Source organism: Talpa europaea, assembly GCF_964194135.1.
Source record: "Talpa europaea genome assembly, chromosome: 16".
In the NCBI taxonomy this organism is placed as follows: domain Eukaryota; kingdom Metazoa; phylum Chordata; class Mammalia; order Eulipotyphla; family Talpidae; genus Talpa; species Talpa europaea.
Genome location: NC_140084.1, coordinates 661,803 through 797,327, shown reverse-complemented (window position 1 = coordinate 797,327; position 135,525 = coordinate 661,803). Strand labels below are relative to the sequence as shown.

Here is a 135,525-nt window from a genome sequence, read left to right as displayed (position 1 = left end):
TCAGGAGCCGGGCGCTCCTGGGCGTGTCCTGGCCCCAGGAGCTCAGGTCTGCCGGGGCCTGGCGCCTCCTCGCTGCAGGGCCTCCCCGGGGCTCTGTCCTGGCCACCGCCGCACACCTGACACCCCCCCCCCACCCCACGCCCCGTCCTCCTGCTTGGGCCCCAGGGGCTGGACGGGGTCGCGTCCGCGTCACAGAGGGGGCCCGTGAGGCCGGGAGCCCGGGCATTGGTGAGAGTGGAGGGTTTGGGCGCAGCCTGCCCGGGACAGCCCGTCTCTGTCGGCCCTGGGCGAGGGGTCCTGGGGCCCTCGTTCTCTCTCGGGGAGCCCCCTCTTCGGGACCCACCAAGGCAGGCACACAGACGCGGCCCCGGGCCAGCTGCTCCCTGTCGTTGGCCACGTGAAAGACAGAAAGTCGAACTGGCCGTCGCGGCCTGCGGTCACCAGGCCCCGGCATGGGGGCTGCTTTTCTGGAACAGGGTCCCCCTATTTAGGAAGGTGCTGACCCTTAAGAGCTGCCCTGGAGTGGCCGGGCGGGCAGCAGCGCCGGGGGGTGCTGGGATCCGCGGGGCAGAACAGCGGCGTCCGCGCCCTGTCCCAGTCAACCGGTGGCCTGGCAGGCCCGGCGTCCAGGAGCACGGGCAGAGCCTCCCTGGCCGCGGGCCCTGGCTCCGGCCTGACGCTTCCTGGGCCGCGGGGTGGGGACAGGGACGTCGTCAGCGGTGGCCCCGAACTTCTTGGTGCTGACTTGGGGGAACAGAGACGTTCATGAATAATGCACAGACGGCGGATGCGCTCCGCCCTGAGCCGGAGCCGGCGCGGAGGCCATTTCAGCTGGGAGCACCTCCGCCCGCTCCCCCTCCAGCCCGTCCTCCCGGCGCACGCTGCTCACCGGAGAGCCGAGCCACTTCCCCGGCCGCAGGGCGGCCCCGGGGTCACTTCCACGCTGTGGGGGGTGGGGGCAGCACGCGTGCTGTGGGCCCCACCACTGGGCCTGAGTCTGGCCACTGCTGCCCTTGGGCGAGTGACCGGACCTCTCCGTGCGCCTGTCTCCGGAGGGGCGACCGCGCGTGCAGGTGGGATGCCTGAGGCGGTGCCCAGGCGCCGGGAGGCAGCGAGCGGCCGCCACCACTCCTTATGTAATTACAGTTTGCACGCAGCGGGCACGCTTTCCAGGCTCACTTCAGAGCCGGCAGCCAGACGTGACGACGCGGACGGTGAAGGGACAGCAGTGGCCGCCCGAGCGCTGTGCCGGACGCGCTCGCGGGGATCGTAGCCTCAGAGCAGAGCCCCGTGCTCCTCGGCTGCCGCGCTCACTCTCCCGTCCTCACATCTGGGCGGGAAGCCGGGTGGCTGGGCCGGTACTCTAGGGGCGGGACCAGGATCCAGGCTCAGGACAGGGTTCCAGCCAGAGGCCGGGGCGCTTCTGCCTGAGAGGTCCACGTGCGCCCGGCCCCCCCGCGCCCCGCGCCCCGCTCCTCTACGCCCACTGGCTGGCTCCCCCGCCTCGTGACAGTGCTGCCTCTTCTCCCCTCGCCGACCCCCGCTCCACCTCTCAGGCCCTGTCCACAGGACCCCGGGACCCAGAGTCACCCCCCACAAATAAACCCTCCCACGCCCTGAAGACATGAGTCATCTCACACACCCGGCCTCTCCCCCTCACACAGATTCCTTCCCCGGCCCAGATCCTGCTGCCCACACAGATCACACACGCCCACAGCGCTCCCCAGCCCGGCGCCTGCGCACAGGCGCACGCACCTGCCCCCCGCCGCTCCCACCTGCCCCAGCGCCGCCGCGCCCCCCGCTCTGCCCTGGCGGGGGCTCCAGAGCCCACCCCGGCCCCACAGCAGCTCGCGCCGGTGCAGGTGCTGGTGCAGGTGGAGGGCGCTGCCGCCTCGGGGGGCGGGGGGAGCACGAGACAAACTACCTGGGGCACGTTTTTTGGGGCTTGGCCCTGAATACATCCCAGGAAAGTCCTGCTCCCCCGCGCCCCCCACGCCCCCCCACACGGGCCCAGCGGTGCCAGCGAGAGCTCATCCCAGAAACAGCCGGGAGACAAAAGGAGACAAAGCCTCTCCGCAGAGATTCTTTCAGCCACTTTGGGAGGGAAGAGGCTCCGTGAGGTGAAAGGAGCAGGGAAAGCAAATAACTAGTTCTTTGTTGCCAATAATAGCAGAGAAGACGCGCCCCTCCCCCAGCGCCTGCCTTCGCCCGCAGTGGGGGCACAGGGGCTGGGCTGGGTGGTTCGGGAGGCACCTGGCCGATCAGACCGGCACCGCGGGGCCAGGAGGGGGCCTGGCCGGCCCCAGGACCCCCGCAGGAGAGGGGAGCGGGGCGCAGTGCGCTGGGGCGCGGGGGAGCAGGGCCTTCTGCTGCTTTCCTTGGCGCCTGCTTCTTCCTCGCTTTCCCCCGGGCCTCGGCACCTGCCAGCGTAACCGGCCATCAGCTCCGCGCTCTTGCTCGTGTGCGCGACACCGTGTCCCTAGATGGCAGCAGGGCAGTCAGACCCGCCCACAAGGCGGTGAAGTTCCCTGTGGCTCGTCCCAGCGCAGAGACCCCGCGGGGGAAGGGAGCCCTGCCCGGGGCCTGCGCCGTCAGGGGAGGCCCCGTCAGCACCGTGGAGAGCGCCCGCGCGGCTGCGGCCTGGGTGGGGCGGGCCCTGGGCCCTGGGCTCTGTCCCGCGCCTCCCGCCTGGGCCTGGCCTCTGCCCGAGCCCTGCCGCCCACCCTCAGCAGCCGCGGCCCCCACGCACAGTCAGTGCGAGGCTCCACGCTCCAGACACGCCACCCCGGGGGCTCGCCCGCCTTCACCCCAGAGCTGCCAGGCTTCCAGAGAGGCAGGGCCTCCTGGTGACAGAGGGGCGGTTCCAGGCGGGCTCCCCCAGCAAGAATGCACAGCCGCTCTGAGATCCGGGGTCCGCTCTGCCTGGCCGGTGTGGGCTGGGCGTTTTGAGGCACACAAGCACCGCCCAGGCAGGCAAAGGCAGGGTCTGTCTGGAGCGGCCAGTGCCACACCCTCTAAACCGGCACCTGTGGGTGGGCGGTCCACACCAGCCCTGCCCACGGCGGTGGCTACTGGCCACCGTGGCTCTTTGAATCTGAATCTAAGTCAAGCACAATGAATTTAGAGCTGTGGCCCCAGCCTCCCGGCCCCAGCCTCCCAGCCTCAGCCCAGGCCCAGTAGCCACGACAGCGGCTAACTCACGGCCTCCCCGCAGGAGGCGCCGCCGGGCACCCTGGTGTCTAGCACCTGCAGCCCGCGCGTGGGGGCTGAACCAAGCAGCAAGGGCAGTGGCGTCGGGTAACTGCGTCCTCCGCCGCCATCTTACGCCTGGGCTCACTGCCCGGACTCGGAAGTGGACAGCAAAGGGGACACGTTCCCTGGGTCCCCGGGCCCGTGTCACACTCCCTCGTCTGTGTCCCCCGGAGCAGCCAGTCTGATGGCTCCGTCATGGCCGTGAGACGGGCAGGCGCCTCGCATGAGCGAGAGGCAGGGCGTGGATGGGAGCAGGGGCTGACCCTGGCCCTGACCTCCCGCCACCGCGTAACGCGCCTGCGAGCGCAGCACCAGCCCCTCCCGAGTCGGTCGTTGGAGACGCTGCTGCTCCCCACTGCGGTCAGGCGAGACGGCGGCTCAGGGCCCCGACGGGCATCCCTGGCATGTGCGGCGCGGCTGTGTGCCCTGCGGGCTGGGGGGGGGGGCGGGTGCCCGGGAGGGCGGGCGGGCGGCGAGGCCGGCGGAGCCGGTGCACGCGGGTCCTCATCTGGATCTCGGCGCAGGAGGGCGCGCGGGCCCTCTGGGGTCAGGGCACAGATCCCAGGCACGGGGCTCCACCCGCGCCCCCCCACCCGCCGGCAACACCATCTGCTGACCCACATGGGGCGGGATTTTACCATGTGCAGCGGGGGGCGGCCGAGGCCGAATGTGCAGTTGGCGCCGCGGGACCGGAGCAGGCCGGGGGAAGGGAAACGAGGAACGAAGCGGGCGAGCCGGCGCGGGCGGCTGTCTGAGGAGGGAGGGGGCAGCTGAGCGTCCCAGGACAGGGGGCGCTGGGCGAAGCCTGCGGGGCGGGGCGACTGTCCCCCCAGACTGGGGTTGTGACTTTGAGGAGGCCTGTCCTGCTCGTCCTGCCCCCAGGAGTGCCACACGGGGAGCCCCGGGCTTCGGGGAGCTCCCCAAGGATGGTGGGGGTCTGCCGCTGGCCCGGGAGGGCGCCGGGCTCCACTGCCCGTTGCTCCTGGCCAGTGCCCCAGACTCAGCGGCGCGCGTCAGGGTCGCCTGGGACACGCGTCACAGAGCGCGGGCCCCGCCCGGGCGTGCAGGTGGCGCTGACCCTTGTCGGGCTGACGGTCCCGCCTCAGGCCCCGGCTCTTCCCGTGACCGCCCACGGCAGGGAGCCCGGGGCGTGGGGGCGCGCGAGGCTCCGGCTCCAGCCCCGAGGCTCAGGGACGGTGCTGATGCCGGGCCCGCCAGCGAGGCCACCCAGGAGCTGGGTCCTCTCCGCCCTCCAGGGGACTCAGGGCCTGCTCAGGGGGACCCCGTGAGGCCGGAGGGCGGGGCCCCACTTGGCTGTGTGGCCATGCGGGGCTGAGGCCGCGGCTTGACACCCGGCGTTCTCCGGGCAGGGGACCGGGCGGAGCGGGCTTGGCTGGAAATGGTCAAACAGGCCACAGGCCCCCGAGCGGCACACGCGGGGCGGGACGGGCGGGGTGCCCCCCGCGGCCCCCAGCCTCGGCGTCCCCTCCTCCGTCTCCGGCGAGCGCCGTCCCTGGGTGCAGGGCCACCGCCAGCGTGACCTCACTCCCGGGTCTTCAACTCCACTGCGTGTGGAAGACCCCAAACAAGCGGGGGCCGGGGGGCGGCTGGGTCCCAGCCTGAGTCCAGGGCACAGGCCAGGAGCAGAGCGGCCGCCTGCCCGTCGCTGTCCCGGGCCGGCTGCCCCCAGCCGGTCTCTGCCTTGGGGGGGTGAAGTCAGTTCACAGGGGAGACGAGCTCTTCAGGGGGCCGGGGGCTCATGCAGGGAGACGGGAGGGTATTCCGTGGGGGGTTCGGGTTCTGAGGGAGGTCGGGGACCGTCCCGAGCACCAGGGGCCCACCCCACACACCTCACGGGCGTCCTCGGAGTGGCGCCTCCACCCCGGTCTGCACGGCCTGCTCTGGGCCCGGTACTGACCCACTCGCTGCTGGGGGTCGTCAGGCGGCCCCAAGATGCCCCGACCCGCGCCCTTCCGCAGCGAGCCGGCTGGTGGCCTCAGCGTGTCACCGGGCAGGCTCAGGTGCCGCCGCAGCCCAACCCTGGGGTATTTCCATCGCCCCCAGAGAAGCCCCGTTCCCAGTCCCCCCCCACCCCGCCCCAGGACCTGCGTGCGTGTCCCTGGAGTGGCCGTCCAGGCCTGGCCCTCTGCCCCTCCCGTCACCCCGTAGTCTCCGGGTCCCCCGTCTGCAGCCAGACCCCACCCACGCGGGCTGACTGTCCACCCATGACGACCGCCGCTGAGCCGTCATCCGTGGAACTGCCGCGAGCACCGTGGACAGTCCCCTTGGGGCACGGTGGGGTGCAGGGACGTGTCGCCTTCTGAGCCGCTGCCAGATTTTCCCGCAGCGGCCGCGCCCCCCGCACCCGCCCTGGCCGGGGCTGCTGACCGCCACGTCCTGCTGGGAGGGTGTGGTGGGGGAGGGCCGGGGCGGCGGCGTCAGCTCAGCCTCGCCCCCCTCAGCTGGGGCCGGGGCCTCGTGTTGCTGGGCCCCGCGTTGTCTCCCGCCCGGCCTGCCCAGCGCTGCCGGGATGGCGGCTCCGGGAACGGGCTCTTGCGGCCCCTTCTGCCCGGCGCTCAGACTGGACGCTCCGTGGGCGCTCAGAGTTGGGGCCCCTCGGGGTGCAGAGTGTCAGCTGAGCGCTGGCCCGCGGGCAGCAGTGACCACAGAGACCCAGGGCCGTGGGTGCTATTGGGAAACGGGGGACCCTCTCGGTCCCGGGGCAGGGGCACGTAGGGCCATGAGGGCGCGTGGCCCGTCTCCAGCCGTCTGGGAAAGCCTGTGGGGGAGACCCGCCCATGGAGACCTGGGGTGCAGGGCAGGCTGGGGTTCCGGAGGCTCCCGGAGCAGAGGGAGCAGACCCCCCCGGGACCGCGGGCAGAGCCTCCTGGGCCCGCAGCTGCCTGGCCCTCTGGGCCTGCACAGAAGCCACCTCGTCCCGGGGGCCGCGGAGCCCGGGTGCAGCCTCTGGGGGTGCAGGCCCATGGGCGCAGGGCAGGCCGGGGGGAGGTGGCTCTGCCCCCGAGGGCGGCAAGGGTGGAGCAGAGGCCAGGGCTCCCTTGGCAGACCGCGGGGACGCTGACCCGTGTCCTGGCAGCTGGACGGCAGCGGGGGAGGGCAGGGACGGGAGGGGCCGGTGCGGGGGAGGGGGGAGGAGATTGGGGGAGGGGTCTGGCCTGGGCCCCTGAGACCCCCCCCTTGTCCAGGCTGTCCTCCAGGGGCGTCCCCCTCCCTGCCCCGGGCAGCCCTGTCCTGGGGTGGCCGCGGGGCAGTAGGCTCCTGCCCCCTTGACTGGCCGCTCTGGGGGGGTGTGAGCTGACCCAGGATGCCTGGGCTAGGGCTAGGATGCCGGGGTCACCGTGGGGGCCGTGAGGCTGCCGGGGCGCAGGCCGGCGAGCTCCGCTGTGAGCGCCATGTGGGGCTTCTGGCCTCAGGTCGGGGTTAGGCGGGTGAGGCTGTCACTGGTCTTCTTTTTTCCTTTATTTTTAAAAAAAGATTTATTCATGCACACAAGAGCTGGGGCACAGGCCAGAGGTGTGGGGTGAGAGGACTCCCCGGAGGCAGTGGGGAGCAGAACAGGCAGACTGACTGAAGACACTGCTCAGGGGAGCAGCAGGGGACAGGAGAGTCTGCCGCGCCCTGGGGGTCACTCCCTGGCCGGCCGCACTCCCGCTGCAGAGGCTGCGGTGGCTTCATAGCGCTGAGACTCAGCCCTGCGCCCCGGGGAGGCCAGGATGTCACCCCTTCCCCCAGACCCTGATTCTGTGCAGGGCCCTGGGGCGCCAGCCTCACACCTGAACTCTGACCCTCCACTCCCGTGCTCTGTGGGGCCCCGACCCAGGCTTTCTCCTCCTGCAGCTCAACTGGGTCCTCTGGGCAGATTTTGGGCATTCTGGGAGAGTTGGGGTGCAGCCTGGAAACAGCCCAGCTGGCGAGGTTGGGGGGTGTTGGACAGGGCTCTTGGCTGGAAGTCCTCACACTGGGGTCGGGCTGGGACACCTGCCAGGAGGGGGAGCCGGAGCCCGCGGTGGGGGTTTCGGGCTTTCATGCTCCCTCGGGGGAAGCGCTGCGTGGCCGGGAGGGGGAGGGCGCTTTGGGAGGCGGGCCGGTGACGGCACCCCCAGCCCCCCATGAGCCCCCACTCCCTCAGGGCTCTCTCTGGCGTTCTCTCGCAGCCTTGCCTCTCCTGTAGCCCTCGTCCTCCTGTAGCCGCCCTTCTAGCGCTGCCCTGTGGGCTCAGGTGTGCAAAGGCACGAGTTGACATGCACACTAGGGGTCCCCCATCAGGCCCCGCCCGCCTGCCCGCCTCCTGCATTAGACGAGTCTGCAGGGCACAGGTGGCTTCCCGCACTGAGCAGCCGAGGGCGAGTTCCTGCCGGGCCCAGGGCCTGGGTAGAGGGGCTGCAGCCACCGGGGATGGGGGTGCTGGACCAGCCTCACGCTCTGGACTCCCTCCGGTCCAGGGGGCCACTCGCTGCCTGGCTTCCCCAGCTGCCCCCTGGCGCTCGGCCCAGCATCCCAAAGAGAGGACCTCCCGGGCCCAGCAGCCTTCACGGGCTGACCCCTGGGCTCAGTGGCGGGTGTGGGCACCCGTGTCCACCACCCGGCACCCTCCCAAACGCAGGGCTCCCGGGGCTCAGGGGCAGGCCTGGGGCGGAGCAAGGCAGGGGCGCGGAGCACCCATGGGGGAAGCCGGGAGCTGGGGGTAGGGACGGAAGGCAGCTAGATGTTGGCCCTCAAGTCAGAGCCCACAGAGGAGGAAAGTGGACACCGCCTGGGGGGTCCGTGGCCCCTGGGCCTCCTCCCAGTCCTCCAGGTGGGATTGGGGGGACCAGCTACACTCCAGCCTCTCGTGGGGCCCGGGGGCTGCACTATGCTCGGGGGTGACTCGGTGCTGTCTGGCAGCCTCCATCCTGCCATCCGGCTCAACACTGGAAGCAACAGATGCCCCCAGCAGTGGGACGGCTTGTGGGTGCACAAGGGGGGCACCCCGACCTCTGGATGCTCTGAAAGAGGCAGGGCAGGGCTGGGAGTGTGGAGGAAGCACGGGGACCCCAGGGCTTCGGGGTGCCGAAGCTGCACGGCCTGACCACGGCAGTGGGTGGGGACACGTCATCAGCTCTTGTCCACACGGCAGACTCCCGGGGTCAGGCACCCCACGGCCCAAGCACGCTCCTGGGCGCCGTGCACTGTGGGGGCACATGGGGAGTCTTACTTCCGCGCCCTCCTCCTGTGCCCTGTGTTGCTCCAAAAATAGTCTATTTTTAAAAAGAAAAAACACTTGGAAAAATAGTCCTTTTCACAGTGAGTGAACGTGGAGCGTGGAAAGGCCTTGGGGGCTGGTGTGAGCCTCTGGAACCCCCCTCCCTGCCTTTGGGGGCCTCCCACACCCCAACATGCTTGAACATCCCTACCCTACCCCATACGTCCCGCACACCTGCACCCCACCCCACCCCACAGATGCACACCCTCACCCCTGCCGCCTGGGGGTGCGTGCGGTGGGCACACCTAAGTGGCGTCTCCCGTGCCTGTTGGGGTCCCCACTCGGTGGGGGCGCAAGGGTCACGTGAAGGTCAAGTTCGCACCTAGTGGGCCTGTGCTCCCCCCCTCCCCCCCCAGGACGGCTCCCTGTGGTTCTCAGCCTGGACCCGGGCCTCCCAGCGCCGGCCCCACCGCCCTCGTCCTCCAGTGGACCTGCACGGGCGCCGGGCCGGGCCCCACCCCGAGGTGGTTTCGTGGCCAGAAGTACGAGTCTCTGTTGTCAGAGCTGTCCCGCCGGTGCCTCCCCTCCGCTCCCGGATCAAGCGTTGAGACCTCCATGAAGGACGCGGGCCCGGGGGCCGGGGTGTCTGTCCGCGCGCGAGGTCAAAGCCGAACAGCACCCACCAGGCCCCGACCCTCCGCCCGCTGCTGGGCCTCCCTGGGGCCGCGTCATGCTGACCTCCCCGCCAGCCACTGCGAGCGTGGCGTGTGCCCTCCGGCTCTGGAGGACAGAGACTCAGCCCGGTCTCTCCCCCTCCCTGCCCGCGCGGAGCTCTCACGGTCTCTCGCGGAGCCCACAGTTGGCGCCGCGCCGTGGAAAGCCGTGGAAAGCCGGGGGCTTCCCGCTCAGCCAGGCGGCGCCTCTGGGTCTGTACGTTTTTATGCGTTTCACTCACGACTCCTTTTTCCCAACAGCACAGGTGTCTTTAAATCACCGGCTGATTCTTCCCTCGCCTTCCCAGTGCTCAGAAAAATCTCTCCCCGCAGCTTGCCACGTAAGCCCACCCCCTGGGTTACGTAGCACTAACATATACGTGTGTGTGCATCATCTGTGCGCGCTCTGCCCGGTCTATTTGTGTGGCTTTCCTGCCTTCTGAAATGCCAGGGTCACACTCTGGGAAGTGTGTCAGTAGGTGATGCAGCTGCACAGCATCACAGAGCACGCACACGACCCGTCCCCACCCAGGCTGCACTCGGGGACCACGGTCAGCTCTGTGGCCACTGGTGGCCGAGACTGTTGCGTGGTGCGTGGCTGTCCGCAAGGAGAGCTGTATGGACGGCATATGGGGGTGCGGTCTCCCCCCCACTCCCATACATGCTGTCTCCCTGGTTCCCCCTCCCCCTGTGTGGGGTGCCCAAGGCATCATCTTTCTTGTGTCAGGCCCTTGTTTTGGCCACGCGCACCCTGCAGTAGCGTCCTGAGAAGGGCTGCCTGGAAGCTTGTTCTGCGTGGCTTGGTGCTTGGTGGACACACGGGTCGTGCACAGAACTGGAGCGTGAAGGTCACCTTTGCTCACGATGGGGGGCAGCCCCTCACCCTCAGGTCTCCGCGTCGCTCTGGGGCAGCTCAGTGTCATTCCTGTTCCCCACTGTTTGCAGCGGGCTCTACTTTACTGGGAGTGTGTGGGGTCTCGGCTCCTTGTGCTCTGAATTTGCACCAAACCACGTCTGGGGCGGAGCCTCCTCGGGCGGCGCCCGCGAGCCCTTCCTCTGGACCCCCGCGCCCTTCAGTCGGGCCGGGTTCCTGTTTTACATCTGTGGTAATTTTCCTTCGAGCTCTCCGGAACGCCTCATGTATAGGTTTGGGGCCGTTCTGGATGACTCATGGAGGATTCTAATTTTCTTCTCACTATTCCTCACTACTTTGCCCACCTCTTCTTTTTGTTCTAGTTTCTGAAAGATTCTTGAATTCATCTTCCAACTCATTTACCAGGATTTTAATTTTAGCCGCCGCACTTCCAATCTCCAGCGGCTCTTTCCTCGGCTCCCCTCTCGCTGCGTTTCCCTCTCATTTTGTGGGCGTGGCCTCGTCTCTCCGAGGATGTCTCTTCTGGCTTCTCCGTGCCCGGCATTTCATGTACCCTCCCCCCACCTCCCCGCCAGCGTCCCCGGTTTTCATTTGCTTGTTTGGGTCTCTCTTCCCTGCTGGAGGCTGTCCCTGGGTGTCTGAGGCCTCGGCTGTTCCTTGGTCAGGCTGCGGCGGGCCCCGCGCTGAGGGCCTGGCCGGCCGCCCGGGCCCTGGCCAGCCGCGAGGTGGGCAGGTCTCGGGTCCGCACCCCAGCCAGCCATGGGGTGGCAGGTCCCCCGGCCCCGGGGGGGTTCTGTCTCCCCAGCGCGCTCCCAGGGAGAAGCCGCTGTCCCAGCCCTTGCTGCTGTGTCCTCAGCTCTGGCTTTGACCTGCTCTTCCTCCGTCCTCCCCACCCGAGGGCGGCGGGGGTGGGGGAGCTGCTTAGCTCTGGTGCTGCTTGACTTGGGCTGTCGAACCACACCCCGCAGGCTGGGGGGCTTTCCCGGCAGAAACTGCCACTGTCGGTCCCACGCACCGCGGCGCCCCCGGCAAGCTCGCCCACACCGTCCTCGCGCGCCTCTGGCAGCGGGGAGCTGGCCACTTGCAAGGCAGCCCCTTCAGCAGGGTTTGCCGTCGGATCTGGGCCCCGCAGCCCCGCGACCCCTGGCTGGCCGCTCACAGGGGCGTCCTCCCTGTGCCCCACCTCGTCTCCTCCGGCCCCATGTCGACTCCCAGGCCTCCAGCCCCATCCTCCTGAGACGGCCAGGCCCACCCAGGGGAGCAGGACTCCGATAGCGAGCGTGCACCCCAGCGTGTGGCTCCCCAACCCACCCCGAGCGCCAGGAACAGCGCTGCCCAAGGCTGACTGTCCTGGGTGGGGCGGGGGCGGGGCCGTGGCCCCCGCTGGAGCTGACCCGTCTCCACTGTCTCCGCAGGGACCTACCAGGGCCAGTGGGCCGGCGGCATGCGCCAGGGCTACGGGGTGCGGCAGAGCGTCCCCTACGGCATGGCGGCCGTCATCCGCTCGCCCCTGAGGACGTCCATCAACTCGCTGCGCAGCGAGCACACCAACGGGGCCGCCCTGCACCCCGACGCCTCCCCGGCGGTGGCCGGCAGCCCGGCCGTGTCCCGGGGCGGCTTCGTGCTCGTGGCGCACAGCGACTCCGAGATCCTCAAGAGCAAGAAGAAGGGGCTGTTCCGGCGCTCGCTGCTCAGCGGGCTGCGGCTGCGCAAGTCCGAGTCCAAGAGCAGCCTGGCCAGCCAGCGCAGCAAGCAGAGCTCCTTCCGCAGCGAGGCGGGCATGAGCACACTCAGCTCCGCGGCCAGCGACGTGCACTCCACCGCCAGCCTGGGCGAGGCCGAGGCCGAGCTGTCGGCCATCGAGGACGACATCGACGCCACCACCACCGAGACCTACGTGGGCGAGTGGAAGAACGACAAGCGGGCGGGCGTGGGCGTGAGCCAGCGCTCCGACGGGCTCAAGTACCAGGGCGAGTGGGCGGGCAACCGGCGGCACGGCTACGGCTGCATGACCTTCCCCGACGGCACCAAGGAGGAAGGCAAGTACAAGCAGAACGCGCTCGTGAGCGGCAAGCGCAAGAACCTCATCCCGCTGCGGGCCAGCAAGATCCGCGAGAAGGTGGACCGGGCCGTGGAGGCCGCCGAGCGGGCCGCCACCATCGCCAAGCAGAAGGCGGAGATCGCAGCCTCCAGGTAGGGGCGGGAGAGGGGTGGGGGGCCGGCCCCGGGACCCCAGGGGTTCCTCCAGGCTCTCAGCCGGCGGTGAGGCCGGAGCGCGGCTCCCACAGCTGCAGGCTGGTGGCGGACGGGGAGGCTGCGAGGGGTCAGCCGCCGGGCCGCCGGCCCTCGTGGGGTGGGAGCTGCGCTGTGGGGCCCGTGGCCACCCCTCGCCGGGTGTTGGCTCAGTGGCCACCTCGTCTCACGGTGCTGGGGGGCTGGACAGGGCAGGGAGGGCGGTGCGGGCACCAGCGCCTCAGCCCCACTGGCTCCCTTCAGGCCTGGAGTCCAGTGGCGGCAGCCCCAGGGATGTTGGGCCGAGGCCACAAGACCCGGTCGCCCGGCCCCGGGTCAGCTTTTCCCAGGGCAGAAGTCGCTTCCACTTCTTGGGGCAGGAAGTCTCGCAGGAGCAGGGCGGCTGCTGCTGGCCCCCACAGCCTGCACCCCGCAGGTTCGGCCCAGCGTCCCCGCGCCGGGCTCAGGCACCCGCGGGGGGCGCCAGCTCTGGTGTGGCCTGGGCGGGCCCCCCAGCTCTGCAGAGGGTGGGCTTTGCCCTCCAGCCTGCCTTGCGGGGTTTTGGGAGATGGTGTCCACCGTGGCCAGCGCCGGGCCTGGGAGGTGCCACAGCGACGGGGTGAGGACAAGCCACGTGGGACCCGTGCACCCCAGACCCACGGGGCTCGGGTCTGTGTCGGGGCTCGAGGTGCAGGCCGACTGCAGTGGGGAGGTGTGGAAGGGCCGTGCCCAAAACCCCGTCCCCACCCCCACAGCCCCTGGGCCCACAGCCCGGAGCTTGGCCAGCCGTCCTGGGGAGCAGGCACCAAGACACTTCAGGGTCCTGCCTGCAGGGGGCTGGGGGGTGTGGTCCCTGAGCCTCACGGCCCTGGTCTTGGGCCTGGTGCGGCTGCCGTCGGGGCCGAGGCTCCTCCACATCTCCGGCGTGTCCAGGCGCTGCCCTTGAGCACCGGTCAGAGGCAATGGGACCGTCGCCCCCGCTGCTCGTCAGACAAGTGGCCAGGACCTCGGGCTCGGCCACAGGCAGCTGGCCCTGGGCAGGCTCGGGCTGCGTGGGAGGCACCGCATCAGGCCGGGCACCCCAGGAAGCTGTGGCCTCTACAAGGCCCAGGAGCGACCCCCACAGCCCAGGGCTCTGCCCTGGGGCAGCGCCAGCCTGGCCAGCGTGCTCGCTCCCGGCCTCTGCATGGCTTCGGGGGTGGGCAGTGGCGGCGTGTGCCCAGTGGGGCGTGGGCACAAGGCACCTCCTTGGAGCAGGCAGAGCGGACACCCCCAAACTGCTCTATTTCCGGGGGTGATGGCTCAGACAGGTAGTGGCAATTTGGGGGCCCTGGGTAGCTCAGAAATGGTCACTGCCCAGCCTGGCCGAGGGGGCCACGGAGCATGGGGTGTCGGCCAACAGCAGCAGCCCATCGCGGGTCTCATGAGACTCACTGCGCCCCCGAGGTGAGCATGAGGGGCGGCCGCTGTGAACCCCTGAAGTGGGCCTGGCTGCTCATCCCTCCCTCCCGGCGCCTTCCCGCCCCCGCGGCCGCCCCGTGAGTGGGGTCCAGCCCCATCGAGCCCCAGAGGACAGCAGTGCCAGGGCCGGGTCCTGATGGCCCTTGAGACAGCGGCACGAGCACATCCAGCCCCTGGGCGCCCAGGATGCGCAGGCCTGGCGGTGCCCGGAGGCCCCCGCGGCGGGGCTGGCAGCGGGACGGCAGCCCCGGCTCAGGCTCCGCGCTCGCGGCTACTTGGGGCCCGGTTCTCTGCTATTCCTGGTGCGCGGGGGCCCGGGGTGCGGGAGGAGGGGGCACGGCTCTAAACATAGACAGCGGGGGGAGGCGGCGGCAAGGAGGGCGCGCGACACTGGAAGTCGACTCCGAGTCCTTCCTCTGAAGCGGCACCTTGGGGGCTGCCATGGCAACCGGTGAACCCCACCCCACCCCCACAAACCAGAGAGGGACAGGCCAGCCGCCCAGAGGCTTGTCTGCAGTGGGGGATCCGCAGCCTGGAGTCGGCCGGCGCTGACCAGTCCACAGGGGAAGCCCCTCACCCCCGCGCCCACACGGAGACAGATCCTGCCCCTGCCGCACCCGGGGACCCTGGCGCGGGGCGGGGAAGGGCAGCAGCCCCGTGTCCCCCGGCTCCGCGCATTTGGCACACGCCGCCTTCAAAGGAGCGGGAAGCCGCTGGCCAGCTCAGGGCCGGTGTCGGGAGGAGGCCGGGGCCGGCCCGCCCCAGCAGGGGACCTCACAGGCACCCGCGGCCCGGCCCCGGGGCGTCCCCAGACCGTGTGCCGCCTGCGTGTGAGGAGAACCCACCGGGGACGGCGCTTCCCTGTGGGGCGCGGGGCAGCGGCGCGCTCCACCCCCTGGGAGTCCTCGCCGCTTTCGGGCACCGTTAGCTTCGGCCACCGTGGAGGGCGATCAGCCCCCTCTTCCGCGTCGCTGCCAACACCCCCTGCCCCCCAGCAGGCAGACGCACAGGCCCCACCGCCCTCCCCTGCCCCCGGGCCTCTGCGGGCCTGTCCAGGCCCAGATCTCATCGTGGTTCTGCCCAGTGGGGAGGGGGGCCTGGACCCTGTGGGTGTCTGTCAGGGCTGCGGGGGAGCCAAGGCGGCGGAGCAGAGCTGAGGGGTGTCCTGTCTGGCCCTGCCTTCTATTGGCCCCGGGGCTCCCCGTTCCCAGGAGGGTGATTTTCTAGGGTTTTGTCAAAGCTGTAATTCAGGGAGGCCCCAGGGAAAGGAGCTGAGCGGCGCTGGCTGCGGAGAGCAGGGCGGGCTGGGGCTGGGCCGCAGCCTCTCCGGCCCTGGGCCCCCCACAGCCCTGGTCGCTCCCCGAAACACAGCACAGTGCAGGGCAGAGCCGCACAGAGCAGGCAGGCGGGGTGCAGGCCGCCCCCAGGCTGAAGAGCGAAAAGCTCCCTCTGCGCAGGGCTCGCCCCACAGCGGGGAACTGCACCCGAGACCTCCTGAGCCACCCCACAAGGTCGTGGGCGGGGCGTGGAGGTGCAGGTCTCAGCCCCGCACCCCGTCCCTGCGGCCACTAGTGCAGGAAGCCCAGGTGCCCCTGGCCCGAGGGTGGGCTCAGACGCGTCCTGGGGCAACATTTGTCTGGGAGCAGGTCCTGGAGGGACTGGGGCATCAGCCCAGGTGGATGGTGGCCCCAAACCTCACATGGGCCCCACGCAGGCCGCGGCCAGTGATGAGGGTCCCTACGAGACAAGGGGGAGGGACGCAGGCCCTGGGGAAGCCGCAGGGAGACGGGGCGGAGGCTGGGGTGTCAGTGTGGCCTGGCCCTGGACCCCAGGTGGGGGAGTGGACCCTCATTTCCAGCCCCATTGGTGGTCCCCTTGGCCTCTGGTCTCCTGGGAGGGGGCTCCCCTTCTTTTTCTTTGCTTCATGAGGGGAAAGGGGGGGCCGGTGGGGTTTGCTCTGGAGTGCTTTCTGCACCAGGTGTGCCGTCCACAGCATGGCTGCGTTGGAGTGAGCGGCAGTGGGCACTGGGTGCCCCTCATGCTTCCAGGGCACCCCCCGGGCCAGCCCCAGGTCTCTGCCTGTGTCCCTGGCACAGGGTCTGGCACTGTGGCAGCGGCACTCGTGGTGAAAGCCCAGGCCTCCATCTCTGGCCTCGCTGCCCGGCCTGCCACGTGGAGCTGGGCACACGTGGGTGCCGTGGCCAGGCCGCACGTGGACCTCAGCCATGCGTCTGACTTGGGTGGGGACAGGTACTCGGTGTTCAGTGGCTGTCGGTGGAGGGAGGTCCTGTGGGCCCGGAGCGGGAAAGCCCCACAGCCAGTGGCCCCGGGAAGCCGATGGCCTGGTGGGGACGGCCGAGTGCCGTCTGGCCTCTGCCCAGGGGGCCTTGTGGTCAGCGCATCCGAGTGACGGGCAGACGTCCTCCTGTTTGTGCTGAACGCAAACGCAGGGCCAGGAGCCTGTGGGACCCGCGTCTCCTGCGGGGGGCACGGCCAGGGCCAGGCACCAGCTCTCACGTGGCCCCCCTCGCAGTGTCCGGCAGCCACGGCCCCCGGGGCCCTGCCCGTGTGTCCCGGCCTCCCTCGGGGAGGGGCTGCACAGGGGTTCACTCGAGGTGGGCGTGACTCAGTCGGCTGCGGAAAACACCTGACACTCACCCCTGGTGTTGCTCCCGCACCTGCACCCCTCCCTGCCCTTCCCCAGCTGGAAGCCTGGCCCCAGCCCCCACCTGTGAGATATCCCAGGACATGTTCTCTCAAAGGCGGCCCCCCACGTTACAGCTTCAGAGCCCACAAACCCGGCCCCCCCCCCGCGCCCAACCAGTGGTCACCCCGGGGCCATTCCGGGGCTCGGGCCCATGTGTGCAAGGCACCCCTTGCAAGGCCCGGCCCATTGGGCCGAGTGCAGTGGGCAGGCAAGACCCCGTGTTTCTGTGACACCCCGGTTTTGCCGACCCCCAGGTTGGGGACCTCACGGTGGGTGGTGCCGCCACCCACTCCCTGGGTGCTGGGGGGCAGGTCCTGCCGCAGGCCAGCGCGGAGACAGTGGTGGTGCGTCAGGCCCCAGCCCGGGCCTCGGCATTCGATGAGGGACAGGTGGAGGGGTGCCTGGTGGGGACCAGCCGTCCTTGGGTGCTGTGTCAGGGTCACTCGGGCTCCTTGGGTGCTGTGTCAGGGTCACTCGTCCCGCAGGGACGTCACCCTGCGGAAGCTTCTGGGGCAGGTCACCCCTACGGGGAGCAGCCCTCGGCGCAGGCACAGGCCTGACACAGGGCGCTGCGCGGGGGTCCCCACGCCGACCCGTGCTGGGGCCCCTGCCCACACGCGGCGCTCCAGGGCAGGCTGAGGCCCCAAGAGGAGCCCACGCGCGAGCACAGGTGGGCGCAGGCCAGCTTGCCAGCGGCTGGGGTAGGGGAGGCCGCTCCCGCAGGGCCCGGTCGCTGCCCCGGCCTGAGCGTGGAGGTCGCTGTGGCCAGGGCAGCCGGCAAGCCTCTCCCGCGAGCGACGCGGCTCCCCTCCCTCCTGGGGCTGCTGCCCAGGCAACCTCTGGGCCCTGGGGCCTGGGCGTGGCCTCCCCACGCAGAAGACCTGCCCCCCCATGACACGCCTGCGCCTCCTGGTGCCCGCGCTGCGCCTGTGACGACCCGGGGAGGGGCTCGCCCTGCAGCGGGCCCTGCGCCGGGACAGAGCCCAGGCCGCGGCATGGGCCGGGCGCCACCCGTGTCTGCTGAAGGAGACGCAGCGCGGGGCCCGGCCCTCACCTCCCGTCTGTCCCACAGGACCTCCCACTCCCGGGCCAAGGCCGAGGCCGCCCTCACCGCCGCCCAGAAGGCCCAGGAGGAAGCCCGGATCGCCAGGATCACTGCCAAAGAGTTCTCCCCTTCCTTCCAGCACAGGGAGAACGGTGGGTCCCCTGCACGCTTGGGGACGCCCCAGGACGCGGCCCTGCCCTCCAGGCTGCGCGGCACCCGCCGCTGGAAGGCACGGTCTGGCGACGGCGCGCGTGGCCGGACACTGGCCACCTGTGCCCGCCTCTGGGCGGAGATGTGGCCCCAGGCAGGCTGCGTGCACGGCCCCGGCCCGCTACGGCCTCCCACGGGGGGGCGGGCCCTCGCCCGCCAGCTCTGGGGCTGCGGTAGAGCTGTGGCTGGCAGGCAAGGGGCGCGCCCCCAGAGGCCGTCTGGGCCCCCCACCCAGTGCACAGGGACCCCCCTTCTCTGCTCGAAGGGGCGGCTGCAGCCAGCTGGGAAGCTGCCCGTCCTGTGCCCACAGGGGTGAGGCAGGGGACTAGGCGGACGGGGTGCACTCAGCTGCCCGCCCTTCACCACTTGCTGGTCTCACGCCCTCCCGGGCCACAGACTCCCCTACAGCGGGACAGCGAGCACCGCCCCCCCCTCCCCGGGACAGCCGCGTGGCCGGTCACACCCGCCGCGGCCCCAACCCAGGGTCTCGAGAGCAGGGAGGCGCACTGCCGGCCCCTGAGGCCCGATGGCTTCGCCCCGCGCCCGGGAAGCCCCTGCAGGTCACCCAGCACGGTGCGCCTTTCAGGCCCGGAAGGGGCCGTCGGGGCGGGCCCCTAGCTGTGCTCGCCCGGAGTCCTGCAGGCGGGGACTGGGCTGGGGCGCCATGGGGTGAGGGGCGTGGGGTCCAGGCGGGGGCTTTCCGGCCCCCGCCCCGCCTGGCAGCCCAGTCCCGGCCTGAGCCCCTCGACTTCCCGCCCCCAGGGCTCGAGTACCCGCGGCCGAAGCACCAGCTCTCCAGCGACGACATGGAGGTGCTCTCCACCGGGACGCCCCTGCCGCAGGAGAGCCCGGAGCTGTACCGCAAAGGCACGACGCCCTCCGACCTGACCCCCGACGACAGCCCCCTGCAGAGCCTCCCTGCCAGCCCCTCGGCCAGCCCGCCCCCCGCCCCCGCCCCGAGGAACAAGGTGGCCCACTTCTCCCGGCAGGTGTCCGTGGACGAGGAGCGTGGGGACATCCAGATGCTCCTGGAGGGCGGGAGCGGCGACTATGCCCGCAACAGCTGGGGCGAGGAGAAGGCCGGGGGTGCCAGGGGCGCACGCGGGGGCGCCCTCCGCAGCGGCCACCCCGCGGAGGACTGCCGTGTTCGGGGCTCGGGCCACAAGCCGCCCGGCAATCCCAAGCCCCGGGAGCGGCGAACGGAGTCGCCCCCCACCTTCTCCTGGACTTCACACCTCCGGGCTGGCCACCCGGGCGCGGCGGGCCCCCGGCTGCTGGAGCTGGACGAGGACAAGCTGAGCAGCTACGAGACGGAGATGAAGCCCCTCCTGCGGGTGGACGCAGCCGCGCAGGAGACGCACCCCCAGAAAAGACGCTACAGCAAGGGGGGCACCTGCCGGGCCTTGGGGGAGGACCACCGGTCTGAGGAACGGGGCGCGGGGACGCAGAGACTGAGGTGCAGGTCGCAGAACAAGGAGAACGTCAGGCCGGCCTCGTCGGCAGAGCCCGCCGTGCAGAGACTGGAGAGCCTGCGGCGGGGGGACCGGGCCGAGCCCCGGTTGCTGCGCTGGGACCTCACCTTCTCTCCGCCCCAGAAGTCGTCGCCCGTGGCCCTGGAGTCGGACGAGGAGGCCGGCGAGGAGCTCAAGGCCAGCACGGTAAGGGGTGCCGACCGCCACCCACCGGACCTGGGTCTTCCCGCCTCCAGGGAGGGCAGGCTGGGGGCCCAGCGGGCCCCTTCCCATGAGATGCCTAGGCCCTTGGGGCGCCGCGCTGCATCCCTGCTGCCTGGCTCCAGGGTGCTCCTGACCCCACCGCCTCAGAGACCACAGCCTGTCGCCAGCTCGCGGGACACGCAGGGTGCAGCGCACGCATGTGTGGCTCTCGGGCCACCGGGGGACAGGCGGGGAGGGGTGGAGGAGGGCGCTAGGCAGCCGAGAGCTACGCGGACATTCCCGGGGGCTCTGCCACAAGCCCCTCGGCGCGGGTGGGGAAATGTGGGCATGCACGTGGCATCCAGCTGTGCCCGGTGGGCTCCCAGGACCCCAGGCAGGGGGCGATGGCTGCAGCCCAGGAGGGGGCTGAAGGGGACCAGAGGCAGCAGCACGGGGTGCAGCTTGCTGGAAGGAGGGGTGCTGGGGGGAGCGAGAGAGGGCCCTGCCATCACTGGGCGGGGGTCAGGGCGAAACAAGGGCCTCTCCGGGCAGGCTGCCCCCGGCCCCAGGGCGTCCGAGCTGACCCGGGCACGGGGCTTCCGGGTGGGGCTGTGGGGGTGTGGGGGGTGCGCGCGCGCTCAGGGTCACGGCGAACAGCTGTCCCGCACAGCCGCCGCTGGAGCTGTCCCGAGGGGGCTCCCGCCATGAAGAGCCGGCCGGGCCAGGTCTCGGTGGCCTCACGCTCCGCTCTCCCGTTGCAGGGCTCGGCCCCCATCCTGGTAGCCATGGTGATCTTGCTCAACATCGGAGTCGCCATCTTGTTCATTAACTTTTTCATCTGACGAGACTGTGGCGTCGGCAGAGCGTCAGCTGGGGGACAAAAGGGGCGGAGAGGAGCCTCCAAGGCAGGCCCCGTCTCGGCCGACGAGCACTTCCGAGCCTTTTCACAGGACCACGTGATTGGGTATTATCACAGTTTGCCTTTTTTTCTGGATAATGTTTTTTGGATTTTAGCCAAAATTCTTTGCTTGTATAACACTATGCTGTGTGGCATGGCAGGAGGCCAGCACGCCGACCCCCCAGCTTGACGTGGAGACAAGGGATGCCGGCCAACCAATGGCAAAACAGCCGCCGTCGCCCCCCGCCCGGGGCGTAGCGCAGGCGCCGGGAGACCCTCCGCGTGGCCGAGGCGCCGGGCGGGGCGAGGCCAGCGCGGTGGACCGTGTGCCTCCTGTCCAGGGCGGGCTGAGGGGCGGGCCCGGCGGTCAGTTCGTGCGCGCGTGAAGAAGCAGAAACCCCGTCTCACCCGACCCCCAGCACTGCCTTCCCACACCGGTTTCCAGGCCAAGTCCTGCTGCCCCATCAGACCCCAGATGCGCAGTGGCACCGAGCCAGAGCCAGGCTGGTGCGGGGCACAGTGAGCACGTGGGGGGCCGGGCCTGGGCTTGGGCCCCCAGACATTGCAGCTGAGGCAGCCCTCACCCCGCGTCCCCGTCTCATCCTGTGCCTGCCTCCTGTGTCCCCTGGACGCCCCTCTCCTGCTCGGGCGGGTCTGCTCCAGGACGGGGGGGGGGGGGGGGGGGGCGGGCTCAAGCCTGGGGGTGGGCGCGCCAGAGTCGTGGCGCCCGCTCCGAGGCCCCGCCCCCGCCAAGGGCGCCCCGGCGTGTCTGCCTCCTCCACCAGCCGTTTCCCCTCGTCCAAATAAAAAGGTCCCAGAACTCGCGTGTGCCGTGTGGCCACGGGGCCCCGTCCCTGCGTGGACAGCGGGGCTGCCTGGGAGGGCCTTGGAGTGACGCCCGCCCGCCACGGGTGTCGTGGGCTCGGCCTTGCTTCGCTTACGTTCAGCTGTCCTCTGCTGCCTTTCGAGCAGATTTCTTTACTACACTGCACTGGATTGCTATATTTTTAACCAGAAATAAACTAAAGATTAGAGCATGTTCCAGTTAAACTCAGTTTTCTTCTTCCACGCCCCTTCCTCCCCATGGCCGGGGAGCCGCCCGGGAGGGAGCTCCTGACGCCCTGCGACGGCCGTCCTCCTCGCGCGCGCGACGAGGCTCCGCAGGCGGGTGTCCCCGCGTGCTCCATGAGGCTGCCAGGCCGCCCCTGTGGCTTCTGGCCCGCGCACCACGACACAGGCCGGGGCGGAGAGTGCAGGCCGCACGCTCACAGGGGACACCACGCAGGTGGCCACGCCGCCCCACCCTCCTTCCTTTGTCCCCCGCCCAGTGTCCCCCAACATGCCTGCCCCCACCGGAAGTACACCTGTCACCCACACGGCAGAGCCAGGCTGCCCCTGGACAGGGGGACGGCAGGGGCTGTCCCATGGCCCTCCGGGCCCCCAGCAAGCCGGGGAGGGGCAGACCCGCCGTGAGCTCAGCCGCTCTGAACAACGAAGGCCCCGAGCATAACGTGTGCGTCCGACTTTCACTCAACTCGTCACAACCTGAGAAAGCTCCAGCTCGGCCCCTGGGACCACAGCTCGCAGCCCGAAGCAGGCGGTGCCACGCGCGCAGAACCCCACCTCTGGGACCCGGGCCAGCCCGAGTGACAGGCGCCTACCTCCTCGCCTGGCAAGCCGTCGTCAGGGGTGGCCGGGCCAGCAGAATCCACCGTCGCGCTGAGGTGCCAGCCCGCCACAGCGCAGCAAACCCGGAAGCCAGAGGCAGAGGGAGCCCCTTGCGGCGCGTGGGCCTGCTGCTCCCTGCTCAGGCCCTCGGGCCGGCCTGCCGTGACCCGGCGACGCCACAGCTTGTTCCCTGGCCCTCGTGGCTGCCACCCCACAGGGCCCAGAGCTCGGTGGGACTGGGCGGGGGTGGCGGCGAGAGGCGTCTGCGCGCGCGAGGGCCTCCCGGGCTTGCTCCTTCTCACACCGCGTGGCTGTGAAACCACCTCCTCCTCCTCCTCCTCCCGTTCCACAGCTCAGCGGCTCCTCCGTAAGGAGACGGTGCTGGTGGCCAACACGCCCTCCCGGCGTTTCCTCACAGAGCAGCGCCAGACACGGCCCACCCGTCCGGGCACAGGGCGGACGCTGCGCGCAGCATAGGTCCTTCAGCCACACTAGCCGGCCCCGGGGGTCCCGGGCAGCGCCCCAAGAGGACAGCCCCCTCCACGTGCAGCCTCCAGCTCTGCTCAGTGGTGAGAGCCCACCACCGTTGGGTCACCGGCCAGCTGGCCACAGGCCACGTGCGGGGCTCTGGGCAGGCTTGGGAGACGGACCGCTTCCAAGTGAGTGCCCCCCACAGCCTCCCTGGCAAGCCTGCTCTGCCGGGATGGGCGTTTCCACTTTCAGGGCCTCAGGCATGGAGCAGGACGCTGGCCGGTCCTGGAAGCCCACAGAACCTGCATGCTCATCGCTCAGACGCTGCAGGTAAGGACGGAGCGTGCAGGCGTGACCTCCAAGGCCAGCTGGACCGAGGCCAGGCAGGCAGCCCGGCTTCCCTCCCGGGGACAGGCTCCGCGCAGGGTCACGGCCGGGGGCGGCGACTGCCTGCCCTGCCCTGCCTGGCTTTGCCAGGGCTTCTCCCCCGCCAGAGAGGCTGATGCAGGCGCTACCCCCAGAGCCAGCCACCGCCAAATCCAAGAACTCTATAGACTGAGCCCCAAGCAAGGCCTATGGCGAGAGCGGCACCACCTGCTGCCGCACTTTATTGGGCGGGAGCCGGGGACAGGGTACAGGGTGCCCTAGGCACGCACGCGAAGACCGCCCAGCCCCACGCTGCCCAGCCGTCTTGCACAGGCACATGCCCGCGGGCCGCCGTCATTTGCGGGCAATGTGGGCTCAGCCTGCCGCCAGGCCCCACTACACATGGCCTCCGGGGCGGTCCTCTCGCTGCAGACAGCGCCGCTGTGCTGGGGCCGCGCCTCTCTGTTACCTGCTGGCCCAGCGGGCAGCTCCCGGGGACCCCTGGAAGAAAGCTGTGGCCACGGTGCGGGCAGCTTCGGCACGGCCTCCTCGTGGTCGCCCAGCACGCGGCGCCCAGCCGGTCAGTCCTGGGCGGGAGGCACGGGAAGCGCTGGCCGGGCATCGCCAGGGGCACAGGCGCCTGCTCCTTCAAGGGGAGGAGAGAGGGTGCTCAGCGGGAGGCTGCCGGGCGAGGCCCCCCACCACGGGCCAGCGCGAGGTGCCCCTCCCGCAGACTGGACAGAGGCGAGCTCGCCTGGCAGCCCGTGCGGCTCATCCGTTCACACTTGAGCCCCCTGGACTAGGGGGTGAGCCGGCTGCAGGGCTGTGTGGGGCACTCACCCCCGGCCTCCAGGCTGCCGTCCTCGCCGCTGTCCTCGTCCTCCTCAGACTCGCCGCTGTCCTCTTCCGAGTCGCTCTCTTCCAGCCACTCCTGAGCCTCTGTCAAGCACAGGGACCCGCATCAGTGCAGGCGGGGTGGGTCGGGGAGCGGGTGCCCGGGCTTCGCCACAGCAACGGGGTGACGCGCTGGGGCTGGTGAACACCATGCCCACCTCCAGGGCCGATCCTGCTGGGGCTCGGCCCCGCCCCCCCATGGGGGACCTTCCCCCGGGGCCCGGGCGGCAGCGCAGCAGTGAGGCTTGCCTGGACACCTTGGGCACAAGGTGGGGACACTCCAGGGGACCCGCCCACGCACCAGGGTCCATTTCCACCAGGGCCGTCCACGCCTCCATCTTGTGCAGGTCCAGGCAGTACAGGTCGCTGAGGGTGACCTGGCGGTCCCCAGTCTCAAACATGCCCCCGTAGAGATAGAGCCGGCCCTGCTTCACGGCCAGCATGGCGTTGGAGCGGGGGCAGGGCTCCGTCAGGGGGCTGCCCGCTTCCTCGGGGCTGTCCTCCTCGTCGGACTGTGGTTGTCCAGCGGGGCCTGGGGCTGCAAGCACCTGCCTTATGGTGACCACGGTGCCGTCCTCTGCCACGACCTCCTTCACCACCTCCAGGGGCTCCCGGCTGCAGGCCCCCCTGCCGTCCTGCTCGCCGGCACCTCTGGGCTCTGCTCTCTGGGCCCGCCGGCGCTTCCTCTGCTCTGACTTGGGCCCCTGTGGTGAGGAGCAGAGTGGACAGGGATCAGTGGGGGCACCCTCCATGCCCCACAGCGCGGCAATAAAGGAAGCAAGTTGCAGGCTGTGGTAGGGGCTGGGGCTGAGCCATGGGTGTAGACCGAGGGAGGGGCCTGGGGCTGAGCCACAGGGTACAGACTAGAGCAGGAAGCTGGGCCCGAAGCACGGCTGTGGCAGCTCTTGACACCCCACCTGCCCGCCCCGAGTTGCCTACACGCCTGTGCTGGGTCAGTGCCTTGGGGGACAGCAGAGGGTCCTCTCGCTCACACCTGCCCCTGGCACCCATGGGACAAGCTCTAAAAGGGGCCAGGCCCTGCCACCACGATGGTTCCGCCTGGCTTTGGTGTCAGGACCTGGTTTCTGAGGCCACTGACCTGATCAGTTCAGCTGAACCCAAAGTGCCCCAGACCCCGCCGCAGGACAGCCGCTCCCCTGCCTCTGGGTGGGCACTGGCCACAGGGCAGGTCAGCCTGTCCTACTGGACAGGGAGGAGCCCCAGGGCAGTGGCCCCAGGCAGAGGGGGCCAGGGCCACACAGACACCAGTGACCCAGGGCTGGGAACCACCCACTGGGCAGAAGCCCGCAGGCCCGACCCTGCGCACCCTCAGCTGCCCCTTGAACCAGCGGCTCTTGGTGGCATCGTAGAAGTGCAGGTCATTAAGGAAGTCGCCCTCCAGGCTCTCCTCCTCCTCCTCGTCACGCACGCCGCCGAAGAGCAGTGTTTGATGGTTTGGGGCCACGGCCACCGAGAAGCCAGACCTCGGGGTGGGCTTGGCACCCGAAGGGTTGACCCGTGTCCATGTCCACCTGCCTGCCAGGAAGCGAGGAGGGTGAGCAGAGAGGGCCGAGTCGACAGGGACGGACCCAGGGACACCACCCAGGGACACAACCGTCACCACATCGTGTGCAGGGGGCTGTCACATTCCTTCAAGACCCTTTTTAGAAAGAAAGTTCTGAGCTGCCCCTGCTGAGCCAGAACAGCTGAGCTGACCGCACCCATCAGGCACAGCTGCAGGCTGCTACCCCGTCCCAGCCTCTCCCGCAACATTTTGCAGCCCAGGCTGCCCAGGGCACCTTGTGGGCTCCTGAGTGCCCGAGGCCCTTCCCACAGCCTGCCCAGACTCCCAGCAGCTGGGGCAGTGGGCTGTGGTGGGGCTGACTCCGCAGCGCTGGGGCCGCAGGGTCACACACACTCAGTCGGTCTGCATGGGGCGCCCCACCAGCCAGCCCCGCCTGCGACGCCCACCTTCGGCACCTCCCTCCGGTGTCAGCAGGAACATGTCTGCGTGCTGGGTGCCTCTGTCCACGTCCTTCTTGACTCTCTGTGAGGGGAGCAGCCACGTGAGGGCGAGCAGTGCTGGCCCGCCAGCCGTCGGGGCCCTTCCTCTCAGACCAGGCTCTGCGCCTGTCGACGGGCCTGGTGCCAGGGCTCGCGGCCACCTTGCTCACTGGAGGCGGGTGGACTGAGATGCCGCTGCCGCCGCAGGCCACAAGCACATCAGAGAGGCCAGGCCACTGAGGCTCCGGAGGCTGCCACGGCCTGACCTACGGGCTGCAAAGGACCCCATTGGCGCCTCTGCGACCCCACCGCACACCAGCCTTCCCCGCGCTCCCCATGGGCGGTTCCCACACCTTCCGAAGGACGTGGGCGAGGCCAGCGCTGCCTGTGCAGACTCACTGGCCATCGTCCTGACCCGATCCCCCACCGACCGCACCCCTGGTCTCTAGAGCCACCCATCCCCCAAACCCTACCGTCCAGACGCTTCCGTGGCCCTGGCCCGCCACACCCTGCGTCGGGCTGCTCCTAGGGCCCCGGGCTCCCATCCTGTGGGTCCTGGGAGTGCCCCACGAGGCACTGCTGGCGCAGCCCAGCCCTGCTATTTCCCGAGCCCTGGCTCCGGGGACCGAGGCTGCCCCAGGCAAGCGCGGCTCCGGGCCGAGACCGCAGGGCACAGACACGGGGCTCTCCTCTGACCTAACGTGTGCAACCCAGCTGCATGCGCTGTCCACTGTGTGGGAGAAAAGCCATTTTTCTTCCAACGTAACTGGCCATGAGCATACTCCTCCTGAGGGGTGTGACACCCCACCCCCGCCCCCAATCAATCCAATCTCCGCCTCTTCCAAGGGCCCAACAGCAGGCTGTCTTGGGGGTATTTTCTGAACGCCCCAGGCCACTCATGCGCCCGGCTGAGGTGCCGCCTTCCCCTTCACGCAGCAGTCGTCACTGCGGTCAACTGCACAGTGAGAGGAAACAGGAGATGCCAAGCCGTGTACGGGGGTTCAAGGCTCTGGAAGGGCCTTGCTGTCCCTCAGGGACACGCATTCAGCAGTCAGTGCAATGCCGTGCCCAGGCGAGGTGCCCACGCTGCATGGCCCCAGGCTGCCCTCTACCACACCCTGAGCACAGCACTAGCGGGCCGAGGGCTCTGAGGACATCCATCCTCACGATGTCAGTCGGAATAACACTAGTCTCCAAAGCCAGCCGGTCTGCGAGGACACTGAGGCGCGGTGCCGGCTGACCCACTGGACGCAGTACCCATGCGGCCTCACCTGCTTCGAGTAGCCCCCGTAGATGAGAATGCTGCCCTGGGGCGTGACAGACATCTGGCAGCCGGATCGGGGAGTGGGCCCGGTCCCCGCGGGGGCCAGCTTGCTCCACCGCAGTGTGTCCAGGCTGAAAGCGTAGACGTCGTTGTAGTAGATGTAATCCCTGGTGCGGCCGGCACGAAAGCAAAATTGAAGTGATGTTACAACGTGAACCTGACTTGAGGAGCAGATTTCTGCTACGCGTTCTCCGTGACTCGTGTGTGCGAGCCCATAGGCACACGGGGTGCATACCTGCGCACCCAGGGGGCACGGCCCGGGAGGGCGGAGCCTGTGCACGGACACCTCCAAGCAACCAGCACCACGGCCAAGCACGTCATCGCAAGCCGGCCCGGCCTCCGCAGGCTGCTGTGACCACGTGACAGGACACAACTCACGCGTGCAAGGCCCAGTCTGCCCCAGGCTCTCCTGCCCCTGCCCCAGGGACACCGGCGGGGCTTGCCGGCGGCGGCCCAGCTTCCACCAGGCAGGAGCAGCGTCTCGGCAGAGGTGGAGGACCAGCCGCAAGGCCGCGCGCAGCCCACCTGCTGAGTCTACATCCACATGGAAAGCCCGCACTCCCTGGAGCTGGCCTCACCCTGCAACATGCAGGGCAACGCAGGCCCCGCGGCTCCCCAACACCATGGCGCGGGTCTGCGGGCCTGACTGTGAGCATGACTGTGACGCCAAGACCCCGGCGGGCGGCAGAGGGAGGACTGCAGGGGAAACGTGAGGCGAGGCATGAGCGCAGCTGGTGCGCCTGCCAGGACAGAGGAAGTTCTGCAGAACTAGGGTGCTACTTCTATAGCCCCCCAGCCTTTAATTAATGTTTACCCAATTAATAAAACGCTCTCTGTTCATGGGGAGACACTATCGCTTTAACTGGACCAATGCACACACCAGTGGTCAGCCCGACCCGGGGGGATGTGCCCTCACACTGCCGAGGAGGACGGATTCCCCGAGCTGACAGCCGCTGGAAGAAGTGTGCGGCCGCGAGCCTGTGATCAGTGCGTGCTCAGTGGCGGTAGCAGGACACATCAAAGGGTGATGATGCCCCATTTAAAAGGAGGAGATGGGCCTCCCTGGTGGTGCAGGGGTTAGGTCTCGAACTATGAAGCTATCGGCAGCCTCCGCAGCACGAGTTCCATGCCCGGCCAGGGAGCTACCCACATGGCGCAGCAGACCCCTCCTGTCTCCCTGCTGCTCCCCTCAGCAGTGGATTTCAGTAGATCCGCCTGTTCTGCTCCCCACAATGTCTCTGGTGCGTCCTCTCAGCGCCACCCCCCCACCTGTGACCTGCACCCCAGCTCTTGTATGCATAAATATTTTTAAAAAAAGTAAAAAGGAGCAGGAGACAGGGCAGGATGCACCCGCTTCCCTCAGCGGGCGGCTGTGACATGTGCGCCCCACGTCCCTCTTGGCAGCACGCTTCACCTAAAAGCACGGAGACGCGACAGCCACTCTGAATTGTGCGGCTTGAGCCTCTCCCCAGGGCTGCCCTGGGGTGCTCAGAGGGTGTCTGCGCCGATAGCTTCCACAGCCAGAGACCCCATCCGGCACTGGGCTGCGGTCCCCGTCCTGCCAGCAGCGCTGCATTGCTGTGGGCTCCTGCGCAGATTCCCAGCCCCCACCCCGGCTTACTAAGTCAAAATTGGGGGTGGGGGCAGCAGCACCCAGTGTTCTTTCTTTTTCTTCAAAGATTTATTTTTATTTATACAAGTACTGGGGTACAGTCGGAGGCGCCGGAGGGTGAGAGGATTCACCAGAGACAGAGTGGGGAACAGAACAGTCAGATGGACCAAAGACACTGAGGGGAGCAGCGGGCGAGACAGGAGAGGTCTGCCCCGCCGTGTGGGAATCCCCCCGGCCGGCAGGGAATCGAACCTGCGCTGCAGAGGCTGCGGACAGCTTCACAGCGCTGCACTCAGCCCGCTGCGCCACCAGGGAGGCCCGCACCCCGTGTTCTAATGAGAACGCCATGGGATTCTGCCACGAATGCGGCTCGAGAGCCCTGCCCAGACAAAAGGGTCCGCCACTTGGGGGGGCCGGAGGGCCCCTGCGCAACGACGTGAGCCTTGAGAGCGAGACAGCACTGCCCCGCCTTGCCCTCAGCCCTGGCGTCGGCGGGCGGCCTGGCCACCTGTGATCAGAGGGCGCTCTGAGGCCACCTTCCTGCCCAGCCACCTACCGTGCACTTTCATGGAAGCCACCGAAGACGACGAGCTGTCTCTTCCAGGCCACCATGCGGTGTCCGCTCCGGCCTGAAGGGCCTCCCGTGGACCTGCAGAGGGGAGAGCGTGTTCGGCACCGCCCGCCTCACAGGCGCTTCCCGGCGGCTCCAACTGACCGCGGCCACCGCCGCGCAGACAGCCCTGCCGCTGCCACGCAGGAGCAGAGGGCATGTCCCGGCCACCCAGCCGCTGCAGCGGAAGCGGCGCCTCGGGGTAAGCGCGCGCACTTGAGCAGACGCCTGGGCTCGGAATCATTCTTACTAACGCGGACACACAGCCTGGTGAAGAGACAGGAGAGGGGCCTGAACGGAAAATTCATAAAGGGCGGGGGTGGGGGTGGGAGACATGCACGAGGCCGAGGAAAACAACACAGAAGCTCAGCCTGCCAGAGGTCAGCTGTCTCGGGAAGATGCGGAGCCCACAAGAGCCCACGGGAGCCAGGGGCCGGCAACGGCGCCCGGCGAGCCCCGGGCACGACAGACACGGCCACAGCAGCGTCTCACCGCGCGCCCACGGCCGGGCTACTTCACTCCAGAGCCCGATCAGAGAAACAAAACCACGAGGACACCTGGAGCCCAGCACAGGCCGAGGCTCCCGTGACTGTCAAGCTGGAGGCGGCGGCCAGCACCATGACCGCTGCAGGGCTGCAACGACCCCCCGCGGGCACCGCTGGTGCGGCCGGGGGCAGCTCTGGTGACGGGCGCTGTCCACAGAGGTGTCGGGGTGGCGGGCACTCATCTGAGCAAGCACCGACAGGCACCGGCGCACCTGCAAGATGGGACTGTCGCGCGCCAAGGCCCGCAGGGGCCGCCGCGAGGAGAGAGCAGGCAAGGACTCGGGGCCTGGGGTGGGCTCAGGGACCACGCGCCATCGCCTGAGCTGCCACGGGCCCACGGTGGAGGCTCCGTGTGGACGGCCTGCCCGTCCAGGCTCCAGGCCCCCATCTTCTGCAAGGTGCTCCTCGGGAGGGCGCCCTGTGCCCAGAGCAAAGAGGAAAAACGCCCTGGCGCTTCTGGCAGGGAAGGGGAAGGACCCCCACGAGGAAGCCAGGGCACCCGTTCCCAGCAAGACCTGCCCTCGCCTACAAGGGAGCCTGGCCACTTCCCTCCAGGCCCCCACTCCAGGCCCCCTTATAGGACACTGGGCGCAGCTGGCGAGGACGGGCGCGGGCACAGCGTGGCGAGCGCAGCAGGGCCTGCGGGCGGGACTCAGGATTCCAGACCGGAACCCAGCCCAACTCTGCCTGCAACGCCGGGCTGCGGGCGAGGCGTGGGCAAGCCAGGGTGGGCAGGCGCAAGGGTAACAAAGCACAAAAGCACGAAGTGAAAACGCCAGAGGCGCAGCGCTGCACCAGGAACGAAAACTGGCAGCCCGAGGGCTGGGGAGCAGAGCCCCCCGCCGGCGGCGCGGTGGCACCCCGAGGGACAGAGGACATCGCTGCAGAGCCCCTGAAAGCACAAAGGCAGAGCTGATGGAGACAGAAGGCGACGGGGTGCGAGAACCCAGGGCAAGCACAGGCATTTAACACGCATGCACCGGACACCTCATGGGAAGGAGGACACAGCAACGGAAACACAAGTGAGGGCGGATTTGTCCAGACTGATCCCAGACACCAGCCCCCCAGGAGCATGCGCTGGAACTCCAAAGAGAATAAACACCCAAAACTACACCAACAGGCCTCCCTGGCAGCGCAAGGGGTTGAGCACAGAGCTGTGAGGCTGTCTGCAGCCTCTGCAGCACGAGTTCCATCCCCGGCCAGGGCGCTGCCCACAGGGCGCAGCAGACCTCTCCTGTCTCCCCGCTGCTCCCCTCAGCAGTGGGTTTCAGTAGATCTGCCTGTTCTGCTCCCCACTCTGTCTGTGGTGAGTCCTCTCACCTCCTGCACCTCTGGCCTGCACCCCAGCTCCTGTATGCATAAATAAATAAATCTTTTTTAAAAAAAAAGAAAAACAAAACAAAAGCCAACTCAGCGCTGCCCACAAGAAACACGCGGATATAAAGGCACGTGGAGATCAAGAGGAGACGGGGCGCCGCTGGCGGGTCGAGAGCAGCGTGAGAACGGCGGGCAGGGTGGGCGGCAAGCAAGGGGTGTCCTGGGGACAGGCGAGGGAGCTCCTGGGCCAAGAGAAATCCCCAGGATGGCAACAGTTCGACCTGCCGCATGCACACCTAACAACGAGCGTGCAACTGAGCACGGGAGGAGCAGCTGCACCCACACTCGGAGCTGCACCCCCTGCCCGCTCTCCGGAGGGGCAGAGCCAACAGGCAGACCACTGAGGGCGCGCTGAGCTCAACGCCATCCAGGCACGGGCACGGAGGGTGTTTACGGACCGCGGCACCCGCAGCAGCTGGAGACACGCTTCCCTCAGGCTCACGGCCAGCATCCACCGGGACAGACCACCTTGAGGCCACAAATGCGCTGCCATGAAATAAAAAAACACAGGAATCCCAGTGGCCGCCCTCAGACCACAAGGGAATTAAACAAGAAACCAGTAACAAAGTCACCGATGCCAGGGCCAGGGCCCATCGCTGCCAGTGCCACCAAGAGTCAAGGCCCAGGGAGCCCTATCCAAGGGGCACCAGCAGTGCCCAGGCCCACGCGCCACTACACTGGCGCAGAAGCCCAGAAACCCACACTCAAGTCCACTTGCGCCCGCAGTGTGATGCGCACGGGGCGGGCTCAGGCAGCCAGGGCTGCAGGCTCCTCCCGGCCCAGCACACGCCACGCTCGCACTGTCGGGCCCCCAGCAGCACGACTGTCCTCCCTGCAGATCCTGCGCCACTGAGCGGGACGGCTGCCCGGTCCCTCTGGGGCGTCACGGCTGCGGCCTGCTGGGAGCGGCCTGCTCTGGACCCAGCAGGACGCCCCAGCACTGCGCCTGCGGAGGCACAGGCCCTCGGGAGGCTGCCAGCAGGGAAGGCCGCTGTCCTTGGAGCAGGACGGGCTTGAGGCAGAGGCGCAGCAGGCAGGGCCCTCACTGCCCGGGACAGCTCGGTGTAGCACAGCCACAGGGGTCTCTGCAGAGTACGGTCATTCACAGGGATGGCGCCCAGAGGGACACAGCCACTGCCCACGTGCTGCGGAGGTGGAGGCCCTCCCAACAGGCCCGCACCCCCATGACAACCACACGGACACCGAGTCCAGGCAGTGGGGGCCGGGACAGGAGCGTGAATCTGGCCAGAGCCACCCAGCAGGTCATTGCCAGGCCGGGCGGCAGGCCCCGCTGTTCCAAGAAGGCCCAGGAGGAGCGTGAGCACACCCTGCGCCCGTCAGCTACAGCCCCTCTCCTGCACCGGCACCTCGAGACCCGGGCCCGGCGCAGAGCACCAGGCGGGACGGTCACGCCCGGACCTTACCTGACCTGCTCCCAGGTCTTGGTGGCCAAGTGCAGCACCCACAGGTCCTTGTAGTGGTAGAACTGCTCTCCATCCGGGGATGCGAACTCCCCTCCGAAGATCCACAGCTGCCCACCGCCCTGCGGCACCACCACGGCCTGCGCGAACAGAAGGGACGGGTCAGGGCGTGGCTCCGGGGACGGCCGGGGCAGTGCGGGGCAGTCTCAGCCGCACCCCTCTACAGTCCCCGTCTGCCTTGAGGGGATCCCGTAAACCCCTCAAGAGGGCAAATCGCCCTCAGTGGGAATCTCCATGGACGCTCACACCTCCCCGGGGCACGAGGCAAAGCGGCCGCTTCTACTGGACGGGCTACCAGCAGTCACGGCGGGGCCGCACCACAGTCTCCTGCTGAGCTCACGGAGCTGCTCCTCCTGACCGTGTCCCGGCTGCTGAGCACTGCACACCTCGAACTACACGCGTGTGCCATGCACAGAACTCCACTTACGTTACTACCGAGATTTACCACGACCGGAAGGCAAGCCATGGGTGAAAGCTCAGCCTCACACAGCAAGCGGCGGGGACCGCCATCCCCACCGGTGCCCGCCCGCCGTGCCAGCCTCCCGCCCGCCAGCACCCGCCGCGCAGGCCGGGCCACACTGCCCTCGTCAGTGGCCACACCCCGAACTTCCCCAGGAGCCCCTCAGCCCCGTCCCACAGGTCTACCGCCCCGGGAGCCCGTACCCCTGCGGACACAGCTCAGGGTCTGGGCCGGCACAACAGCCCAGCATCTCTCTCGGCCCAGAGTGCCCACCCGGCAGGGATGGGTGCGGAGGCTGCCCACAGGCCCCAGGACTCACACCCCACAAGATGCATTAACCCACTTCCTAGGGCGGCCCGGGCGGCCCACAGCCTCACGGGACTGGCGGGACAGCAGCTCGCCCTGGCAAGTGTCAGGGGCCCGAGGATGAACTCCCAGCCCGGCCCGAGCCGGTGGGGTCCCTTGTGGCCTCAGGGTCAGAGGCTGTCCAGCACCACAAGGAGTACGTGTCCATGGGCGGGGACAGCAACCAGACCCAGGGCGGGGCCGCGGGCTGGAGAGCCCACTAGGGCAGAAGAGCAAGTCCTGGACACCATTCTCTAAAGGCCTGCCGAGAAGAAGCACGGCGTGAGGGGGTGGATGTCTGGCTGCCAAGACCAGAGTGAGTCCTGGGGCGCAAAAGTGTCCAAGACGGGCGCACACACGGGCACAGCCTCAAAGGGCGTCACAGCAACCCCAGCCCCGCCAGGCCCGCGCGTCCATGGAAACAGAGGTGTCCCCTCTGCACGCGCAGCAGGGAGAAGGCACGCCATGCCAGCTGGAGCCCGGAAGCCTGGCGGCTGTGCCCACTGTGGACCCGGGCAGCACGGCGAGGACGCAGGCGCGGCAGTGACATGTGCGGGACAGGGCCGTGGGACCGGAGCCAACACGGGGGCACTCCTGCCGCACACAAGGCGCGTGCCAAGAACCTGTCAGCCTAGCGCAGGGCGCTCCGCAGCCCAGTCAGGACCGAGTGGTCAGTAACCACCAGCACCTATGAATGCCCGCGCTCCTGGCCACGCCCACGCCCACGGCCAGCCCAGGCCCAGTCCAGCGGAGCGCGAGGATGCGGCCAGAGGCCACACGCCCTGCCGAGTGATTCTACCGCACCCATGAGTCTGTCAGAGGAAACCTTCAGACATAAGATCTAAGTTTCCACCTTAAAAAGCCAGGAAAGGCCAACGAAGCCAGGGTGAAGGAAAGAGGTGGAGCGGGACACCTGGGACAGGACGTCACAGTGAACCACCACCCCAGGGTGGCGCCTGGGGTGCGCGCTCCTGCACACGGGATGCAGAGCCAATGCCCGCTGCGCCTTCTCCACCTCGAGTCAACGCAACTTCAGCGTTACGGGGGGAAGGACCCGCGAATTCCTCCTCTAACGAGGTTACACCAGACGCGTTTTCCAGACTCAGATGGGGAAGGTGCCCTCCTCATCCGTGATGTCCCTGCCGGCCAGGGCAGCCAGGGGACTCACGGACAAGGAAGGGGGCACCACGGGGCTGAGCAGAGCGCGTCGTCAACCCTCGCCTGCGCCCCAGCTCGCAGCCACAGGCACCAAGCGTGAGCCCAGAGAGAAGCCCGCAGGGAGCCAGTCAGCGGGAGGGACGCCTGTCCCCCTGGGGGCGGTGGGGGGAGCTGACTCGGGGTCTCCAGTGTCACCCTGCTCACCGCTCCACGGCCAGTGGAAGCTTCCATGCAGCCACACGGCAGACAGCTGGCCCTTGACTTCTCGTGGGAGTCGTTCATTTTAGAGTCACACTAATTTCTCAAGGTCACGCTAAAATAACCCCAAACCAGGGGCAGGGAGCGGAGGCTATGCGCGTCTCTGTCCCTTCTGCCCAACCCATCGGGGCAGGTGAACACAGCCCCAGCGCCGCCGCCATCCAGCCACGAGAATCTTCTCAGGTCTCAGAACTTAACGGAGTAGAGACACGAACCACAATGTCCCTCGGGCCAAAGGGGAGTCTGACAGCCAGAGCCTCCCAGTGCTCTGTGAAGCTCGGGGCGACGGCAAGCACAGAAGCCCGGAGGCAGCCCTCCACGCAGCAGAAGGACAGGCGCCAGGCCACACCAGGCTGCGCAGGACACTGCTCCCATTGGGAGGCTTGGGGCTGACACCACCCCTGAGATCCAGGGCGTGCTCTGAAGAACAACACTGAGGAGGAGCCAGTGTGGGGCATGGTCCCAGAGCTAGCGAGGGGATCCAACACCCAGGCTGCCACGGCCACACTGCCCGCCGATGAGGTGGCCGCCGCCCGGGGCCAGAGCGCGCCCCCCACACAGCCCCGGCGGACCAGTTAGGCACAAAGGCGGGCCCTCACGAAGCCCCACAATCCAAGGGCAGGACAGCCTGGCTTGGAGGGGCTGAAGGAGCACCCAGGAGCCGGGGGGACCAGCCCGCCATCCGCCAGCTGAGAGCCAGCTCTCTGTGTCCCTCTCAGGACTTGCTTTTGTTCCTTAACACTGTCCTGCTCCTCTCAGCAAGAGCCATGTGGACACCCCCTGCTCAGCCGCCCTGGCCTGGCAGGCCCCCACGAGCAGGCACTGCTCTCCCATCCCGAGTGATGACAGGCGGTGCAAGCCTCTCCCAGGCGGAGCCCAGCCCTCTCACACACGGCAGCGCGTACCTGGTGAGCACAGCGCCTCGGGGGCGGGCTCGGGATTTCCACCTTGGTCCAGGCATCCTTCCTGATGTTGTAGATGTACAGCTCGTTATACATAAGAGTCTGCAGGAGTGAAGGAGTTTGGCATCAGACATGTGCATCCCACAGGAACAGCGTGAGATGTGGGGGACGGGGGACCACTCTTGGGAGCTGGGATTCCCAGAATCACGTCAACCCCATCGACACCAGGCATGCGGCCCTGGACCCTTGGGCAGAGGCAAGAAGATGACATGGGCGTCCACGTGCGGGGAAGGTGAGTCACACCTCACTCACGACCGTGCGCACAAGCTGAGGCTGCTCTGCAGAGGTCAGCTCAGCCAGCTCTCATTCCCCTCCCCGCTCAGAACTCTGAAGAACACGGCACTTCCAACCTCGACAGGCTGAGGGGATAGTGGCCTGCAGGATGGGTGCCGGCACCACCTCTTAGCTCCCTAAGAGCTGTGCACAGCGGGAGCCAGAGGCCCAGTGCCTGTTTGAGATCACGGCTTTAAGTTAATTTTAGCCCAAATGAGACCCGGGGAGATTTGGGGAAAAAAGAAGAAAATGTATACTTTACTTTTTGGCCATTGAAATATTCACCTCCAAAAAGGATTAATTCATCTTTGTCGGGATGAGCGGAGAGGGAGGCATTTAACCTGCGAGACAAGAGCGGCAGTTGAGCACAGACCACACTGCAGGGCTGCAGAGCCACAGGCACCCGAGCAACAGTGTGCAGGTGCTGTCCTCCTCCTGCCGTGAAATAACACCTGTGCCAACACCGGGGCAGTCCCAGCTATGAAACCCAACAAATGGTTCTTGAGTTCTTCACACCACTGACATGCTCGCTTACATGGCCTATACAACTCATGCCTGATTTTCACTTTCACCACAAAAATTCTGAAGTGTCATGAACACGCACAGCAAAGAGCCCTTGTGGCTTTGCACTTCCCACCAGTGACAGGCCGTGGCCAGGATGGGCACAGAGGAGCAGCAGGGGGCCAGCCACCATCCTGTGCCTCTGCTACAGGAACATTGACGAGCACCACGACCTCTCGGAGACAGCGAAAGCTGTGGGCGCTGATGTACAATGGGCTTCAGGATGAAAACAGCGCCAGTGGTGGAAGCAGGGCGCCCTGACTTACACCGTTTGCTGATTTAAGTGGCTGAGCCTTGAGCAAACAGGAGCTAAGAGCACCCATCCCCTCACGGTTGAAAATCTGAATATAATTTTTGACTCACCAAACACATTACTAGCCTGCTGTTGACTGGAAGCCTCTCCAGAAACACAGAGTCAACAAACCCGTGCTTCCTACTGACGTGAACTGTGTGCTATGGCCCTACGGTAGCAAAACTCATAAGCAGCAGAAGTTATGAGGAGAGGACCAGACTATGATGACCAACACCGGAAGATTATGGCATCTATTTACAAGAAAGCAAAGCCAGTGCATACACGGACCCTCACTGTCCACATCCATGTTGTCTAAGGCCAACTGGGCAGGAAACTACAATGCACCATCCTCTGCACACTCACCTGGGAGAGGGTGGGGAGCAGGGCGTTTCCACCACCTTTGTCTTCCCGGCATCCAGGGTCTGGAAGTGGGCGATGAGTGCCTCCAGGTCTTCCTAGGCAGACAGACAAAACATGGGCGTGAAACGGGAGTTCTTAAGCAGTGTCAGCTGTCCCACTCTGCCCCAGCTGGGGTCCTGTCACATTCATAACCACAAGAAGTTCCTCCTGCTTTGAAGACACAGAATGTGACACGTGGGTATGTTGCCTGGGTATCTCCTTCCCACTCTCATGGTCCCTAGATAGGGATCATCCACTTAGGCAAACCACCTAACTTCTCTGCTGCCACCAGTCTCAAGCCAGGCCCCCCTGCTTGAAACCAGCCCTATGAGATGGGAGTCTACACGTGTCTTGTTAGGGGCAGGTGTGGCTGCTCTGCTCTCTGGGGCCTCGGGGGACGCGCATCAGCTGTGTCCCGACTGTTGGTTTGGCACAGACTCAGCACGGAGAATGTGCAGAGAAGCACAGGTAACAGCAAACAGTACCCTGTGCTCACCTAGCACCAAGCACTGCTCTAAAGACTCCAGGGATTAAGGGGCACCTGTGCAGTCACTGCCCCAGTGACAAACGGAAAACCGAGGCACAGCGGTGGGAGGAAAAACTCAAGTCTTCCTCACCGTGAGACGGAGCCGCCAACGTGCACTGACCGCTGGTTATTAGGATGGAAAGCACAGGGCTCGACGTGCCGCGAACACCCCTGAGCCACCACCGCCGCCCGGGAAGGGAGCCCGCCGCGCCGGTCACCAGAAGGCGGGCGCTCCGGGCGGCGGGGCGCCTGCTCTGGGGGAGGGCAGGGAGGGGCGGCGGCCGCACGCCCCGCGGGTCCACGGAGGGACGCTGACGCTCCCTGCCCGGGGCTGCTCCGGGGATTATGGCCCCTCTTCCTGGAGACGTGGGGTGAGCTCAGAAGCGACATGGCCCCTCGCCCCCCGCCCACACCGCACCCCGGGGTGCGCCAGGGAGCCCGGGCCTCCCGCCGCCCAGCAGCGCAGCCCCGACGCGGGCGCCGGGAGAGGGGAGCGGGCGGGGGAGGAGCGGGGACGCGCGCCGCTCGCTCACCTCCTCCTTCCGCGAGCGCTTGGACGCCTTCTTCTCCATCTTGGCGGCCGTCTTCTCGGCCCCGCGGCCCTTCTTCTCCTTCCGGCCCTTCTTGCCCATCCCGGCGGCGCTCAGCGGGCCGGCCGCCGCGGCGTGGGGCGCCCGGGGAGGCGGGCTCGGCGCGCCGGAAGTGCGCTCGGGGCGGCGCCGTCGCGCGGAGCGCGTCACTTCCGGCCCGGCCTGCCCTGCTTCCGGCGCGCCGCTCGCCGGCACCCCGCGCTCCCCGCTGCGCCCGGGAGCCGGCCCGGCCTCGCGTCGGCCGGCGGTGCCCGGCGCTCGGCAGAGCGCCGCGCCGCGGGGTGACCGGCGGGCCCTGGGCGCCGGCCCCGCGTCTCCGGGGGCGCTTTTGCAGATCAGATGATTGCTGCGGCCTCAGTCCCCACAAGCATGCCCGCCCTCCCGGGGGGCCCCCCCCGAGCGGACAGCCCTTCTCCCTCAGAAATTGCTCCCGAGCCCGTGTCAGTGCCGGACGTGCTGGAGCCACGGAGACGCCCGGGCCCGCCCCGCCCCGTCTCCCGACTCGGGGCCGCGAGTGTCTGCTGGCGGGGGCGCCTGGTCCCTCCTGGGCCGGGCTCGTGGCGCCCCCCGCCGGGTGCGGCCCCTTCCCGAGCCCGGAGGCGGCCCCCGCCTGCTCTCGGGCTGTCCTCAGAGCTCAGGCAAATAAGGTCGTAAGCGGGGAAGGCCTCGGCGGGAGGTGAGGTGCTGGCCCTCGGACAGGGAAGCGCGGGAGCGCTTATGTGGGGTCAGCTATCAGGGTTTTCCGCCTCCCGCCTGAGCATCTATGAGCGACACCTCTGGCCTTACACGCAGGCCTGACGGCGGCGCCTGGAGTGCGGGTGGGCGCGCGCGAGCGGGCACCTGAGCCTGGAGGCGGAGCACTGAAGGGCTGCCACGGAGGAAGGTGGGGCGGAGGGCCCGGGAGGGCGTGTGCTGTGTAGAGCATCCAGAGAGTGCCCCTCTTACCCTCCCCCCACCCCGCCTGTTTTGCCTCACTACAGATGTAGAAAGATCATTAAAAGCCTGAAAACGCCACTGAGGGCCCCAGGACTCCCCTTTGCCGGAATCCCAGGTCCACAGAGAAACTGCCCTGTGCCTTGCTGCCATCGCAGCTCATCACCACTTAGAAGGGGCCTCCTGCGGGCTTGTCATCCAGGAAACAGAACAAATTACGGACAAGCAAATATCGGCCACGAGGAAGCATAAATGGGGAGTAGCATTAATTCTGTACTGTATGGTGAAGTGCCCGGGTCTCAGCCTCAAAAATTCCAGCTGGGCTGGTTCCCAGCCACTGGGCAGCCAGAGAGGAATGCTTGCCCAGCCAGCTCTAAGCCTGTCCATCTGCACAGAGAAGGAAATTTGGGGGAACGATGGGGAGAAAAGGCAGAATAGGGTTCAGGCTGCCCCTGGCTCTGTACACTCACGGGAAGACCCTCGGATGACTGGGGAGAAGGACCTGTTAACGGCTGGTCAGAGGGTGGAGACCCTCACAGTTACCTGGCCCAGCCTCCTTCCTGCTGGTGGGCTACCAGTTTAAGAACGCGATGCTGTCAACTTTAGTTTCCGAGAATAACCATGAGGCCAGCACCTGGAGCAAAATGAACACAGACACAGCGCATCTGCCTGGCACACCTGACAGCCATCCCCTCGTAGGGCTGCAAAGGGCTAGAGTGTCCCCGACGGGACCGAGAGGATGAGGAGATGCAGGGCGTCATACTTGCTTCTGGGGAAGAATGTTGAAGCTAAATTGGAAAGCTCCCGGGTTATAAGTGTCATCGTGATTTACGAGCTGTTGAGAGTCTCATTACCAAGAAAGAGAATAGAACATTTAAAATGAGATCAGAATCCTAAAATAGTAAAAAGATTAAGTACAGCATCCTATTTTAGTGGAATTCACACTTTTGAAACTTTAATGCATCATCTTCAATCTAATACTGCTTATTAATTTTTATCAAGTACCTTTTGTGTGGCCAGGCGCCCTCTGCTGTCTTCAAGGTGAAATCAATAAAATATATTGTGTTGAGCTATGAAAGAAACTGATGAGCTTCTAGTTATCCTCACCACAATAATCAGTGTCCACATACATGAGGTGGTTCTTCGTACATTTCCCATCTAGAAACTACTAACCAGCCTCCCTACTACATAGAATTTTGGGGAGAATCAACTGAGATCATAAAATAGCTTAGAAAAGTCAAGCGCAAGATACCAACTTAAGAAGAGAGCCTCCGTGCTGTGCAGCCAAGGCTGGAACTGGCTGACAATCTTTTCATAACCAGATACAGCAAGTGTGAGCCTTGAACCAGGCCTTGCTAGAAGCCCAAGCCAGACCTGCAGGAGGCTGTGCCCTTATGACAGATGATGCAGCGGGAGGAAGCAGGGAGATGGGCAGTGGGGGGGGGGGTAGAGTGAGGAAGGAAGGGGGTCGGCAGGAGGCAAATCAACCAATGAGATCCAGCCTGTTGGTGTATTCTGTCCAGGTTTGCAGGTGCCTACGGGGGTGGGGGTTTTAATACCCTCTCATCACCCCATTGTGGTGGAAAACAAGATTCTCCCCTCTTGGAGGTTAAAGTATGCAGCAGAACAATACAAGGACGCTACTAAATATCCAAATAACTGGGGATCTTTTGTTGTTATTTATTTCTAATGTAATTCATTGAGTTGAAATATCTAAGAACTGAATGCTTTTAATTTCCCTTCAAATACAGCTTCTCTGCATCCCACAGTGCTACTATGTTGCATTCAGCTCAAGATACTTGCTAATTTCCCTCTTGATTCCTTCTTAGACCCCCTGGGTTACTTAAAGTGTATAACTTCGTTTCCACACTGTGGGGATTTTTCCAGAGATCTTTCTGGAAGTAATTTTTTTCTCTAACTGCTTTTATGATTTTATCATCTTCATTACCCTTTAGTTTCACTAAGATAAGTTTATTTTTTTTTTTAAAGATTTATTTATTTATACAAGCACTGGGTACAGTCAGAAGCGCGGGAGGGTGAGAGAATTCACCAGAGCCAGAGCGGGGAGCAGAGCAGGCAGAAGAAGGACACTGCTGAGGGGAGCAGCGGGCGGCAGGAGAGGTCTGCGCGCCATGTGGGACCCTCGCCGGTGGCCGGGAATCGAACCGGCGCTGCAGAGGCTGCGGGCACCCTTGCAAGCCATTGCTTAACTGCTGCGCCACTGGGGAGGCCCTCACTAAGATAAGTTTAAATATTAATTTCTTTACCTTGCGTCCAGGGACTTCTTCTCCGGGGCCCGCTGCCCCCTCCCCTCTGCTCCCCTGGAATGCCACGGAGGCCCTAGATGCTCTCCTCCGCACCCCCAGGCGTTCAGCCTTTCCCTCATTTTCCATCTGTTTCTCTCTGTGCTGCCTGTGGCTTGTTCTTTCTGATTTATCTATTAGGTTTTTTTTTTTTAAGATTTATTTATTTATACAAGAACCAGGGTACAGGCCAGAGGTGCGGGAGGGTGAGAGGATTCACCAGAGACAGAGCAGGGAGCAAAACAGCCAGAAAGACCAAAATACACTGCTGAGGGGAGCAGTGGGGAGACAGGAGAGGTCTGCTGTGCCCTGTGGGTTTCTCCCAGGCCGGCCAGGAATCGAATCTGCACTGCAGAGGCTGCAGATAGCTTCACAGCGCTGGGCTCCACCTCCTGCGCCACCAGGGAGGCCCCTCCAGTTTATCTACTAGTGTCTGCATTCTTCATGAACCCCATTAACTGCTTACCCTGTCTGTATCATTTTCAATCCCAGTATATTTTCAAATGTTCTAGTTCTTTCTGAACTCTGCCAGTCTTGTGATAGCTTCCTGTTTCCTGCAGTTATTTTCAAGCTGGTCTTTCAGTTCCTGCAAGTGGTCGTGCTGCCACACTGCCGTCTGTGGGCATGAGGTGTCTGAGCTGCCCACAGGACTTGGGCGAAGCGTCTGTCCCAGCCAGGAGCTGTGCTGGCTTCTGCCCCACAGCCATGGACGCTGCCAAGTCTTTCCCTCCTGAGTCCAGGGTCCTGGCTTAAGTTTTTTTCAGACAAACCAAGAATGGAAATCTCAGCTGAAAATCCAAGGAAGAGCTGGGATGTGGGTGCAGTATATCCAGGGTGTCAGCCTCCCAACACGAGGTGACGTCCTTGTGGATCCAGAGGCCCCTCGGGCAAAGTGTGACCCCCGCTGCCCTCATCCTCAGGCACGGCTCTTGGGACGTCAGCCCGGTCTGGGGTCTCCTCTCCAGCCCACCCGGAGCAGCCGGGATTGATGATTTTTTCCCTTGCCCTTTGAGGCTACCAGACCCCAGAAAGCAACGGCTACCACCTAGGAGTGAGAGACCTTTTCTCGTTTCTGCTTTCCAGCTGATTCTGGCTCACCACCGGCTCCCTGGGCCTTGGAGGGGGCTCGTTCCCACGTGTGTCCGTGCATTGGGTGAAGGGTTAGCGCATGGCCACATCCCCCCACCTTACACCATCGCTTCACTTTGCTAACCGTGCGTCACAGCGCTAAGAATGAGCACCTTCATTCACAGGTGCTAAGTTGTAGGGTTTGGAAAATACAGACACAGTAAGAAGGGAACCTCAAAGCCACCTACACCCCCTGCCCACACAGCCACTCTCCACGTGGGGGTTTTCTGCTGGCTGACCTTCAGCAGGGCCCCCTCTGCCTTGCACTCTCCCTGTCTTCTTTACTACCAGACCTCAGAGGCAGCCCCCGGCCATCAAGGATGTTTTTTATGAGTCGTCAATTGCAAAGGCAGAGGAGTGGAGACAGCAAGCCTGGAAAACAGCCCAGAAAGGGGAACCAAGTCTGAGTGGCTGCCCGTACCCCACTGACGAGTGGTGAGCAGGTGGTTGGCATCTGGTGCCCCTGCCAGCTCCCCTGCCAGGCTGCAGGTCCCTGCCCGACCCTAAACCCACCCACATGCAGCTACCCCCGCATCCTGCAGGTGCCCCAGGCGCTGGGCAGAGCACACGGGCACAAGACAGCAGGCCCTGTCCTGACGCACAGTGCGTTCTTGAAAGGTAAACCAGGTGGGCGAAAATGTCAGCGCGCCTAACTTAAACAGATCTGTGAAAGCTCTGTGACGTCGTGTTTGGGCACCTGGCTCTTTCATCCCGCCTGACCCGGGAGTCAGCTCAGTTTTCAAGCTCTGTGTTCCCCTGGTCTGCCACTCACGCTTTAGGTAGCTGAAATCCCAGCTGCCTGCCTGTGAAAGGGGAGCCGCCCAGTTCTCAGGAAGCGCTTTGTTCCCCCATGTGGCTAGGGGCTCGGCCATCTGGGAGGCAAGCTTACCTTTCTGAGAAGAGCAACTCTAGAAACTAACTTCTGGGCATGGAGCTAACCACATGCTAATGTTCTTGGCCACACTATTGAATGATGCAATTAACAAGAAACAAGTGCAACCCAACGAAGACTCCTACATCTGATTGGCATGTTGCAAGAGGCCCACGAGCTCAGAGAATGGCTCAGAGAATGCCTAAAACCTGCGCGTTTCAGGGCGACGCCAGCAATCCCGCTCGTGTGATGGTGATTTCCAAGTAGGCCCCATCAACACACTTCCTCCTGATGGTCCAGAAGCACCCTAGAAATGCCTGTCTCCTGCCTCCCTGTGCTAGCTCTTCTCCCCTCGTTGCTGCCTCCCCAGGACACACCCCCGCACCGCGTGTGCACTGTTAACAGACCACGGAGGAGCCTGGGTGACGTCCCCAGGGCTCAGCAAGACGCCACAGCCTTTGCCACGGGCTCGGGCGGGGATGTTTGCCCTGTTCGGACACTTTAGTTACCCTAGTGGGCCGTACCTGGGGATCATACATTTCCCAGTGAGGCACGTTTGAAAGAAAACTCATGTGAGATAAAAACGAAGATTTAGAAAGCTCAGCTGAGGGACACAGGAGCTGTGGGTGCAGGCCCGTCCTGGCACATTTGGAGGGGGTGTGGCCCATGGAGTCCACGGAGGACTTGGCAGAGGCTGGGGGTTCCCGGCAAGCCCCTGCCATCCCCATGAAGGGCTGCAGGGCAGCACCCTTGGCTGTGCGTCCAGCCCAGCGGTGGGCCTGGAGGGACAGAGGGGGACACTTTGGAGTCTCAGCCCCGTGGCCGGGAACCGCAATGCTGAGTGTGAAAACAGGACGGGTCATTCTCTCCGGCCGGGAGGGGCGAGGGAGGCGGGATGCCCTGGGCCGTGGGGACTTAGTGACCAGGGGACAGGGAGGGGAGTGAGCCCTCACCACCCACGAGGCCATGTGACCTGGGGCTGCTCCTGTCCCTGCGCCTTTCTGACCCCTGACCCGGGGAGCCAGGGGCGGGCCTGCTGTGCACCCAGCAGCAGAGATGGTGCCCCCTCGTTCTTGGCCTCAGGACGCTTGGGCCCATGGCCCGCGGGCCCTGCAGCACGGCCACGAGCGGCTTCTCTCCTGGCGGGGCACAGGGCGCAGAGGGCAGGAGACCCACGCGGCGGGGCCCGGGGGGCTTCCCACCTGGAGCTGGGGCCCGGCCTGCCGGGGGCATTGGACAGCGGCGGCCGCAGTGGCCCGCGGGCCCGGCTGACGCAACCCGGCCTCTGCTGCAGTGCCGCTGCGGGCTGCCAGGGGGCGGCGCGCGCCAAGCCGGCGTTGCATCAGCTCCGGGCCACGCGGCCGGGCGGGGAGGCGGGCTTTGGGGGTGTGCGCCTGCGGCCAGCCCTGCCCCGCCTGCCCTCCCGCGCCCGCCCAGGCGCCCCCGCCCGCCGCCCAGGTGTCCACGGAAAGACTAGACAACTGCTTGCTCAACTCTTCCGAGAAGGAGCAGGTCTGCCAGGCGTGGGGGGCAGCCAAGGCCCCGGGTGCAGGCCGCGCGACTTCCTCTAACCCTCAGCCTGGATGCCGGGGCTGTGTCCCCCGCGCGGGCTCTCCCGTGCTCCCCGCACCCTCCCCTGCACGCACCCCCTCTGCAGCACCTGGCCACTGGCCCCAGCCGGCCACCACCGGTGGCGCCGTCTCAGGGATGCACGCAGCTCGCAGACAGCCCTGCGGCCCGTGGTCACCTCCCCACGGGGTGAGCCCGTCAAGACAGACGATCCCCAGGCCTGCTGGGTTTTCTGCCTGAGCCCCGCCGGGCCGCGTGCAGGCATCTCTCTTGGCGGCTGCGCTGTCCCCTGGCTGCCCCAGGGCTGGCCACCTCGTCTGCCCCCCCGAAAGGAGTCTCCTCACCCCCCACGCCTTCTCCTCCCCTCTACATTCCAGACATCAGTCCTGTGCCGCCGCTGAGCCACGGGCTGCGGGCAGTGCTGCGGGGACTTGAAGAGGCAACGGAACCTTCCAGACCCGCGGTGCCTGTCTTGCTGTGGCTGCGGCCCTGGCAGACCCGGGTGCCTGCGCCCCTCCCTCGGGCGCCCACCCCAGCTGTGCCGTGGGGGGCCCCCTCCCTCTCCTGGCGCTGGACACCAGCTCTTCCCTCCAGAAATCGGGAGGCCTCCCTCGGGGCTCATTTCCCGAAGGCCCGTCGCCTTTGTCCCGCTGCCCGAGTCCCACTCGGAACAGAACAAGCCCCGGCGGGTCCGGCTCAACACCTCAGGCATCTATGGGCAAAGGACACAGATGTGCTGGTGGCCGCAGGGGCCACAGCTGCAGGGGTGTCGGGCGTGGGAACACGGGCACCCCAACACCCCACTGATTGGAAAGTGAGGCTGGAGCCCTTGGGACGCGAGCCAGGCACTGAGGTGTGGGGTGTGGCTTCTCCCATCAGTACCCACAGCCAGAGAGGTCTGAGGGGCTCGGCTTTAGCCACAGCTGGAGGCTGAGGGGAGCACGTCTGGCACCCCAAGATACGCCTTTTAGGCAAGAGGTTTAGTCTGTGGGCGGGGGCGGGGCTGGCGGAAGTTCCGACCTGTAGCAGAAACGTCCCTGTCAGGCTCTCCAGGGAGACCTGCTGTCCTCTCTTCTCAAGGAGAAGCTGGGGCTTAAATCTGTCACCCTCACTGACTCCCCCGTCTCCCCGGTGCCCAGCGGGGAGAAGCACCAAAGCCATGGGGAGGCTGCTCTGTCCCTGTCCTCTCAGGTCTCCAGGGGCACATGCACCTGCAGCCCAAAAGAAGCAGGGGGGCGGGGGGGAGCGGGACTCGAGATGGGCTGCCCGTGTGAGTGCTCCAGGCTGAGGAAGCTTCAGGGGCCCCGGGATCCAGCATCCCCACTATAGAAACCCAACAAGCCAGCACCAGCTGGCATGGCAAGGAGGGTCCGGCGCCCCCCTGGGTCCTGTCCAGGGAGCCAGCACCCCATGTTTGCGGGATTTTTTGCCAGCCTAGAAGAATCCAGAGGGGGCGGGTGGCTTCCTTTGCACCCAGACAAAACCCAGCACGTTCTCCTGCCCGCGCTGTGCCTGCTGTATCCTGGGAACAAATCAGGGCGAGGCCTGCAGTTGGGCCTGGGAGACGCGGCTCTCGCCTGGGAAGCCCCAGCTCTGGCGTGTCTGTCCGGATGTGGGCGACAGTGACGCCTCTATTTGCTGGGGCTGGGGTGGCCAGGTTGCTCCAACCGCAGCAGGAGGACCCTGCCCCAAGTGTGGTCACACCACTCGGTCCACAGGAGCAGGGTCCCGAGCCCAGCTTTAGGTCCGGTTCGTGGGGTGACGGTGGCCCACTGTCTGGCGCTGCCCAGAACCCACACATTTAACATGCAAGACAGTCGCCGAGTTGCCGCCCATCTTAGCCTCCCAGAAGCTGATCCCCCATCTTTGTCCCTCCACCGGAGTCCCTGCGCCCCAGAGGCCCCGCCCCGCCGTGTGTCACGTGCCACGCACCTGGGCGTTTCCTACCCACTTCTGGAACCCCACTCTCACACCCTGGGCTTCCTCGGGGGAGGGGTTCAGGCCAGCCTGGTCCCCCGAACTCGCCTGTCTTCGTCTCTTGTCTTTTGCACCGTGGACCCAGGGGACAGAGCCTGGCCTCGCTCCCCACTGCCCACTCCGCAGCCTCAGGCGCACGTCCATGCTCCGTCACAGGCGCGAGGCCGAGCTGGCCACGGCGTGGGCAGAGGAAGTCCCGCTGCCTCTGTTTCTCAGGGCACAGCCCCGCGCTGGCCAGGGCTCCTCGGGTGAGACCGTGCCCACGGCAGCCCTCCCTGATGTCTGGGAGCTGCCACTGCGGCCGCCGGCTCCCCAGCTCTGGGAAGGGGTCCGGGGCGCCCCTGACGGCCAGGCCCAGCTTTGCTGGCCGCCAAGCCTCATGCTCAGACCTGGGCCCTGGCGCCCGCGCCTTTCGTCAGCAGGAAGCACTGCTGTGGGCTCTGAGGCGGCTCCGCTCGCGACTCCACGTCCAGGCTCTTGAGGCGCAGAGGCCCAGGGATTTTCTTTCTCCTTGAATCGTGGGGTTCTGCCGGCATCTGCTCGGCCCTGGGCGTCCCGGTGGGTTCTCGGGCACGGCGGACACGCACCACCACGCGCTCCTTCCACGGCGGGCGCTCGGCGTGCCCGGTACCCTCGCCCCCGCCGCGGGCATGTGCCTGGCTCTGTCCTGCCCGCCTCGGGAACACATCTGCCCTCAGCCCTGCCCACCCACTGCTTTGCCACCTTTGGGCTTTAAACGTTCCCCCTCTTCATCTGCCCCTCCCGAGCATCCCCGCCGGCCTCCCTTTTTTCTAGCCCATTCCTCGTCCGGGCTGCACGTCTCCGACGCCCTCCGCCAGCGGCCCCCAGGCTGGCGTCCTCTCCCTCCTGGGCTCCGCTGTTCCTGGGGGAACCTGCTTGTCCCTCCTGCAGGGGCCCCTTCTGCTGCGTTTTGCAGGGTGTCCCTGATGGCGCGTGGCTGGCGGCCAGCCGGCTCCGGCTCGCGAGGATTAGCAGGCAGGGAGGCCGCTCCTGCAGCCCGGCCCGCACGGTCATCCCTGGGCCTCAGCGCAGCCCCGGCGCATCTCAGCCAGCCAGAGTGGGGCGGGGGGGCTGCCCTGAGCGCCGGGGTCCTGGGGCTGGAGGCTCTCTCAAGGCGCCGGGTGAACCCCAGGTGCCCTCGTCCTGTGCGGCAGGGAGCTGTGGGGTGCACGGACGTGACCCAGAGGAGGCCTGCCAGGAGGTAGAAACCTTCTCTGGGCGTGGCCAGCATGGCCGCTGATTGTCAGGGAGGCCCTGCCCGCCTCGCACCCGGGGACCCTCTCCAGAAAGCACCACCCTGCCCTGGGCATTGGCTTTGGGCCTCTTTGTTCTGCTTTTGGGGGTCTCCAGGGCACGCTCCCTGGGGGAGCACATGGAGTCACTGGTGCCGGGTGACCGGGAGCAGACTTGCCTCACCAGCCTTTGGTCTACTTGGCTGGTGGACACGGCGTCCCAGCCCTGGCAGACCGTGCATGGGCGTTCCGGGGAGATCCTTGTCTCCCGCTGCAGGAACACCTGCCTCCGCGCTGGGGGACGGCCCGCCGGCGGGCAGCAGGCTGCTGGGCTCCCCGTGCTGGCCTCCCAGTGGCTGCTGGCTGGCCGGGCACATCCTGCCCCCCGGGGCTGTCCACTGGGGGAAGCAGGCCCTTTAGTGCACGGTCACAGTGCCAGCCAGGTGGTGGCACCTGGTCAGTAAATACCATTCCCTGCCGCCCATAGCCGAGGCCACGCACAGGTCTGGCAGCAGGAGGCCAGCGAGTCGCCTTGGCCATCAGCACACAGAAGCCCGCGGGGGCCGAGACCCTGGCGTCATGGGGTGTCTCCCTGCGCTGGCTGAACACGCAGACTGAGTGTCCAGAGGCCGGGCACTCGCGTGCGCACGCAGCACACTGTCCCCTCTGTTCTCCCACAGACGAGGCCAAGAGCCTTTTGTGGGTCTGAAGAGCTGGCTGGAGCTGGCCAGCACATCTGTGCCAAGAAACAGGCCGCAGGGTGGGATTCACTCGTGAGCTGACTCACGGCTTCTAGGCCTCGCCCGCCGGCCAGGCCCATGTGCCGGACGGCAAGCCCGGTCCTCCCGGGAGGCCCCCGGGAGCTCTCTGGGCGGGTGCTGGTGAGGAGGTGACCTGGGTGTTGGGTATTCTGGCAGGAGTGGGGGGTAGGGGAGGCAGGGCCACCTCCTCGGGGCTGTGGCTTGGAGGGGGCTGCGCTCTGCCCTAAGCTGGGGGGTGGGGGCGGTGCGAAGGGCCTGTTCCAGAGGAGAGGCAGCGGGACAGTGGTCACTGCGAGGTAGGGATGTGCAGCGTCTGCACGTGTGCCCAGCCTTGTCGAGGAGACCTGGGCGGGCTCTCCCAGGGCGGGCGAGGGGTCTGCACAGCCCCGCCCCCTGGGCCCCTCCGTCAGCCACACATCTGGCAGAGGGTGTTTGTGATCTGAGGAAGTTCCAGCAAAGAGCGGGAAACTGGCTGCAGGTGGGGCTGGGGGAGGGTGGCAGTGCCAGGCAATTCCCGTGACCGACTGCTTGCTCCTGGGCTCCGGGTCTCTGCCCATGCGCTGGCCGCTGGGACCCTTCCTCCTTTAGTGCTTTGTGCCCCGGCTGTCCCCATTATCACCCCTTTACATTCACCCATTTCCCAGACCCCGACCCCTCTGCCGAGAAGCTGCCTCCCATGTTCCCGTGCCCGTGATGCCTGGGGTGTGAGGTTGGCACCCCAGTGGGAACACGTGCCTGCAGGTGGAACAAAGCACCCGACATGGTCCCAGGTGCCTGCCACGTGCGCGCCTCAGAGGGGCTCGGCTTGTGGGGAGTCTCTGTGGGCAAAGCAGCACGGCCTCAGGCTGAAGGGGGCCCCTCAAGCCGTGGCAGCCCCCTTTGTGCAGTGCCCAGGCCGTGCAACTGTACTGGCAGCCCTGGGGAGGGCTCACCTGCCGGGGGCGGGGGCGGGAGGGTCCGTTGAGCAGGTGCTCCATCCAGGCCCCCCATCTCTGCTGCTCAGAGGGCCCTTCCCTCGCGCTTGTGCTGGCTGGAGGGGGGCGGGGGGAGACGAGCTGAGCTTGGCGCTGGGGGAGGCTCCGGCGGAGGCGGGCTGGCAGCCAGGACGGGGTGGGGGACGGTGCCAGAGCGGCTCTGGCTGCAGGTTGGGACATGATGCGACCTCCGGCGGGTTTACAATCACAGCTTGTCCCAGCCTCCCTGGCGCTGTTTGAGCTTCACTGCTGGGAGGTCGCCTGGGCCGCTGATCCTGATCTGGAACCGCCCGTGCCAGCCGTGCCCGCGCCCTCGCCAGTGTGAGCCTCTCTGCCCTCTTCCCCCGTGACCCGGGCCTACCCGGAGCCACCTGGCTTGGGGATCCAGCCCCTGCCCAGACCTGCCTCCGGAGTCCCTCAGGCACCTGTGGCCAAACTGCCTGTCCTGGGCCCTGGGGTTGCCCGGAACGGGTGAGGGGGTGGCGGTCATAGCCCCAGATTCCTCATCCCCTCTTTCCTGTTGGGTTTGGCAATGTAATACTGATGCAGGTGAAAAGAGGGAGGCCAGGGAGAGACACTGCCAGCCCTCTTCCTCCAGGAAGGCCTCCAGTCTACAGGAATCCCCGGGGTCCCAACCCCCCCCCCCCCCCCCCCGTCCTGGTCCCCCGGGTGGTCCTGGCTCCTGCTCTCGCCAGCACATCTTGGTGAAATGTCCCCAAGTAGGACCCTCCCCCAGGGCCACCTGCTCCACCGGGGCCCTGAGGGGCAGCGTGGAGGCCTCGCCGTGCCCCCCCCCGGGAGCGGCCTCTGTGCCCCCTGACTCACGGGCCAGCAAGGGCCCAGAGCGGCGGCCAAACACCCGCGCGGGGCTGAAGGGCGAGGGGACAGCGTGTGCAGTGGGAAGAGGACGCCCGGGTCACCCTCCTGGACCTGGACGCCTGGGCGCCCCGGGCGGAGCAGCCCCCCAGAGTTACCCGCTTGTAGTGTCTTTGGGGTGGGGGGCAGGAGGCAGGGAACCCCGAACCCTGTGACACAGGGGCCCAGTTTCCTGGCCCTCTTCATTCTCACCACCTATGGGCACCCCAAAATCCCACGAGGCACAGCTAAGCAGCAGTGCAGCCCCGAGACTCCTCCCAGCCACCTGCCCACCACCCCCCACCCCGCTGCCAAGCAGGACGTACCCCACAGCTGTGCCCAGACAGCCCGTGGCCCAGGGCAGGGCTTCCAGGGTTGAAGCAAAGAGGGACAGTGGCAGCATCTGTAGTATCTGTGCCCTCTTGGGGCCCTTGCCCTGCCCCAGCCCCCCATCCCTTCCCCCCCCCCCCGCACCCCCTACACCCCCGACCCCGTCAGGTCAGGTCTGCAGGGGGAAACCCACAGGGCCTGAAAGGAAACCTGTCTCCTCCAGCCGCCCCGCAGCCTCCCCAGCCCCAGGGCCTGGCTGCTCTGAGGCAGCTGCGTCCCCGCCCACCCCCCACTGCTGTGGCTGGGTCTGGCCCTGCCCCCACTTCTCCTTGGGGCGTGCGGGTAGACTCTCAGCACCCCGCAGCTGCCGGCATCAGCCAGAGTCCCGCGGGGGCTGCCGGCGCCCGGCTCCAGGCTCACCACGACCGAGAAGATGGGGCTTTCCCAACAGGGCAACATGTACTGCCGGCTGTGCCCCTGGCTGGCAGGCCCGGATGCTACCGGGAGCTGCCGGCGCTCGCAACGCCCTCGCCTGGGTCCTGAGTCACCCACCTGCAGGCGGGCAGGCGGGCAGGCGGGCAGGCGGGCAGGCGGGGGACAGGGCCTGGCAAGTGGAGGCCCTGAGGTGGCGTGGGGCTGGGGCTGCTGGTGGAGCCCAGAGGTTGCCCAGCACGCGGGTGTGGCGGGGACAGTGGGGCTCCTGATGGCCCCCAAGGGGCCTGTGGGCTCAGTTTCTGTGAGCAGGGCCTGGCACAGCCTGGGCACTTTGGGTCCTCTTGGCTGGGTGGGAGTGCCGCCGGCTCCAGTGGGTCAGCCCGGGCGCCAACACCCTACCATGCGCTGCGCCCCACCCCGCCCCCAGCCAGCCAGCACACCCTAGACGGGACCCCACTCAGGGAAAGCCGGGCCCTGCAGGTGATTGTTGACCACCTGGCCACCATCCCACCTGGGTGCGGCCGCCCCCTCCCCGCTTCTCCTGGCAACTACACGCACCAGCCCTTGGCACCACCAGCACCATAACCCCAGGCCGGGCTCTGCCCAAGGTGCCCTTGGGGAGCTCCTTTTGGGGGGTGGTAGGGGCCAGGAGAAGAACCTCAGCCTTGGGGCTCAGACTGGAGGGTAATGGCAGAAGGCCAGGGCCCCGGCGAGGGGTCCAGTGCCCGCTGACGCCGACCGCTTCCAGTCCCGGGAGCCTCAAAAGACGAGACCTGAGACTTTTTCAAAGAGAAAATGAGAAATCCAGTTTTTTCATGTGAAATTTCCCAAGATGAGCACGGCCAGGAGGCCCAGCAGGTGGACGGCCAGCAGGGGGCCTGCGTGGGGGGCCCTGCCCCTGGTTCTGGCCCATCCTCAGGGCTCTGTGGCCGTGAGGCCCCCCATGATGAGGTGCAGCTGCAGTGCCCCCCATGTCAGTCAGGTGCCGCTCGCTGGCCCCATCAGACTTCCCAGAGGACCAGACCCCTCCCACCCAGGCGGGGACCACCGGCCCCAGATACTGGGGGCGGCTGCGACTGCAGCCCTGTGAGACGTGACGGTGACACCCCCCAGATTCATCTTCACCTGGAGACTCTGGAAATGGGTCTTGCAGATGGGACCGTGTAGTTTCCGTGAGGTTGAGGGGCCCATGGGTTGAGGGGCCTCAATCCAGGGGTGTGCGCGGCCACCTGAGACGCTGACGCCAGGAGAGGCTGAGGCTGGATGGAGGCGGCGGGGCATCTGCAGCCCAAGCTGTGGGACGGGGCAGGGCAGTGGAGGCAGGAAGCGTCCTCCGGGAGCCTCGATGGGGGGTGCCTGCACCCCTGGAAGCCACATCCTGACTCCCAAGTGGGGGGGGTGCGGGAGAGCACAGCTGCTCCAGGCGCTGGCCGGCGTGGGTCGTCGGCTGGGGTGGCCCAGGAAAGCAGTGTGCCCACAGGCCCATCCTGGCTCGTCTGGGGCGCCTGCCAGGGGACTAGGCTGATGCCCATGCGGAGCCCAGCTCCGATGCCCACACTAGTTCCCCAGCTCGTCCCTCAACGTGCCCGTAGGTGCCGCCTGCAGGTCCTACCGTCCTCATCCCCAGGCAGCTGCTTGGCCTAGGCCCCAAAGCGCGGCCGGCCCCCCGGGCACAGAGGCTGGAGGGACATGGGGCTCAGGGCCCGGGGAGATACTCCAGAGGCTGGGGAGAGCCCCAGCAAAGCCCCCCCATGGGGTCCGTCAACAACAGAATCTCACTCCCCACAAACCCACAGTCAGGGGGACAGGGCCGCCCCCCCAGGCTCTATGGGCGCTTCCTCCTGCTCTTCCAGCTTCCAGGGGCTCCAGCTGCCCACCCCACCCCACCCATTCCTCCCTTGTGTGTCCCTCCCCTCCCTAAACGGAGGGCTGGCGCTGGCTCCAGGCCCACCTGGTGCCTGCGGCCTCTCCTCAGCGGGTCCTGTGGCACAAGCTTTATTTCCAGGCCATCCCTAAGGTGCAGGGCAGGACGTGTAGGACCTTCTGGGCTGTGGGCTCAGCGGGGAACCCGGCCTGGCAGGCACAGCCAGACTGGTGCCAGGCCTTGGGGGGCCGCCTGCCCGCCCCACACTCATACCAGCCCCCAAGCCAGATCACCGGCTCTGTCCAACACCCCTGCCCTCTCCCGCGGGTGTGGCTGCCTGGGGCCCCGGGGCGGTCTTCCTGCGGGGATGCAGAGGGGAGGCCGGCTGCGCGGAGAGGAGGGTCCCGAGGGAGCAGGCGGCTCCCAGCCCCCGGACCACGCAGCCCTGAGTCACGAGGTCCCCCCCACCCCGCGACACCTGCGGTGGCCTCAGCCCAGCTCCAGGGACGAGCGAGCCCAGAAAGAAAATAGAAGCAACTTTGATGGCAGAAGCTGGGACTCAGCCCGTGGCTCTCAGAACAAGGCTGGACTGTCCCACCGGGCGTTGGAGGCCGCAGGGGTGTCTGCGGAGGGAACGGGGCGCCATCCAGGGTCCCCCGCCCCTCGCTGCCCAGCAGGACAAAGCGTTGCTTTGGGAAGTGAGGAGGCTGCTGAGCTGGGACCTGCCTGGCGGGGGCTGCGCGGCTGCTGGGCAACGCTGGTGGGCAGGAGGGCCCAGCTGTCAATCCCTGCAGCAGACTGGGGGGTGGGGCAGCCCCGCCCCCTCCTCCTCCTCCCCCTGAGGCGGCACCCACAGGAGACCTCCCTGCCGGAGACCGTGGGGACCGGGGTGGGGGTGGGCAGGGCTCCAGCGCCTCAACACCCCATGCCCTGGGGGGAGCAGCACGTGAGCTGGACGTTGTCATGGTCGGGAGGCTGGCAGGGGCCCCTCTGTGCTCAGCTCACAGCGGTCAAGGCCAGGGCCGTTCACCACGCCCTGCCCAGGGGGGCACAGACCACGCCCTGCCCAGGGGGGCACAGACCCGGGGTCGGGGATGCTCGTCTGGCAGAGACGGCTGAGTCTTGGGGCAGAGCTGGCCTGGCATGGGGTCCCCATAGGAGGCCAGAGTGGCTGCCGGCCCATGGTGTGGCCAAGTCCGCGAGCGCCCTGGGCAGGAGGGCTGAGCGTCTGGAAGCGCCAGGCAGCAGCGGGCAAGTCTGCGGCTGAGCTTCCCTGGGAGCGTTACTACAACCCCGGGGCCTGAGCCCACGGCGAGCCCTGATGGAGTTCACAGTCATCTCAGAAGCGACTCCACCAGCTCAGGGCCCCCGTGAAACAGACCTCTGGTCCAAGTTTTATTTTGGGGTGGCAGATGTACTCCCCTGTATCCCCACTGGGTCCCTCCAGCAGGACCCAGCCTCACGCCTGTCACCTGGCTGCTTGGGGTCCAGCACATCCCCATGGGGCAGTCCCAGTGACCCCAGGCAGCTGCCAAGAGATGGGTGGGGGATGGGGGGGCAGTGGGGGCTCTGGACCGGCCAGCAGGGGGGAGGGGGTGTCACAGGAATTGGTCTTTGGGGCTTGGGGAAAGGTGGTGGGGTCCAGGCTGCCCAGACTGGGAGGTGCAGTCAACTCAGATACTGGGGGGTGGGGTATGCAGCTGAGCACTCGGTGCCCCCCAGTCTTGTCTCTGGGCCTGGACAGTGGGAGGCTGGGCAGGCAGAGCCACAGCCCAGGTGACTAGCTAGGCCACACCCAGCCCTCTGTTGTCCAGGTGCGCCCAGCTCCAGAACTGCTGACCCCACTGAGCAGGCCGGAGGGTGGGCGCAGGGGGAGGCCATGCGGGCAAGCTCCAGCCAGCTCAGCCCCACCTTCCACCCGCGCACCGCACCACCTGTACATGGGGTCCCTCCGGCAGGGCCCATCTGGGGGTCAGCTGGGGCCTGGGCCCCTGATCTGGGCTGACTTGGCAGCTGTCCTGGCTGTGGCTCGGGCTCTGGCCACTGGGCACTGCACCCCCCACCCCGGGCCACACCTGCCTCCAGGTCTGGCTCAGCAGCAGAGCCTGCGTGGAGGACCGGCTCTCGTGCCCCCCACGCCCACTGCCCGCCCTGGACACAAGCACAAACGTCCCGCAAGCCCTGGCAGCGCCACTGGCCCCACAGCAGGGCTCCTCTCCCTGGGTCTGGAACGTTCTTTCTGGGGCCCCCAAGAGGTGGGCCGGAGTCTGCCCCCACCACTGGCCTCTGTCCCGGCCTCCATCACCGGTCAGCTGCGTTGTCCTTCTCCGGGGCCGGAGTCTGGCCCCCTGTGCCTCCAGGAGGCCGTCAGAGACTGATGGTGGGTCCCCGAGGCGTCCCCACACCCAGAGCTGGGGCTGAGGAACAGAAGGCACCGGCACGACTTAAGGGTCCAATTGTTTTTCTTTAAAAATGAACAAAAAGCCCCACAAACAAAACCAGAGCTCCCCACCCCACCCCAGACACATGTAACAGATTAGCCACGAGCAGGACGAGACACGGAAGCCACGCAGGGCTGGACGTGGTCCCGGCTGGGCGATGTCCCCGCAGGCGCGCATCCGGGAGATGGGAGGACGCGAGCAAGAGCGGATGGCCGGCGGGCTCGGCCACATCAGAGACGAAAACCACACGCAGGCTGACGGGGGAGGAGTGGCCCCGGCGGGCTCTGCCTTCTAAGGTGGCACCCCCAGGCTGCGTGGGGGGACGGCCAAGCCCAGATGAGAACACACCGTGACCCCCTCCGCCGGGTGCACCTGTCCACCAGTGGCAGAGCACACGGTCACCCGCCCTGGCCCCGGGGGAGCAGCAAACACTGGGGGGGGGGGCGGGGAGGAGCAGGCTGTGCCCCGAGACGTGCGCATGAACCCGCCAGGCGGCCAGGCAGCCGCTGTCTGCTTGCAGATGACAAAACCGAGGCCCGGGCCGAGCCAGGGACGCAGCTGTCTCGCACAGGTCATCTGGCCTCCTGGGGCCGCCTGCCAGGGGTCTCACCCAGTGGGCAGAGATGGCCCCGAGGGCCGGAGCTCACCCCTGGCAGCCTCTGCGGAGCTGCGCGTGGTCTCGCAGGAAGGCTGGGTCTCCTGACCTCCCCGTGGCCCCGCAGAGCAGGAGGGAAGGCCGGTGGGCTGATGCCTTTGTACCTCAACACCTAGCCCAGGCCCCCCAAGCCGCCTGCCGGGTTTCTCTGGTGTCCATCGCACCGCCTGGGATACGCAGCCTCAACCAGCTGCTCGGCGTTCATGCAGCCCGGGGTGGAGAGCGGGGAGGGCTCCCCCGGGTGCAGCGGGGGGCTCAGCACAGCACTTGGCTCAGAACATTTTGGGGACAGATGGGGGTCAGTGGCTAAGACGGCCATGGCACCTAAGAGGGGAAGCAGGGGGTGCCCGGCCATGTAGCGTCTGTCACCCTGTTTCTAGACTGCACGTGACCGGCACGTCTGAACGCGCTTAGCCGGGGTCCTCATAGGGCCACCAGGCCAAGAGGGGGTGCTGGCTGCGGCTCGCTAGAGGCCCAGCTGCTCAGACACCGGGCTCAGAACGCGGCCCTACTGCGCACTCCGCCAGCCCCTCCTCTCAGGCAGACAGGGGCTGAGACCCCTGCTCCAACCTGGCCAGGGAGGGCTCTGCCCAGGGTCTTTAAGGCAAAAAGCAACTGTCCCTACTGTCCCCACACCTGCAGCAACGAACACCAGGAGCTGGGCAGGGCCTGTCCTCGCGCACACCCACGTCCCGTGCCGGGCGGCTCAGCACTCGGCCTCCGGCTGTAGCGTGGGGCTCTGCGCCTCCCAGGGTCAGGCTGGCCACACCAGGCCCTCGGGGGCCCCGCACGCTGCGGGCAGCACTGGGAGTTGGGGGAGATTGTCCCACTGCTCCCCCTTCCCCAATTCTTTAAAAAATAATCATCTTGGTAGCGTCCATAATTTAAGTTAAAAAAATAACACAAGTGGGTGGAGGAGGGCAGGGGGAAGACCCCGCGTGACGGGTGCCGGCAGGCACTGCCCGGGCTCTGCCCAGCGCCCTTTCTGCACGCCGAGGGCCCTGCTGATGCTGCTGTAGTGTGGCGTCCTGCCAGCTTCTGTGGTGGGTGCCGGGCCCGCAGGGGAGGCTGGTAGGTGGCAGGCCCGCGGCTGAGCTGCCTGGATGACGGGCAGTTCACCTTGGAGGGGTGAGTTGATCTCGAACGGTCTCTTGACATCTTCTTGGCAGCCTCCAGGCCACTGGCCTATGTCTCCTGGGGCACCACCTGCATGAGCTTCTGGCACAGGACAGTGGTAGAGACTGCGGGGAGGGAGAGAGCAGAGTCACAGGGGCACCACCTCCGCGGGTGGGGTGGCCCCGCCTGCTGGGAGCACCTGCCTGTGGCTCCCTGGAGGAGCAGATAGCGGCCTGCTCCTGGTGCAGCGAGTCGCCCTGGGGTGCACACACCCCATGCCTCAGTGCCCAAGGTCTAGTCTGGCCTGGGGGCTGATCCTGGGGCAGCCGGTCACCAGCTGGCAGGTACCAGGCCCGGGGAGAGGAGGGGAGCACGCCTGAGGCTGCCAAGCCCTGGCCCCCCACAGGGTGAAGCAGGGGTGCCGTCAAGGGGCCCACAGACCCTCCAAGCACCCACTCTGGGGCATCCCCCTTTGGGCCACTGCTTGTGCTCTGAAGGGAGGGTAGTGGGGGGTCAGAACCGGGCATGGAGACGAGGCCCCAGCCACTGGCCGGTGCCCACGAGAACAGGGGAGACGGCCATCCTGGGGGACCACAGGCCTGGGGGACGTGGTGGGGGCGGCTTTCCCGGAAGTGGCCACACGGACAGCCGCTGGGTGCAGAGCCTGCTGGGCCCCGGGAGCTTGTTTTCTCCCACTCCCCCGCCCTTCTGGGTCAGCGGCTGTTGACGCCGGCGCCAGCCAGTGGGACCCCTTCCTTGGCACCAGCGGCCTGCTCGCTGGAGTCCTTGTTCTGAAATTAGCCGGTGCCAAGCTGAGTGCCTTATCCCTGAAATCTACGGGCCAGAGGCCAGTGCCCAGAGCCAGGTGGGTGTCGCCCACATGGACGCCAACCACTCGGGCCACGGCAGCTCTGTGGGCCGGAGGCGGACTCACAGATGCCCTGCAGGAGCCACTTGGGCTTGCTCTTCCACCAGACGCCGAGGAAGTACACGGGCAGGCCGCTGAGCGTGATGGCAAAGCCGATGCCGCACTCCACGGGCGTCTTCCAGAACGAGACGGCGATCAGGAAGAGGCAGGCCAGGATGAAGAACACCGGGAGGGCCAGGTTCACCTGGACGGAGGAGAGCGCTGTCACCCACGCCCCCCTCCCCACCCCGGCCCTGTCCCCACCTGGCCGCCCCGGCAGCCACCTTGATGGGCCGCTCCAGCTCGGGCTTGGTGTAGCGGAGCCACAGCATGCCGGCGATGGCCAGCGCCACGCACAGCCAGTTGAAGAAGCTAAATAAGTTGATGACGGAGAAGATGTCTTTGGAGAAGGCGTAGAACAGGGTCATGATGCACTGCAAGCAGAAACCGGGCCGTGAGCCCGCGGGTGCCCAGGGCCCACAGGAACCCCGCCTGGGCAGCCCCGGAACGCACGCGACCTCAGAAAACCCCAAGGGAGGTCGCCCGGGAGAGCTCAACACCCACCCGGGGCTCCGCAGGGAGGCTGAGCACAACCCCGGCAGAAGGGCCCAGTGTCCGGCCAGTGCTGAGACCTGCGTGCTCAGGGGCTTTGCGCAGACCACGCCACTCGCTGCGCCTCCGGCGTGAGGCAGAGCCCGGCCTGACCCCTGCCGACGGGGACGGAGGGAACCAAGAGGCCTTCCCCTGCTGCCCCTCTCAGCTCCCTCGCCCTGGGCACAGCTGGGGCCGCCCCGTGAGGCCAGGGCAAGCCCATGTCCCCAGGACAGGCCCCCTGCCGCAAGCTCCCCCTGCACCCCGGCCGGGCCTTCAGCTGGGCAGCTGGTGGCCACCACCCCTGTTGAGACCGCCGCCCAGCTGAGCCGCGGGGATTCCCACCCCTCGGGGACCCCGGGACAGGGCCGGCTGCCCAGCGGGCCTCCGCGTTTGGGGTGATTGGCTCCATAGCGACAGAGCAAGAGCACGTGACTCGAGCGCAGGAAACTGCCCGCGATGTGACCTCAGCGTGGGACGTGCCGCCTTGTGCCCGCGCAGGTGACACAGCCGCACCCGAGCCCCGGGAAGCTCTGGGCTGGCCACAGAGGGGGCTCCCCAGGGGGCTGGCTGCTCCCGCGTGTGCTCCAGATCGGAATCTCCCCACAGCCTCCCACGTTATTTTTGGATAAACAGCGGCCTGTGGCGCTCAGTGGAGCGGGCGGTGCGGAAACACCCGCGCTCACTTACCTGCTGCTTCACACCAAGCTCGGTCTGTAGCCGGCGACATGGCGGCCCAGGCAGACCACACCCCCAGCAGATGGGGTGCACGGCCCGCCCCCCGCACCCCCCCGCCCCGGGACCTTCGCGCCGCTCGCTTACCGTGAACACGAGGGCGGGCATGGGCGTGAGGAGCCGCGGGTGGATCATGGACAGGATGGAGGGCAGGTGGCCCTCTCTGGAGCCCACGAAGAACAGCCTGTGGGCCACAGCGGACGTCAGCCCCCGGCCACGCGACCCCAGGCTGGGCAGGAATGGGGGCCTGGCCCTGGCCCCACTTGTTAGACTCTTAGCTCACGTCGGACGCGGGGGCCCTTCTGGGTGGCTGTGTCCCCCACAACCTTGCTGGCCGGGGGGAAGCCCAGGGCTCTGCCCTGCCCCAGCCCTGGAGGGTCACACAGAACGTGTCAAAGGCTCTAGAAGGACACAGCAAAGTCCCCTCTCGGGGGGCCCCCTCTACCTGCAAGCTCCAGCAGCAGCGGCACTGCCGACCCCGCTGACCCTGCCTGGCGCAGGGCCGGTGACAGGAGGCAACCAGCGCTCACCTGGACGAGGTGAACAGGGACCCATTGACGGAGCCGAAGCAGGAGAGACCCACGAACACGGGGATGATCCAGGACATGACGCCCAGGTGGCAGTTCCCGAAGTCCTGCGGAGACCTGCCCTGAGCGCCCCGCCCCCGAGGCAGGCGGTGCCCACGCCCCAACCCCGCTGCCCCAGGACCTTCCACAGGCTTGGTTGCCCCTGCCCTTGGGGGATCCCTCAGAGGCAAATTCTGGATCTGGGAGGACTGTCGCATCCCGAGAGCAGGGCCTGTGCTGCCCTCACATGTGGACACCTTTCTCGGCATCGCCAGGTGACCTTGACCTAGTGGGCTTCCCCGCGCCCAATAGGGGCTGGTGCTATCAGTCAGGCGCTCCAGAATCCGCTGGGGAGACACACTCGGGAGGCAAACCCGGGAGTGGGGTGTCTCCACCTCCCTGCCCAGCGGCAGCTAAGAAATGCCCCTAAAGGGCACCCCCCAGACAGGGCCGGCTCGCCAGCACGCTCCAGCCCCCTCGGTCGGCCACCGCCATGAGCTCGGGGCTGCAGCCCTGGGCTCTGAGCCCGCTCTGGCTGCTCAGCAGTGGCTGAGACCCGACTCCTCACATACTGGGACAGGACCTCCATGTCCCTGGAGGCCCCTCCCTCCCAAGCCGGTCGGAACGACTATGCTGGGACCACCCAGACCAGCTGGCCTAAGCCGGCCCAGGGTAGCTGGCTCTGAGACCCCGCGTCCCAGGTGCAAGCAGGCCCAAGAACTGGCACCTGCTCAGCAAGGGGAGCCCGCTGTGCCTCCTTGGTGGGCATGCAGGCGCAGGGCCCGCCTCAGCCTCTCCCGGGCCCAGCCATGGGGGCAGTGACACCTTACCACGGCCACGGCCTCTGAGGTCAGCATCTGCTCGGTGGACAGGGTGGTGAAGTAGGCCAGGTTGGTGAGCACGTACACCAGCGTGACGATGGGGAGGGAGATCATGATGGCCAGGGGCAGGTTCCTGGAAGGAATGGAGGGTGGCATCAAATGCAGCCCAGGAGGGGACCCCGGTCCTGAGCCTCACGTCCCGGAAGGAGGAGCACCTGCAGCGAGGGCCTGCCAGCTGCTGCGGCTGGGGTGGTGGGGAGAGCCTGCCCCGGGCTCCACCCGCCTGCCTCGGCCCTGCCTGCGACACGGGGCTCCTCCCCAGCTCTGAGGGGCATCTAGCTCCGGGGTACACAGGCCTGCTGGGAGGCAGGTTTGGGCCAGAATCCAGCCCCCAGCACAGTCCTCACCTCAAGGCTGCCCCGCCCCACCGTGGCCCTGCACGCTGCTGGGCTGGCCCAGTGGCCAGGATGGCTTGGACAGACTGGCCCCTCCCTCCCCTCACATGAAAAGCCGAGAAGGCCCGCTCACAAGCATACCTGTAGGGGTTGATCATCTCCTCCGTGACAAAATTCAAGTAATTCCTGGAATGCAGAGCAGAGTTTAGTGGTGCACCCTTCCTGGTCTTCGGGGGAAGGAAGGCGGCCCCCACAGGGCCCTCCTACCTGCTCTGGGCCGCTGGAGGGGACCCCTCACCCACCACCCTGGGCCCTGGAGCTCACAAAGCAAACCGCGCCCGCCAGCTGGGCCCACCCTCCCTGAGCCCTGTTCTTTCCAGGGGCAGCCAGCACCGTCTCTGAGGCAAAGGCGTAGCCTGGCCTGAGCAGGCTCACACCCCTGGGCATGAAAGCCTCAGGGTCCGAGGCAACAGGGGACAGTGACGCAAAGGGCGGCTCTGTTGGGACCCAGTGTGCACGTCAGTGGCCTCCAGCGAGCGCAGGTGGCCCTGTCCATCCCCTGACCCAGCCACCACACAACTATTCTCAGGCCCAGGACAGTTGGACTGAGAGCAGGGGCTGCGATCAGAGGCCCAGGGGATGGAGAGTCCTTCTAGCAGCTGCAGGCCGGCATTCCACTGCCAGCGGGGCCAGGGCAGGGCTGCCAGGCCAGCTTTTGCAGCCCACATGCTTTCTGCCCGTGGGTGAAGGGTCACGTAGAGGCCATCCGCTCAGCGGCTGGGCATTTCAGGAATCTCAGGAGCTCTGGGGGAGGACGGCCACTCTCTGAAACTGCCTGGATTTCTGGGTGCCCAGGGGCCCAGCCATGCGTCCGAAGCGGAACCCACCATCCCCCGTAGGCGAAGAGGCCGCTGTACAAGGCCAGCACGATGTTCCCCACGTCCAGCTTGGTGCCTTCAAAGGCGTTCTCCGGGTCCAGATTGGAGACGCCACCTAGCAAAGGCCAAACAAACAGAAAGGAATGCAGGGTCAGAGAGCAGCACAGGGTCACGCCAAGAGTTCTGGAATGTTCCTGGAGGGAAACACGGTAACAAACAAAAATGTCGGGTGAAAACTTTCCAGAGACAAATTAAAGGCACCTGTGGAGCAGCCCAACATGCACCTCCCTGACGCGCCGGGGGCTGTCTGCACACAGGGTGGACATGAGGACAGCAGGTCCCGGCTGGGGTGTGGGGGGGGGGGGGTCCACTGGTTGCCTCAGAGAAGGGCGGAGAGCTCCGGGGGATCCAGGTCTGCACTGTGTTCCCTCTGCCAGGAGGACCAGGGACGCCGGGCCCAGGCCTCTCACTTGTGCAAGGCCCCGGAAGCACAACCTCCTGTCGGCTACCGCGAGCACAAAGTGACCCCAAAAGGACCGAGACGCACCCCAGGACACGGCCCCTCCCAGCGTGAACGAGGGGACGGTGCCGGTGGGGTCGCTGCCGCAGGAGGCGCTGCCAGGGTGGAGACGGTGGCCTTCCGGACAGTGCGCGGGGCATCCTCAGCCTTGGGCCTTACTCGGGACATGGTGTGGCCTCTGCAGACCATTTCCAGAGGGACAGCGGGACAGCAGCTGGTGCGCACAGTGTGAGCGTGTGGTGTGCAGGTGCGCTGGCAGCGCTGCGTGGGGCAAGGCCGCCGCCGAAGCCGAAGATAAATCCGAGGCCTGAGCCCCCACTTGGGGCTGCAGGGGTAACTGGGCGTGCCCAGCGAGGCCGGAGGCACAGGTCTCTGGGTCTCTGGCTCCGAGCCCTGACGGGTGAAGGCAGTCTCCCCAGGGCGCCCGTGCTGATCTGGGGGTCCTGCCCCGGCCCCCTTCCTGGGCTCTGTCCTTCCATTTTATGGCCTCCGCGAACTCAGGAAAGAGCTGCCGGCTGCAGGGGCGTCGGTTCCACCAGGGCTGCGCGGGTTCAGCTGGTCCCCCAGCCCTAAGGCCGCTCTGCGCAGGGGACAGGGTCTCCCTGGGGTGCCTGGGCCTCATTTCTGAAGTCCCAGGAGGAAAGCAACATCCAGGCCTGTTTACTCCCGCCATGGGGAGGCCGTGGCGCGGGCAGCCCCAGACGTTCCCCTGGGCTGTGCCCACCCCACCATCTCCCTGTTCTTCCTCCAGCAGCCGCCCCAACCTCTGCGACCAGCACACAGTGACAGACTCTGTAGACCCCTGGGGTTGTCGTGGGGATGGGAGCTGGGGTGCAATGCCCGGGGAAGCTCCCACAGCTGGTCATCCCAGACGGGAACCTGCCCCGGGCTGATGGCGAACACACCACCCATGTGCCTGCTCCCCAAGGGCCGGGGCTACCCCTCCCCCGATCCAGCCCCGCTGTTTCACCAGGGCCCCAGGCACCAGCAGGCCAGGGCTGAAGGGCCTCAGTCCTCCCCGGACCTGGGCTCCCAGGGGGGCGGCAGGACAGGGCCGGGTGGACAGACGGGAAGGGCAGGCCCCAGGGGAGCTGCGTCTTTCTCCTGGTGTTATAGAGCAGCCCCGATATTAAACGGGTTCCCCCTAACACTGGGAGGCAGCAGAGGAGGAGGATCAGGCCGGGTATGGGGGCCCCATGGCACCCCCCCTTATCGAGGCCTCCTCCTCCGAAGACTCAAAGCCTCCCCCACACCTGCTGCCCGAGAGAAGAGAAGGCGCAGCCCCCTTGGGTGGCCCTGGCCAAGCGCTCTGCAGCAGCCTCAGAGGCCTTCGTGCCCCTTCGCTGCCTGTGCGTCCCTTCCTGGCCCTGAAGTGCAGGGAGCACAGGCCCTGCCCGGGCCCCCCGGCCACGACCGCAGAGGCAGCCTCGCAACTGCGGGCCTCGGCTGCCTTGGCAGCCTGGCAGGGCCCAGGGACCGCGGCTAACTGGGGTGGGAACGTGCAGAGCCCCCAGGGAGCCGCTTTCAGGGAAACAGCCCAGAGGCCTGCGTCACGCAGACACCGCCTTGGAAACCTCCAATCCCAGGGAGGGGGTCCCGCCCCCGTGAACCGTCCCCCACAGGCGCCCGAGGGCCCTGCAACCGTCCCTCACCACAGGGGCCCCGCCGGCCGTCCCCGGACCTCGCCTGGTCTGTGTCGGGGAGGGCTGGTCAGGGGCTCCTCCAGGCTTCTCTGGGCCCCAGGCCGGGGGAGCCCAACCCCTGTGACAACCCCCAGCCTCGGGCCACTGGCTGCCCCATGCTGTCCCCTTGGCCAGTCCTCCAGCCCCTCTGGGGAAGGGCTCAGGACGCGGCCACTAGCCAGTGGCCACTAGCCAGTTCCCACACTGGGGGGTGTCCGCTGCACTGCGACCTTCCACCATGGCCCCCAACGCCCCAGATGCCACCTCATGGTCCCTCATGTTGCGGGGCGCACTGAATAGTGTCCCCCAAACTCATGTCCCCTGGGAACCTCAGAATCTGACGTGACTGAAAAGGACCGCGCGGTGGTGCCGAGAAGCCCGACCTGGGCTCAGTGGGGGAGGGCGCGCTCGGCCCACAGGAAGTCCGGGGGCAGCAGAGGGGCAGGCCCGGAGCCCAGCACACGGGGTCGTGGTGCCGCAGGTGCCAGCAGGAGCCTCCACAGTCTGCAGGGAGGACTCCTGCAGACAGACCAGGTCTCCCCGCGGTGGGCCAGAACCTCTAGTCTCCGCTCTGCCCCCGACACGGCGGACATGGGGCAGACACGGCCTTGGGCCTCACCGCTCCACCACGGGCCAGGCGAGCAGGTCCTCGGGCGCACCGGGCCTCAGGCCTTGCCCTCAGAGGGGTTGCCCGAGCCCACCGCTCAGCCAGCTGCTGGGGCCGTTTTTGTCAGGGGATGGCAACAGGGCCGCCTCCCTCCAAGACAGGCCCTTGTCATCTGTTGCAAAGTCCCAGAGAGGGGCCCCTGGGCCTCAAGTTTAGCCAGACAGGAGGCGCTCCCCAGCTACAGGCGAAGAGTCCCCGACATCTGGCCAGCTCAGCAGCCCCGGCACTGGGGACCAGGCCAGGAGATGCAGCCTCTGGGGATGCAGCCCACACCCGGGTCTGACGTGAGGTTGGGTCTGACGTGGAAGGGCCGGCTCGGGTGGGGGCTGGGGCTGCCCTGGGCAGGGGCAGGAGGCTCCCTCTCCTCCAGGCCTGCAGGGGGTGGGGCGTTTCTGGGCCACTGTCTTAATCTGCACGCCCGTCACCACGCCAGGAGAAGCACGCAATTCCCCACCGGACACCCAGGCTCCAGCAGACACAAGGGCCCCATTGTGTGTCCTGAGAGGGACCTGGGTACAGGGACAGGCCATCCACACCCCACTCCCGCCCTCCGGTGTGAACAGGGACAAAAGCTGGGGGAGCTGGCCGGCGGGCACATCCTGGGCAACTGAGCGCCCTCTGCCCATGGCCCCTTCATCACATCCACCACCAAGTCCCCACCCATCCAGCCCTCTGTGGCCTACCCCGGCCTGCACAGCTACCCACACCCTGGCCCCACCCCCCAGCTGGTGTGGTGGCTCCAGGACATGAAACGCCAATGGGTCCCCACCCACCTCCCCCACCCCCCACCCCCGCCCATTTTCCCCAGGGCGGGAAAATCCAGACACCGGGCCTGGCCCCCAGCCAGGTGGGCAGTCTTAGCTCCCCCCACTGCCCTCACTCCTTCTGCCCCTGGTGCCAAGGAGGGGGAGTGGTCCAAAGTCAAGACAGGGTGTCCACCCCAGGAGCCTGAGGGGGACAGTGTGAGGTCCAGGCTGCAGGACGGCTGCCAGTCCAGGCACAGTCTAGCCCTGGGTGGACAATCTGGCCCGGCCCTGACTCCAGCACCGGACCCAAGGGGCTCACGGGGCCGGGCAGGCTGCCCGAGGGAAACAGAGGCAGCCCACGGTGCAGGGGAGCCGCCGTGTCCAGAGGGGGGCATTCACCCGAGAACAAACTGGAGCAGGAATCTTGCAGATGCTGCAGAGTCCCGAGTTCAGAAAGGGATTGCGGGGGGCGGGGGACACGGGTGTTTCCGGCAGCAACAGAATTATGAACATTGTGATTCAAGCTGAACAAAAGCTCTTTGCTGTCCTGACTGAAATTTGTTTTTACAAAAATCAGGTTTCCCTGTGTTTCCTCCTCTGGCCGGAAGAGGACAGTCCCAAGGCAACCTGCTGGAGGGCGAGGCCGGGGGGGTGCGGACGGACCTGGGTCCTCACGAGCTGAACTCCCTGTGAGGCTGGGGGTGACCAGACCCGACTACCTCCTGGCTGCTGGTCACCAGTTCCACACTGCGAGCCAGGGCAGGCGTCCCAAGACATCCCAGGACCCTGAGGACCCTGGTCTGCCTGTTCCCGCCCAAGGCGCAGCCCCTGGCTGATGCGGTGGCCGAGGGTGCAGTGGAGCAGAGCTGGAAGGGGCTGGGCTCGTCCCAAGGGCCGGGAGCCTGCTCAAGGCTGCATACCAGTCTACACAGGGGATCAAGACCCTCTGCCCAGATGGTCTGGATTCTTGGTTCCACTTTAAGAGGCCAGTGCAGACCAGCCCCACGGGGCTGGCATGTGAGGGCAGGCACGCTGGCAGCCTCCACAGCCCCACGCGCACCCGGTTCTTCTGAACCATGGGTGCCCCCGACAGCCTATGTGAGGTGGCTGTGTGGCCTGTGGGTGGGTGCGGTGGGGAGAGCAGAGCAGTCAAAACTGCAAGGATGTCATAGGCAGATACCCCAGGATGTGCATGTGGGGGTACCGGGCACAGCTGCCCCCAGGGCGGGCGAGGGGCAGGGTCAGCCATGGGGAGGGGCCGCTGTCTGGCCAGGACTGCTTGCTGAAGGCCAGCCTGCTGGGTGAACCTGCCAGCCCCGTGCCCATGTGGGTTGTAGCCACGTGGCCCCCCACAGGAACAGCCTCCAGGGCCCACTGGGCGAGGCTCCATGGAGACCCCTGTCCCACCTGCACCCCAGGGAGACTGAGGAGTGCTCTTGTGTCCTCAAGGTGATCATCTCTCCCGCTGGGGCCATGGTTCACCTCAGCCACGCCACTTCCGGAGGCCGTGCCACAAAAGCCGAGAGCGCCCCCGCCCGCCAGGCACCTCTGCCCAGAGCCGGTGCACCGGGTCCAGACAGCAAGGAGGCTGTCCCAGGCTCCCCACCACGACCCAGCCATCGCCCCGTGTACCCCGACTCACCCTTCCCAATCTGGATGAAGCCCAGCAGGATGATGAGGGACAGCGCCCCCAGCTTGGCAGCCGCGAAGACATTCTGCACCGAGGTGGCGACCTTCACGCTGTAGCAGTTCACGGCCGTGAGCAGGACTGAGGAGACAGCAGGGCAGAGGGGGTCAGTGTCAGCGGGGAGCAGGTCCTGGGATGAGGCGACACCCCCAGGGCCCTTAGCTCCTTCTAGGACTCTGGCTTCCTGGGGCTCCTCTTACCCAGGGGCCAGTCTCCAGGGTCAGAGCCGAGACCCACAGGTGCCCCCAGGCGTCATAAAGGGTCTTTCAGCCTCCTGAGCAGGCCAGGAAGCCCCCTCCCTTCCCACCGGCAAGGTGCACCCTGCCGATCCCCTGGAGGCAGGCCCTGCACCGCCCAGCTGAGGAAGGGGCCCTTGCTGCAGAGAACCTTCCAGACAGCCAGAGAAAACAGGAACATCCTGTTAGCACAAATTCCCTTGCCAAGCAAGTGGGCCACCTGAGGCCCAGGCCAGCCTCCACGCAGGCAGCACCAGCTCCAGCGCAACAGAGATGCCTCCCCTGACCCAGGGGACTCATGGGTGTGCAGCCCCCCCAGGTGTGCACCGGAAGGGAAGCGGGGGGGGGGGCCCACAGGTGTGCAGGAGACCCACAGTGTTCAGCATCTTGCTCACACAGACACCCCATGGACTCACAACAAGGCAGACTTGAAAATAAGGCGCTGGTCACTCCCACACTGACCTGTCCCATTTCGCCACCCTCTCCCTGCCCCGCAGCTGGAGGGGAGCTCCCAGGGCCCAGAACCCCACTCCCTAAATGCAGCACCATGATGCTTGGAAGCAGCCCAGGGCCTAACCCACCAGGAAGCCAGCCCAGCGGAGGGCTCTGCCTGGGACGGCCGCAGTTAAGGGGCCTGGGAGGCCCCTGCTCTTCCCACACCACCAGCTGAGGCAGGCGGCCCTGGGGGCTCCCCCCAACTACATGTGTCCTTTGTGATGTCAACTCGAAGGCTGGGCCCGGGACTAAGTGAAGCCACGCTGACTGCCCGGGGACCGCCAGGCAGGAGGCGAGCAGGAAGCTCCCCATGTGCTCTGGGTTAGGGCGCCCGCGGCCCATCCCCCTGGGAACTGCGGCCCCACCCGGCTCTCTTCAGCGCCTCCACCTGGGTGAGAGGGTTCGGGTCAAAGGGTCTGGAGGGCCGCTGGTGGTCCTGCCCTCAGGCCGGCCCGGACCCTGTCCAAGGTGCTGCGGCAGACCCAGGCGTGGCCACGACCCACCCCCAGCACGGTGCGGGGGTGGGGAGAGGCCCCGAGAAAGTCCAGCCCCAAGAGACTCTCTGGGGGCCTCGGCCCAGGCGGACACCTGGCGCGCCCTCAGCCCCGCCCGCCCGTGCTGCCGCAAGAGGCTGGCAGATTGCATCACGCAGGCCGGGTGGGCGCGGCCCGAGCCCAGCCCCGCCCGAGCCCAGCCCCGCCGGCAGCGCCTTGGGGGTCCCTCTGCCGGCCGACCAGGGCTGAGCGGCCAAGGAAGCCTCGGGGGTCTCTGCATGGCGGGGAGCCCCCCCAGGAGCGAGGGGCCCGCCCTGCGTCCCGAGCCCGGGCACCTGCCCAGGCGCCCCGTCTCCGGCGCTCTGGGGTGGGCGTGGGGTGCAGGACAAAGGCGGCCACTATGGCTCCCCGATAAAAAGACTGGGATGGAGTTTGCCGCTCAGGGGCTTTGGCTGAAGAGCAAGCGACTCTCTGTTATTGTCCACCCAGTTCCTTTTTAAATATCAAAGTGAGACGTTATCTTAAACAAAGAAGAATTCATGGGGGCGCTGTCCTCCACCTCACACCCGTGTGCCGCGGCACTGGCGGGAAGGGCGGCTCAGCTGCTGGTAGTGGGAGGAGCCAGCACTCCCCTCCCCCAAAGGAACTCAGGAGAAAGTTCTCTGCTGGGCCGAGGGGGAAGAGCAGGTAAACACGGGGCACCACCCCAGGCCTGCTTCTCGGGGGCTCTCCATGCTGGCACCCCCAGATAAGCACGGCTGGGCTCTGGCTGGGTGACAGCTGGGGTCCCAGAGATAAGGCCCCGGGGAAGAGCGGGTCTCTGTGCCTCTGCAGAGGGAGGCGGGAGCAGCGGGAGGGGCTGAGCAGAGCCTGTCCCCTTCAGGGAGTCCACCCCAGCCTGCTCTGGCTACAGGGTGCCCCCCAGCCGGCAGCAGGGGCTCCCAGCGCCCGTGGTGGGGGGTCTCCCGCGCGACCTCAGGACAGCGGCGCCTGGAGTCCTTGTGGGCAGGCCACGTGGGGCACCCCAAGGAGAGCGGCCCAGGGAGCCTGTCTTCCTTAAAAAAAAAAAAATAACCAGCACAGAAAAGCAGCCAAAGCAGACCACCAAAGCCGCTGCCCCGCTGAAGGCAAAGCCCGCAGGGTGTCACCAGGCCCTGGGTGGCATGGGTGCCAATAACCAGCAATGCCGGCCGCAGCGGGGAACATGGGCGGGGACGGAGGGCGGAGAGCGGAGAGCGGGTCCCACCCAGCCTGCAGACTAAGGAGGAAGTCCCAGCCACTCTGGGTTCCCCCAGCCAGGCTCTGACAAGGTGCTTTCTGGCAGGGTTTTGACGCTGGGTAAAGAGGCCCAGGCCTGGCCAGTCTGGGCGCCCCGGGAGAGTGTGGCTTCACACTCATGGGCCCAGCCGTAGGGAGCTGGCTGTGAGGCCTGGGACCCAGGCCATGAGCACCGGAGCCTCAGTTTACCCAGAGTCCCATCGCCAGGCCCGGGGCAGGAGAGGATGTGGCAGGGGCTGCGCTGGTTCCGGGAAGCTGGGCCACCGCCTGTCCCTGGGGGCCACTCTGCTCAGGTGTTAGGACCCGGCAGACATGGCCCGGGGGGCTGCCCCGAAGGAGTCCAGTGGCTCCAGTGGCCCTCTCCTGCCTCTGCCAACCCCACCTGGCGGGGTCACACAGGGCTCCAGGGTGCTCGGTGGACAGGGGCCTGGGATCAGCAGCCCCCTCCGCTCTAAGCCAGATGTCCATGGGCTGGGGTGTCCCCCGGGCCCTGCATTTCTCATTGCCAGCCTTGAAAGTGTTAGGGGGAAATATGTCCCGAGCTAATCCCATGCTGGCTTTGTGGACGCCACCCCCACTCCAGACCAAAGCCATCAAGACAATGGGAAAGACACATCCCGTCACCACCAAAGGGAGGGTGGCTGGGACCTGAGGGTGGAGTTGGGCAGCCAGGTTGGATATAAAAACCAAACACGTGGGCCTTGGGGGGCTCGCTGTCGCTCGCCTCCTGGCTTCAGGGCTCCTGGCTGGCGGCAGCTCTCAGAGCGCCATTTGGGATTCCAGATCCGCAGATCGGGTAGGACGCATTTAAAACTTGGTCTCCCACTTTTCTCCCAGAGCTGGACATTTCCTCATTTCCCCTTCCCTTGTCAATAAACCTTTCATTAACCTTTCGCGTGCGCCTGCAGTGGAGCATTGATATGTCCTTTTAAGCGCGCGGGTGAAGACCCACAGTCATGCACCCCGTTTTGTATCGGGGTTGCTCTACAACAAAAGCTCCCACCCGTTACGAACAGTCTCCTACCAGGCTGGCGGCAGGTGCGGGGGGCTGGTGTGTGCCCTTCCCACCAGTGAGGGCTCAGGACCCGCTGCAGGCGGGTGGGGATGAGCCCCAGGAGGACCCACCTTCCTCAGGCCCAGGAAGCAGTCCCAGGAACGCCGCTGTGCGGGGGGGGGGGGGGTGTTGGGGGGGGTCTGCAGAGGGAGCCAATCCTGCGGGGGGGTCTGTGGCCGGTGGGGACCCCCCAGGGCAGGAGGAGGGAAGCCTCAGCCTCTCCCGCGCCTGCTGAGCCACGGATCTGCAGCAGGAGGAAATGACTAACGCGGGTCAGCTCTCCTGGCCCCGCGACGGCCTGGACGCCTCCTCTCCCGGGCGACGGGGCTGACGGGGCTGGTCTCGGCAGCCCCACGAGCTCCCCGGCCCAGGCCGGAGCGCCGCCAGCACCTGATGGGACGCGCCAGCCGAGACGCGGTGAAGAAGGCAGAGTCAAAGCGTCAGCCCTGAGGTTGGGGCCCCCGACGGCCTCCTCCCACTTTCCCCACCCTCAGACACAGTCCGGGAGAATGGAGTCCCGGAGGGTCCCGGCCCTGGAAACTGCCAGGACCCGCAGGAGGGCCACCCCTCCTCTCTGCTGCTGCTCGTGGCCTGGCCACACGCGTCCACGCTCCCTGCAAGGTGGCCGCCGCCACAGGGACGCCTCCCTCACACCCCAGCCCTCCACCCCCCGCCAGGCCGGCACCTGTGCTCTCCCACCACCTTGCCCCAGGCCCCGGCCAGCCTGAGCATGGGCCCTCCCGGGAGGATGGCAGGGGCTGAGACCCCCAGTCTGCGCCGGAACCCCCTGCTTAGAGCCCCGGTCCCTGTGACTACAGGATGGGAGGAGGCTGGACACAGACCCTCACCCGTGTGCCTCGGCCCGCCACCGCCACCCACCTCGGCCCTCGGCCCGGGCCCTGCCCCCTGCCCGTCCCCCCAGCCAAGGGGGCATGGACCACTCCCCGGCCCCCCAGCCCCGGGGCACATCGGTCAGCCCCTCCCATACCTGGCCCCCCTCTGCAGGTCCCTCCTGGTCCCCACCGGGCTCCTGGTGATTAAAGACAAGCCAGGGGGAATCTGACCCCAGGCCAAGGGCACAGTCGGCCGCCCCAGTCGGGCTCTGCTGACAGCAGGTCCCCGTGAGGAGCTGACCCGGACCCGGCCCACAGCCTGCGGCCCTGCAGCGGCTCCCTTCTGCGCGACTGCACTTCACAGGACTCAGAGGTCAGCACCAAGGGCAGGGGGACCAGGCACAGGGCAACACACAGCAGGGATCGGGTTACCAGGAGCAGCGAGGAGGAGGAGCAGCGGGGCGGGTGGTGCTGATTCCTCACCTTGCAGGCAACCCCTACCCAGAGGGGCCTCACCTTGCAGGCAACCCCTACCCAGAGGGGCCTCACCTTGCAGGCAACCCCTACCCAGAGGGGCTGGCGCCGGGGAAGGGCAGGAGGAGCAGGTCTGAGGGACCCCACACCCGCTGGAATCTCCCTGGAAAGCTAAAAAGCATCCCATGGGCTTTATGAAAAAGCCTGGCTCTCCAGTTGGGGGAGGTGCGCGCCCCAAGAAGACAGGACAGATGAACCTGAGGTCCTCAGGGGCCCCATCCAGGCCAGGAGGACGCAGATGTGGTAACCGAAGCCCCCGGACCCTGTATCTGCCGCCCTTGGCAGAGACACACACGTGTCCCCGCAAGCCTGATGCCAGAGGGCTCCCTGCCCACCTCTGCCTCGGTTTCCCCAGCTGTGAAGTGGCCGAGGAAGTGAGAGCTCGTGTCTAAGCTGGCACCAGAGCTTGAAAGCCCAGGTCTGCTTCTACCGTCACGGGGCACCCCCCGGGCGGGGTCCGGGAGCCCGTGACTGCGGAGCCAGGGCAGCTGGTGCGCATTCTGGGGCCGTCTGCACATTCCAGTGGATTATCAAAAGGGTCCGTGACCCAGGGATAAAGGGTCAGCCACGCGGGCCCCCCCCCAGGTCACATGCTCCTGAAGGACCCCAGGGGCCTCCGCTCCCGTGAAGGGACGCGTGACTCCCGGAGGCGGGAGCCCTTTCATGTCTGGCCGGGAAAGTGTGGTTTCCGCGCTAATTACCAGCCTGGCGACGGCACTCAGCTCCCAGCTCAGAACTCAGCTGCCAGCCCCTTGGAAACACCCAGAAGCCTCTGCCTCAGGCAGCCAGGGGCCGGCCTGGCGGCTGGCAGGCGCCCAGGCCAGCGCAGGGTGTAGGCAGCCTGGGGGCAGCCGCGGCGGATGTGCCCGATGGGGCCCACACCCCAGGAGGGGGGGGTCACTGCCAGGGGCTGAAGGAGGTGGGCCGGGCGTCGGCAGGACAAGGGCACAGGGCAGATGCCGCCTGGCGGACTTCCCTGGGGATCCCCCTCTCCTTCCCCTTCTGAGGCGAGAGCGAGTCCGGACCGTGAAGATGTCGCAGGCAAGGCGGGTGGGTGGCGCGGTGCGGGCAGGGTCGAGCCCACAAACCCAGCCGCCGTGACGGCCCAGTTCAGAGCTGGGGGCGGCGGCAGGAGGTGCCAGTAGCTTCCCAGAAGCAGAACCAGGTCTGTCCACCGGACCCCTGGGCACAGGCCTCAGAACAGCCGCTGGGGTCCCTTCTGGGGCTGAAGGCCCAGGTAAAGGGTAAACTCTACGAGCCTTGCAACCCCGCTGATCCCCACCTCCACGAGAAGGCAGGACACGCTTCCCTGAGCCACAAGGGGTACAGGGTACCCCCGCCGTGACGGGCTGCCTGACTGTGCGTCCTCACCTGCGCACTTACAGAAAGAGTCAACGGGGAGGGACGGGGCCCATAAAACCTATTTGTGGGGTGTGTTCAGGACATCATTCCCCCAAACACGACCACGCTGGGGGGACCCAGAGTCCATCCCCAGCCACCGGCTATGTCCGGTGAGGCTGAAGGATGCCACTGCCCCACACAGGCGTGTCCCGGCGGCCCTCCCAGCAGGCCAGGCCCCTCCGCCCGGAACGGGGGAGGAGGCGGCAGCCCAGTTCAGTCACCCCCTCAGCCCAGGGAGCGCCCTCCTTGCAGACTGTGCCAGGCCCACAGGCGGCACGTGCCGGGTGAAGGGTAAACTTCAGGAGCACAGCTTTATCCCCGGCCTGAGACCTCAGGGAGGGAGAACATGGGGGACTTCACGGGGGCAGTGGTGGGAGAGTGCTCAGCAGGGTGCACCCCCTGCGCACCCTAACATAAACACAAACTTCGTGTGGTTTTCCAAGGTGTTCTCAGATGTCCCCTACAAGGGTGCCCCTCCCCGGGCGCCCGGAACCTCTCCGTGCCAAGCGGGGCAAATTCTGAGCGAGCGGTGGACCCGGACGAGCCCCTTCCGTCCTACAGCCAGGCCGACTCGCCCGGCTCTGCCTGCAGCCTACTGCTCCCTGGTATCACAGACCCCCCCAGGCCCGCGCCTTCTCACGCGGCGGTTCAGAGAAAAGGAACCGGGGAGGGCGGCTAGTTGCCCTCCCCATGTGGGAAGGGGGCATGGTGCACCCCTCTCCACTGCCGGTCATGCTGCGGGGCCCCGAGTGCTGCCGGGGCGGGTGCCCCCAGGCCCCAACCCCAGATCCGCCCCCACAATTGACAAGCTTGAGGCCAGAGGAGACCAGAGAGCGGCCGTCTAGAGCACAGCTCTGTCCCTAAGGTGGGGGGAGCACGGACCCCATCTCGCAAGGAGGACGCTGGTTGGGACAGCTGAGCTGACCAGGCCCCTGGCCCCCGAGGCCGGCACCCACCCCCACGGCCAGCCCTGCTCGAGTCCTCAGTCCAGCTGCACGTGCTGCCGTCACGCCCGCTCAGGGTCTGGACCCACATCGCTGAGACTCCCCAAAGGGCACATACTGTCCCCTCGGCCCATGTGGCTGCTGCTGGGGTCTGAGGGCTGGGCGGGGCCCTGGGAGCTGGCAGGCCAGTGCTGCCCGCTGCCTTCTGCTCACCCCCATAGAGCAGGCGTTGAAGTTCAGGAACCCCCACCCCAGCAATGGTCCCCAGGCTGAAAGCCCCAAGGGCAGCACAGGTGGTGGGAGTCAGGGCCCTGCAAGCACTGAGCCGTGCCCGGACCCCACCAACAGGACCCCAAACTGTGCAGACCGCGGGCTCGCGCGGCCCCAGCGGACTGCTGTCTGAAAGTCAGCGCCGGCAGGTCCACTCCCAGGCCTCCTTAAGGTCAGCCGGGGTGGGGGGGCAGGACCGGCCACAGTGCCCGCCACAGGCCAGTGTAGGTCAGTGGCATCTGGCACATTTGCCCCTGGGGCCGGTGAGAAACCTACTTTGCCAAGAAGCAACCCTGTCCGGCCGGTCCCTCACCGGAGGCCGCGTGCCACCAGCGCCCCGCGTGCCAGCCACGGCCCGTGCCCTCAGCACCCTTTGGGACACCCCAGCCCACCCCCGCCCTCTCAAATTCACCCTCAGTCAAGCGCTTTTGCTCCCTCTGGGCGCCGCGGGGGCTGGGGCAGCGGGGGCCGGCTCTGCCCGGCTTCCTGCGCCCGGCACCAGTGAATGAATGGGGTGTCGCGAGCGTCCCTCCGGGCGGAAGTTGCCTCCACGTGGCGTCAGCGTTGGGGCGCGGGGAGGCCGCGGAGGGGAAGCGGCCGGGCAGGGCAGGGTCCTGCCGTCCCTCGGCCCGGCCGGCAGCCGAGCGCAGGGGGGTCTGGGCCGCCGCCCGGGGGCGGGGGGCCGGGGGGCCGGGGGCCGGGGGGCCGGGGGGCCGGGGGCCGGTACTCACGCACGCACAGGCAGGCCACGAGCTTGGCGGCCGCCTCGGGCACCGGGCAGCTGGGGAAGACCGGCTTGAGCAGGTAGGTGGCGAAGACCTGCGCCACGATGTACTGCGAGGACGGCCGGATGATGAGCAGCTCCACCCAGAGCTTGAGGAAGGCGGGCAGCGCGCCGTACACCTCCAGCACGTAGGCGTAGTCGCCGCCCGACTTGGCGATCGTGGTGCCCAGCTCGGCGTAGCACAGCGCGCCCGCGATGGACAGCAGGCCGCACGCGGCCCACACGGCGAGCGCCAGCCCGGGCGAGCCCGCCTCGCGCAGCACGCCGGTGGGCGTCACGAAGATGCCCGAGCCCACGATGGTGCCCACGATGATGGCCACGCCGCTGGGCAGCGCGATGGTGCGCCGCAGGGCCACGCCCTCCGCCCCGGCCCCGGCCCCGGCGCCGGCGCCCGCCGCCAGCATCCGCTCGCGCGCCTGCCGCTCCTCCTCGGCCGCCGCGGGCGCCGGCGCCGCGCGCCGCTTCGGGCCCGGCCCCGCCATGCCGCCCGCCCGCCCGCCCCGCCGCTGCCGCCGCCCGCCCGCCGCCCGCCGCTGCCGCCCGCCGCCCGCCCGCCCGCCGCGCTCCGTCCCCTGCCCGCCCGCCCCGCCGCCTTTATAGGGCGGCCCGCCCGCCCCGCCCCGCGCGTCATCGCCCCGCCCCGCGCGTCATCGCCCCGCCCCGCGACACCGCCCCGGCCCCGCCCCGCAGGCCCCGCCCCGCGCCGCAGGCCCCGCCCCCGCGGGCACCTGTTTCCCCCCCCCCCGCGGCCCCCCGCCGCCCCCCCACCCCCCCACCCCCGGCGCGCCCGCCCGCGGCCCCGCGGCGCCCCGCCTCCCGCCGCCCTCCAGCGGCCGAGCCCGCGCCCCAGCCCCGCCCCTCCCCGGCCTGGGCCCCCGCGGGAGAGGGGTTCGCGGGGCGCCCCCGGCGTCCCCAGCCGACCGTGCGACCCGCCGCTGCACACGGGCCCTGCGGCCCCGCCGTCCGCTCTCCCGGGCTTGGCAGGCGCGAAGACTGGGGGGCAGACTGGAGGGGGACACGGTGGGGGCAGACGGTGGAGGGGGAAGGCGGTGGGGCCACCCGGCCGCAAAGGCCCCGCGGGGAGTCACGGCAGAAGCCCGAGGGCGGGGCTGCCCCCCAGTGCACCCCAGTGCTGCTGCGGCCGGCCCAGAAATCCCATCTTCCCCCCAGGGGAGCGTCCTGGCCGGGGAGCGACACTCGCAGGGAAGAGCTTTGGAAGCAGCGACCCGGCTCTGGGACTCTGGGACACCGGCACCGCATGGCATCAGTGACGCCAACACCGGCCCTTCCAGAAAGAGCCCCCGCATGGCTCAGGAATTCCAAGCAGGCTCAGGGTGCAGGTGCTTCGCCCGGCATTCCCCAGTAAATGGGGAGGCACCGCAGGCGAGAAGACCACTGAGGGGCCCAGTGGTCAGAAGAGGGGGTGCCAGAGGCCCAGTCACCAGACCTGGAAGCCACCACGAATGTCAAATACCTGCCAGTTCAGTGGACACGGACAGGAAGCACCGGGAGTCCATCTTGCAGGACTTCAGCCGATGCTCCGCACCCCCCAACCTCCCCAACCTCCCCACCCCAACGTGTTGGCCGGCCGTTCACCTCAGCGTTGGGAGGGGCTGGAATCTCAGCCACAGAAACAACACAAACGTGGGCTCTGTAGGTGCCGCCTGAACCGCCGGGCAGTAACCAGCATCTGTCTCCTTGTTCTTCTGGCCTCCGGTGGCCCAGCGCGGGGCAGAGGGGGGCGGTCACCTGGCCAAGGGCCGGTCCAGGTCCCAAGCTTCTCTGTCCTTGAGCCGCCGCTGCACGGGGCCCCAGCGCAGGGCAGAGTGCTCCCCCCAGCGCACGGACTGACCCTTCTGACCACCACGAGTCCAGGCACCACAGGGACCGGGGAGGACCCAGGGCGCTCCAACCCGGCTGTTTCTGGGCGAGAACTCAGGAGGCAGGTGGAGGACCCAGCCTGGACCCAGATGGGTGGCTGCCAGGCAGGGAGATGTGTCCCCAAAGGGTGCCCCAGGCCGGAACCCTTCCGAGACCCCAGGGCTGCCCCACCACGGCTGATCTCCACCTGGTTTTCATCTGATAAGGCCCCACTCGTCCTCCAGCCACCAGCTTTGATGAGCACAGACCTCCCGACAGGCCCATCTTAGATATGACAAGGGTAAGAGGCATTTAATGCCTGAGGCTCCAGGCCTGGGGCTTGAAGCTGCTCTGGGCACTCACCCTCCAGCTGGGCAGCCACTTATTTTTATTTTATAAAAATGAAGCTGCCTTTTAACTGTATCTGACGGATCTATCCTGTAAGTCAAGGGAGCAGCACTGAAAGCGCAAAGCAAAACAGCTGGGTGGATCCCAGTGGCCGCTGCCAGGCACACAGGCCTGGAGAAGGCCGTCCCGGGACTCAAAGGAAGAGCCAGAGGAGGGGTGCTGCCGTGTCGGGGTCACCGACTCCACGCTCTCTTGATGAGGCGAGCTGGAAGGGGGCGCCAGGTTAGAGCCAAAAATTCCCAAGCTTGCTTCCCACTGAAGGCACAGGCTCTGGGAGCAGGGAGGGCGCAGCTGCCGGCCGCGCCGAGCCTTGGCGGCGAGCACCACCTGCTGGCGACACCATCACAGGCGCTCCCGCTTCGGCCTCAAGTCAGGGCTTGGGGAGGGCTTCTGGGGGGTTTCCCTCCAAAGCCTGAAAACATGCGGGTATCCTCTCGCACTCAGTAATTGCGCTTTGACCAGTTCGTCTGAGGGCGCGTGCGGTGTCGGGCTGGGTGGCTGCTAAGTGGCGCAGCCAGCGTGCAGAGCGGGGGCACAGGCGTCCTCTGTCTCAGGCGGGCCGAGGGGCAGCTGAGCAGCAGGGCGGGCGGGGCCCTTTCCCAGAGCCCTCTGTGGTGGCCGGAGTGGCCCATCTGGTGTCCCCGCTTCTGTTCTGCGGGAACCAGCTCACTCCCTATTTCTCCGGTGCAGGGTGTAACCCGAGATCTGGCTGCTGCCCCTGGGGGGAGGATGCTGCCCAGCCTGCAGGGGGTGGGGAGGGCTGTGGGGAGGCTGAGGCCTGGCGGTAGCTGCGCCCTTTCCAGAAGCCTCTTTCTCTCGGCGGGCGTCTGGAGGTTTGGCCGGCAGCCCAGGTGTCGGGCCCAGACAGCAGCTCACAGCGTTTCCCGCGGCTCTCCCGTCCCGAGCCTCCAGTGTCCTCAGGCCCCTGGTGGACCTCGCCTTGCCACCTGCAGCCACGCACACCAGGACCCACGGAATCACCTCCCCTGGGACACCTGGCGCCCCCCGCGCCCCCACTAGCCTCTGCTCAAATGTCAGCTCAAATGTCCGGGGGCCGAACACCCCCGCCCCGGAATTGCCCGGGCCTGATCCTGCCCCCGGCTCTCCGCCTCCTCCAGAGCACCGCACACCACAGACGCACCCCGGCTGTGGGTCAGCCCCCCGCTGACGCCAGCTCACAGGCCCGGCCTGCCACGCTGCCCTCACTGATGCCCTGAGGCTGGCACACTGCCCAGGGGCCGGGGCGAGGAGCGACAGCAGCTGTGCACGTGGATGGGGTGTTGCACTCTGACATGACAGAACAGGGCTGGGGCGCGCCAGGGGCTCCCCCCAGGGGGCCCGTGTTTGACGTGCAGCCTATGATCTGTGTTGTGTTCAGGGACCGACAACACCTGTGGGGCGGCCCCCCCCCCGGTTTCCAGAATTCCCTGAAAAAGATCAGAAGATTTCGCTTTGCTTAAAAGTAATTCTCCTATTTCAATGCTACTAAAAACAACATCCCCAAGTTGACAGAGGAAGCCTGGCCGGGAGAACGTGCTCCACCGCGGACAAACTTGCAGGCTTGATCCTCAGTGCCTGCTGGGGAGCGTATCTAAGTGTGGAGGAAACAGAAGACCTTTTTTTCCTGTTGACACACACTGTAACATTTCCACAGATGGGGCGCCAGGCTCCGTGCACTGACGTGTGTGGACAGCTGGGTCTCACGCTGGCCCTGGCCGTCGGCAAGGAGAGCTTCCCACACCCAGGCCTGCAGGGCCGCGCTCCGTCCACGTCCAGGAAGCTCTCGGCTCCGGGGTCTGGAGGAGCAGGTTCCCGAGCTGCTTGCCCGGCTCCTTCTCCCTCCTCGGGGCTGTGGGCACAGCTGCTGGGGGTGTTTGTCACACACACCACCACGCCGGGAGCCCTGAGCTGCCTGGCTGAGCGGAGAGTTCCTACACGGGCCGTTGTTGCGAGCACCCGGAGACCTTCGTGTCCCGACAGCCCCATGCTGCACTGGGCTGTTCTGTTTGCTCCAGGACTGCTTCATGCTGTTCCGTGCTTGTTCCGTGCTGTTCCGTGCAGCTCCATGCTGTTCCATGCTGCTTCGTGCTGTCCCACGCCTGCTCCACGGTGCTCAATACCTGCTGTCTCTTGCCATTTTCTCTGCACTTCTCAAATAATGGGAGTCAGTAATTCTCTGATTTGCGGTGCATTTCCAGGGTGCAACCTGCAGCGGCCCACACCTTGCCTTTCTTCTCCTACCCGCCGAATGTTACATCACTGCTAGACACACCGCGGCTTTGGCGGAGGAGCCCCCGCCCCCGGGCTGCCCGAGCAGGGCAGAGTGTGTGCCGGGGCGGAGAGGCAGCCTCGGGAGGAGTGCAGCGCCATGAGGAGAGGCTGCCTCTCGGGGCGGGGCCGGGAGAGTGGCAAGGGGCGCGTGGGCTGTGCCTGGGGGCAGATGGAAGTGACTGCAGCACCCAGGGAAGGGCGTGCCCGGGAGGGAACAGCACGCCAGGGTCCGGAGGCAGCGCCCGGCACCGTCTCCCCTGGATGGAGCGACCATGTGGGACACCGCGCCCGTGGGCTGGCGTCCCGGGGCACCACGAGCTGGGGACGAGCCCGGGCACAGACCAGGGCTGGTGGGGACGAGGGGGCACCCCGGCAAGGAGCAGCGGGGACGTGCCACCCAAGCACGCCCTGGCACAGGTGGCGTGGAGGGAGCAGACAGGGCTTCCGGCCTCGCGTGCGGGCAGTCGGAGTTCTGGACAGGGACGCAAATGGCCGGCCGGCCCCCACCCCTGCGCTGGGCGAGGAGAGGGGATGGCTGCTGGAGCAGGGCCTGGGACCGGGAGCCGGTTCGTGGCTCCGGGGGAGGCGGGCAGCGGCGGAGCGAGGGCCGGTCTCGGGAGGGAAGCTGCGAGGTGGAGTTGCCCGGAGGGCCGGGAGCCGGGAGCTGCCTGGGCGCTGGGTGGATGGCGCCGGGGGGGGGGGGGGGGGGGGACATGCCAGCAGAGGGGACAAGTCCTACAGAATGGGGCCGGCTACCGCAGGTGTACAGCTGTGCCCCGGCTTCCCGGAGGTGGGCTGCTTTGGCTGAGAAGAGGAGGAAAATGGGGTGGGGGAGCCGAGGTCCAGGCCTCTGGAACAGCTGGTGCGGCCCTGGGGCAGGAAGGGCTGGTTTCTCGGACGGATGGGCAGGGGGTGGCGGGGGCAGGCCGGGCCGCTACCTGGGAAGGGCACCTGGAGGGTGTGGGCCCGGCCCCCGGAGAGGAATTCTCTGCCCAGCACCCGGAGCGTGGGGGGAGGGTGGCAGTTTGCCATCCACCTCGAGGCTTCTCACACGTGTGCATTTCCGCAACGTGAAAAAATAACATAAAAGCAAAGGGAAGAAGCCTTGACCTTTAGAAGCCCGGCCAGAAACGCCACAATGCCATCGGGGGCCTCCACCGCGTCCTGGGGGAGCCCGCCCCGCCCGGTCCTGCCCCTCGGCGGCTGCTGGGTGGGGGCGCCTGCCGTGCCCCCCCCACCCCTGTGCACGTGTGCAAAGGGGTGAGCCCAGGCCCAGAGGCCCTTCTGTGATCCTGAGCGGGGGCCCCACGCTCACCGTCCCCTCCCTGCCCTGCTCTCCCTGCGGGGACTCCGACCCTGACAGCAGCCTCCCTCTCCCCACGGAAACCCAGGACGCCTGCCCAGAACTTCCCCCAGCTGCTCTGACGTCAGCGGGCCGCCCAGCGGGCCGCCAGGCGTCCCCCAGGCCAGCCCAGCCCCCTTCCGTGGTGGCTCTGAGGGGGTGCGGGTGCACAGGGAACAGCCAGGGTCCGCGGGGTGTGCTGATCCCCAGCGGCCACCCTCTGTCACCTGCATGTCTGCTTCCTGCGCAAGGTCAGAACTGCCCGGTCCGTCACCTATAGGAGCCCAACCCTGCAAGGTGCCTTTCAGTACAACCGGGAGCAGAAGGCCGGGTCACGCCGGGAAGGGCGGGCGGCACAAGGGGGGACGGGGATCGCCAGGGCCGCCGACTGACGTATGCATGACAGGACCCTGGAAGCTGGTCAGTGGGCGCCTGTGGATGAGACTGGAACCACACGGGGCCGGGGACTGCTTTCGATGACACCTGGTGGCCGAGCAGATGAGACTGGCCGGGCCCGCAGACTCCGGTCCGCTGAGGCCCCGGCGACAGAAGCTTCTCAGTGTCGCCGCCCTGTTCTCTTTGTCCTCCTGCCCACGTAAGTGACACTGGGTGGCTGTTCCCGCAGTAAACAGGCCAGCATCCTGGCTGTGTGGCCTGCCCCACGACGCCCAGCGCCGGGTGGCACGGTGGCCCAGCCACTGTCATGAGCGGCTCTCGGCGAGCAGGACACGGCTTAGAAACAGCGCAGAAATGGTGGGTTTTGACACCTCAGGCCAGGTCAGGAGAGCGGCCCCGGCAAGGTCACGCGTGCCGTGCGGTTCAGGTTTTAGCGAATCACAGTGACGTGTGATGAGAATTCAGCCCCAGGCACACCAAGCTCTAGAACATTTCATTGGCACAGAAAGTGCCATTGGCAGTGCGGTCCCAGACACCCAGGGCACCCCACGCCACCCCTCACGCTTTCCCCACCCCGAGACCAGTCAGCGGCCCCCCCGCGCCTGGGCCAGGCAGCCTGACCTCTGACCCCCCAACCTGACGTGCGCACCAGGGCACGAGAATGGCCCGGACACCCCGTCTGACTGGGGCCCCACGCCCACCTGCGTCACCTCACCTGGCGCAGGGACTCTGCAGGTGTGCTTCGGAGTCTGGAGAGGGAGGATGATCGGGAGCACCCAGGGGCCCTTGTAACGGAGGGGAGTCCCTGTGGTCACTCCTAGGTGGCCCTGGGCTCCTCTAGCACCCACTGCCGTGGGGACATGGGGTGGCCTGCACTCTCTCAAGATGAGAATGAGCGTTGGCTCCAGCCCCCCTGAACCCCATACGTTTACAGGGAGCAGCCCCCCGTGAGCCCGGTCAGAGAGGCCGTGGCGTCAATGAGAAGTCTGTGAGCCCGGTCAGCCAAGGTCGAGGCTGAGGCCACCAGCTCATGCGACGGACCGAGCGGAGCCAGGCCCTGTGTGACCCAGAGTCTGTGCGAGCCTCGAGCCTGGCTGCTGTGCACGACGGCAGACGGCGCCTGCGGCCAGGGCAGCCCTCGTGACACCGGGGCCACGGCCTCTGTGCAGCCAGGCAGGGGCGCGTAGCGTGAGGCAAGCGCCATGTGCGCCCCACCTCTGTCTAGGCTTGGGACGTGGGGACTCTGCGCTGAGCTGTCCGTGGCCGACAGAGCTGACCTCCAGAGCCCGGAGCGCAGCGGGGGCACCAGGGTGGCCACAATGTGCAGACACGGAGGCCCATGGGCAGCTCAGGGCCGGGCCTCGCCGTGTCAGACGTGCACCTCCGACGCGCGCACTCTGAAGTGACTGCTTCCGCTCACTCCTGACCAGCAAGTCAGACAAGAGCCGCTTTCTTGGTTAGCCGTGGAGGCTGCATGTGATCAGTGCATGAACCAGGGACACCCCCGACTCTGAAGCCCCCCCACCAGCCCGCTGTCTGCAATCAGGGCCTTGTGCCCTGGCCCCAGGCTGGGAAGGACGACCGGACCCGGCGGCTCCTCAGGGGCTGCAGCGGGCGGTAGTTGTTTACCATCGTCCTCTCTTCTTCGCCGGGGCCAGAAAACAGGAGCGAGCGGAAGGCGGCCAGCTGTGGGGAGCAGCCAGAGTGAGCCGGGCACAGGACCGCGCCGGACGGGGTCCCTGCCACGCTGGATCCGGGCGCCCCGCCACGCTGGATCCGGGCGCCCCGCCCCGCCTGGCCCATGTGGGGCAGCACATGAGAAAATCCTCTGCAAGGGCAGCCTGCAACCGTCACGCCCCCAGAGACGGGGGCGGTTCAGGGGGCTCTGCTCAGGCGCGGTTCAGGGGGCCTGCTGGGTGCTGCTGGGCGCGCGCCTGCCAACAATCACTGCCGTCTGCACAGAGGCGGAGCGCGTGCTGGCCTTGCCCGGCTGCCAGGGACACTTGCCCCTCCTGGACGGGAGCCACGCAGGTCAGAGCGTGACAGCAGAGCCGCCCCCTCTCCCCCATCTCCCCGCTATGCCGACGTCCGGACTGCCGCGACACCGGGACCCCGTCCACCCCAGCAGCCCTGCCTCACTGTCCCCCCTTGCCGGCGCGGCGTCCGCAGCACACAGGTGCGACCGAGCATGGCCCCGGAGCCCCGCACACCCCCCGGCTCACCTGGCTCGCAGCCACCTGGATGGGCTCCTTGAGGATGATCCAGGTGACCGACTCGGTGAGCGGCGGCGTGGTGAGGGAGCCGGGGTAGGTCCAGTAGTCCCGGCAGGCGGGCAGCAGGCAGGACGGCTGGAAAGGGCCCATGGCCGCCTGGGCGTCCTGGGGGACAGAACCTCAGGCTGCAGGCCAAGCCTGCGTGGCGGAGGCACCTCCACCTCAGCCACGAGGCCTCTGTGGGGACCCCGCACGCTGGGCTCCACCTCCCGTGAAGCGGCCCCTTCCGACAACCGCACTGGACCTGAAACACGCCTGAAAGCCCACAGCCAGGGGTGCTGCTCGGAAGGGGAGTCTGACCCATCACGCGCCCCCTCTTGCTCTCCAGCACCCTGCCTCTGTGGGGGGCTGCCCTGGGGAGTGGGGTCCCTGCAGTCATCAGTCTGGCTCGTGTCCGGCGCCGTGGCCTGGTCAGCCCTCGCGAGGCAGGGGCCAGCGCTCCCACCCTGTGCTGGGTCACCTCTGCTCTCCCGCCCCAGGATGCTGACACCAGCGGCTCCTCCTATCTGAAGCAGCCCCCCAAGGCTGGGGGGCTCCTCCGCCCTAATTCCTGACTCCTTCCCCGGGGAGGGCAGGCGTGGGTCTGGACGGGGTCCTCCTGGGGTGGGGCTGGGCTGCGCTAGAGGGCTCTGCCAGGGCCCCCTGCTCAGGTCTGTGGGGGTCTCTCCAGGCATGAACCCTGGGGTCTGCGCCTCTGAGCCCCAGCAGCACAGTGCAGCCGTCATCACTCACCCCTCCACTCAGTCACCGCTGCTTGTTGGCTCAGGCCCTGGGGTGGGCTGGCAGCCCCCCAGTCTGAGAGCCGAGAGAGTGGGAGGCCTGGCAGGTGCACAGCATAGCGAAGCAGAGAGAACGGACAGGACGGCGCGTGGGCGGGAGGCGTGACCCCTGTGGTGTGGTCCAGGGCCACGGGGGGGGGGGCTCGACGGCCATCAGCACACCCACAGAACTACACACAGAAGCAGCTACTGTGTCGCAAAGTTAAAAATCCACCGAGATGTGGGGAGGCCCAGATGGAGCAGACTGTGGCGCCGGACAGCCCTGTATCCCGAGGCTGGCCTCACTCTCGGGCGCTGCCTCTGACATTCCAGGGGGGGACACTGAAGCCCAGAGATGCTGGGGGGCCCAGAACCAGGCTGGTGGTGCCCTCGGCTACCTGCAACACCGGCTCTCTGCGTGCTGTGCCCAAGAGGCTCTGGTGTAGCCCCGGAGCACCCCTCTGGAGGACAGCAGACCCCTCCTGCAGCCCCTCCTGCAGCGCCTTCCTGTCCCCGGGGACCAGGCCCGCGAGGCAGCGCTGGCTGGGAAAACACCGCAGGTTGACTCTGGCCACAGACCAGGGAAGGGGCCGCCCAGCACCTTGACCTTGCCGCGTTCCTGTGCCGTGGCTGGCCGGCTGGGGGGGGGGGTGGCCTGCTGGACATCACGGCGAGGGTGGCCTCCCAAGATCAAACGGCCCCCGTGGGCCGGCGAGGAAGGGCCCCCGGCTTTCATCTGGCGCCGCCATCTCGCCATTGTCAAGACAGGTGGGAGCCCATCCGTCCCCACACGACCCTTCCGTCGGGGTCCTTTGTTCCTCTCCAAGCAAATAAACGGTGTTTGTCTTGAAACTTCCATTTCCCCGTCCAGGTCCTTTCTCAGCGGACGGTGGGGAAAGCGGCAGGGGCGCCCTGGCTGTCTTTCAGAGCTGAGCCCCCCCGGGCGCCCCTCGAGGGGGGTTCCTGAGTCCTTCCCTGCAGTGAGGCGGGGACACGGGGACCCACACCCCAGACGTGAGCAGCCACGTGCTTATGCCCACAGACACCCCGTCCCGCAGGGGGTCGCTCCCGGGACAGGCTGGCGTCTGTGGCAGCCGACCACGCGCAGGAAGACACCGAGCGAGGGACCTGCAGGCCGTGTCTGGGAGACTCGCTTGGGGCCCAGCTCCCTGACCTGCTGGGGAGGGGAGCCCGGGACGGCAGGGCTCGCTGGACTCAGGACGCACCTGCGGGACCGTGGCCGCAACCCGCAGGCGGCCCACCCCCAGTCGGGGCTGAGACCCTTCCCCGTGCCGAGCTTACCTTGTGCCTGATTTCCGGCAGGATGCCCACCAGCGACTGCAGCGCCTCGTGGGGGGCCCCCAGCTGCAGACACACAACACACACCGCGAGGATGGCGCAGGCCCTGTGCCCCCATCCCCCCCGGCCCCACCTCCGTCCCTCCCCGGAGCGCCCTCCCCGCTGCGGCTACCTGCAGGAACACGGCCAGCACCGCCAGGCCCTGCTCCCCCGCCGCCGCCTCTTTGTAACTGTGGTACTTCGCAGAATTCCAGTGAACGAGGTGCAGCTGAAAGGCAGGCAGGAGGGGGCACCCTCAGGACGCAGCCCGAGGTCGACAGTCGTCCTCTGCATGGCTGCTCCAAGGCTGAGGTCACTGGATGATTTTAGGGGTAGTGCAGCGGCTGCAGGCCAGCTGGGGTGCGGTTCCCGCAAATCTGCTGAGCCCTAAGGGCTGGGTGTCTGCCCGGTGGGCAGAGGGAGGCTCTCATGGGGACGGCGCCTGCGGCCTGCGGCTGCCCTGAGTTGGGAAGGCAGCCACAGTGCAGGCCTCGGGCCAATGCGAGGCGGACAGGTGGCCCTGGGCACGTCCCCAACACTGCCCTCCACCGCCAGGTCCCTCCTGTAGCTTCACCTGTGTCTTCCGGTTTTCTGGAGCCCAAACTTGGCACCAGGATTGGATTTACATGGGGGGCGTGGGGACTGCAGAAAGGCCGGCGTGGGCGGACTCTGACTCAGAAGAGGAGGGTCTTGGCTCTGCACCTGCTGAGGCCTGGGGGTGGGGGGGGTGCGCCCAGGTTCCTCCTGCCTTCGGGGCCCTCCTGCCTCCAGAGCCCTGGGGGGGGTTGAGCAGAGGGCATGGCTTCTCCCTGCCCATCTGCGGCAGCAGCTCCCTGGGGTCCCCAGGACGGAGACAGGCCCCGAGATTCCAACGGCCGCTGTCCCCTCCGGACCCCAGTTCAGGGCTGGCCTTGCCGTCTAGCCCCGAGAGGCCAGTGTTGCCAACCTGCCTGGGCCAGACTCAGGAGAGCCCCTTGGCCTCATTCTGCACTGACGCACCACAGCCGCCTCTGCTGCCCAGTGTCTGCTGCGACATGCTGTGTCACGAGGGCAGCGGCCGTGGCCGGGAAAGCCCCGGCTGTGGCTGCCTGACTGGCGGCTGCAGGCACTTGCCACACTGTCCCCAGGGGCACTCGGCAGGGAACTCACAGGCGATTTCCACGTCAAGGTTCATGGACTCTGGGTCTATTTCAACTGTAACCTTCGCTACTCCCAACGTGGCCTCTGAGGCCAGGCAGCCCACGCAGGGTGTGTCAGGGAGTCAGGTTGGGGGGAGGGAGGGAGAGGGGAGGCGAGGAGGGGAGAGGAGGTGGGGAGGGGGCAGGGGCGGCACGAGCAGGGCCCTGTCTGATTGGGCAAGTCCTGTGCCCACTCAGAATCTCGGTCCTGGCAGCAAAGGACGGTGCTGCTGTGCCCGGGGGGGTACATGGGTGACCATAGGGCCGGGCGGCCAGGCAGGCCCTTCCCTCGGGAGCGGGACAGGTGCCCCTGAGAGCAGAGCCTGGCACGGCCCCGCACGGCCGTGAGACGCACCCACCTCGGCCGGGTAGACGCGGCCGTCCACCGTGTGTTCCGAGCCCCACGCGTCCTCCGCCCCCCAGTGGAAGTGGAACTGCCTCAGCCGGTGGTGGCTCCGCAGGGGGCCGCCGCTGATCCCTGCGGGGAGGGGCGGGTTAGCGGCCAGCTGGCTGGGCTGGCCTGGCCTGTCCGCCCTGAGCTCACCAGCGCACTCTCCAGACACTGCGCCCCTCGCCCGGGGCCCTCGCCCGTGCGGCCTGCTCCCGCGTGCACATGCTCCCGAGCTGCCTGCCGGTCCCACGAGATTTCTGGACTCTAATTTTAAAAATAAGTTTTGAGGACAAAGGAAGCAACTTGGACCTGACCCCATGCGGGAGGCGGTGGCCTCCTGCCCTCTGCTGCCCTCTGCACCGCACTCGCCCGACCTAACCCTGTGGGACCAGGCATCGCTGCACGCCCTCCCCTAAGTCATCCCCACAGCCCGGGGCCAGCTGACTCGAGCACTGTCTGGGGGGCTGGATCCCCCGCCGAGCTGTGGCGCCCCCCAGCGCGCTGTCTGGCAGGTCCAGGCAACGACTGGGAACCTGCTGGGAGCGGCTGGGGCTGGCGGAGGCGAATGGTCTGCTTTCTCCTGCCGGCGCTTGGTGGTTACCAGAGTCCCTCGACCGCGTCCCCAGAGGCTGTGGACGGAACGGCAGCAGCTGGACACCCAGAGCAGCTGGCAGAGCTTGGAGCTGGCCAAGCCTGGGGGCCCGGGGGGCCGGGCGTGCGGGGCCGCCTCCCGCCTGGCTGGCATCACAGCGCCACCGTGTGGCGAAGCTGGGAAGACACGAGGGGCGTGGGCTGCGGGGTCCGGTGTACCCCGTCGCCTCCGACAGGTGTTGGCAGCAGGAGGCCCTGGATGCGCATCCTCCAGACAGCCCACGCCTCTCCCGCCCACGCCCACAGACTTCCTGCCGGCTTCCTCGCCGAAGCAGGTGTTAGCCTGAGTATCCCTGGACCTCACACGTGAGCCCCACAGGTCTCCCGGGGGTCTCCCCGCTTCTGCCACCACGCGCCTGCATCACCAGTCACTCTAGGGAAATACACCAAGGGTCCCGGCAGTGCGGTGCGCAGACTCCAGGGCGGCCAGGAGCACCGGCCTCTGGGGGCTGAGACGGCCGGGCCGGGCGGCCCTCTGCACGTCCCGGTGGGGAGCTGGCACTTTATGGAAACGCAGTGGGCACAGCCACTTGACAGAGGCTCGGGCCAGGCTCCGGCCTCCCTTCAAGAGCAGCCGTCCAGCCTTCAGGGCCCGAAGTGGAGACCGAGGGTCTGAGAGGTCGGGGGCCTCCTCGCACCACGGACTGGTCAGTGGGGAAACTGACCTCACAGCCCCTCACGGCCCCAGGCTGGGGCTCCTCCCGCACCCTCTGGGAGAGGGGTAGCCACGGGGTCCTGGGAGAGGGCAGAGGGGTGCTGGAGCACAGCCGGGAGCTCTGCCATCTGTGGTCCCAAGCTCCACTCCGTGGAGGGGGGATAGCAGCTGCCTTGGCAGGTATTGGCTGCTGGGTGAGCTGAGGTGGGGAGAGAGCAGGAGGGAAGGCACTGGGTACACAGAGGGCAAGCGTGGCACTTCTCAGCCCATGGAGGGAGCAGGCAGTCTGTGCCCCCGGCCACCCTCACTGGGCTGGGGCAGGCCGGGCTGCCTTCCAGGACGCGGGCTCTCCGGGGACCCTGGCCCTTCCAGCGCAGCAGCACCCCTGCCACGGAGTCCTCCTGGGCCTGGTCTCGAGGCCTCTCACAGTCCTAGGGGGAGCGGCCTGTGCTTGGGCCGGGGGAGCACATCCCCGAGAGCCCAGCTTTCCAGAGGAGCCTCTGGAAGCTTCTGGCCTCCTCGGGCTCGTGCCGCGTGCAGACCTGCCTCTCCTCCTTGACGCTGAGCTGCCACAGTGCAGAGCCAGGCCTCGACCCCCACCTCGCTCACCTGACCCGTCGGCGGAGTCATCGAACTCCACCTGGAAGAAGTAGCCTGTGTTCCAGACGCCCCGGCAGGTGGCCGCCGCGTAGGAGACGCTGAGAGGCCCCAGCTGCTGGTCGTAGAGGCTGTCCCTCCCGCGGATGTTGATGGGGGACTGCCGGGTCCCCCCTGGCACAGAGATTGGGCCCTTCCAGAGGGGGTGCACTGGGGGGTAGAGAAGACAGACGGGGCCTGGTGATGCGCCGGCCCTGACAAGGTCTTGGAGGAGCCAGCCTGTGGCCGCCGGGCCGCCCACACACCCGCGCCTGCTGCCCGCCGCTCCTCTGGACGCCCGCCTGGGCTGCGGCCCTGGGTCTGCTCTGGGGCCAGCTCCCGGCCAACTCAGGACCCCGCAGCTCTTCCCAGTTATGTGACACCCCTCTGGCTGACACCGGCCTCAGGCCCCTCCAAGCCCTACCCCGCGGCCTGTCTGTCCCAGAGCAGGAGAGAGACTCTGCAGAAAGGAGGGCACACAGCACAGCACGACCCCTGCCCTTGGGGACCCGCAGCTCTGGGGGCTCCGGGCCCGGTGGAGTGTTCTCTGGGCTGACTCTCCGCAGTGGCCTCCTGGGGCCTGAGCCCACACCAGCTTCCTGCCTGGTCTCCTGTCTGAAGTGGGTGTCGCCGAGAGAAATCCCAGCGATACAAATCTTGAAAGTAACTTATGCCCAATTCCAGCTCAAGCAGGGATGGGGGGCAGAGCGGGAGAGGGGCGCGGCCACGGGGTCCACAGAGGAGAACACAGAGCAGCCCCTCCCGGCCGGTCCCCCCGCAGACACGGAGGCCGGGCTCAGGCGCAGCAGCACGACCTTCTCACCCAGGACGGCGGGGGCGCCCGAGCCAGGAGCCCCAGCTCTGACACCCGGGGCGGGGAAGGGCGGCTAGTCGGCTGGAAGCGAGCTTGTCAGCTGCGGTGCAGCCCCCCAAATGACAGAGGGAGGTCTGGGATCCCCAGAGGTGGGGCGAGCCCGAGGCTGCAGGGCACCCCAGCAGGGAATCAGCCGGGCACGGGACGGGGCGGCCCCCGCAGAAGCCCGGGCCATCTGCTCACGATTGCCGGAACGGCCGCCATGGCCCCGGCCGGCGTGCTCACTCTGTCCAGCTGGGCGTGGGGTCACAGCAGTCTTTTTGGGGGGGGAGGGTGCTTGCTGCCTGTCTGTTGCTGGGCTCTCCCCTCCCTAGCGCCCCAGGAAACCAAGGGAGATGCGGGAGGGAGCCCGCTGGGCTCGGCCTGTCTTGTGCTTTGGCCCCGGGAAAGCAGACGGCCCTGGGGCCGCGTCCCGGGAAACCCCAGGCTCTACTTACAAGCTTCGGTCCTGTTTCTCGGGGCGCAGGGGCCCTGGGAGCATGCTCGCCGCAGCCGGGGCAGACAACTTTGGAGACACCCCCACATCTGCTTCACCCAGACGGAGGAGCCCCAGCGCATGGGGCAGCGCATGGGGCAGCGCCTGCCTGACATCAGCGCCCGCAGCATCTTGGTGGCCCCCGCAATGCCCGATGAAGAGGGTGACTCTCCCCCAAGCCCACCCCCCTGCACCGGGACAGTGTGGAGAGCGCGGACCCGACTCTCCGCGAAAACTCACCCAAACCCCTGACCTAAAGGTTAAATTTCAACCCACGCCCGCCCCAGCTGCCTGGGTGGCCTTTGGCTTGGCCTGGGGGTGCGTCCAGGGACAGTGGCCTTCGCCAGGGCTGGCCCCTGGTCACTGCGCTGCCCAGGTAAACACGGGTGAGCCGGTGAGTCCGGGAAGCTGCGGGCAATGGGTGGGGCGCCGAGGCCCTGAGGGGGCAGCTGCACTGACTCCGGCTGCCGACCCCCCCTTGGGCCCAAGACGGCCGCAGGGCCGCTGCGGGGGTGTGTGGGCACAGGGGGGCCACGGACCCTCCTTTCCCGGAAACCGCGAAGTCTGTGGAGCGCAATAAAGCCAAGTCCTGTAAATGAGGTGGCAACAGCAACGGGAGACGCTGGCCGGCCGGCAGCCTGGAACACACGTGCGGCTTCTGCCTGAGCTCGGCTTCGTGGACTCATGCGCCTGTTCTCGGCCCATGGGGGAGCTCAGCGGGCGCCTGGGTGTGAAACTTGTTGAGAGGCTGTTCAAGTCTGCGGTGCCCGGCAGTGCCCACGTGCTCATGGCCACCGGCCAGCAAACGGAAAGCAGCGGTCAAGGCAGCCTGGGCGCCAGGAGAGGCGTCTTCTCCTGCTCCACCTGAACAGCCTCAGCCTCTCCTTCCAGAAAGCAGGAACCACGGAGGAGTCAGAGCTGGAGAGACGGACGCTGGCAGCGCTGGCAGCTTGACGGGTCCTCTGGCTTCCATGCCGAGGCCGTTGCCAGCCCCTTTCCCTTGGGAACACCACCTGCGTGTGCTGGGGCGCGGCCCTCCCCACACTGTGCATGGGGCCCAGGCCGCCTGCCCACTCCCGGCGGAGGCTCAGCACCCCCAGGCGGGGCCGCCAGGTGACCGAGCAGCCCTGGCCCTGTCTGGGACCTCGGTGTTGCCCGGTGGGGGTTTAGCCGGAGAGATTTCCAGTATTCGCTGGAGGGGTGCTGGGGACCCTTCTTGAAACCCCCACAGAATGGAGAGAAGAGTAAACCCGGAGACGCGAGGGAGGAGAGACACAGCCTGGGTCGGCTCCACCCCTGGCCTCAGCCTTCACTTGCTGGCCTTTCAGCTACGTGAGCCAACGCTCCTCTCGTGATTAAGCTAGTTACCTTTTCTCGTTGGTGCCAAAAGATCCTCACTTAGTAGACATCTTGGCGGCCATGAACGGGGAGGGCACGGCGGCTGAGGGCTGCGCGTCTGAGGCGAGCGCGAGGCGGGGAGGCCGTCTTCACCTCCGAGGCCCCCACAGCGAGCTGCATAGCGGGGTGATGCCAATCGGCTGTTCCGGTCTCTCTGGCCGGGCCCCAGTTAGCGACTGTTTCTGCTCACCGCACAGACAAGGAGGACGTCCCCCGCCTCTGGGGTGGAGCCCAGGGGACAGCCGGCCGCCGCTCGACCCGGCACCTGTCAGGCTGAGCCCCCGGGACTGGGGCTCTGAGTCCCGGAGATACCACCTGGCTGGTGAGGGGGTACGGACTCTAGAAGCCCGCAGTGAGGCCCTCCCTGAACCAGAAGGTCAGCCCCTGCCCCCCGAAGATGACCAGTGAGGCTCCGGACTGGGAGTGTTGACCCTGACGGCTTTTCCCCAGCCTGACTTAGCTCTGGCAGGAGGCGCCGCGCCTCAGTGCAGGCCCCGCAGACTCAGGTAGCGGCAGGTCCGGGCCAGGCCACCTCCCCTCCCACCCCTCACCCCCACCCTGGGCGCCTGTTTTCAGAACCTGGCCGATTTAGGTAACCTTTGGGAGGGCCGCTTGTGTTTTTTGCTTTTTCTTCCTCTTGTATTTTATTTTTTTAAATTTATTTTTAATTTTTTAAAAATTTCTTTATTTATTTACACAAGCACTGGGTACAGTCAGAAGCGCAGGAGGGTGAGAGAATTCACCAGAGCCAGAGCGGGAGCAGAGCAGGCAGAAGGACCGAAGGACACTGCTGAGGGGAGCAGCGGGCGGCAGGAGAGGTCTGCGCGCCATGGGGGACCCTCCTGCGGTGGCCGGGGAGCAGCCGGGGATCGAACCGGCGCTGCAGAGGCCGCTGGCAGCTTCGCAACCCAGCGCTCAACCGCTGCGCCACTGGGGAGGCCCTCTTCCTCGTTTTTTAAATTCACCAGTGAAGAGGGAGCCGGCAAGACCCTCGGGGCCCACCTGCCACCCTGATAAAAGCAGAGCCCAGCTCATGGGCTGGTTCTTCCTGTACCTGTGGTCTTGCTGCACGGGCCAGGGTGCTGGGCGACCTCCAGGCTGTGAGAATGAGCTTGTACTTTTCCGGGGTCGTCTGGTCAGCGCAAGGGCATACGCCATCCTAAGACCATGTGGGGCCGTCCCGATGTGGCTGCGGAGGGGCAGAGACCTGCTTGGAACAGACACAAACGCCAGCTTTTCACAATACGTACCCAGCAGAAGTGCAGACACATGTCTACGCAAAGACCCGTGTGCAGACATCCCAGCAGCGCCAGTCACGGTAACAGAAAGGTAAACACAACGCGAGGGCCCATCAACAAACGATGCTGGAACAACTGGACGTCCACACTCAAAGAAATTCAGGAAGACGCAAGCGCACACGCCCTTTGCAAAAATGTACTCAAAATGGCCCACAGGTCTAAAAATAAAATGCCAAACTCCCACGCTCCCTGAAGACAGCACAGTAACACGCTGAGCGACCTTAGGGACAAGACACCTGTTTATTTATTTATTTTTTAAAATTTTATTTTTAAAAATATTCTTTTTTTTCCTTTAGATTTTTATTTATTTATTTATACAAGCCCTGGGCACAGTCAGAAGCGCGGGAGGGTGAGAGGATTCACCAGAGCCAGAGCGGGGAGCAGAGCAGGCAGAAGGACCGAAGGACACTGCTGAGGGGAGCAGCGGGCGGCAGGAGAGGTCTGCGCGCCATGTGGGACCCTCGCGGTGGCCGGGGAGCAGCCGGGGATCGAACTGGTGCTGCAGAGGCTGCGGGCAGCTTCGCAACCCAGCGCTCAACCCTGCGCCCCCAGGGATGCCCACAAGACACCTGTTTAGACAACACCAAAGGGACGACTTCAATACAAAAAAGGAGGGGGGCCTCCCCGGGGGCGCAGGGGTTAAGTCTCAGCCTATGAAGCTGTCCACAGCCACAGCAGCAGGAGTTCGATCCCCCGCCAGGGAGCTGCCCACAGGGCGCAGCAGACCCCTCCCGACTCCCCGCTGCTCCCCCAGCAGTGCGTTTCAGTAGATCGGCCTGTTCCGCTCCCCGCTCTGTCTCTGGGGCGTCCTCTCACCCCCCTGCCCACCCTCCCCTCCTACCTCTGGCCTGCACCCCGGTTCTTGTTTGTGTGAAAAAAAAAAAAGAAGCAACTTCTGCTTCTCCGGAGACGACGTCAGGGCACAGGCTGGGAGCAGGTCTTCGCAAACACCTTCCAGACAAGGGCTGTGTCCAAGACAGACCGAGAACCCAAACCCCCAAGCAGGACCCGGTCAAAACCAGGCGCAAGACTCAGCAGCCGACGCCCCCGCCCTCGGGGCCGACAGCGGGGCGGCCCTGGCGGCGACCGGCCGCTCCTCCCGCCGGCCGGACACCGTGGGGTCCGCACGGGCCGCGCAGCTCCGGCGTCGCCGAGAGCAGCGGACGCCGCGTCCCGCCCACGCCGCGGCAGCCCCCGCAGCTTCAGGGGGGCCGGGCCCGGCGCGGCCACCGCCCGCGGGCCGGGGGGGCTGCGGGGCCCCGGCGGGCGCCCGCGGGGAGGCGGGGAGGCCGCCCAGGGGCGGGGGCGCGCGCTCGGCCGGCCCGGGCTCTGGCCCCGCCCCGGCTCCCCTCAGGCCGGCCCGGCTCGGCCCGCGCTCGGCCGGCCCCGGGTCCCCGCGCCGCGCTCCCCGGGCCGGGCTCTGGGGCAGACGGGACCCGCCAGGCCTCGGGGACCCCGGAGCCGACGCGGGGTGCGGGCGCGCGGGACCCCGGCCGCGCCCCCGTTCGCGCGGGGCCAGACGGCGGGCGCGGCGGAGGGGCCCTTCCGGGGCCGTCTGGGTCCGGGCGCCGCTCCCCGGGCACCGCGGCCGCGCGAGGCTGCGGCCCAGCGCCCCGGCCGGGCCGACACGGGCCCCGCGGCTGGAGGTGCGCGCGCAGCGGCCGACGGCGCGGCTGCACTACAAGTCCCAGCAGCCCGCGGGCGGCCCGCCGGGGCGGCCGGAGTCCGGGACTACAAGTACCGGCAGGCACAGCCCCCACGCAGGGACTACGAGTCCCAGAAAGCACCGCGAGCACTTCGCGCGGGGCCCCCCGGGATATGTAGTCGTCGGGGAGCTCATGCGTATTCAAAGAAAGCGCAGATTTCCCTGACGGCCCCGCGGCGCGGCTTCTCACGGGCCCTCCGGACGCGGCACGCGAGGTGGCGAAGGGAGAACCCCGGCGGCCCGGGCTGGCGCCGAGGGAGGACGCGCGCGCGCGCACGCGGGAGCAGGCGCGGCCCGGGCCGCGCGCTGGAGGCCTCGGCGCGCCGCCTCCGCCCCCGCCCCGCCCCCGCCCCGCCCCCGCCCCGCCCCCGCCCCGCCCCCGCCCCGCCCCCGCCCCGCCCCGCGTCCCGCGCGCTCGGGCGCCTGCGCAGACGCGGCCGGGCGGCGGGCCGCGGGCAGGAACTCGCGGCGCCTGCGCAGAGCGGCGGCTTCTCTCGCGAGGACGGACGCCATTATCGCAGCTCCCCGACAAACACCACGAGAATTCCGCAGCCCACACGGTAATTGCAGCTCCCGCAGCCGGTCGCGTCTCCGCCTCCCCCTTCCCGCGGGGCGAGACGAGAGCGAGATCTCCGCCGCCCGCCTCCTGCGCCGCCTCCGGCCGCCGCCCCGCCCGCCGCCGCCAACCGCCGCCGCCCGCGGCCCCGGGAGCCCGGCCGCCCGCCCGCCGCGCCCGGCCCCCGGCGCCCGCCCGGCCCTGACGCCCCGCCCCGGCCCCCGACCCCCCGCATCGCTGACCCCCAGCACCCCCGAACCTCAGCACCCCGACCCGGTCCTCAGCACCCCGACCCGGTCCTCAGCACCCCTGACCCCGTCCTCAGCACCCCGACCCGGTCCTCAGCACCCCGACCCGGTCCTCAGCACCCCTGACCCCGTCCTCAGCACCCCGACCCGGTCCTCAGCACCCCGACCCGGTCCTCAGCACCCCTGACCCCGTCCTCAGCACCCCTGACCCCATCCTCAGCACCCCGACCCGGTCCTCAGCACCCCCGAGCCCCGTCCTCAGCACCCCGACCCGGTCCTCAGCACCCCTGACCCCGTCCTCAGCACCCCGACCCGGTCCTCAGCACCCCCGAGCCCCGTCCTCAGCACCCCTGACCCCGTCCTCAGCACCCCTGACCCCGTCCTCAGCACCCCGACCCGGTCCTCAGCACCCCGACCCGGTCCTCAGCACCCCCGACCCGGTCCTCAGCACCCCGACCCGGTCCTCAGCACCCCTGACCCCGTCCTCAGCACCCCTGACCCCGTCCTCAGCACCCCGACCTGGTCCTCAGTACCCCCGAGCCCCGTCCTCATCACCCCTGACCCTGGCCCTCAGCACCCCTGACCCTGTCCTCAGCACCCCCGAGCCCCGTCCTCAGCATCCCTGACCCCATCCTCAGCACCCCTGACCCCGTCCTCAGCACCCCCGAGCCCCATCCTCAGCACCCCCGACCCTGGCCCTCAGCACCCCTGACCCCGTCCTCAGCACCCCCGAGCCCCGTCCTCAGCACCCCTGACCCCATCCTCAGCACCCCTGACCCCGTCCTCAGCACCCCCAAGCCCCATCCTCAGCACCCCCAAGCCCCATCCTCAGCACCCCTGACCCCGGCCCTCAGCACCCCGAACCCCGTCCTCAGCACCCCTGACCCCAGCACCCCTGACCCCGTCCTCAGCACCCCTGACCCGGCCCTCAGCACCCCCGAGCCCTGTCCTCAGCACCCCCCGACACGTGGCCTTCAGCCCCCTACCCTCAGCAACCCACCCCCACGACACCTGGCCCCGGCGCCCCAGATCCCAGACTCCCCGTGTGCACCCGAGTCCGCCGCCGCCTTGGGATCCTCTCCCCGCGCCGCCCCCCCTGCCGCCTCCGCCCACCGCGCCTGCCGCGTCAGTGTCCCGGGAGGCCCGCGCCGCGGGGAGCAGCTGCCCCCCCATGCCGCCCTGCGTGCCCATCGCCGACTCGGGACGCCCCGTGACTAGACTGCCCCGCTGCTGGGAGGGCGCCCGCGGAGGGCGGTCGGGCCTGGGGGGCGTCCTGCTGGCCTTTCCGGCCCCTCCGGCCCCCGCGTAGCGGCCACTCGCCCGCTGCTCCTGGGCTCCGGGAGCCTCTGCGCACCCCGTTCCCCCGCTCCCTGCAGGTGGCCTTGGCCTGCCCTGTGGCCTGTGGGCCCCGGGGTCCCGCCGTCTCTCGGGCTGCGCTCCTGCTGTTGGCCTCCACTGTCGGGTGGGTGGGCCTCAGCCTGGCCAGCCGCTCTCACCCGGCTCCTGCCCCCCGGGGCCCAGAGGAGGACGCCACCTCGGCCGCGGGGTCGGGCAGCAGCGAGGTGCTCCTGCTTCCGGGGTGCAGAGGCGACTCCAGGAGGGCCTGACCCCCACGGACCGCTGTCCGCCAAGCGTGACCTCGAGGCCTGGCCACTCTGTCTCTTGAGACCCGAGCACAGTGAGCAGCGGCGGCCGCGCGGCCAGGGCCTGCGGTGCAGGGGCCACCTCCGGGCTGGGCACAGGCGTGCGCGTCAGGGGCTGCCGTTCTGTAAACTGCTTTGGGAGTGACTGTCACTGTCCAGCAAGGGAAGCTGTTGCGAGCCCCCCGACCCCCCCCCCCCCCCGTGGTCACCTGGCAGTCAAGGTGGGCATCACAGCCGGCTGCGCGCCGGGGGCCTGCTGCTGGGGCCTTGGCTGGCTCGGGCCTAACCCGCACCCCCCCCAGGCTGAGCCGCCCTGTCTCCTTGTCCACTCCAGGCTGGTGTTCGCAGGGCCCACGAGCCGCAGAGCACCTCCCGCGAGGCATGAGGGCAGCGTGCGCCCGGCAGGGCACTGGGGAGGGGGGCCTGCCGCGGTCTCCGTCACCGGCCCACTGGGGGCCCCTCACCAAAACCAACCCGCCCTGTTCAGGGGCCCCCGCTGGGATGGGCCCAGGGCTTGCCGCTTAAGACACTGCCGGGGTGGCCCCTGGTGCTGGCGCAGGGCGTCCCGCGCGAGTGGTCGCCCAGAAACGAGGGATCCCTACGGGTGTTGGGGGGGTGGGGGCCGCAGCCTGCGTGAGCAAGGCTTCCTGAGAACCCTCGTCTCTGTGTGCAAAGCCCACGACGCGCGCCCTGCAGCTAGATACGCCCGTGCCAGTCCCGCCTTCACACGCAGCGTCCGGCTTCGGCAGCCGCCTCCTGCACAAACGAACGTTTCCCCTCTTGAAGAGAAGACTCGCGGGGAGCCGGCACACTTCAGGGCCTCCGTGAGGACGTCTCCCGTAAAGGATGTTGAGACTCTCCCTCTGAACACGTGCAGGCCTCTCCCGGTGTTCTCTGACCTCCCGAGCGTGCCGGCCGCGGCAGCCGGCGTGCGCTGTCCACCGGGCCCCCTGAGCCGGCCGGCCGGGGCGGGGGAGCGAGTTTCAGGGATTACACGGCTGCCGTCTGCCCTGGCCGGGCTTCACTAACCTTCGGGTTTCCCGCTGTGTCCGGTGGCGCTCGGGCCGGTGTGACAGGCCCCGCCCCCTCTCTGCTCTCCTCTGGCCCGTGCTGCTGTGTGTCCCTGGCTGGCCATGGCCCCTGCGGCCCGGAAGGGGCAGGGTTCCGGCTCCCCTCTTCGCCCCAGCCCCGCAGGGCTCTGTCTGAGGTGGTGCTCCCTCCGGCCTCTGTCTCTTGGAAGCGGTGCTGGCGCGGCCCCATCCCCGCCTCCCTGCCCCAGCCTGAGAGCTGCGGGTGTCCTGGAGGGAAGGTGTGACTAACGTGGCCGCCTCTGAGCCGGGGGCAGATCCTCTGCCCAAGGTGTTGTGGCGCCACAGAGGCATGAAGCCTCGGCCTGTGGTCAGCCCCGTCCAGCCTGACCCCATGCTCCGACGTCCTGTCTCTGGGGGATGGGGGGGGGGGCTGTGCTGGGTGCCCGCCGGTCAGGCAGGTCCTCACAGTGCATCAGCCATGGGAGGTTGAGATCTGGCAGAAAAGTCCAGAAATGATGAAAGGTGAGGACAGATTCTCATTTAATGTCTGGTGAGGCGGGTGCGGTGTGCAGCCAGCTTCCCGTCCCTGCTAAGTCCCCTGGGGGGGCATTACAATACCAATAGCCGCGCATAGGGAAGGCCCCGCGTGCTGGAGGGCCCAGCAGGTGGAGCCCCACGAGCTGCCTGCGCCTCAAACCTTGAGTAATAAAGACGATATTTTGTGCCTCTGAGAAGCGGCTTGTGGTCTCCTTTCCTCCAGGGGCCGTCAGCTAGTCCTGGGGAGCAGACCGTAACCCCTGAACTGGTCGCGGTTCGGGGGGAGCGGGTGCGCTGGCCGCCTCCTGCGTGGGTGTGACCCCATGTCCCTGGGCTGTGGGAGACTCCTGCGCCTTGCCTCGCAGACTAGCAGGGAAGGACTCGGCCTGTGGCCCTTGCTGTCCCCTGCGGCCCCTGCTCTCCCACGGGTGGCCCCGTGGCCGATGGGAGGACCAGTCTGCTCCATGCGGCCTGGCCTGGGGCTGGGCCTGGGGGCAGAGGGCCTGGCGCAGGCTGCATGGCCACCAGCCCAGCCTGGGCACCAGGCAGTTCCTCCGAGGCTGGTGTCCAGTGCCTGCTCGGAGCTGCCCGCCCCTCCAGGGGCAAAGCGGTCACACCTGACTGGCCTTCTTGTTTTGAAATTAAGCGCTTTGTGGATGTTAAAAGATTTGTGGATTTAAGCGAATTTCACATTCTCTGCAAAGGGAGAGCACTTGTTACTCGTTACTCGCGGCTTGTTTACCTCAAGCTCCTGTTGTAAGGTGGGGGCTGAAGCCAGACACGGTGGCAGGTGGCGCCCCCTGGAGCGGCGCTGGTGGGGAAGGCGCCCCAGGGAAAGTGCGCAGTGTTGGGGGGAGGTTGATGAGCAATACAAGGGCCTGCAGGAGCAGCCCCCCCACCCGGGTTCAGTGTTCGGGATTCAGCATTTTCGGATCTTCCGCGATTCGGGGTCAGCGATTTCGGCCCCGACACACGGATCTCCCCGAGGCTGGCGCAGCCTGGGAAGGACGGGGCGGGGCCTCCACAGCCAGCACCAGAGAGGGAAAGTTTCGGGCTTTGCAAGCAGCCGAGCAGCAGAAGCTTCTCCCCGTCTTGCTGCTGTCACAGCCGAGGGGAGGCGGAGGCCGGAGCGGGCTGGCCGAGCCGTGCGTGGGGCCGTGTCGGGCCCTTCGGCCGCTGCAGCTGCTGATTTGAGCGTCGCGTGTCCATCGCTGCGGGGGCATCTCGGGCCGCCTTGCGAGGGGGATCTGGCCCGAATTCTGGCCGCCGCCGCCCCAGGCCTCGGTGGTGGGAAGACACCGTCTTGGGGCCGTTCGTGTCCGGGACTGTAAACACTGGACGTGGCCTGGGGGGCGGGGGGGGATAAGCGGCCATCTGTGGCCTCGGTGACTCTGTCCCCCGCAGGCTTCCCGCTCCTCGTGCCTCGGTCTCGCCCTCTCTTAGGGGGCTGAGCATGTTAAAGATGCCGGGAGCCTGGACGCGTTTGGGTGCTGTAGGGCAGAAGTCCCCAAGCTGTAGAGGGCGAGGTGGGCCCCGTCACAGCTGCAGACAGTCCCCAGAACAGGGGAGCGGCCGGGGCCGCGGGCACCGCGCAGACCCCGCCAGCCCTGGAGCCCTGCGGGCGGGAGCACCGGGCCAGGGTGCCAGGCGCGGACAGGAGGGCGCTTCCCGGAGCCGCTGCCGGCCCTCCTGACGGGCTGCCGCTACTGCGCCTCCTGCTGACAGGTGTCTGGGGCCTCTGAAGGACGCCCCGAAACTGCCCCAGTTGTGTGAAGACCTGGAGGACGGGCCGAAACTCTTGGTTTGCCCTGGGAAAGTCTTGGGAAGAGAACGCAGCCTTGCAGAAGCGGAGCCCGGCGCAGCCGCCTGCCCTTCCCGCGCTGTCCCTGCGCCGCCGGCCGTGGGGGGAGCCTCAGCGCTGCCCCGTGAGAGCAGTTTGTTTTCCCTCACCCCCTGCGGCTCTGAAGCGTCCTCCCCCTTCCACCTGGGTGGCTGCTTCCGAAGAGCAAGGGCCGCCCTGCTGCTGTCGGCAGCGCCCACCTCGCCCCAGCGAGCCTCCTGCAGGGCATCTGCCGGCTGGTGTGGGGGGCAGTTCCAGGACAGTGCCCGGAAAAGCCAGCTCGCTGCCGCAGGGTGCGGTCCCTGTGGGGTGTGCCTGTGGGGCGACCCCGTCCCCCTCTGCTAGGCTGGCTCTGTGCTCCCCCGCAGCGGCCCTGCTCTTTTTTTTCTTTTAATTTAAAAAAATTTTTTTTTTTTTATATAGAGGCATGTTTTATTTATTTATTTATTTGTTTGTTTGTTTGTTTGTTTACACAAGCACTGGGCACAGTCAGAAGTGCGGGAGGGTGAGAGAATCCACCAGAGCCAGAGCGGGGAGCAGAGCAGGCAGAAGGACCGAAGTACACTGCTGAGGGGAGCAGCGGGCGGCAGGAGAGGTCTGCGCGCCACGTGGGACCCTCACCGGTGGCCGGGGATCGAACACGGCGCTGCAAAGGCTGCGGGCAGCTTCTCAACCCAACGCTCAACCGCTGCGCCACCGGCGAGGCCCAGCGGCCCTGCTCTTGTTCCTGTTTCAGGGATCTCCTGGCTTTTTTTTAGGGGTGTCCAAAATACTGAAAAAATCTCACCCCCCAAAATGTGCAGTTCTGAGTGTCCGCTCACGAGTCTGCTGTGCCCTCACCACTAGTGGCCGATGGCCGCCCCGGAGCGCATGGTCAGCATGCAGCCTCCTCAGCTAGCCGTGGCCCAGCGGGTCAGAGCGCAGACCCAGAGCTGTGCCACCGTGGTCCCAGGCTGCCCAGACTGGGCGGTATCCCGCTCGACAGACCCGGCCCCCCGCCCCCGTGCGAGCGGGCGAGGACCCTGGCCCAGCGTCCCCGCAGGAGGGGGCGCATGTGGGTGAGGCCCACAGCCCTCTCTGCAGTCACTCGGCCACGGTGCCGCTCGGGGTGCGTGCAGGGTGCCTTTGAAGGGACACGCTGGAGCAGAGGCAGGGGCGGGGTGGGGGGCGAGCCAGAGAGAGCTGAGCCCGAGGGAGGAGGGGAGGATGCGGGGCAGCAGGCCTTTGGAGCAGGGCAGGGCTGCCTCCGGGGCGCGCCCTCGTGGTGGTTGTGGGTTTGAAGCAGGGTCTCTGCAGTGCCCCAGCAGGGTGGCGGGCACTCGCAGGCTGGGCAGGCCCAGCTCCAGAAGGACTCGGGTGCGTGAAGGCCAGCCCTTCCCTCCTGAGTCACCCGCGCTTCAGGCCTGTCATCTGGACACACAGACGTGGGGGTCACCCTCAGCTTGGCTGGGCTTTGCCGTGCGTTTCCCTCACGCCGTGACAGCGACACGTGTGGTGACATGGCGGCGTGAGGGTGTTATCGTCCAAGAGGGGGTTTTTGTTTCACTCACTCGGCGTTCTCTGCACACATGTGCGTGCGTGAAGTCACACGGCGTGGGGCCTCCTTCTGGCTGACGTCACTCAGCGTGTTCCCCTCCGGGTCCGCGCCCGGGGCTGCAGGCGGCAGGGCTTCCCTTTGTGTGGCCGCGTGGTATTCCACGGCGTGGACGGGCCGCGTCCCTCCGTCCGCCCCTCAGGCCTTCGGTCATTTCCGGCTCTTGTCATGAGTAGCGCCGCGGGCGCGTCGGCTCTTCGGATCCGTGGCGTTGTGTTTCTCGGGCGGCAGGCTCCTGGCTGTCGGCGGTGCTCCCGGGAGCTCTCCGGCGCTGAAGCGATGCTCTGTGACGTTGGGAAGCGGCCGGCGTGACGCCCGCAGTGTCCACCGCGCGGCGCCCAGGAAGACACTGGTGCGCCGGCCGCCCGGGCCCAGCGAGACGTTGCGGTGGGAGCCTCGCGCGCTCGCCTCGGGCCCAGCGGGCCCGCCGGGGACGGGGAGTCTCGTGCCAGCGCCGCAGCCGCAGCCGTGGGCACTGCCCCGCCCCAGCGCTCCCGGCCTGCTCGCCCTGGACTTTCTCCTCAGACCTCCGCCGGCAGCAGAGTCTCCGGGGCTCTCCCCTGGGGCGCTCCCCCGGACAGGCCCAGGCCTGGGAGAGGCCCGCGGCAGGAGGGAGCTGAGCTGGGGGCTTGCAGACTTCGCGCGGCCTTGGCGGGAGGAGGCGGCCGCCGACCTGGTGAGCCGGCCGGGCAGAGCCCTGGGAGCAGGTGGCGGCGGCGAGTCCATTCTCGTGGGGAGGCCGGGGAAGCCGGCGGGCCCCGCGGCGGCTCCTTCCTCCTCTGCGCTCGGTCTAGTCCCGGGCCAGCGGCGGGAGGACTGGCGGGCTCGCCAGCGCCCACCCCGGTCTGAAAAAGTGAAAAAGGCCGTTTCCGCCCAGAGCGCGTCTGTGCGCCCCCGGGCCCGGAAGGGCCGACCCGCGCTGGGGCCTTTCTGTCGGGGGCGCGAGGTCTCGCAGGCCTAACAGGGCACCCCAGGAACAGGAGACAGTGACTGCCGCAGACATGGGGCCGGGGTAGGTGCAGGCCTGGGCCCGGGGGTGCTGTCCTCCCTCCGGGTCTCGAGAACCTGCTCCCGGGGAGGCTGGTTTGCGCAGCGGGGCAGGGGGGGCAGATGGGGGGAGCTCTGGAAGGGCCCTTGGCGGAATTTGGGAGTGGGAGGTGTGTCACTGTTGGGGAGCATCAGCGTGAACGCTGTGGGGGTGGCCGGAGCAGAGTGGGGGATCCCCAGAGACTAGCGTGGGGGCGTCACGTTCTGGTGGTCCCGGGAGGCTGCGTGAGGGGCTGCGCTCTGAGAGGCTGAGCCCCCGCCCTCCTGTGGCTGGGAGAGCGCCTGGGGGGAGCGCCAGGGGCCGAGCCACCCCTGTCCTGACGGTGGCCCTTGCCCTGTCCGGTTTCGTGTCGTAGGTGACGGAACCCTGGTCCTCCCTGAGTCTGACTCCTGCTCGGCGGCCGGCCGCTCCCCCGGGTTCTGGATGATGTCAGAGCAGGACCTGGCGGACGTGGTGCAGATCGCCGTGGAGGACCTGAGCCCCGACCACCCAGGTAGGGCTGTGGGCGGCGGGCCGCGCGCGTCTCGGCGGAATGGAGGCGCTTCTGGCATTTTCTTTCTATTAATCAAGCAGGAGGAAAAGCGAGGCCTGTTCCCTCTCCCCCGGGGGCTGCGGGCTGGCGCGCCACAGACTTCTCGCAGGACCCCGTGAGCTCACTGTTCTCCTTGCCACGGGAGCGCGCCGTGCTGGTCTGCAGACGCGGCCTCCGTTGTGAAGTGATCTCGTAATGGCACCATAATGGCACACGTGCCGCTGGCCTGGCAGCGCCCCGTCGTAGGGGAGGGGCGCCCCCACCCTCCGGGCCCTTCTCAGGCTGGCCCAGAGCCTGCAGATTAACGTCAGACACGTTAGTAGGAGAAAACCACATTTAATCACGCGTGTGCAGGGACTCTACGTAGACATCAAGATTCCAAAGCCGGGAGGCCAGACAGGGTGTGTCTGAGCTGGGGACGGGGTCTGCGTCATGGGGCGTGGGGGGGCGCCCGTGTCAAGGATCCTGTGCTCTGCTCAGAAGTTGTTCCTGCCACAGAAACGGCTTCTGCCGGGAAGGTTACTTCTGGTAAAAACCCAAAGTCCAGGCGAGACCCCCAGTTTTCCTTCTTCTGGGCAGGCGAGGGCGTGGCGGAGGCTTCCCATGTGCCTGCAGGGCCTCCGTGGGCCTCAGCCGGAAGCGACTTGCCGGAAGCGACTTGCGGCTCCTTTCCAGGTGCCCCATCGAGTTGCAGCTCCTGCCCAGCCCGTGTTCCCACATACTGCAAGCACTTTGTGGGGGCAGGTCCCGGAAGTACAGTGGCCGTATGAGATGCCCATGGTGTCCCAGAAACGCGGCTCACCCCCTGCAGGCTGCAGGCCCCTTTCCCTGTGTTTTTTTTTTTTTTAAAGATTGATTTATTTATGCATACAAGAGCTGGGGTACAGGCCAGAGATGCGGGGGCTGAGAGGATTCACCTGAGACAGAGTGGGGAGCAGAACAGGCAGGTTGACCAAAGTACGCTGCTGAGGGGAGCAGCGCGTGCGATAGGAGAGGTTTGCTGCGCCTTGTGGGTTGCTCCCAGGCCAGCTGGGGATCGAACTCGTGCTGCAGAGGCTGCGGACAGCTTCATAGAGTAGTGCTTAACCTCTTGTGCCACCTGGGAGGCTCTCCCTGTGCTTTTGTTCAGCTCGGTATTTGTCACAGCGGGTGCGCCGGGAGAGGGGTGTGGAGCTGGCTCACTGATGCCGAGCCGTCTGCGTTTCTGGTGTGCGATCTTGTAAAATTAAGAAATAAGCGAGTAGAATAAATAAGCACTTCCTGCACCCTGGCAAACACGGCTGCTTGGCCCCCTGGTCTCTGATTACAGCCCGCGGTCTGGGTCCTTCTGAGCAGTGACCTCGCCACAGGCTGCGATGGCGTCGCAGTGTGCCTGCGTCAGGCCTGCCGGCCCGGTGGGGCGGCTCTCAGTGCACACGCGAAATGTGTAATTCCGAAAGCTGTGCGTGCGGAGCTGTAAAGAGCAGTGCCAGCAGCGTGTGCAGAATGCGCAGAGCACAGAGGAGGAGATGAGCTTGCAAGCCCTGGCCTTGGAGGCTCTGCGGGACTACCCCGGTCGGCGGCTCCTGCCCCCGTCCAACTGCCTGGTGCTCAATTGAGCCCCTCGTCCGCCGAGGGCATGAGTTCTCCTTTGCTGTCCTCGAGGACCAGCTGCGTCGCTCCAGTGGGGCCAGGGCTGCCGTGGGGCTGAGTGGTTGTGGCTTGCTCAGCCCTGTGCATTCCCAGGCCCGGGTGCATCTTTTCTCCGGAACAGGGGACCATTCTCTATATGTGCGTCCGTGGAGCCGGGTGGCAGAGCCTCGGGGCCCCTCCATGCTCCTGCTTGGGGTTTGCTGTGGGGGGCTTCGGCAAGGCCGAGCCCACTGCTCCCCCAGTGCCGTGGGAGGTGCACCCAGGGCTCCTCGGTGCACCCTCTGCACGCACACTGATCTCTGTGCAGCTGTGCCCGGAGGTGCTTGGTCCGTGAGGGGGCAGGGGGTGTGTGTGCCAAGATCCTCAGTGCTGACCACCCCTGCAGAGAGGGATGGACGCCTGCAGGATGGGCTCGCCTGAGCCGGGGTGGGGTGGGGGGGCGAGGGCTGGGCCTCAGTGTGTGGGGCCTGTGTTCTGGCCTCTACTCGGGGCTAGGAGGTAGGGGACGGGCTGCCGAGTGGAGGGCTTGGAAGATTGGGGTGGAGGTGACACTGCGGCAGGCCGGCACGTTCCTCCTCCTCTGGTGGGCTTGGGGGCCCTGGAAAGGTGCCCTGATGATGTGCTAAAGCGAGCACACGCTGGGGCTCATGGCACACGGCTCCCACGAGCCGCCGTGCACACACATGCCACAGGCTCGCGCGGCTGCTGTCTGGCCCAGGTCTCTGGACGTGCGGACGGGGCTGCGGTGGGACCTAAGCTCTTGGCCCCATGTGGACCTGGTGTGTGTGTGTGTTTGCACACTCACTTGTGTACATGCAGGCAGAGGATGAAGAGAAACACCCCAGGCCTGGCCCTCGGTTGTGGCGAGGGGCGAGCGTGGGAGTGAAGGGGAGCTCTCTGCTCTTTGCCGCGGGTCTTCATTTTGTGGTTGATCTGAGACCCGAGGACAGCACGTGGCGACCTCATCCGTGGGCTCAGCTGCTTCTCGGGTGTTCGTATGGGAGCTCAGGTGCTTCTTGGGGAGCCAGCAGGTGCAGTGAGGGCGGTGTGTGGACCGGCACCTAAGAAAAGGGGAAGCTTGGGGCCTCCCTGGTGGCGCAAGGGGTTAAGCACCGCACTATGAAGCAATCCGAAGCCTCTGTAGCACGAATTAGATCCCTGGCCCGCCAGGGAGCAACCCACATGGCGCAGCAGACCTCTCCTGTCTCGCCCGCTGCTCCCCTCAGCTGTGGATTTCAGTCAGTCTGCCTGTTCTGCTCCCCACTCTGTCTCTGGTGAATCCTCTCACCCCCACATCTGTGGCCTGTGCCCCAGCTCTTGTATGCATAAATAAATAAATGTTTGTAAAAGGAAAAAAAAAAGAAAAGGGGGCAACAGAGGGTGTGGACGCAGGGCCCAGACAGCCCCAAGCCCTGATGCTGGAAGGTGCTGTTATCGCATATGGGGGACACCAGGCCACGGCCAGGCGGGTGCTCAGCACTTCCTCGAAGAGGCTGTGTGTGTCAGCAACGCGCTGGCCGGCACCTCAGTCGGTCAGGTCCCCTCAGCGCTCTGAGATGAGGGCGCCGCATTCCTGCCTGCCTGAGGATGCGGTTAAACTGTGGGAGGCCAGACATGGTGGCAGCCTCCCCACGCGCCCTCAGGGCTGAGAACCGTCCCTCTCCGCATCCGCGGTGTTCTGGGAACCACCCGCTGAAGTGTCCCCTCTGCTCCGCCCTTGGTTTCAGTTGTCCTGGAGAACCACGTGGTGACAGATGATGACGAACCGGCTCTGAAACGCCAGCGCCTGGAGATCAACTGCCAGGACCCCTCCATAAAGGTAGGGCGACACAGGCGTCTGTCTCGCCCCAGGTCTCGGCCCAGGGCACCAGGGTGGGTCGGGACGGCCGGGGAGGTCTTCCCCAGCCCCACAGACCACCTGGGGCAGGGCGCGCGGCTCTTGGCTGTGCTTGCCACGAGGGGAAGGACTTTGGGCCCTGTCAGTTACATCACCTGCCTGCCAGTGGCCCTCAGATGCTGTCCCAGAGGCTGCAGCCAGTGAGCCAGGTGGCCCTGCTGGTCTCCGTGTCCACCTGTTGGGCATTGACTGAGCGGCCACCCCTGGGGAGCTTCCGAGCCAGCGTAACGTGGCCGGGCCTCTATGGCACCTGTGCAGGAATATCGGTTCCTCTGTCCGGAGGTGCTGGGCATGCTGCTAGACAGGGCCGGACTGTCGCTCCTGGTGCACCTCTGAGTCACAGTCCCGCAGGGAGACACTTGCACACATCCGGGACGACACAGAAACGTTACAGAAGCACAGGAGGCTGGAGAAAGGCCGGCTTCCACGCTCATGCTGTCCTGCGGCCTCTGGCTGCGGGCCCGGCTTGCTGGGCCCGCGTGAAGAAGCTGGCTTAGTGGCTGCCAGCAGCGCTTTACAACGGGCATTGTTCAGCATTGCGTGTGAAAAGCAAGACTTAGTCTATAATCTTCTTTCCCTTGTTAGTTTGTGTGTTATTTACTTGATAAATTGCTTTGTTCCTATAGAGCTACAATTTTCACCCAAATTTCAGGCAGAATTGCTTCTCATTCAGAAAAAATCATAGTCATTTTTCTCTGGAGAAGGCAGCCACAGCTGGCGGTTCTGGGACGGCTTCACGACGCCCTGGAGCTGCATTTGTGGGTGGGTGGGCGACATTAGCCCTGATGCGGGTCCTCTGGCCCCTGCCCTCACGTACTGGGTTCTGTCACCCTGGAGCACAGCCATGGGGGACGCGGGCGCCCTCCGTGGGGCGGGACTGCACGGCGGCTACAGGAGTGTGTGTATCGGGTCAGTTCTGGGGTGTGGAGCCCTGGCACCCTGCTTGCAGGATGGGCAACTGGGCCATGCATGCTGGGCTGTGGCCACCAGGTGGCAGGCTTGCTGCGCTGACCTGCCCAGAATGCACGGGCAGCGGCTGCTCTGGCGGCTGCTCTGCGCAGGTGGGCGCAGGGGAGTGCAGCAGGTGCCCCTCGGGCTGATTGGTGTCAGGCGAGGCCCGTTCTTCTAGCGAGAAAAGTTTGACTGGCCTTATGTATAAATCTGCTGACCAGTCCAGTGGTGTCTTCAAGTACCTAAATGTCTGTTCTGGGCGTGGGGCGTGCCTGGCATCACATGTGGGCCTGGGCACTCACGGGGCTCCTGCTGCCTCCACTGGCTCAGCCAGCCCAGCCCTGCGGCCCGCCTGAGCACCATTCTCCCGCCACAGTCGTTCCTGTACTCAATCAACCAGACCATATGCTTGCGCCTGGACAGCATCGAGGCCAAGCTGCAAGCGCTTGAGGCCACGTGCAAGTCGCTGGAGGAGAAGCTGGACCTGGTCACCAACAAGCAGCACAGCCCCATCCAGGTGCCCATGGTGGCCGGCTCCCCCCTGGGCGCCACACAGACCTGCAACAAAGTACGATGGTAAGATGCCCGCCACTCCGCACGCCCTGCCCGCCACCGCAGTTGTGGGGCCTTCATGTCCTTCCCTGGAAGGAGCTTGGGGGCAGAGCCCAGCGCCTGGCCCGGTGTTCTCCGTGCGTGTGTGTCACACTTTCCGGCACTGCCGGTTTTCACAGTGCCTGCTGTCTGGGGGTGCTCAGAGGCGCCTCAGTGGGTGCTTGGGGCTCGCTGTGCTGCCGGAATGGAAACGGGGAGCATGGCAAGGTTGGGTGGCAGTGTCTCTTCCCGTCTCGCCTGTCCATGGCCCAGGGTGCCCAGAGGCGTGTCCGCAGCACCGGCTTCCGGGAGCCCCACACGTGGGGACTCGGGCTGGCCTGTGCCTGACAGAGTGTGTCTTGGTGCCGCAGGTCTCTGGCCACTGTGCTTCCCGCCCCGCGCACGAGTGGTGGCCGAGGGGGCCCTGTGCTCGCCAGGGAGGGGCAGGGGTGGTGGAGGACTCTGGGCATGACAAGAATGCGGAACCCAGGGGGCTCCTGTTGCCTTAGGGTCCCCATGAAGAGGCCCCACTCTTGGGGCGGCCCCTGTCCTGGTGTGGGGCCGTGTGTGTGACCCTGTGCGTGGCCATCTCGGCTATGCTGACTCTCCCAGAAACAAGGGGGTGCAGTGCAGAGAGACGAGGGGTGTTCACACATTGTCTGCTGGGGCCTGGAGGAGGCGCCTGGGACCGGGGTTGGGGGGCAAAGGAGCCCCATTTGGCTGGCCAGGCCTGTGACATCCTGGGACGCTGGGTCACGTTGGGGCCGCTCACCTGCGTTGCCTGGGGCAAGCGAGGTTCAGGGCCAGCGGGGACACGAGGCCAGGGCTTCGCGCCCACAACCGTCGGGGACTTTGGGAATCAGAGCGGACAGTTTGCATCACACGAGACCACGTGGAGGACAGCACCCCTGCCCCAGTGGCTCGTCGGTGTTACGGCCGCCACATTGCCCTCCGGCTTCAGAGGGCCCGGGCCCCTGCGTGGGCACTGTGCCACGCGAGGTCTCAGAACCGGGGACCGCAGTCTCCCATGCCCCGCGGCGACTTGCGTGCTGGTCAGGGCCAGTGAGCGTGTCTGTCCCAGGCTGCTCGGCCTGTGGCGCTGTAGCAGCTGCAGCTGCTTTCTCCAGCTGTGGAGAGAAGACAGAAGCAGGGCCCTGGGCTCAGGCTCCCTTAGCTTTGGGCTCACCCTGTTGGGGGGTGCCTACAGAGCCCCCCAGTCAAGGCATTGGGGCTGCAGGGAGCCACCCCTTCCTGCTTTCTTGAGGGTCTGCCCGAGTGATGGCCGGGAGTGAGGCGCTGTGCTGTCTCCCCGCCCGTAGAGCCCCACCCGTGTTTCTCAGTATCGACACATGGTCCCAGGAAAGTCAGCTCTCTAATCCCTTTCTGTGACCCGGACTGGCCAGGGCTTCTAAGGGATCGTGTCGTGAGGTAAATCCATGCCCTCGTAGGACACTGGTGTGCGGTCAGTTGCCATTGCCAAGTGGCGAAGGCTCCCGCGGGGCTCCCCACCTCCCGGCCCAGCCGTGATCCACGTCAGGACAGACTGTTGGACACTCTGGGTCGGAATCCAGGGCCACTCGGTGTTGCTGCCCTAACGGCTCCAGCTTCGGCCCGGGGAGCTCTCAGGTGCTCCGTGCCCCGACCACCCCATGAAGCTGGCTGTGTCTTCTGGGTCTTCCCCTGAGCGCCCCGGCCTCTGCGCTTTGCCTCCGCTTGGCCGTCCTCTGTCCTTGTCCGTTGGCATCGTGCCCAAGACCCAGCGCTGGGCGTCTTCTGCGGGGTCCCTGCCCCATGTGGGCTCCTTCCTCTCCCTTGGAGCCCCGCGCGGGCGCCGTGCCCTCATCGGTGGTCATCTCTGCGGCTGTGGGGAGGACGAGGGAGTGCGGTGCGTCCTGACAGGCACGCCTCCGGCTGCTCCCGTGGGGGGTGCGACTGTGGTGGGCCAGAGCGCCCCAGGGCTCGTCCTCCAGGTTTACGCAGGAGGCGTCCGTGTCCTGGGCCGCGGTCGGGGGCGGGGGGGCAGGGGCGGGGGTGGTCCCATGCTTTCTCGTGTTCATCTCTCAGTGCCGGAACGGCGTCTGCAGTGCTGGTTCGTTCTTCCCTAAGCGCAGGGCAGGGGCGGGAAGGGGTCTTGGTGTTTGTCTTTTTGGTCGTTATCCCGCGGGCAACAGCAGTGAGCACTAAAGCCACGTGCAGGAACGGTCTTGCGAGTGCGGGGCCGAGTGTGGCAGGGCCTGGTGGCACCGAGCCAGCGTCACCCTGTCCGACATCTGGTCTGCGTGGGTGGCAGGGCGCGGCGCTGGGCTCTGCGGGCCGGGGCGGCAGGCACAGCGGTTGTTCTGAGGCTCTCTGAGCTGAACACTGGCCAGGGCCGCCGTCAGCTGGTCAGCACTTCAGCGAGGGGAGCTGCCCCGGCTCCCTGACCCGCACGCGCAGAGTGAGGAAGAGGCTTCGCCGTGGGGCCCTCACGAGCGCCGTTTCGGGAAGCGCAGTGGAGGGTGAGGGTCTGGAAATGGAGCTGCCGCCTGCTGCCCGCAGTCAGGGGTCCCTTGAAGCCTCAGGTGCTCTGGGACCAGGTCACGTCCCTGCCGGCCTCAGCCATTGCCTCAGGCGGCCTTGCTCTGGGCTCTTTAGGGGAACAGGACGCCTCGGCCAAACCGTGTCACCAGTCACGGCGTGAGCAGACTTGAGCTCCTTGTCGCACCCCCAACCCCCGGCCTTTCAGGCCTGTCGTGAGCCAGTGACCCCTGTGAGTTGCCCTCGGGGCCTGTTGTCTGCTCAGCAGTTACCCGCACTCAGCTGCTGGTGGGTGAGGATTTTGGGGATGAGTGGGGGGCCCCCGATGGGTGGGGCCTCAGAGTGCAAGCAGCGTGCACACCGGCTCCTCCGCCCCAGCCCTCACAGGTGTTAGGCCTGAGGGCGCTGAAGCCGTAGGTGACCGCGGCAACCCTGGCACGGGTCACCTCAGTGCTTTGGGATGCCAGGGAGGGCCCCTGGATGGGGCAAGTAACAGAGAGCAAGTGACTGAGAAGCGGCAGCAGCGCCTGGCGGAGCAGGTGCAGGGAGGTGCCTGCATGAGGCGGTGGTGTGCGCCCTGGATGGGGGGCAGCCCCGCGGCCGGGACTGGGTCTCTGTGCGTGGCCACGTGGCTCCTCCTGGGAAGCACGTCCTCCCACAGGTGTGCTTTGGAGACAGGAGCCCCAGAGCCAGGTGTGCTCCTCAGGTGGCTGCCTGTCCTGTCTCTGGCCACACCCTCACTCCCACGCCAGAGCCCATGCCCTCCGTGGCCAGCGCCCCAGGCTGCTGCTGACAACAGGGCGAGTCACGTGGGGTCTGGCGTCTGTCCTTGGCGGGCAGTTGGCCATGCCTGCTCACGGCAGGGCGTCCCACTCCTCCAAGCGAGCCCGAGGCCCGCAGGCTGCAGGGCACACATTTAACTGGGGCCCCAGGTGACCACGGCGGGACTCCCCCCTCCTTTCCAGAGTGCTCACCTGCTGCGCGGCCATGAGCTGGCGGCAGGATCGCGGGACTCCGGCTGCTCTGCGGGGATGGCTCCTTGGCAGCCTGGACTTGCCCGTGCCGCCGCCAGCCACGCCGCTCCGTTGTGGGAGGTGCAGGCCTCCAACTCAGCACCTGTCCGCCAGCCGGGCAGTACGCGCTGCCAGGACGGCGCCCGTGAGCAGCCCGCACCCGCCCTCTGACAGCGAGGGGCCCGCGGCGGCTGCGCAGGCTGTGCGGGCCGACTGGGGAGGACTCGCGCGCGCCTGCAGTGAACGCTGTGGCTTAAGGTCTTCTCTTTCTCTGTGATCTTCTGTTCCCAGCGTCGTCCCCCAGACTACAGTAATACTCAACAGCGATCGGCAGAGCGCCATAGTAGCCAAGACGGAGGACCCCCTGTGCAGCAGGGCGCCGGACCCCCTGGAAAATATCGTTAGCAAGTCAGTAGCCTCCCTACCAACCCCACCTGCGCTCCGCTGCCGCGCGATGCCGGAGAGCGCCCTGCCAGCCTCTGCCCGCCCCGGCTCTGAGCACGGCCCCGTCCCGTGGGGTAGCGTGTGAGGCCGCAGAGGATGGCGCTGTGGGGCCTCGCGTGCCCCGGGTCTCCTTGACTCACCCACAGCCGCTCCCTCACATCTGTCTGTCTGTCTGTCTACATGGCTGTGGCGGGCCAACCACATTCTCTTTTAAGTTTGCGCAGGGACACTGGCCTTTCAGGGGACAACTTCCTCGCACATCGGTGGTGCCGGTGCTGCTCCACAGGGGCCCTGCCCACCCAGCAGCTGCCCCGGGAGGCCCGTGCCCCCCCCACATGTGCACCGGGCTTTTGGCCCTGGCCCACCCTCCAGCCGAGGCAAGCAGTCCTGCTGGTTGGGGCTTGGGGCCTGGGGCACGGCTGAGGCTCAGCTGCCCTGTTGGGGTACAGGGAGGGCACCTCACTGTGCAGAGGCTGCGCGGTCTGGCCACGGGAGAAGCAGGCAGGGCAGGCCTGCGCTCTGTCCAGACCATCACTGGCGGCACGCTCGGGGCAGGTCAGCCGGCGTCTCTGGAGTCCGGTCGGCCGGGGTTGTAAGCGTGGTTCCGGCTCTGCAGGCAGGGCCCCTTGGGTCTGCAGCCCCCCTGCAGGCCCGTGCGCGTCTCCACACCCTCTGCCCCCGGCCTGCGGTGGGGGGACGTCCCCAGTGTGGTGACTGGCCCAGGCAGTCAGCGGGGGCAGGGGGCCCACCACCTTCCAGAGGCTGAGTGGTTCGGGGGCATCTGCAGCGTGGGCAGGGGTCAGTGTCGGCCTCCAGACACGTCTCCTCACTCAGTCCTTCCTCCGACACAGCCTCGGGGTTTCTCAGACACCGACACTCTGTAGGGCGGCCCCGGGGTCGGACGGAGCGCCTGGCCTCGAGTCACCGTGGGTTTGGTTTCACTTGTCTTGGATAAATGTATTTTAAGCATTAAAATTGTGTTGTTTTTTTCTTCCTGGATTGTTCTCGTGGAGTTGCCGTTAGTCTCAGTAGAGCGAGCTGCCGGGCTCCGTGCGAGTGGGTGGGTGCAGGCCTGAGGGGTGCGGGGCACGCGCCTGGCCTCTGCTTTGCCTCGGGCCCTCACGACACTGGCTGGTGTTTCTGTTTCTCGCTCAGCGCGGTTCCCGGGCGGCGGCAGAACACCATCGTGGTGAAGGTGCCGGGCCAGGAGGACAGCCACAATGAGGACGGCGAGAGCGGGTCCGAGGCCAGCGACTCTGTCTCCAACTGCGGGCAGTCGGGCAGCCAGAGCATCGGGAACAACGTCACCCTCATTACCCTCAACTCGGAAGGTGCGTGGAGGGGCACGACGCGTCGGACTCCCGGGAGCGGGGTGCGGGTTGTGCTTCCCTTTCCCTGGCGGAGGCCCTGGCACTGGAATGCTGGGACGGGACGCCTGGTTATTTTGCACCTTGAATTCGAGGGCTAGAGGGACGCTACTGACCTCATCGAAGCCCATGGCCAGCAGGGTCACGCTGGTGACAGCTGCGGAGGAGGAGAGTTGTGCCTGCCTCTCCATACTGGGGTCTGGCTCGTCCCTCTAGGCCTCGTGTATCTGGTCTAAGCCGTGTCGCTGCGTCCTCTCGTGTCATACGCCCTTGCGGAAAAATCTGCTTTTCCAGGCTCCTGGGCTGCGCAGGCCGCCCGTCACCCCCAGCGAGGCACGCCGGCTGGCCCTGTAGTCACCCGGGGGCCTGTTGCCCGGTGACAGAGTCACGGCGGCGGGCCTGGCTGCAGAGCCCCTGCCGCACAGCCTGCACGCGCCTGCCCCTCCGGTGTGGGCGAGGCCTTCCTGGAGCCGGCCCCTCGCCTCTCACCCAGCCCCAGAATTGGAGAAGGGGGCGCGCTGATGCTTTCCTCCCAGCACCCGCAGTGGGTCTGCTCCCTGCCGGGGCTCCCCTGCATCCTGGGGAGTCTTGGCGGCATGGAGGAGTCTGGGCACGCACTGTCCTTCTGCAGGGTACTTCCGAGAAGGGAGATGTGTGCGCAGCTGAAACCGTAGCCCCTGCGGAGGCCAGCGGTCAGGGTGGGTGGCGCTGAGGCCCGCGGAGGCCGTGACGGCTGTGGCCTCGGGTGTGGCGGTGCCTGCCAGTGGGAGCGCGGCCCTGGAGGCTTCCTGGGGGGCCGGGCCACTGCCTCGCTTTCCGCGACGCTTGAGGATTGCTGATAACATCTTTCTAATAGAATCGCTGGCCTGAAATATCCCACTCAAGTGGGGAGAAAGCCAAACTGGCCACTCCAGAAAGGCCTTTCACAGGGTAGGGCGGGCTGTACCGCTCCGGGCGAGGCCGGTCTCTGCAATTTGCGGGCTGTCGGTGTGTGGGTTTCTAAAATCACGCATGAGCAACGGGTCTGGGGGGGGGCCCCCTGCGGGGAGCTCTGGCTGTCCTCACCGTGAGCGACACGCCGCCTGTCTTCAGGACACTCACACTCTGTGTCACGCACGGCACTTGGGGCGCAGGCGTGCTTGTTGGGTCCCATCCTGTCGGACGCACCTCGTGCTGTGACGTGGGCAGCGCTGTGGCTGGGCGCCCCGGGCGCCCTGGGGTGTTCGTGCAGGTGTATTCTGTGTCACGTCTGTATTGGGAACCCTTTCTCCCATTTTGTCTGGTGTTTTGCTGTAGAAATCCATAAATAATTTGGTCAGGCCTTTATAAAAGCCAGATAATTTATTTTTGGTGGGGATAGAAAATACAGCCTGACTCTGGCTGCGGCCTTGATGTTGTCCTTTGAAGACTCAGCTGGTGGGGCTGGCCCTGGGGGCCGGCTGGCCGCGGGGCTCCCGGAGTGGTGGGGTCAACCCCAGGCTCTCCGGAGTCTAGTGAGCCTCAGAGGGCAGCCTTCTCTGGGCTGGCGTACTGCCCGCTGGGTGGTGCCCAGCGCTGGCATGGACTTGCAGAAACAGCTGCCACCTGCCACGCTTGGGCGTGAGGGGTGTCTGGGGGTGGAGGCCACGTCTCCAGAACCTGCAGGTGCGTCCCTGTGGCAGGTGCCCCTCCCTCCCACAGACTGCCGACGCCCGTGCTCCGGTGCCCGCCGGGTCTCTAGGATTGGCTCTTCTGACTGCCGGAGAGAGCCAGAGGCGGGGATGGTGGCTTGTGCCAAGGCCAGCTCCAAGCCCAGTGCTCTGCCCTGGGCTCTGCCTCAGCCCCATCCCATGGGGTGTCCACTGCCCAGCACCCTTGCCCCAGGCACTTGCTTTGTGGGGAAAGGTCAGGAGGTGTGCAGCCAGGCTCGGCCGCCCTGAGGGTGCCACCCGCTGGGCTTCAGGACAGCTGGCACTACGGCTGGAGGCCCAGAGCCCCCCAGGCCTGCTGTTCCTGCATCCTGCAGTCCCTGGGGGCCAGTGTTGGCTTTCTCTCTGAGTTCCTGCACTCAGAGGACTTGTGGTGAGTAAAGGGAGGCCCTCGAGAGGGGGAGCCAAGCCTGAGCGGCAGGCAGAGAAGGGGTTCTCTGAGGGATGGCTCACAGAGGCCAAGTGTCACAGCCAGGACAGGAGACTGCTGGGTGCTGGTGGGGCCAGCACTGAGCAGCTGGAGTGCATGGCGGTCATGCTGTCGTGGGTCTGCTGAGCATGTGCCGAGCTGCCCAGCAGCTCTTCTGTGAGTGGCGTGGTCCAGCCAGTGGAGGGGCAGGCCGGCTGCCGTGATCCCCCGCCACAGGGCAGAGCAGGACGCGAGCACGGCCTGATCGGCTGGAGCTGCCACTGAGTCTGAGGCTGGGGCGGGCTGGACGTTGCCGGCGAGTGGGTCCAGCTGCCCCGGGCAGGGCCCTGTCGGGTAGTAGGCTCCTGCCAGGCGTTCCCTGTGTTCTCACCTGCGCCGACACCGGGCCAGCCCCTTGGATGCTGCCGAGGAGGCCGCCGAGCACCCTGCGGGCGGCTGTGGTTGCATAGTGGTCCTGTCCACTCCACGCAGGTGACCGCGGGCGCTGCAGCCTCCTGGGAGTGGGGTCCCAAGGGACAGCCGGCCCGGGAGGTCCCTCTGGAGTGTGGGGGCTGGAGTGGGAGCACTGACTGGAGCCCCTCCCTCTTTCCAGAGGACTACCCCAATGGCACGTGGCTGGGGGACGAGAATAACCCCGAGATGCGGGTGCGCTGCGCCATCATCCCCTCCGACATGCTGCACATCAGCACCAACTGCCGCACGGCCGAGAAGATGGCGCTGACGCTGCTGGACTACCTCTTCCACCGGGAGGTGCAGGCCGTGTCCAACCTTTCGGGCCAGGGCAAGCACGGCAAGAAGCAGCTGGACCCCCTCACCATCTATGGGATCCGCTGTGAGTACCCTGGGGCCCGGCGTTTGGGTGGCGAGTCTGGGCCATCCTGGTGTGCTGAGGGGCAAGCGCCAGCTGTGCTCGCTGGCCCTCCCGGGGTCCAGGCAGTGGGGTCCTCCCTCCTTCCGGCCAGTGCTGACCTCTCTAGCGGGTTCCTGGGGTGTCACGTCCTATCGTCTTGTTCCTCGTGGCTGTGTGGTCTCTCTCACAGCACGGACGGGGGCAGGTGACTCCCACCCCGCTCTGGGCCAGGGGAACCCCCCACCTGCAGCAGTTGGGGAGGAAGCCTTGGCGAAGAGCCGTGCTTGGGGGCTGGGTCCCTGGGAGTGGCCTAGTTGGGCCTCAGGCCTGCGGGGCCCTGGCATTGGGTGGGGTGACGGGGCCAGCAGGCATGAAGCTAGTGGGGGATGCCTCTGATTCAGAGAGGTACCTGGTTAGGCAGAAACAGAGAAGGTTCTAGAGATATAATGGTACCCAGCAGGAGCACAGGTGGGTGGATGTGCCTGTGCCCAGAGCTTCCTCATGGTGTGGGGCAGGGCTGTGCTGCTGATGCACCTACTGCGGCCCCAGAAGCTGAACTTAGCAGCCAGCTGGGCCCCCTTGGCGGGGCCGACCCCTGCCACTGGGCCTGGGGATTTTGAGCCGAGCACCAGGGCGGTTGAGGGTATTGGCCGTGCCCACCAGTGCTGGCCGGGCCTGGAGCTCTGGAGGGTCTGTCCCGTGGGTGCCCAGCCCTCCTGGGTAGTCTCCCATCGTGCGCGCCTGGGGGCGAAGGGGTGCTGGTGAGGAGTCCATAGCACCATCCCTGGACAGCGGCCTCCACCCCCAAGATGTCGCAGCTCCAGTCTCCCAAGGGCTGTCGGGCCTTCCCCAGGTTTGGGGCACCACTCACGCGCTGTGCATGCTACGCGAAGGCGCACCCCCCTGCACTTGAGAAACTGGGGTCTTCTCATGAAGAACGTGGCCCCTAAGTGCTGGTGGCTGCTCTCGCCCCTGCGATTGCGCACTGCCGGTGGGTTGGGACGCCTGCTGAGACGCAGCAGCTGGGCTGCGAGACTGAGGCGACCTGGAGACGCCCCTTGGCTCCCACTGCGCCACACCTCAGAGACCGCCCAGCCACGCAGGAGCCCCAGCTTCCCAGCACCAACTCCCAGTCCTGCATGCACGCTCCGCAGGCTGTGGGGGTGCTCTCCCATCTCTGTGGGGCACAAGCGTGGCCGCGTGCATGTCCTGGGCTGCGGGGCTGAGGCTTTCTGCCCTCCCGGTCTGGAGGCTCAAGCCCTAAACCCAGGGCTGCAGGGCTTCCCTCCCAGGCTGAGGCTGCACATCTCTGGGGACACCGGGCTGGCTGGACGCCGGGGAGAAGGCGTGGTGGGTGGCGAGCAAGAACGCTGAGGGGTGGCGTGCACAGGGCGCGGACCCCAGCCTTCACCGAGGCCCACAGCGGCCGCACCACAGGCGGTGCCTTATGGCCTCTGACTCCTGCCCTCCCGAGCCCACTTCACGTCGCGGCCCTGTGCGGTGACTGTTCGGGCGGGGTGTCTGAGCGTACCTGCCCAGGGACGCCGCGGCCTTCCAGAAGCAGATGCTCTGCTTCGCCCCCACCATACCCGGGGCTTCCTCTGGGGGGTTATCTCCAGTGTCTTTGTCTTGAGAGGAGCAGATTTTAGGGATTGGGCATTAGTTTATCTCTCAGTTCACGTCCAACTTCAATGCTCTGAGTAATCAAAACAGGAAATTTTTCAGCTTAATCTTTTTATTACTGAATTTTTGAATTTCTTCCATTTATCTTCCCTTCATCAGCGAAGTTTCATGAGCTGGCCAGAGAAGGTTGCCTCCGGGAGGGTGTCTCCTGCCCCCACATTCCCGAGCCTGTGTTGTCAGCACGGGGAGGGTCCTGGACACGCTCCCAAGGGTGCCGTGCAGGCAAGGGCTGGGAGTCCCTGGGACCTCTGTGGCTCACGAATGTGGGTGCTGGTCAGGTGCCTTGTGTGGCAGCAGCTGAGTGGGGGTGCCCATTCAGGGGGTGCCCATTCAGGAGTGTGAAAAGGCTGCTGTGCTGGGGGGGCTCTTTTTCCAGCCCTGGAGGTAGGCGGGGCACCACAGAGCGGCCCTGAGGCCAGCCTTGGGCTGAGCATCGGTGGAAAGGTGTGCAAGATGCTGGGGTCGCCGTCTCTGGAGACACCTGGTGTGCGCCGGGCTGGGTGTCCCGGCTCCTGGCTCCCGGGCGGGCAGCACCGAGACCCCCACTGGGGGAGAGAACCAGAGTGAACCTGCGTGTGTCAGTTCCCCGCACTGTGGGCACCAGCTGCCGGCAGGCCTGAGGTGGTCCTCAGGGCAGGGTGGTGGGGTGATCCTGGGGCCCTATGGGAAGTGGGGGGACGGCCTGCAGAGGTGGGAGCAGGAGGGAGAGCGGGGCCAATTCGGGGATCAGCTGCTCCTGAATTACGGCCCTTGACCTGGTGGGTGGGGGCAGTGGGGGCGGGGGGGGCGCGGCCGTGGGGGGGCGGCCGCGGGGGGCGCTCACCGCCCCGGCCCCCGCAGGCCACCTCTTCTACAAGTTCGGCATCACCGAGTCCGACTGGTACCGCATCAAGCAGAGCATCGACTCCAAGTGCCGCACCGCGTGGCGGCGGAAGCAGCGCGGCCAGAGCCTGGCGGTCAAGAGCTTCTCGCGGCGGACGCCGTCCTCGTCCGCCTCCGCGGCCTACGGCGCCTCAGGTGGGGGCGCCGGCGGGAACGGGGGGGGGGGGGCGTCGGGGCTCCGGGGCGCGCACGAGGGGGCGGGCGGGGCGCGGGGGAGGCCGGGCCGCGCCGACGCCCGCTGTCCCCGCAGAGGCCGTGCTGAGCGCGCCGTCCCCCGCCGGCGAGATGCCGCAGCCGCCGCCGCAGGCGCTGCACTACGCCCTGGCCAACGCGCAGCAGGTCCAGATCCACCAGATCGGCGAGGACGGCCAGGTCCAAGTAGTATGTGCCCTCCGGGCGGGCGGCGGGTCCTCGGGGCGGGCGGGCAGGAGGGCCTGGGTGCTGGGGGGGCGCGGCGGGCTCTGGGCGGAGACCCGGCCCCCCTCGCGCTCGCGGGGGCCGCCGGACCCCAGGCCCCTGGCTCCCGCCGGCCGGAGGGAGAGGCGGATGGACAGCGAGGCCTGCGTTCACCGCACAAAGGCCGGCGCTTATCTCGTTCATAAGGAAGGTCTTAGAAAGAATTCCAGGACGGACAGCTTCGGCTTGGAGTTTAAAAAGACGGTCTAGAGATGCAGCAGCGGGGACGGCTGCGCGGTTTCTCTCACGATCCCTTGTTAACTGCCAGAATGTTGACTGAGGGGGCGGTCGTCTGGCTGAGCCAAGCTGGGGTTTATGGGAGTCATTTGCGGCCTGTATCTGCAGCGTAATCTATTTAAGCTGGGTTCTTTGATATTTTTTCTGTTTTGGAACCACATTTGTTAGTGTTTATTCTCGCTGTTTAGTCACATAAGTTTTCTTTGATTTAAAGAAAAAATTGCCCGATCTGTTCTCAGCATAGACACAGACGTAACTGCCCTTCCGGACCTCCTGGCCTGCCCAAAACTCTTCCTACTGCTTCCAAGGGTTTTCTGGACCCTCTGACTTGACCGTGTGGTTTTGAACAAGCTGTCATTCTAGACTTGTGGGAAACGTCTGTCCCCCTCCCTCCCCGTGTGCCTTTCACTAAATTTACCCTGTAGTGTATCAATTCCACGCACCTTCCCTCAGCATTAGTGAGGCTTTGAGAATGTTGCAAAATGTCCTCTGCATGTGAGAGACTAGACGCTTCACATTAGGGCGATTTCACGCGGCTACGCCCTACACAGCTACGGGGCACTTGCCAGGGTTCAGGTGTCTTTCCTTGAGCTCAGAGTCGGCAGTCAGGAATATTTTGCAAAGTGTTTCTTGTTTTGCCTGGCTTTGATTTTCTTCTGATGCTTCTTGGTGTCTTCTCTCGCTGCGGATCCCACAGGGCCACCTCCACATCGCCCAGGTGCCGCAGGGGGAGCAGGTGCAGATCACGCAGGACAGCGAGGTGAGTGGCGGCCACCACAACCCGGGCCCCTCTGCGGTGGGCTCCCTCACCCGGTTCCCGTGAATGTCGTGCACAGCTGGGGGTCCCCAGACGACGTGGGCATTCTCACTTGGGGTTGGAGGTGGCGGCCGTCATGGTGGGTCTTTGATTTATCTTCATTAACAAAAAAAAGTCGCGTAAATTCTGCTTGAAGGTTTTGTTCAGGAGTTTTCTTGCTCGAGGGGTTGAATTTTCGTAGAATTGGTGTGACCGGTCTGGCTGGCTATTAAGAAACAGCTCAGGGACGCTCCTGCCTCTGTCTGAATCTGCCTTGAAGTGGTTTTGGTCCTTGATCGCGCCTTTCTTCGTCCATTTTGCAGGGTAATCTACAGATACACCATGTTGGACAGGACGGGCAGGTAAGCACTCACCTGCCCTCGCTCCCTGCGCCCTGCCGGGACCTTCTGCTGGCCAGACCTGCCGCTGCCCTGGGGGGAGGCGGGGAGTGAGAGGGGGGCATGTTGTTACCAGCCTCCCCGGGGGAGGTGGAGGTGTGGGTAGCATCATTGCAGGGTTCACGTGGCTCCTTGGCTCACACATGCAGTCCCCCCCATCTCCCAGTTTTCCATAAGTTCCCATTAGCGTTGCTGGTGCCCATGTAGGTGCCGATAGATCCAGGGGGTTTCCGCCTCAGCGCTAAGGGGTGTGCATCACTGTTTAGCTCCAGCCATTGCCCTCCGATCTGTGGCCCAGAAAGTAACCGGCCCCGCTCCTGAGCATGCTGGTGGGTCCCAGAGTGACGTCCTCGCTGCAGAAAAGGGGGCTCCAGGGCTGGCGTGCTCTTCAGGATGGAGGGAAATGCCTGGCGAATTTGAGGGTTTACGCTGGCATGTCATTTTGAAGGGTCTCTATCCAAGAGGCATCGATAACACATGAATGATCATTTATGAAGCGTAAACACGGAGCTCATTTATCATAATGACGCTGTTCTCAGAACCAAGTGCTTGAAGCCCTTGTTGCCAGGACAGACACGGGCGACACCTGGAGAGTGTGTGTGGAAGGACAGTTACACTGCGGGTTTTCTCTCGCGTCCTCGGCTCCAGGGATGGTGTCGCACACCTTAGAGCATTTCTTAAAGGGATGTGTCTTCCTTCAGATGTTTCATGTTAAACGTAACAGGATTTTAGTCAGAGTCTTGGAATAGTACGTGTGTACGAACAACATAACCACCCTGGAAATGCGTCAAAGGCCAAGGAAGTGCAAAATTGAAAAAATCCACGTCTGTTTTCTCGTCATCCTGCGGTGACAGGGCCTTAGTGGCCGGTTGGGGGTGTGGAGAGGGCCCTACCCATCGTAGAACAGAGAGCAACCTGTGAAATGGGGGGAGCTGGACACTTGTGTCCATGACAGTGGTGGCGCCAGAGCCCCATCCTCCACACAGGCACACGCACGCGCACCCCCGTGCACACAGGAGCGGGCTCACAGCACAGCAGCCCGGCTGCCACTCGCCAGTCAGTTGTCCGCTCCCGTTCTCTTTCCCTCACTCGCGGACACGTGTCAGGACACAGCCCGTGATGTCCAGCCCGCAGCCTGACACGTGGGCCAGACCGCTGTGCCCGCGTCTTCCTTAAGAGCCTGCGGGTCTAGGCGGTTGTGGTTTTACGGCGTGACGTGTGTAAACATTAAATGTCTTGTCTGATGAGTGAGGTGACGGGGAAGACGAGCGGCTGGTGCAGAGCTCCAGGGTCGCATTAGCGAGACTTTTAAAAACCATATTCGAGCCGAAGACGAGTGATGAGTGAGGACCTCCTCCTTCGCACGCCTGTCCGGCCCTGCGCCCGGGTTGGGGCCCGAGGCCTGTGTGTGGCTTGAGCGTCACGCCGGCTCCCTGAGCGCTGGGCCTGCCGTGCTGCAGGTTCTGGGGCCCGGGGGGGAGTCCACACCTCAGCCTCCGGTGCTGGCGTGGAGCCCTTGTGGGGGTTTGGGGAAATAGAAACCCTGTCCTGGGGAGGCGTCTGCTCGGTGCCCGTGGTCCACACAGCCGTGCTCTGGGAGGAGGGTGGCGCGTTGCCTGACCACGGGGGCCGGTCCTTGGGGAGCTGGTAACAGCAGGGTCTTGGGTGCTGGGAGGTGCACTGCCTTTAACGGCAGTGATGGGCGGTGTGTGAAGAGGGTGGGTTCCCCCTGCGCCCAGAGGTGATGTCTGAGCTGGCTGAGCAGCCTCAGAAACTGCTCATGGAGATGGGGGGAGGGGGCGACCCTTTAGTTTTACTGTGACGTTGGGAGAGCACGTACAAGCGCTGCGCTTGCAGCATTGATTAAGAGGTAGCATTTTCCTTGTCAAAATTATTGTCTCAAACGAACCTTTTAACAAAAGCAGATCACGTGAGCCAGTCGAGGTTGAAGCAGTTCAGGTTTGAAATTTAAATTTTGTAAAGTAAATTGATTACTTTTTAAAGAAATTCCAGGCGTGCTGTCAGCGTGTGCTGGTAATCTTAGGGAGCTGGTAACGGTGGGGGCTTGGGTGCCAGGGCACTGGGCGCGTGTCACTGGGAAGCGCACTGCACACAGCTCAGCGCGGAGGTGGGAGGTGGGGCACCTGGGGGGTGGGGGTGCAGCGTGAGCTTTAACTAGGAAACTCCGGCCACGTTTCTTACCAAATATTGTTCAGTGGACAAAATCTGGTCCAGGCTGTGTTTCTGTGCATTTCAGGGAGTCTTGTTCCTTTCCTGGAACCAGGCCGTGGGGTCTGGCCCCGTGCAGCCAGCAAAGGCCTTGGAGGCTTAGCGGGAAGGCCGGGCTGCTGTCCAGTAAGGTAACCGCTCTGGCCACTGGCTCCCTGGCCCTCATACATGGAAAATGCTGGGAGAGGGTATGAGTGTTTTCACCCTGGCAAGTCCGTTTTTAAAAGGATAATACAGGCAGGGAACTTGGCCCAAGTGTGTGTGCTAATGAAGAATGACGTGAAAACGTGGCTGGGAGCGGCCCTTGACTTCCCCTGGACTGCGCCCGTGCCCTGTAACACGCACTTCTCCTTTGCTGAACCTGCTGTGTAGCCTGTAAACCTGAGGCCTGGGCACGCGGCCTTCTCATTCACCTTCCAGGGGTCTCGGTGCTGGGGGCCGGCTCTTCCAGACCCTGCTATGCTCCAGGGCGGCGTGGAGACGCTGGCTTGGCGTGGGCAGAGGGGGGTCACTAACATCGTACACCGGCACCCTGCTTGGGCCAGGGGCGGAGGCCCACGAGCCGTGTGTGGTGCTGCCTCCAAGGCGGCTTTTGCCTCGGGAAAGCAGGGCATCGGATCAAGGGGATCTCTGAACCCCTTTTCAGTGTTTCATTTTTTTTTTTTAAGAATTATTCCTTTATTGGAAGATTTTTATTTTATTTTATTTGTTTTTGTGCAGAAGATCTGGGGTATAGTCCAGAGATACGGGGCATGAGAGGATCCCCTAGACACAGAGTGGGGCGCAGAACAGGTGAATCTACTGAGATACACTGCTGAGGGGAGCAGCGGGGAGACAGGAGAGGTCTGCTGCGCCATGTGGGTCAGCTCCCTAACCAGGGATTGAACTCAGGCCACAGAGGTGACAGTGCTGAGACTTAACCCCTAGGTGACCAGGGAAGCCCCCCCTTTTAACTTTTAAAAATTTGTATTTGAGACTGAAAAATGGAGGCTGCCACAAACCATCTTCACAAAGCATAGCCCGTGAACACTGTCACCTATATGCCAGCGGCCCTTGCTGCTAGGCAGCTTGGGAAGCTTCGCTTGGGACTCAGACCTGCATCTGCCAGGACTCCCCTTAGGAAGGTGGGCCAGGGGGCATCCGGGACCTGGGGTGACTGACAGCCTGGCTTGGACTATCCTGCCACACTCAGGAGATAGTTAAGCCCAGCTGCATGCTGCCCCGTCTCCGGGTCACGGAGTCTGGAAATCTGTGTGGCTGTCTCTGTCCTCTGCCTTGTGGCATTTTGGTGTGGGTCAGGATATGACCCAGCAAGGTGCCCACCCGTGGGGTCCCAGCTCCTGTGTGCTACTCTGATGTCTGGGTGGGAACAGCAATGGCACATCCCAGCCCATCCCAGAGTGCTGCTCTCTGCCCAGGTGACAGCACACCCTCGCTGCCTCACAGCTGTGTCGTGTCCACAGGGTGTCTGCTTAACTTGACCCCCGCCCCGCCAACGCCCCGGTTCCTGTGATGTGCCAAAATGCTGTTGTGAGGATGCTTTCACATGCTGCGGCCGTGCCCCTGACCGAGCCGTGGGCCTGGGGCTGGCAGAAGCCAACACTGGGTCTTAGGGGACCAGCCCTCAGAAAGGCGAGGGGAGCTCTTGGGTTGCCTGTGGCTGCAGTGGTTGGCTGTGAGCTTGTTACGACACTCGTTCACCTTGAATGATCCATCTTAGGTAGAAACGCCGGGAAGTCCACGTGCGGACACGCAGCTGAGACAGCAGGACATGCCTTTGCTGGGCTGCTGCCAGCTTGGGTGTGCTCGAGGCCGCGGTCACCTGAGCGTGACTTTCCAGGGGCATCTGGTCAGCTGGAGGAACGAGTCGCTGGCTCGGTTCAGACCACAGTGCAGTTACCCACCAGCACTGCGGTCCTGATACCGCATGGAGGGGCGCCCTGAGCAGTGCAGGAGAGGAGGCAAGAAAAGGGACATCTGCTCTGACGCAGCGTCAGTGCCGAGTCACGGTTTGCGCCTTCCAGCCGGCTGCGCCCAGCTGCGGGGTCGGCGTGGCCTCCCGACGGAGGCGTGGCCCCGGCGCCGCCCTCCACGCACTGTGCAGGCTGGCGTCCGGCGATAACATCCAAACTGGACGTCCAGTGACTCGCCACAGTGTGCTGGGACGGACTGCCTGGGTCTCTGCGCTAGAGGTGACTGTGTTCTGGGGGTTGAGATGGCACAGGCGTGGGATGTGTTGTCTTAATTTGCGGGTGACAACGGCCCCTCCAGGCAGGCCGTCCGCGGGAGAGGACGGGCGTGTGGGCTGGGCATCGAGCCCTCTGCCGGCTGAGCACTCAGTCACCTTGGCAGGGCTGTGAATCCTTATGTTTTGGGTTCGTTCCAGATATTTCAGGCAAGATTCGACTGGGATAAATGCAGCCACAATGCCGTTGAGTGTCACTCTGCTTTTGAGACACGTCCTCTGGACGGCTGCTTCGAGCATTTTGAGTCCCAGTGGAACCAAGTGAGTAGACGTCTCCGTTTAGTAATCTAGGTGGACACAGCGGAACGAGAAGTTTCCGTGTCCGTGAAACTGGGCCGAGTCTAGTTCTGAAACTGCCTTAGAACCAGCCGTGAACGAGCCAGGGCTCGGCATGCATAGGTCCTGATGGCCGGGGTTCTGTGCGCATGTGTGAGGCCAGATGTGTTTGTTGCGTTGAGTCCAGTGGTGGTGAGCTGCAGGCACCAGCAGCCTTGGCAGCAGGCGTAATATGCCCAGGGAGTCTGCACGCCAGGGTGCGTCCTCCACTCCCGGTCGCCTCTTGCTGTTGGCTGTGTCACACGCCTCCTTCCTGTGTGCAGTGCTTACACCGACGGCCTTTGTTTGCCGGGCGGGGTGGGGGGACTGTTCTGCTCCACGTGGCGTCGCTGGGGCTCCGGGTGGCCTGGGCACCCAGCGGGCTGGCCCGTGCCGTGTCTCCACAGCAGTCTCCGGCACCGAGCTTTCCCGTGCGGGCATTCCTGCGGCCTGGGCCACGGCATGGTGTTCGGGCTCCAGGAGGGCCTGTCCCGGGGTTAGGGAGCGCAGGCTGGGCACGCTGCAGGACCCGGGAGACAGCGTAGGATGTCCGCGCTGGAGGCTGGAGTTGGGAAGGCAGCGGTGGGGCTGGACATAGGTCGCTCGGCCTCTGAGCCCCATGTGTCTTGACTCAGAGTCCCTCTAAGGCAGAGCCTGTGCCACACACAGACCTGGGGCCCCAAGGGCACACCTGGGCATGTGTGCCTGCAGGCAGTGGGGGCTACTGGGGAGAGGGGTGGAAGTGCCGGCGTGTCCTCACAGGGTGTTCGTAGTGGCTCGAGTGTACCAACCCTGCGCCAACCCCTCCCCCCCGCCCTGCACCTGCTCCTGTCTGTGACTCGCCCACTGCGAGACCCCGCGGGACGTGTTCCTGGGCTGATGTGGCGGCCAGGCTGGCGATGCCGTCATGCTGCGGCCCTTGTGTTGGGCAAGAAGGCCGACTTGGCACCAGTTCCCCTGGGTCCGGAAGCCCCAGCCCGCATCGGGCTTCTGGGGCACCAGACCCACCCCCAGGGGTGGCGTGATCTGTGTTCTCTGCCTCCTTTGCCAGCCTATTGCGTGTTTGTGGGAGGCGAACATGTAGGAGAAATCAGCCAGAGCGCTTGCCCTACTGTCCGCATGTGGGCGAGGGGGGAGGTGCTCTGGGCGTGGGGTGTGCTGTGCTGGCACAGTTCCGCCTCCTGGCCAGGCTGAGGCGCTCAGGTGAGGACCAGTGAGAGCGCAGCGTCAGCTTCACGCCAGGCTGTTGCTGGGCGATGTGGTGTCTGCTGAGGTACTGGGCGGGGGCGGGGGCTGCTCCCTCTCCTGGCAGGGAGCTGAGAGGGTCCAGATGCGTGGGAAGTCTTTAAAGACCTCGTTTCCTCGCGTTGCTTAGATCATGAGCTGTGGAGCTGCTGGCGCTGTCGCGTTGGGGTGCGCGCCCGCAGTGGGTGGACCTGCTGTGTGCCTTCATGGTTGTCGTGGCACCTAGAGCGTGACTGAAAGTTCATTAGCGTCTATGGACCAAACAACGGCGCCTGGAGAGAATGTGCATTCTGCGGCCCTGAGCACGTGTGTGTGCGTGTGCGTGTGCGTGTGTGTGTGTGTGTGTGTGTGTGAATGACGCGGCACCAAGCAGAGCAGCAGGGCGCCCGGGCCACTCTGTGTGTGTGGGGCGGCTGCCCCAGGCCCGCGGGCCACAGCGGGCTCTTCTCCAGGCCTTGACTGTCTGTCCTCCGCTGGCGCTCGTAGCCCAGCCAGAGAAAACCTCAGCATGAATCGTACAGGTAGCGTGCGGGAGGGGTGTGCGCGGCCGTCTCCTGTCGCCCGGTGTCGCTGCAGGGAACCCGTGGTAGGCAGCTGCCCACTGTCACTTCCCTTCTGGTGAAATCGTCGCTTGAGAACACACAGCCCGGCCTGAGGCACCACCTGTCCCGGCCCCGTGCCCCGTGTGCTCTCGCAGCGCCTGTCCTCGCCCAGGGAGATCCCCGCTGTCCATGCCAGACGCCCCGTTCTGAGGGCGGTGCTCCTCGGAGAGCAGAGCGGCTCGGCGGGGTTTGGCAGCGGAAGCCTGCAGGTGGGGTGCTGTGGCCGCAGGCGCAGGGGAGCCCCGCCCGGTGGGCCCCGTCCTGCAGGCGGGTGTTGGTGGGAAGGGAGCCTGGGTCACGGCCAGCCGCGGACATCGCCCCGGACCTCACGTTGACCGGGCTCTGAGAGCCAGGCAGTGACGCCTGTAAGTGGCCTGTAGCGCCCAGCGCCCCTCTCCCCCCGCCGCGAGGGGCTTCCTGACACGGACAGAGGCGCCGGGGTCTGCAGAACAGTGTCCCTGGGGCAGGCGAGAACCTTTCTGGGAGGTTTTTGGCCCCTGAGCTGAGCTCCCCAAGGCCCCTGTGTCGGAGAGTCTGCCCCTGAGGGACAGAAAGCCCCCTGCCGCCAGGAGGCCACGGCCACGAGGAGGCCGGGCAGGCGGTGGCTTCGTTTCCCTCGTCACTCTGAGGAGAAAGTACTTGTGAAGTCAAGTGAGACTTTCGAGGCCTCGCCCACATCATTGGCCGTGCTCGGCTCCGCTCCTTGCAGCGCCTCGGGCCCACTCAGGTGCAGCCCCGGGCGGTGGCAGCAGCCCTGAAAGCCTCTTGTGTCCACAGCATTTCTCCAGCATGGCTTGCGGTCCGGAGCAGAGACGGCGCCTCCAGGCCCTGCGCCCTTGCGGGCACGGCCACTGCTCACGCGGGACAACGTGGTGCTGGTGGTCTGGCCACCGAGAGGCCTGTCGGGGGCGGCCCAGGCCATCCTGCAGGCTGCACGCCACATGAGCCTTGTTCTCCCGGACGGTCCTCTGCGAGCGCCCTTGGCCGCCCACCTCCCTTGGTGGGGCTGCAGGGCACAGGGCTGTGCCACAGCCCTCTTTCCTCTGACTCCCTCCGCCGGGAGTCCGCAGCATCCCCCCCACCGCCCCGAGCTGCAGCTCGAGCCCCATTTCTGTGGAAACGGTTGTTTCTGTGGTGGACTCACCTCCACCCCCACCACCCACCTGTCCTGCCCTTGGTCTCCCTGCTTAGCCCGAGGTGCAGTGGCCCCACACAGCCCGCGCCTGCGTCCTTCCCCTGCTGAGCCCCCCTGAACCTCTCAGTCGCGTGGTGCCCAGCGACCGCTCCCAGGAAGCAGTGGGGCTTGGGTGAGGGCGGGTTAGCTGCTCCCCAGGCCATCCCGTGGCCAGATGGGTGTGGGCCAGGCTCCGTAGGATGTGGCCTGGCCACCGTCTCCTGCCCGTGTGCCAGGCGGGAAGCTAGGCCGGAGGTGACGGGTGGGCCGGGTTTCACACTCCGAAGGGAGACCCAGCCCAGTGGCCTAAGGGTAGGCCCTGCAGGCCTCTGGCAAGGGAGGGGCGAGTCTGCTGGGCCTGTGGACAGAGTTGCCTAGAAGTTACCCGTGGTTGCAGAAATGCGCGCTCCCCTGCCTTGCCTGGCAGTGCCGTGTGGCCTGGGTGTCCTCGCCAGCCCAGGGCCCCAGCCCGGCGGTGGCCCCGCATCAGGCGCCCCCTCGCCCGCGTCACAGTCCGGCAGGTTTCTCTCTCCAGGGGCTCCGCGTCAGCTCCCCGTGGTCTCGCTCGTCACAGCAAAGCAGTTTCCGGAAACGGTTCACAGTTCTCGTTGGCCCATTAGGTCCCAAAGGAAGGACTTTCCTTGTGAGGCGGGGCCGCGGGGGGCTGTGGGGCAGCTGTGTCCTGTGCTTCTGCTGTGGCGCAGAAGGAATGGCCAGGTTCCGCCGGCGTCCGGCGGCGTTCTTCCAGTGAGACAGCCTCTCCCGCGGGCGGGTCCGCCGCCGAAGAGCAGAACCCTTGCTCTTCCTCAACGGGCCTGCGGCCGCGAAGCCACCAGACTCCCGCAGACCAGGCCTGCGGCTGTGGTGCTGGTTTTACCTCCCAGAACTCTGGTGTGGTGACGGCGTGGGGGTGTGGGTTTCCCGTCGTGCTCTCTTGTCACCATGAATCACTCTGGATTTGTTCTTTTTCTCACCGTCAAAAACGTGAAACTGTCCTTAGCCCAGGACTCTGCAGACCAGGCCATGGGGCGGTCAAAGCCACTGGCTCGTGCCGAGGGTGCGTGTCCTGCGCAGGGCGTGCGCGGCGGCACTGAGAACCGTGTTGGCGTGCAGGCCTCTCTGAGTTCAGGCTGGAACCTGGGCTGCCTGGGTGGAGCCAACTGGGTTGTCACTCCGCCTTCTGAGGTGTGGGGGGGCCTTCTCCCCAGGGGTCCTGCAGGGACCGGGCAGTGTGCGGTGCCTCTGTGTCAGCTCTCGGGGCCCCTTGGCACTCCAGGTCAGGCTCCTGGGTGCCCAGACGTGCCGCCTGCGTGTCGGCTAAGGGGTGACGTGCAGATGAGACGAACAACCCGTAGCACCCACATGCGCCCCACAAATGTGTGTGTAGCCGCCTCCTCGCCTCAGAGGTGCAGCGCAGGGGTCCCGGAGCCCCACACTCGCCAGAGCAGAGCCCCCTTGCCGCTGCGCCGCTGACGCCCTGCCTTCTCTTCCAGGTGCTGCAGGGGGCCCAGCTGATTGCCGTGGCCTCTTCCGACCCTGCGGCCACAGGTGTGGACGGGTCGCCGCTCCAGGGCAGCGACATCCAGGTCCAGTACGTCCAGCTGGCGCCAGTGACTGACCACACCGCTGCGGCTCAGGTAGGTGCTCCTGCCAATGGGCCTGGGCCTCTGCTTCTGCAGCATGGGCCTCAGCCCAGGTCTTGTCGCTCCTGGCATGCTCCTGCAGGAGTTGGTCACCACAGCGAGCCTGTGCTTTGGACACAGGCACTCGTTCTGGGCAGGTGTCTAGGTGCCTGGAGGTGGGAAGGTGAGGGCGAGGTCCTGGCACAAGCACCAGTGTTACCCTGACTCTTGTCTCTGGCAAATGTTGTGATTCAGTCCTGCCTTGGGGGCTGTGGAGACAGGGATCCCGGTTTACCTGTGGTCTCAAGCCTTGCCTGGGCTGCTGTAGAAGGACCTGGCCTCTGAGCGGCCCCTCTGCAGTGGGAAGAAGGCCCTGCCACTGTGGTGCACTATGGGGCGTGCTGCTGCCCCGCGGAGCCCACCCTGTCACTGGCGTTGCTGGGCCATGTTCCCCCTGAGCCCTGCCCGCACTGCCAGCATCAGTGTTTCTCCCGGAGCACTGGCCTCTAGCTCCTTTGGGCACTTTCTAGAATGTCAGATGACAGGATGCTTCTTCAGGAGTGTGAGGTGTCTGGGCAGCTTGCGCAGGTGCTGGCTGAGAGCATCGTGATCTCTCACTTCAGGGCCCCCTCCCTGTCCCAGGTCTGGGGGACTGTTGTGCAGGGCCCCATGCTAGTGTGGACAGCCTGGCAGCTTGTGCCCCTCCGGGGGCCGGCAGCGTCCATTCTGACTGACTGGCCGTGTTGACAACACTGCCTCTGAGGTCTGGGCCTGGCCCTGCTTTGTGGACGTCACTCAGGCCAGTCCTGGGAGGCAGGATGCACGTCCTCGTAGGAGCACCCCGAGGCTCTGGCTCCTCTGCTGCAGGGCAGGCCTGGTGTCCACACTCCCAGGTGCTTAGACCAGGTGCTATGAGCTCGGTCACCCCCCGGCCCCCTCACAGATCCTGACGTTGAGCACACTGCCTGCGTTAGCTCTGCTCAGTGTCCTGTCAGGCCGTCTCCGTCCACACCCTCAGGTCTCAGGGAACTGTTAATCAGGACGTACGCCTTCGACTGGGTGAGCAGATCTGTGCTGACCAGGCATTTGCCGCAGAGCCCAGCTGGCCGGGACTGGGCCTTCAGCTCATCGGGCGGCCCCAAGGCAGGGCCAGCACCTCCCCTTCCACTCCTGTTCTGCTGGCGGGCTGCTCCTCGGATGCCTCCTGCAGACAGCATCTGCAGAGACCCAGCTGAGGGACCAAGTCCACTGCTCGGGGCGCGTCGGCTTTATTAGATGGCTCCTGTGGGCCTCGTGCGCCAGGCAGGGGAGGGCCCTGAGGGGTTGCAGAGTAGGGTGAAGGAGGGTGGGGCCCCATCATCCAGGCCCGGCACCTTCCCTCAGGCCAGCAGGTCGGTCCTGCTGGTGACCTGGGTGCCACCTCTAGACTGATGTGGGTGGGTTTAGAGCCACACTCTGGGGAGAGGCTGAAACTGCAGCAGGAGTTAAGTCTGGGGCCTGATTTTTCTGTTTTTAGGGACTCCCCTCCCCTTCGAGCACTGCTCAGCCTGAGGGGGCTCCCAGCTCCTGCTGCTCCCGGCCCTGTGGTGTCGGACACGGCTCTCGCATCTGACAGCCCCACCGCCGGCACCTTGGGGCCCCAGTCATCACGCTCAAGCCCACTTGCCTTTTCCAGCTGTGCGGGGCTTCCCCACCCCTGCAGTCTGGGTCACGGTGACCCCTTTCTTGACCCCCGCCCTTCCTCTCACAGGCTGCAGCCAGTGCCTGTGCCAAGCCCTTCATCAAAACAGAAGGCCCTGCTTTTCAGGACGTGCTGTTGAAAGCTGTTCGTGTGTGTGTTCTGAAGTGCGGCCTTCAACTAAGCCAGGCCGCAGCCCCTGCCCCCCGGCCTGTCTTCCTGCCCTTCTGCCCTGGCCGGCCTCTGCAGCTGCTTTTCCTGCCTGGGGAGCCAGGGAGCCCTCCTCGGCGGGGCCATCTTCATGATGGCATCTTTGACCTAGAGGTTAAGGGGGTCTGTAAAATAAACCCCCCGACGATCTCCATCGGGGGGCTCACTCTGCCGGGTTGAGGTGGATTATTCCAAGTTTGTATTGTCCCTATGCTTATGTTCAAACCGCAGTCATGCTTTTAAAATCGTTCAGATGTCTGACTTGTGGATTAGAGGTTAGGTTGTAGGGGGGCTGGGGTAGCTGCCACTAAAGTACCTCATGGGAACATTAGAACAGTTTTACCAGAGGCCAAGTGGTAGCTGACATTCTGGGTACACGTCGAGTCGAGGGCGCTCCCCGGTGACAAGCAGGGCTGGGTGCAGAGGCGGACAGGCTGCTGCGCTGTGTGTGGGTGGGTGGGTGGGTGCGGTGCGACCAGGGGAGCAGAGTGGGAGTCGTTGCACGTGAGCACAGGCCCACGGAGCACCCCCAGCTCAGGGTGTGTCTTAATTGGCGCTTGACGCCAGCGTCTCCTGGCTGCCTCGCGGCCTGTGCCCTCCCGGGCAGGGATGTCTGTCGAGCCGTCCTCTCTCCCTCTTGCAGACGGCTGAGACCCTGCAGCCCGCCCTGCAGCCCGAGATGCAGCTTGAGCACGGCGCCATCCAGATCCAGTGAGCCGGACGCACCTCTGTTCCCGTGCACCGGGCCTGGCCCGCGGGTGGCGCGGGCAGATGCGGACAAGAGCCCGTCGCCCGCCCGGCCGGAGCTCCCCCAGCCCCCGCGCGGCGTCCAGCGGGTGGGGAGGCGCAGCGCGGCGGCCTCCAGGATCCACAGAGTATCAGGAACTATCATATTTTTCTCTGTTTAAACAGCTTTTTTAAATTAGCTTTGTTGTTTATAACAAAAAAGAAAACTGAAAAAAAAGTGGATTGCCGGAAGCCTTTTGCCGTGAGCTCTGGTCAGTGTCGTGAAAATAGGTGTTTGCAGA

The 135,525-nt window shown here is 66.6% G+C and overlaps 5 protein-coding genes across 15 annotated transcripts in view; 2 read left to right on the top strand and 3 right to left on the bottom strand.

Moving 5' to 3' along the window:
* The window catches only part of JPH3 (junctophilin 3), a gene marked incomplete at both ends in the record, with an annotated part of 22,159 nt that extends 1,965 nt beyond the window's left edge, over nt 1–20,194 (top strand). The window contains 4 exons of the mRNA XM_084257090.1: nt 11,458–12,235; nt 17,515–17,639; nt 18,460–19,355; nt 20,114–20,194. Coding sequence (XP_084113216.1) covers nt 11,458–12,235; nt 17,515–17,639; nt 18,460–19,355; nt 20,114–20,194 — 1,880 coding nt within the window. The remainder of the gene's footprint in view (nt 1–11,457; nt 12,236–17,514; nt 17,640–18,459; nt 19,356–20,113) is intronic.
* Nucleotides 20,195–23,026: 2,832 nt separating this feature from the next.
* Nucleotides 23,027–38,468, bottom strand: KLHDC4 (kelch domain containing 4; the record flags this gene model as incomplete). The annotated part of the gene is made up of 12 exons (XM_084256636.1): nt 23,027–23,401; nt 23,596–23,694; nt 23,951–24,353; nt 24,977–25,185; nt 25,621–25,696; nt 26,925–27,084; nt 29,146–29,238; nt 32,546–32,682; nt 35,729–35,827; nt 36,321–36,399; nt 37,275–37,366; nt 38,370–38,468. 12 exons carry the CDS (start codon nt 38,466–38,468, stop codon nt 23,337–23,339), a joined length of 1,611 nt encoding a protein of 536 aa, XP_084112762.1. The 3' UTR covers nt 23,027–23,336.
* A 19,492-nt stretch (nt 38,469–57,960) lies between these two features.
* SLC7A5 (solute carrier family 7 member 5) lies at nt 57,961–76,891 on the bottom strand (the record flags this gene model as incomplete). 2 transcript variants are annotated; one of them, XM_084257688.1, is made up of 10 exons in its annotated part: nt 57,961–58,016; nt 58,826–59,003; nt 59,083–59,232; nt 60,212–60,308; nt 60,655–60,758; nt 61,521–61,644; nt 62,048–62,092; nt 62,794–62,899; nt 68,006–68,167; nt 76,357–76,891. In XM_084257688.1, the coding sequence occupies 10 exons, from the start codon at nt 76,889–76,891 to the stop codon at nt 57,961–57,963; spliced, it is 1,557 nt and encodes a 518-aa protein (XP_084113814.1). The 2 variants fall into 2 exon arrangements, with proteins under 2 accessions (XP_084113814.1, XP_084113815.1); XM_084257689.1 differs by having other exon boundaries at nt 68,042–68,167.
* A 7,301-nt stretch (nt 76,892–84,192) lies between these two features.
* Nucleotides 84,193–92,132, bottom strand: CA5A (carbonic anhydrase 5A). The gene is made up of 7 exons (XM_084256635.1): nt 91,878–92,132; nt 90,540–90,737; nt 88,593–88,711; nt 87,189–87,284; nt 87,020–87,082; nt 84,909–85,064; nt 84,193–84,372 (listed from the first exon to the last, which is right to left on the bottom strand). Exons 1-7 carry the CDS (start codon nt 92,044–92,046, stop codon nt 84,229–84,231), a joined length of 945 nt encoding a protein of 314 aa, XP_084112761.1. The 5' UTR covers nt 92,047–92,132; the 3' UTR covers nt 84,193–84,228.
* A 4,611-nt stretch (nt 92,133–96,743) lies between these two features.
* On the top strand, nt 96,744–135,212 carry BANP (BTG3 associated nuclear protein; the record flags this gene model as incomplete). 10 transcript variants are annotated; one of them, XM_084257562.1, is made up of 13 exons in its annotated part: nt 96,744–96,876; nt 105,169–105,306; nt 108,705–108,796; nt 110,202–110,401; nt 114,238–114,354; nt 115,546–115,721; nt 118,468–118,707; nt 121,249–121,425; nt 121,541–121,671; nt 122,672–122,743; nt 123,103–123,141; nt 132,481–132,624; nt 135,141–135,212. In XM_084257562.1, the coding sequence occupies 12 exons, from the start codon at nt 105,237–105,239 to the stop codon at nt 135,210–135,212; spliced, it is 1,530 nt and encodes a 509-aa protein (XP_084113688.1). The 10 variants fall into 10 exon arrangements, with proteins under 10 accessions (XP_084113688.1, XP_084113692.1, XP_084113693.1 ...); XM_084257566.1 differs by lacking the exon at nt 96,744–96,876 and having other exon boundaries at nt 105,237–105,306; nt 110,226–110,401; nt 122,681–122,743; nt 132,442–132,624; XM_084257567.1 differs by lacking the exon at nt 96,744–96,876 and having other exon boundaries at nt 105,237–105,306; nt 122,681–122,743.
* Between the last annotated feature and the right edge of the window lie 313 nt (nt 135,213–135,525).

Bases quoted from the DNA above. Each gene is read 5' to 3' on its own strand.
- CA5A (XM_084256635.1), bottom strand. From the start codon at position 92,046: ATGCTGCGGGCGCTGATGTCAGGCAGGCGCTGCCCCATGCGCTGCCCC. The intron at 87,083-87,188 runs GTAGCCGCAGCG...GTGTGTCTGCAG, and splicing joins TGCTGGCCGTGTTCCTGCAG to CTGGGGGCCCCCCACGAGGC. The intron at 84,373-84,908 runs GTGAGCCGGGGG...TGCTCCCCACAG, and splicing joins TCCAGGTGGCTGCGAGCCAG to CTGGCCGCCTTCCGCTCGCT.